General features: G+C 42.6%; 1 protein-coding gene and 1 pseudogene across 1 annotated transcript; both read right to left on the reverse strand.

Annotated features, from left to right (window-relative positions):
- Positions 1–25,751: 25,751 nt before the first annotated feature.
- On the reverse strand, positions 25,752–90,360 carry LOC142152830 (organic cation/carnitine transporter 2-like). The gene is made up of 10 exons (XM_075209845.1): positions 89,725–90,360; positions 59,157–59,260; positions 46,528–46,682; positions 44,117–44,288; positions 34,690–34,816; positions 32,456–32,556; positions 30,948–31,162; positions 30,603–30,785; positions 28,234–28,369; positions 25,752–26,670 (listed from the first exon to the last, which is right to left on the reverse strand). The coding sequence occupies exons 1-10, from the start codon at positions 90,115–90,117 to the stop codon at positions 26,580–26,582; spliced, it is 1,677 nt and encodes a 558-aa protein (XP_075065946.1). The 5' UTR covers positions 90,118–90,360; the 3' UTR covers positions 25,752–26,579.
- LOC142150158 (COP9 signalosome complex subunit 8 pseudogene) lies at positions 70,318–70,997 on the reverse strand (annotated as a pseudogene).
- Positions 90,361–144,179: the final 53,819 nt, after the last annotated feature.

Below are 144,179 nucleotides of genomic sequence, written 5' to 3' on the forward strand. Positions count from 1 at the left end.
TGCTCACCACAGACGCTACGAAAACCCTTGTTCACTCGCTTGTAATCTCTTGCCTTGACTACTGTAACCTCCTTCTCTCTGGCCTAACTTGACCCTCTTAAGTCTATCCTCAATGCTGCTGCCCGCCTCATTTTTCTCTCCCGCCGCTCTATCTCTGTTGTCTCCCTCCAACAGTCACTACATTGGCTCCCCATGGCGTACAGAATTAAATTTAAACTCCTCACACTCACCTTTAAAGCTCTTAATCATTCCTCTCCTCCCTACATCTCCAATCTCATCTCTACCTACACTCCTAGGCTCCCCCTCCGCTCTGCCTGTGACCGCCACCTCACTACTTCACTGATCACCTCTTCTCACTTCCGTCTCCTGGACTTTGCCTTGGCTGCTCCCCAGTTATGGAACGTTCTTCAACGTTCGATCAGATTAGCATCTACTCTCAAAGGCTTCAAGCATGCCCTTAAGAATCATTTCTTTATTCAAGTCTATCAGTCCTCCTCCTAACTCCCTTGTCCTGGCTCTCTCCCCCAGTTAGTACCACCCTATTTGTGTCTCCCCCTTTGCTTTAGGATGTAAGCTCTCAGGAGCATGGGCCCTCTTTCCTTGTGTGCTCCTTCTACTATTCCATCACTCTCTGTACCTCTTGGCCTGCTTCCCTAGCTATATTTTCTTAAGCTTCGGCCTACTTCTCACTGATTTCTACCATCACTTTCATACATTGTGCCAGATATAATTTGATTTGCATCACCATGTTACCTGTGTGTATGTGTTTTTGTTTGCGTTTTTGTGTTTTTTTTCTTCATTTTTTGTTCTTTCTGTATCATCTTGTGTCATGGGTCACTGTTTTCTGTATATGTCATGTACTGCGCTGCGGACCCTTTGTGGCGCCTTATAAATTAAAGATAATAATAATAATATTTGAACACAGTGCCGAGTGCACTAGGTGGACAACCTTAGTCGTATTATCCCTAGCCTCACGGCTTGGTATATGGCCCACTTGATTCAATTGAATTATTTCCGGAAGCAGGGGTTTCAGCCTGTTGGTAAGGAGCTTAGCATAAAGCTTAATGTCCACATTGAGTAAGGAAATCGGCCTATATTTCGAGCACTGTGATGGGTCTTTACCCTCCTTAGGTAACACCGTTATATGGGCTTCCTGGGATTGCTTGAAAAAGTAAGTCTCCTCTGACACAGCATTGAAGGCCGGTATCATCAAGAGAAGGAGTTTATGTTTCAAGGCCTTGTAATAAGAGATAGAAAAACCATCAGGTCCAGGGCTTTTGCCCGAGGGAGTTGTTTTTATTGTCAATTCACCGTGGGTAAAGGGTTCTTCCAGTGAGGCTACAACTTCCTCCGAGAGAGTGGGGAAACCGACCTCTCTTAAATAGGATAAAACTGGGGGACTCCTATCCAGTAAATCTGCCATGGGGACCTTTCCTGAAATATTATAGACTCAGGAATAAAATGAATGGAAGGCTGCTACAATGTAAGCTAGCATTCTTTACCTTTATCATTTTTAAACATAGCTATGAAAGTTTTGGCTCTTTGGGAACGTAAGGCCCTCGCCAGCATGGATTCAGGTTTATTACCCCAAAAGAAATACCGGTTACGACATTTTCAGAAGTCTAATTTAATTCTGTCATAGTGAAATTTGTTCAACGCTGTCTTAGATTCCATTAATTTCACTAGAACCTTGGAGGATTGTGACTAGATTCTAATTCGGTGATTTTTTGAAGGAGCTTATTTGTAAGCGTTTCCTTTTTCTTTCTTCATATAAGAGCCCAGCTGTATTAATTTGCCCCATGGAGAACACATTTATGTGCCTCCCAAACAGACCCCGCTGAAACCACTGAGGTATTATTGAATTCAATATAGTTGTCAAGGGCCTGTTCAATTTGGTTCTAGCAATAGGGGTCTTGTAAGAGGAGCTCATTAAGTCTCTATGACCAACTCCTAGTCTTGGGTTGTGTCAGGTGTAAGATCAGAGAAATTGGGACATGATCTGACCAAGTTGTCAGATCTATAGATGTAGAGTTAATTAGTAGGAGATGTCTATGAAATAAGAATAAATAGTCAATACGAGAATACACTCCATGTGGGTGGGAGAAAAATGTGTAATCTCTCTCTGAGGGGTATTGTCATCTCCATGTGTCAACCAGCTGGTCATGTAGGGTACCTCTTACCTTCCCACAGTATCACAGTATCTTCTTTAGTCCGGATTATGGACTCTCCTGCAGTGGGTGGAATGGACCCAAGTGTCTCTCTCTGCAACCTTCAGTGATGTAGTACTGGTCAGCAGCACTTGGTACGGGCCTTCCCAACGGTCTGTTAAACAACCTGAACGTAAGAAATTGCGGATCATAACATAGTCTCCAGGTTCAACATCATGACAGTTCGTTTCTGGCATACCAGGTGACAGCATTTTTAGTTTTTGTTGTTGTTGTTTCAGCTGTCTACTCATTCTTATAAGATATTGTACAGTCACTTCATTATTACACTTTAAGTCGTCTTGTGGACTCACGATCAAATGAGGTTGTCGTCCGAACAGTATCTCAAAGGGGGACAGATTAAGAGGAGGTCTAGGAGTGGTTCGAATGCTGTGGAGGACCAACGGCAAAGCCTCAGGCCATGCCAACCCAGTTTCAGCCATTATCTTACCTAGTTTGTTCTTGATAGTACCGTTTACTCTCTCCACCTTACCACTGGCTTGTGGTCGGTAAGGGGTGTGAAGTCTGCTACTGATTCCCATGAGTTTACACAAATTTTGGAAGATATCACGAGTAAAATGGGTACCCCTATCACTTTCAATGATTCTAGGGATACCGAACCTACACACAAAGTCTTGTACAATTTTCTTTGCAGTGAACACAGCAGTATTAGTGGCTGCCGGATATGCTTCTACCCAACCGGAAAACACATCAATACACACTAACACATACTTTAGATTCCTGCACGGTGGTAATTGGATATAGTCAATTTGTATTACCTGAAAAGGTCCGTCTGTAGGAGGGATGTGGGATGGCTCAGTTGGAATAGTTTTCCCAACATTTTTCCTTAAACAAGTAAGACATGACATTGCTTTCTTACCAGCTTGAGAGGAAAATCCGGGAGCACACCAGTATGCTCTCACCAGTTTGCACATACCTTCTTTACCCAGGTGAGTCAGGCCGTGTGCTGCTTCAGCCAGGCTTGGATAGTATGTTCGGGGAGCTACAGGCTTACCTTGTCCATCCCTCCAGAGTCCTGAGGACTCTTGACAACATCCCTTCGCCTTCCAGATCGCCTTCTCCTGCAGGGAACACAAATCTTGCATTTCAATTAATTTCTGCGTGTCTAATGTCTGAAAAACCATCATAGTCTCGGTCGATACAGTCATAGGTTGCCCTGCTGCCCATTTAGCAGCTTCGTCTGCCCTGTTGTTGCCCAATGACACTGGGTCTTCTTCAAAGGTATGGGCTTTGCACTTTATGACGGCTACTGTTCTGGGTAACTGTATCGCTGTCAGAAGTCCTTTTATGTGTTGTGAGTGTGCTACTGGTGTACCTGCTGCTGTCGTAAAGTTTCTAAGACGCCAAAGGGCCCCAAAATCGTGCACTACCCCGAAGGCGTACCTAGAGTCAGTATATATATTGGCTGATTTACCCTCTGCCAATTCACACGCTCTCCTTAGTGCTACTAGTTCCGCCACCTGGGCTGAGTGAGGTGGACCAAGGGTTCAGCTTCTACCACATCCTGATCGTCTACAACAGCGTAACCAGTACATAGCTCTCCTGTCTCTGTCTGTCTATGGCAACTTCCGTCTGTATAAAACGTAAAATCTACTTTTTCTAAGGGGGTGTCACGTATGTCGGGCCTTGCAGTAAAGGTCTGATTCAGGTGTTCCATACAGTCATGCGTGTCAGTATTCTTGCCTAACTCATCATCAACCAGGGTCTCCTCACCTCCCACCCTTTGTGTCTCTTGAGACACATACGGAAGGTATGTAGCTGGATTTAAGGTGTTACATCATTTGATGGTGATGTTTGAGGGTGCCATCAGGGCTGATTCCCATTTTGTGAATCTAGCTGAAGAAACATGTCTGGTTTGGGATGAATTTAACAGAGCTGATACAGCATTGGGTGTATAGATGGTTGAATTATGACCTATTACTACATCTTCGCTCTTACTTACTAAAAGGGCCGTTGCTGCTACACTTCTGAGACATGTTGGGAGTGACCTTGCCACATTGTCTAATTGTGCACTGTAGTATGCTACCGGTCTGCTAGCGTCACCATGTTTCTGTGCGAGGACACCTGCTGCACAGCCATCAGCTTCTGTACAAAATAGCTCAAAAGGCTTTTCATAATCAGGTATTCCCAATGCAGGTGCTCTTGTCAGACTATCTTTAAGGTTAAAGAACGCTTGCTCTGACTCTTCTGTGTGTACAACACGCTCTGGTTTTGAGGAAGAGACTAGCCCCTGCAATGGTAATGCCAGAATACAAAAACCTGGGATCCAGGACCTACAGTATCCACACATCCCCAAGAAAGTACAAATCTGCTTCTGGCTCTGCGGCAGGGTCATGTGTTGTATGGCCTCAATTCTGTCGGTTGTCAGGTGTCTTAGCCCCTTAGTGAGGCAGTGTCCTAAGTATTTGACCTTAGTCTGACATGGCTGTAATTTATCCTTTGCCACCTTGTGCCCTGTTTGTGAAAGATGAAGCAACAACAATTTAGTATCATGCAAACATGACATAAAAGAATCAGAGCACAACAACAAATCGTCCACATATTGAATTAGAACAGACCCATTGTGGGGTTGAAAGGATTGCAAACAGTCATGTAAGGCTTGGGAGAAAATACTGGGGCTGTCAATGAACCCCTGGGGTAGTCTGGTTCATGTGTATTGCACTCCTCTGTAGGAGAATGCAAAAAGGTATTGGCAGTCAGGGTGAAGAGGGACTGAGAAGAAAGCAGAACATAGATCAATGACAGTAAAATGACTGGCAGACGGTGGAATCTGCATGAGGATGACAGCTGGATTCGGCACTACGGGGAATTGGCTCTCAACAACTTTGTTAATTCCCCTTAAGTCCTGGACTAATCTATAGCCCCTCCCCCCACTCTTCTTCACAGGGAAAATGGGACTATTTGCTGTACTGGCTGTACGAATTAAAATCCCTTGTTGTAACAGCCTCTCAATAACAGGATATACCCCTAGTTCCACCTCCGGTTTTAATGGATACTGTGGAATTTTTGGAGCTATCCTACCACTTTTTAGATTGACCATGACAGGGGCTACGTTTGCCATCAGTCCAGTGTCCTGTCCATCTCTGGTCCATAGGGAACCTGGTATTTCCAGCAACATCCCCTTTACTTGAGATGGACTTTGTTCTATAACAGGAGAGTGTAACATTAACCTTTGAGGGGTGTCCAATATATCCTGTACCTCATGTGCGACCTTCTCCGGCATATCTAAGAACACACCATCAGAAGTACAGTATATGACACATCCCATTTTACATAACAAGTCTCTCCCTAGCAAGTTAGTAGGAGCAGCTGCAGCCAAGAGAAACGAATGCTTAGTATGCAGAGGCCCGATAGTAACTTCGGCGGGTTTAGTTAGAGGATAATATAACACTTTTCCCGTTACCCCCATAGCTGGAATAGTTTTACTGGTCACCTGTAGGTTGAAAGGAGAGGTTATCACAGATCGGGCCGCCCCTGTATCTACAAGAAAAGTTTGTTTCCTACCAGCTATGTCAACTATCATTGTTGGTTCTTCACTCTGACTCTCAGTTAACCTCACTGGCTGTAGACTACAGGTATGACCTGACCCCTACCGCTGACTATTGATTTCCCGCGCAGCGTTTGCTGCCGTAATATGCGCGGGTAGATGTGAGTCTTCTAGTCTATGTGAATCCCTCCTTGGAGGATATCTATGTGACCCACCTTTCTGTGTATTGAGTCTTTCCTTTTTACACTCTCTAGCGTAATGTCCTTCCTCATTACAGTTGAAACACCTGATCACTTTAGGCTTCCTGTTATATGGGTTGTATGCTGGTGGTCATGTATGCACCCCTTCTAGAGCCTGTATACTTACCGTCATTAACCTATCACTTTTCTCTTCCCTTTTTCTAAAAAGGTTCTTGTCATGCTCCACAGCAGACTCCCTAAGAGAGTCTACCGTGACGCCTCTCCAATTAGGTAATGTGGTTTGTACTCTTGTCTTTAAATTTTCTCTAAGGCCATCCATCAGTACCCCTACAGCTACCTCTCTGTGATGTGGATCCTCACTTATGTTGGATATCCCAGTGAATCGTGCGATCGCTGTTATAGCTCTAGCAAAGTAATCTGAGGCAGTTTCACTATCCTTTTGTTTAATGGTGAAAATCTTACTCCAATTTACTACTACTGGAAAACAGATGGCTAAGTGTTTGACAATTTGTTCTATATTCCGTTGGTTAATCTCATCAGTCAAGGTGTCATCTTCCTCCAACAAACAATCTTCAATAAATTTTTGTATGTTAGTATTGGGAGGAAGACACGCCCTCAACACTACCCGCCAATCTTTACTGGTTGGTTCGTGAGCATTTCCTAAGTCTTTAACAAATTTCTGGCATTTAGCTAACTCTTTTCTAGGATCTGGGAATTCAGTCATAATGGAACGTAATTCTGATCTAGTCCAAGGACAATGCATTGTAACATTTCTTAAAGGAACTACACCATCCTTATCCGGTTTCCCATTGGGAACTGATATTGTGCGGACCGGGAACGCACCCTCTGGTACACTGACTTCAGGAGACACTACAGGATTTACTGGTCCTAGATTTAGAACGCTTTCACTCCTAGTGATCACGCTACTCTCACCTATCTCAGCCATTTTCTCATACTTGCGCTGAGCCTCTAGTACACTAACGGCATGGGCAATGGCCGAAATCACAGTGGGTTCATCTTCACTTTCAGATACATTTGATTTAAACTGGTTTAAAACAGGATACAACTTAGCAATTTTTCTATTTTCAGTTTTAACAACGGCTGTACTTACCCCTCCCACCACATAAGGTGGCGGGGGCGCGCTTGCGCTGAGTTCGCCACGCTTCGCAACGGTTACATCCGCCTTGCGCGCGCTTTTCGTCACGCCTACTTCCGGTTTGCATTCGCTGCTCTGCCACGTGTTACTTTCCATTTGCCACAATTTTAAACAATCATTATGTTTATTCCTCACTTTCGTTGAGGTAATCAACCATACTTTATCTTTTACGGAATTTAGTACCTCTGCATTAAAACTTCCTATTGTTGGGAAAGGCCTATCACAAGTTTTGGTCATCTTGACCCACGTGTCACAATATACAGTTGCGTATGCACCATATTTCTTACACATGAGAAACTTCGCAGAACCAATAGGGCCTTCCTTAGGCAGTACACTGACCATCTCTAGCGTATGCTTAGCACCCATGTTGAACAATATACCTTCTACCCGGAACACAGACACACCGCAATGCTCTGTTCCTTCCGGCCAAATGTGAAATACAGACACACCGCAATGCTCTGTTCTTTCCACCTAATAATTTCAACTCTGTTGCTATACTCACCGCTAGAGATCTATAATGCTCGGTGAACGTATTTCCTTTAGCCGCGTTCACTCGCTTTTCTCGCCCCTGGCGAGGATGCCTAATACAGAAATATCACTGTGGGCCCCAAGGGCTATCATCTCCTCGATACCCTGGCTCAACCACAAAAATCTGCTGAGTTTATTATCGCTGGGAGCGCAAGTTAATACAATCAACCTGCCTTTCCAGTATAATTCCTCCTAGCTGCTTCACCAATTCGCACTAACGGTGCGATCGGATCGCACTGCCTACCAATACTAATTATTAGCAAACCTTGCGATCTATTGGTAGCGCTTTGCGAAAACCCGGTTTTCGCATTCGGTATACCTGCCCTGTATACCGTCCTTCAGTTGGGCAATCCGCCTCGTCAGACAGCAACTGAGCACAATCCACAATAAAACAGTGTATCTACTTTACAACATCACACACTATACACCTTTTCTGCGCAGAAAATCAAAAGTTCCCAACAACAGTAATAATATCTCAGAGGCTTTCACAAGTAATTATACTATACATGTACAATAACTATCAAAACGATTGTTTAACTTCGTGGCAAGTCTACCGGAAGTTTGCGTACGCACAGCAGGAAATACACATACGCTAAGCAATGCAATACAGTTAAAACGCACAATGACAGAAAAAAGAAAGTTTTCTCTTTTGTCCCTAGGTTCTAGTTAGCCTGCCCTAGATAATGCAAAACGGACATTCGGTTTCGCAACACAGAGTAAAATTCAGGTTTTGAACACCATGCGTTCTTACCCGTTTATGACGCGTCTCCACCCTTTGTTGAGGAACCGAAATCCGTTGGTCTTGCGTATCATCGGCAACGAAACCTCCAAAGCTCACGAGCCCCCAAATTGTTATGTGAGTATTGTCGCTAACCAATAACGATTGTCGAACCTCGATTTGTGTTTCCAAAGCACAAAGATTTATTCGCAATAAGTGGAATAATATGCTCAAGCGAAGTAATAGTAAATACAGCCGTTACTTATCGCAGGCGCTCTGGATCCAGTGCAGTCATTCAATCCTGAAGTCTGGGGACAAGATGTCTGCACTCTGGATTACAAGCTGCTGCTTATATACACAATCAAATACAGTAATACAATGAAGATGGTATAGCTTGCATCTATTGGTCCGGGTCTCAAGAATGTCCAAGGGGTCGTCAATCATTGGCTGGTTCATCCTAAGGAATCCAAAGGAGGGGGTCATCTCTGCAGGGGGTATGCTCTGCTCTTCCCGCCAGGATTCCTTAGTCTTAAGTAGTTCATAATTCCCTATCCTTCATAACTTGCGTATGCACTCTGCGATTTCCTCGCAGAGTGAACCAAACAGTAGGATATGTAATAAGGTTCATTATGATACCACTCATGATGTTATTCCTTTAACCCATTCCGTGTATTTCACTAATATGCATGTAACTCTGATATAACATATAAATACTACTATATTTCGACATAACTGACTATGTGTTGCAACTACCATTAATGTGTACTATTTTATAAGTATGCGTGTTTGCGCGAATGTATGGTAAAAGACCGATTACTGTGGCTGCCACGTGTAGTGGATGCGTACGCCCTTTCACGCCGTAGCGTGCCCTTGTACGTCGTAGCGTACCGTACGCATCTTTTCAGACAAAGACAACCAAGTTTGCTAGACTTTAATTGAAATGACTTTATCCAATTTGCTGACTTCGACACACTGCATCACAAAGTGACATTACCTGTGTCCCACTAACAACAGAGAAACACCTGCATGTGCAGGGACCCCCTGATCATTTACACCCATGCCCATCAGCTAGCCAGGGCTTGAGAAGGAGGTGCACTGTGTACCTCTTGCACCCCACACTACACACAGTGACAGGGGGTTACATAATGGTTCCCAACGTGGGGCTCGAGCACAACAGATGGAGAGAGTGCTTGCAGGACACAGGGACTGAGTGCAGTGTGCCCAGCCGGAGAAACACCCTTGGGGCACCATGTCTGACTGTCTCTAGGTGCCAAACAGAGACCAAGGGTAATAAGGAGGAGGTGAAGCAAGTTGTTTGCTGAGTAGTTCTGTCCGGGACAGTATATGGAGCAGTAGTGTGCTTGTTGCTGAGACTTGTAGTGCCACTTAACTCAGCTGAGTGGGAAGCAAAAGAAGAAAAGGTTCAATGTGTGAGGTGTAATTATAGTGCAGTCTGTATATTGCCTTTCCTGAGGATTTGGGGCAGCAAAGAGAGGCAGACTGTGCAAGTGACGTCTGTATATTGCCCTTCCGGAGGATTAGGGGGAGCAAAGAAAGGCAGATCGTCCACGTTGGAGAGAAAGGGGGGAAGGCAACCCCGCTGGTCAAATGCCACCCCTGCATATATTGCTGAGATGTATTTGTTGGTAGGGGCCCATGAGAGCCACCTGTCTCTTTTTTACCCAGGAGGGGGGAGACATGGGCAGGCACGGGCAGGTGCTACATTGCTTTGGCATAAAGCCATATTTAAATGTACATTGAAAAAAACCAGGACACCTGTGTCTCACATATTTACATCCATTGGGGGTGTTGTGGGGTATGCAATGTGAAATGTGTTTATATTCATACTGCCATTGTATTGCTATGCTGTGTTCACTTTACATTGTGATTTTGCATGCAAAAGTGATGTAGAAATTGTTTACATGTGTGTGTGCATATGTGAGTTAGGTGTGAGTGAGATTAGCTAGGCAGCCCCACTAGGTGTAGTTTAGGGTGCCCAGCTAATCGGGGGAGAATGTCACGCCCCCTAGTGGTGTTTTAGTTAAACCTTTACTTCAGTGAATACAGGAGGGGTCACCTAGAGGGTAAGCTAGAAGTTTATAAAAAGTTACATAAACTGGTTACCATGGTGATAACCCAGCCCAGCCTGTGAGACTGAGTGAGAGGAAGAAGGGGCTGTCATTAAGGGGGGATAGGAATAGAGAGGGGGAGAGACAGAGGAGAGGAGAGATGGTAGCTGGGGACCTGGGGTGGAAGCTCCCAGGCTCCCCCAGCATTGTCTGGCTGTCTGAGCATGGTGACAGAGCCAGGGCAAGGAATGTGTGCCCTGGATGAGGGGGAGAACTCCATGCCACTATAGAGAACCCAAGATAGAGGGGGACACTTCGCATGGAAGAGACCCTGGAGGAGGGTAGCTACAAGAGGCATGGTAGCTGTAGTGTCAGATCCTGAGGCTGAGAGTACACAGAGTGACGTGTCAGAGCACAGGAGACATCATCCCCGCAGAGGAGGGATGAGCTGCAGTTGAGAGGTACACAGAGTGTGTCAGAGCTGCATGGAGGAGAAGCTGCCTGCCCATTAGCATCCATGTGAGTGCCCTTGCAGAGGAGGGTGATCTACAGTGAGTATGGAGTGCAAGAGACATGTAAATTATGTTATTTAACATCTGGATAACATTAAGAACTGTGCTGGAGAGAGTAAGGAGATGTATATATTTTTCTTTATTGCTGCAACCATTATGATTATCGTGCTGGAGGAAGAGGAGTGTAAATAAAGAGTTCAGTTTATCATAGAGATGGTCTGGCGCCCAAATGATTGTGACTTTTATTACACTGCATCACAAAGTGACATTACCTGTGTCCCACTAACTACAGAAAAACACCTGCATGTGCAGGGACCCCCTGATTATCTACACCCATGCCCATCAGCTAGCCAGGGTTTGAGAAGGAGGTGCACTGTGTACCCTTTGCACCCCACAATACACACAGTGACAGGGGGTTACATGTAGGGTATGCCAGGAGAGATCTTGGAAAATTTTAATTTTCTGTCCATCATAGTTAATACCCTCCAAGCTCCTAAGTTTTTGGATGATTGCCTACTTTTGCTTGTAGTAGTGGAGTTGACAGATGTCATCCCACGGACGTTCATATTGGGCGCCCCGGGATTTAAGGGCCCTATGAGCTCTATCGAAAGGAATGCGATCTTGTGGTTCTTGACCCAATATTTTGGTGAATATCTTTGTTAGAAATGGGACCAAATTTTGGAGCGCAATAGACTCGGGAATACCTTGGATCCTCAGGTTGTTTCTACAACCTCTATTATCTAAGTCTTCCACCCTGGTATGGAGAAGCTGATGCTCTTGCACCTGTCTATCCAATAGTTCCTGAAATCTGTCTTGTCTGACCTCAGAATTCTCCCTGTGACCTTCTAGGATGGACAGTCTGGAAGCCAGCTGGGCAAATTCAGACTGGAGATGAGCTACCTCCTTGTGGATAGTCTCATGGATTCTTGTCTCCAGAACTTGAAAATCCTTTTTCGTTGGGAGCTCTTCCTATGTGGGAATTCATTTTATGAGTTGCAGAATAGCACTGAGATCCTGACCGATGGTAGGGGTCTGTTTGGATGATGCCATATCGGCAGAAGAGGATATATCAGATGCTGGAGAGCTTGGTGAGGAGGACGCAGGCTTCTCCCCTGAGATGGTAGAAGGAGTAGAAGATTTCCGGAACTGTCTGAGGTCAGAACATTGCGGTGTGTCTGTAGACTTCCCCGAGCTTCATTTTGCAGGACCTTTGGGGGTAAATGTATTAATGTCCGGATTCTTCAACTCCGGCGTGTTCAGCGTCTTCGGCGATTAAATTTAAAGCGGCGCTGCATTGTAAAGGGAAACTTCCCTTTACAATGCAGCGCCGCTTTAAATTTAATCACAGAAGACGCTGAACACGCCGGAGTTGAAGAATCCGGACATTAATACGTTTACCCCCTGGTGTCCCTACCCATGAGTATCTGGCACGGAACCGTAGTCAACCAGAAAAAATAGGAGAAAAGAGCCCACCTCGGATTACATATTTGGAATGAAATTACCGGGCACACTTGGTCACTTCCCACTGCAAAAAGCTCTAGGGAGCCACAAGGCCGGGGCAGCGGCCGCTCCTACAATCCCATAATAGACAGCCTGAGGAAAGATAGCAAAATGCTAAGTACAAATGCAAAGTGGTTACAATTACAAGGATTGAGGCTTGCAATATTGATGTTCTCCACTAGATGGTGGTCCTGCAAGCTAAGAAGGATTTCAAGGCAGCAAAGATGTAATAATAACAGTTTGCAGTAAAAAAAACTTTCACCCCTAGCAGACTCTGCCTGCACAGAAAATCAATTCTTGTACAAATGAATGGGATATATCAAGGAATAATTGCAGGCTTTGACCTTCCATGGTGTGAACAGTTCAGTGTGATAGAAAGAAGCTCCAAGCTACTGGAAGCCTACAGATCTCCTTTCAAGGCAGCCGTCGCTGTGCAGCCTTTACCATCCGTGAATGAAGCCCCTGAGAGGGACAGCAGAGTTACATACAGGGGATAATGGCGCCAAATTCACTGGAAGAGAAGGAGGAGTAGGATATAGCTGCCCAAGTACTTCCAGTGCTACACTGCCTGCGGGGGTATGTTTCAGACGTCCGTGGACTCAGTTATCAGTAGCTCATGCCAATATACAGAGTTCGCTGCCTAGTGCAGCACGCGCCACTGATTCCACAATAGAGGGTCCCCGCAATGTGGCTGTAGCAGGAGGGAGACGGAGGACTACGTCCACGTGTCTCTGAGTGGTAACTGTCAGCAGGTCTGTGGTGATTAGAAGGGCTGGAGATCGCTTTGGCAACCCCCGACCGTTACTCACGGATGCCAGCTTAATGGGAGCTGAGGGAGCCGTCAAGTCGTCTTCAGGGCCGGGTTGATGTGAGGCAGCTTTTTGGCTGTCGGAGGGTCTGGGGTCCGCAACTCCTCTGGAATGGGTGACCAAGAGCCTGCAGCAGAGTAGCGCTGTAAAATCGCGGTTGAACCGCCGGGCAAAGATAGGGTAAAAGGTGCTCTCTCTCCAGCAAGGCACGGAGCTCCCTCACAGTGCGGCCGGCCAGAATGGTCCCAACCCATGCCCCCCCCCCAAATCTATAAATTTAATATATATTTATTAAAGGACAGCACAATTTGGAATAAGAATTTTACAAAATTTTAATAACAATTTAATGAATAAATAATATGAATCTTTAGAGAGCTTCTGAAAAATAATATATTTTTGGTGTAAGTATAAGTCTTTTTGTCACTTGTGTTAGGTCTCCCTGTAATGTAGTTACTTTACGCTGAAAAGTTTCTCGAAATCTTATCAAGTGCCAGTATGTCCTGTTTTGTGGACAAGAACTCAAGGTGGTGTAATATTTATCAGAGTTCTTATCTGGATGAACTCGACAGACTAGATCTCTCAATTCACTAGATGACTCTGTAGTTGACATGGAGGTTAATGAGTAAGGTGATTCGGTAGTGTTACTTGGTGTGGATATCTTAGATATCTTGGATATCTAATAAATTGTCTGAGGTCCAGCTATTAGAGGGAAGCTTTTTTTTTACATACACCTGATATTTTTTCTTATACATCTTCTTATCTTTAAATTGTTCAATTTTTATTTTAACAGTTAGAGTTATAGAGTTATACTTGGAAGTGGGTGTATAATAATTTTGCTATCATGCAGTCCCGTCGTCTGTCATTAGCCTCCAAGACTGGGTTCACATCAGTGTCGGACTGGGGCATGAAGGGCCCACCAGGGGACAGCAACGCTAGGGGCCCACCAGAGGGGGTGTGGCCAACCATCAAAGAGGCGGGACCAGACACTAGAGGGGGAGTGGTCAGCTCACAAAGGACAGCTAGCACAATAGTGTAGTATATAAAGAATGCAGTGTGTATAGAGTACAGTCTTGATCTGCACCTTAGATTGGGCAGAACAGTCACCAAAAATCGGGATTATCCCACTAGACCAGGCTTGACTAACCTGTGGCACTCCAGGTGTTGTGAAACTACAAGCCTTAGCATGCTTTACCAATATATAGCAGCCTATTGCTGGAAGGGTATGCTGGGACTTGTAGTTTCACAAAACCTGGAGTGCCACAGGTTAGCCAAGCCTGCACTAGACTCAGAACATTTGACAGACTGTCCTACCTGTTCTTGTCACCACCTGTGGCTGCTGGTTTCTTTAGCTGCGTCTTGTCTGGTTCCTGGAATGTTGAGGGGTCCTATTTGGAAAAAATAATGGGTACATTTAGAAAATTCCAACCAGCCCCGGCGTTAAATCAATAGGACCCACATTTAATACTTAGGACTTCCTCCAGCCCCAACATAAAAGTAATAGTATTCCCATTTAATAAACCTATTTCCCTCCCAACAGACAGCCCCTGCAATAAATTAATCACATTTACATATAATAAATATACCTATTTCCTGCAACCGTCACTGCCATTAATAAAATTCATATTCACATTTAATAAATATACCTCATGCTCCTCAAACTCAGCCCCACATTCAATTAATAGCGCCCAAACCACCCCATCTTAAATTAATAGTCCCCACTATAAAATTAAATTGCCCCATCTTCACCCTACAAAGAAAATAGCACCCATTATTTAGCCACCACCTACCCCACACACACATTACATTGCCACAAGCCCGTTGTGTCATCACACACGCATTACTGTGCCCCTTCATCACCATGATGTGCCTCCTTATAATCACACTGCACCCTCCATGCTGCTTTTGCTCCCCCCTTCTCCTGGCTCCCCTTCACACACTGCCATACTGTCTGTGCTCCCCCTTCACACTGCCATGCTCCCCCTTCTCTGTTCCATGTTCCCCCTTCTCTGTTCAATGCTCCTATTTCTGTTCCATGCTCCCCCTTCTCTGTTCCATGCTCCTATTTCTGTTCCATGCTCCCCCTTCTCTGTTCTATGCTCCTATTTCTGTTCCATGCTCCCCCTTCTCTGTTCCATGCTCCCCCTTCTCTGTTCCATGCTCCTATTTCTGTTCCATGCTCCCCCTTCTCTGTTCTATGCTCCTATTTCTGTTCCATGCTCCCCCTTCTCTGTTCCATGCTCCTATTTCTGTTCCATGCTCCCCCTTCTCTGTTCCATGCTCCTATTTCTGTTCCATGCTCCCCCTTCTCTGTTCCATGCTCCCCCTTCTCTGTTCCATGCTCCCCCTTCTCTGTTCCATGCTCCCCCTTCTCTGTTCCATACTCCTATTTCTGTTCCATGCTCCCCCTTCTCTGTTCCATACTTCTATTTCTGTTCCATGCTCCCCTATCACTTACCTTTTCTATCTGCTTCTTCCTTTTCTTCTCCTCTGTCTTGCCGGCGCTCCTCACTGAACGTCGGGCGTGTTGACGTCACGCCCGGCATTCAGTGCGGACGGAGCCAGCGCTGCGGTCACGTGAGTTTTTTTTTTCTTTTTTTTTTTCTATTAAAGTTTCTAGCTCCCCCCACCAACGAAGAGGGGAGCGATTCAGGGTCGGGGCCTACCGGTGGATAGTCCGGTCCACCGGCGGGCCAGTCCGACCCTGGTTCACATGGTTAGGAATGCTTAACTTACCATTGATTTGCAGTTTTTGTAGAATGCATCTTAGATATTAAGATAATATGTGTGTCTTGAGGCTGGGGAAATCTTTTATGTTAAGGTATATTATTCAGAGGGTCTCTTGTGGCTGAGTTGTATTGTCAGCAAAGTACTGTACTCTCTCTATTGTATATACAGATTGAGTATCTGTACTTTTGTCATGATGTGATGTAGTTTCCCTAGAATAGTCTATTTACTAGGCTGTCACAGGGCAGGGCTTTTGGATTCTTCACAGTCTGTGTGGTTTGACGCTATCACTGTGGCGGGGAGTCTGATGGAGAGAAGATGCTCACCAGGGACCCCCGCAAGGAGGTTTAGGCTTAGCTGCTTACCCAGCAGGTAATGGTTCTCTGAATGGGTACGAGACCGGTTGGAGAAAATGTTGAGAGGTATGAAGCAGGAGTAATTGGATACCAGGCATAATAAGAGAACTGCAGGAACAGATACTGGGGTTTTCAGGTTTAGCTTGGAAGCTGTAGACACTGGATATCAGGTACAATAGAGCCACAGATACAGAATGCCAGGATTACCAGCTTTGGCTAAGAAACTGGTGATGCTGGATACCAGGCACAATAGGAGAACTGTAGGTACAGGATACTAGGAATCAGGGAGCCAAACTTGCCACAACTGAGCAGGCTGTAGGATAAGAAGATCTGACACCATTGGGAAGAAACATGTCCCTTAAATAACTGGGACAGATGAGTAGGAGGGTTAATTAATCAGCCTTTCACTGAGGAACAGAACAGATAAAAAGTGAATCCAAGATGGGATGGTGCCCGCCAATGACTGAGATGAAGCGCATCAGCACTGGAGAGAGCAATGGTAGCGGCCAGGTAAGCGTGCTGGAGCCCGGCAAGCAAATTGAAGGGTCCAGCATGTGACATAGGCCAAGGTCTGTAGTCATTCATGGGGAGATCTGAGGTCTTGATCTTACCATTGGTTCCTCTGTGTCACACGCCGCTCACCCACGGCTGCCACCCGGTAACCTAAGGATCATTCATTCCTCATTCTCTGCTTCTTCCCCGGCTGTCAGGCCGGCAATCGGCTCTGCACATGCGCAGGTGATCATCTCACCTGTGTTCACCTGTCCTGCTCATCCAATGGCTACCTCTCGTTTATAAGGCTCCTTCCAGCTTCTCTTAGTGCTTGTTCTTCTCGCCTGACTCCTGGCCTGGAAGCAGCTCATGCTCTCTGCTGCTGCAATCACCTATTACCTGCTCCACTCGTTAGTGGTAACTCCTGCAGATCATCGCTATTATCTCTCTAAGCGTGCTGCTGCAATCACCTATTACCTGCTCCACTGGTTAGTGGTAACTACTGTAGACCATCGCTATCAGCTCTCTAAGTCTATTGCTACAACTCACCTATTACCTGCTCCACTCGTTAGTGATAACTACTGCAGATCATCGCTGTTATCTCTCCAAGCGTGCTGCTGCAATCACCTATTACCTGCTTCACTGGTTAGTGGTAACTACTGCAGACCATCGCTATCAGCTCTCTAAGTCTATTGCTGCAACTCACCTATTACCTGCTCCACTCGTTAGTGGTAACTACTGCAGATCATCGCTGTCATCTCTCCAAGCGTGCTGCTGCAATCACCTATTACCTGCTCCACTGGTTAGTGGTAACTCCTGCAGATCATCGCTGTCATCTCTCCAAGCGTGCTGCTGCAATCACCTATTACCTGCTCCACTGGTTAGTGGTAACTCCTGCAGATCATCGCTGTCATCTCTCCAAGCGTGCTGCTGCAATCACCTATTACCTGCTCCACCCGTTAGTGGTAACTCCTGCAGATCATCGCTGTCATCTCTCCAAGCGTGCTGCTGCAATCACCTATTACCTGCTCCACTGGTTAGTGGTTACTACTGCAGACCATCGCTATCAGCTCTCTAAGTCTATTGCTACAACTCACCTATTACCTGCTCCACTCGTTAGTGATAACTACGGCAGGTCATTGCTACCATCTTTCCAAGTGTGCTGCTGCAAATCAACTACTACCTGCTCCACTCATTCGTGGTAACTACGGCAGATCATCGCTACCATCGCTCCAAGTGTGCTGCTGCAAATCACCTATTATCTCTCTGTGGACTATCACTGAGCATCACTCAGTACTCTTACTCATTTGTAGCTATCTAGTGCCTACATTTTTCTCTGTACTCGGTTCTCTATCACTGCCCACTGGGAACTCCCCTAGGGGGCCCGTGACCTGCAGGGTGGATGCTGCCAAGCCCAAATTCCCTTGTGGGAATCTCTGGTGAAAACCTTCCACTTTGTTAGATTCTGCGCCTCTGGGTGAATTACCACCAATCCCAGGCAGAACAGAAGTATCCCAGTCATCCTAGTGAATCCTGACACGCTTCCTTGTCTGTAGATGCCTATAAGAGTCCAAAGAGTGTAGTGGATTGTCCAGAGATAAGTTTCCCAGTTTCAAGCAGTGTCACTTTGGTGGCAACAGATTTTTCTGAAGGTTGGGTAACCTCATGTACAGTCTACAAAGCTACAAGGCTCTCATTGTAGGTTAGATAAATGCTTCAGATTGGAGTAGAGGGCCAAGTCTTCCATAGGCATATCAATGGATGTTTTGGATTCCCAGCTGGGAATATTACCAGATCACTGGGTTTCGTTGATTGGTTGGTGAGCAGGCCTCCAGTCAGGCCTTTGATTCTGCCTGTTCAAGCAGGTCATTTAGATTTCATGTGTTAAGAGCTTCTTGTCGCTTCCATACAACTGTCTGTGATTCAGGGTTAGTGGGTTTTAGCACCAAGAGCGCTACTTGTCAAAGGCTTCTACTGCATGGAAGGATTGATTCTCGGTTCACTGGTCTGGTAGTCTGTTTTCCTCATGAGATCCAGCTTTTCAGAGTCTGCTTTATGTTTTGAAATAAATGAAATCAATTTTTTAAGTTCGGGAAGGGGAATCCCTGATGGCGGACAATTTAATATGTTCGTTGGTCAGAGTTTCATAGGGACACATCTTAACTATATGACTATCAAGCCATGTCCCCTTTATATAATATAATGTTGTATATAATTATTATAACCTTTAGTTGCCTATATTATCCATTATACAATCTATTAAAAAAACATGTAGCTTCATTGTTCTAAGTTGCACCCATGAGCGCATATAAGTCTATACAAATAGTCCAATGAATGACCATTTCCACAATGTCACTTAGAAAGCATGATTGTGTGGAACATGTTTGTGTTCCCGGATAAAACGCTGGAACACAGGTGGAACACAAAGCCAACTTCAGGTTTCCTTTCTTAGTAGGGTTGGTGAAACATGAAAACCTCCTTTCAGCTAACTACCTACCAACACAGGCAATCTAATTCTTACTGTATTGTAAGTGATGCTATTTATTTGAATAAAATAAATTATTTCATATTATTCCCAGTGTTTTCTTCTTTTCTCTATTTGTGAGGTTATGTGACTGGAATTTTGTTGCAGTGAATGTGCAAAAGAAAAAAAATCACTGCACCAGGTATATATTGTTGACCCTTCCACTTAATATTTCATAAATATGGTTATTTAGGAAAGAATTTATAGGTGCACCCAACACATAACATCAAGGCATCAAATTAGTTTTAATGTATATCTAATAAAATTAATATTTGAATTTATGATCACCCCAGAGTGCCCCGTTTAAACACATTCTTCTCTCTCCTCCTTTACTTGATGCAGTGAATGAGCACATGGATTATGATAGCAAGCTGGTACTGTCTGAAGGAGTTAGGAGTGTCCTTGATGAATGCAGGCTAATCATTGGAAAGCCCATTACCCTGCTTACACATACAAAAATCTAGATTTTGTGTTGCATGATGGGATATTGAAATGAGCTTCAGAGGGGATTTCCCCTTTGGGTTGCACAGTGGTTAGCATTGTTCTCCCACAGCACTGGGCCATAGTTTCAATTGTGACCAGGGCACTATTTTTGTGTAGTGTCTATGTTCTCCATGTGCCTGTTTCTTCCATGTTCTCCAGTTTCCACTTGCAGTCCAAAAACACACTGGTAGATTTATTGGCTTTTTTCCCCATAAAGTGTGTGTGTGTGTTTTCTCTGGAAAGTGCTATACACAAATATGCTCTGTATGGTGGTGCTGCGGGTTTGAAAAGGTGGGGATGTTGCCTATAGCAACCAATCAGATTCTAGCTTTCATTTATTTAGCACTTTATACAAAATGACAACTAGAATCTGATTGGTTGCTATAGGCAACATCCCCACTTTTTCAAACCCGCAGCTTAGTAAATCTAGCCCTCAGACTTAAGTTACTTGAGTGATTACACTGAAGGGACTGCAGGTGGAGCTGTTCCTAAATGTGTTAATGAGAACACTCTGGGCCTAGTCATTAAGGAGACCAAAGCAGAAAAAAAGAAGTAGCTTTGCATCTGGGCAAAACCATGTTGCATTGGAGGGGGAGGTAAATTTAAAATGTAAGGACAGATTTATAGTTGGGTTAGGACTTGTCAACTTTAAATTTCAGTGTAAAAATAAAGCTATCAAATATTTGTGTGCTAGATGAAAAAACAGCCAGTATTTATCTTATGTGCAAAATAATAAACTCATTTGCACCCCTTGCATTGTAACAAAGTTTGTCCTGGAGACCATTTACTCCTTTTTTTTTTTTTTGCCTTACTCTCCTTAATGACTCAGACCAGAGCTGGATTAAGGCTCTGGGGGGCCCGGGGCACTTTAGGCAGGGGGGCCCCTATGATGTAACATGGTTATCATTTTAGACAAACACACAGGCAATGCTGTGTGCACTACTGTTAGGTGCACGCAGCTCTGCCTTCACGAGCAGTACAGGGTGAAGCAGGACATACCTCCCAACTGTTCCTGTAGTTGGACCCAATTCTGACTACACGAGACAGTCACCCAAATTCAGGACTGCCGGACCAGATTCAGAACAGTTGGAAGACTCCTGTTCTCTCCTACCTGTTTTTGTCACTTTCTCCACCTGTGGCTGCTGGTGTCTTTAGTTCAGTCGCTGCTTGTCTGGATCTTGGAATGTTGTGGGCCCTATTTGGTAAAAAAAATGGGTACATGAAAATTCCAACCAACCCCGATGTTAAAATCAATAGTATTCCCATTTAATATATAAACATATTTCCCTCCCTCGAAAATGCCCTATCAATAAATTAAATGGCGTTTATGTTTAAAATATATAACCATTTTCCACAATCATCTACGGCATTAAATAATTCATATTCACATTTAATAAACAGACCTAATTTTCCCCAAAACACGACACATTTATTTATGAGCTTCCAAACCACCCCAGCATCAAATTTAAAGGTCCAATCACCCCATCTTAAATTGATAGCCAACACTATTATATTAAATTGCCCCACCATCACTCCACAAATAAAAGATCACCCATTAAATAATTAGCATCCACCTGCAATCCAAGTTAAATTAAGAACCCCCCTTCCCTCCCACATTATATTAACATACTACCCCCCTCACACACACAATATATTAACATACTACCCCCCTCACACACACATTATATTAACATACTACCCCCCTCACACACACAATATATTAACATACTACCCCCCTCACACACACATTATATTAACGTACTACCCCCACTAACTTTGTTTTATCCGCTCGCTGTATGACCTTGTTTCTCTTCACAAATGGGACGGCACCTGTCACGTGGTGCACGTCCCATGTGACACCAATAGCAGCCACACATGGGGGAAGGGGAGGACGGATCGTAGGAATCCGCAGCCAATGATAGAAGGTGGCTGGTCTTGGAGGAGAGGCCAGCCGCCAAGTAATAGAGACTTGGGCCAGTGCAGGGACCGGCCCAAAATAGTCCTTTTTTTTTCTGCCCAGCCCAGCGGGTATATGCCCCCCAGCTCCCCGTCCCAGCCCGCCTCAGAAAATAATATTGATACAGCACATTAAAAAAAAAAAAGAAACACTGATAAAATGACATCAGTTTTAACATAAATATATATATATATATATATATATATATATATATATATATCAAAATTATTGACATGTTATAAATGTTTCTCTCTTTTTAATGTGCGGTGTGTATATATATATATATATATATATATATATATATATATATATGTAGACACACACAACAAATATGTTAAGGGATCCCCTATTTTGTTAGTAATTAAAGTACTTATGCCTTTTCTATTAAATGTTTAATTAACATATACATACATACACACACACACACACACATATATATATATATATATACACATAACTACATACATACATATACACATACATATTCCAAGTGAATGTGTGACTCACCTTGGCAGCCACGTTCAGCACAGCATCCCAGTAGCTTTTGGTATGTGAGGAGCTGCTGCTGCACATGCGCAGCAGCTCCATTTCGGCCATCTTAGAATAGCCTGATGTACAGCACCGCTGCTGCTGTACATCAGGGCAGCTGTCAAATTCTGCGGGGGCGGTGCGCCTGCGTCAGGGGGGGGCGCACAAGCAGCAGAATCGGGTCACCAACTGACAGGTGATCCGATCAGCTGGCGGCCGGCGGCGGGGGGCCCTCAGAGAGAGGGGGGCCCGGGGCACGTGCCCCCCCCTTAATCCAGCCATGACTCAGACCCTTTGTGTTATAGCAATGTAATCTGTTGTACAGAGAATGTTCTTTTTTTGTTCTCATGTTGGTTTTACATGTAAGATGTGTTGTCTGTATGCTGAGAAAACTACATAGTTTAATATAAAAGTTAGTCAACAAAGAACTTCCCAGTGTGTGCCTATTGACAGAATAAAATAAGCCTAATTTGCAACACTATACAAATGATGATAAATTACAAAATAGAGCGTGGCAGCATAGCATCATTCACTCTTCAAATTGAGGTCATATTTTTCAGCCCATTTTTTCAATTATATGATTTCTGCACTTTATACAGAAAAATTGATTTTTGTGGGTAAATACCAATGTAATAAAAATATTTCAATATAGAAATGTGGCACATGTAATAAAGACAGTGACAAGTTCTCCTTACTGTTATGAATGAACAAGCAAAATTACTGAAATTAATTGAGTGGGTGGTTGAAATGGGATAGCAGAGATGACTTGATGTTACACATTATGCCTTCCTATAATAAGCAAGCTCCGTTGACCCTCTTGCCATAAGGCTGAGTACAAGAAAGAGGATCCACCCTGTGTGTGCCTCAAAATCACTTTGGGATTGGTGGTCCCCATGTAAAAGAGTACAATTCTTACTGTCAAAGTCAGCAAATTGGATAAAGTCATTTCAATTAATATCCAGCAAACTTGGTTGTCTTTGTCTGAAATTATGCGTAGAGCACGCTACAGCGTGGAGAAGCGTATCCAGCTGCAACACGTGGCAATAACAGGTTTTACATTTTTACATACATTCACACGAACATACACATTTGTAATTAGTACACATTAATTGTAGTTGCAACACATAGTTATTGATGTCGAAATGTAGTGGTATTTATGTTTAATACTATAGGTTATATACATGTTAGTGAACTGAAGGGTTTAGGTTGCAGGAAATATGTCATGTTTACGCTCGGTATATCCCATATTGAATGTGGTACCAGCTGCATGGCAATATAAATACCCAAATATGTATACAAAACATGTTTTGTATACATATTATTGCCATGCAGCTGGTACCACATACAATATGGGATATACCGAGCGCGGGCTTATTGCCAAGCAGCTGGTACCATATAAAATGTGGGATACCCCGAGCGCGGGCTTGTTTTTCTCTGGTTTTGTTTCAAAATATTGCCTTTTTGTCATAGCAGCTGTCCATCAAGCCTATTTAAGGCACATTTGGGTGTGGCTCACAAGCCAGCCTTTGCTAGATGTAAACCCCTATACCTGGGAGGTGAGTGCATCTGATTTTAGCTGCATTTTAATGGTGTTTAAAGCAGGTCAGTGTAGGACCTGCATATAATGAGGTTCCCTTGACGTTGGGATGCAGGCTTAAATCTTTTGATCAAAATATGAACTAATACCTCATGTTTCCATTTTGCTAGACACACACAGATATGCAGTGAAAATGATAAGCGCTGGCAACTGTCTTTTTGTTTGTGTTTTGTTTAATATGTCATGTTTAGTATCATTTTAATCCCCTATTCATCCGCAGTTGTCCGGTTCATTAGCCGAAGGAATCGCACATTGCATACTCTAGTTAGCGGTGTTAGGGAATAAATGTTTAAAATGATGCTGCCTGTATAATGTAAATAGACTATAACATTACTCACTTCCTTTGCCTATACCTTTTGGTCCTAAAATGTTTTATATTTCCAGATAAAAAGCTGGGGCCATACATCAAGGCACTCATTTATTTAACTCTTTTTATTTATAATAACGGATACAAAAAGATTGTATAGAAATAGGGGCTACAGTATTCTCACATTTTTCCACCGTCTCTGTCACTTTATTTTTACTTTTTTTGATGTCTTATGGGGTGAAGCTGCCCGTATGGCCTTTTCTTGGTTTTGATGGATCCCAGGGCAATGGGACCCTTCTAAGCCTTGCCCTCTGATTAATCTTATGGTTCCAGGGGGTCAGGGAAAAAGGGGTTCTTCCTCTTTTGGAAAGGATCTAAAGTTCTGTACCCTTGAGTTAATGTTAAATTGTGGAGCTGTTAATGTAATGTGTGAGCTGATAGATTTATTAATATAAAGTGTTAGCTCATGGGGGCTGTAAATATAATGTGGGAGTTTAATGTAATGTAGTGGGAGCTAATAAGGTTTTATAGTGGAACTATTAATGTAATGTAATCGGGGTATTAGGCAGACAGTAATGTGCGGGCTCTTTAGTTAATGTATCAGTAGGAGGGTGCTGTTAAATTAATATGAGTGATCTCTTTATCAAATATGGGAACTATTCATCTAATGTGGGGTTGATTAGAACTATTTATATAGTGTAGGTGCCAATAATATAATGTGGAGTCTTTATTAAGTATGGGGGATAATAATTTAATTATGGTGCTAGTTAGGGGGAAAAAGGGCAATTTTTTTAATTTATTGTTGGGGTTAGTTGGCCTAGCGTATTCAGCGTTCCAGACCCCATCCCAGCTGACAGAGCAGCAGACTGGAACCTCTTGGGTATGTGCTTGTGTCACAAGTGACAACAAGGGAAGAATGTTGTGGGAGCATTTATAACAAGGGGAAAATGAGGAAGGCATATGTCAGATATGATCCCACCACCAAGTTACCCTTTTCATATTTATGAGGTGGGAAGAGGTGACCCAAGCACTACTCTCACATACAGGTCCACTAAATTAATAAAATGCCCCTGGAAATGAGCATTTCTAAATTATTATATCATCATCATCATAAGCTATTTATATAGCTCCACTAATTCCGCAGCGCTGTACAGAGAACTCACTCACATCCGTCCCTGCCCCATTGGAGCTTACCATCTAAATTCCTTAGCATACACTCACATACACAGACCGAGAGAGACTAGGGTCAATTTAATATCAGCCAATTAACCTAATATGTTTTTGGAGTGTGGGAGGAAACAGGAGCACCCAGAGGAAACCCAGGCAAACACGGGGAGAACATACAAACTCCACACAGATAAGGCCATGGTCAGGAATCGAACTCAGGACCCCAGTGCTGTGAGGCAGAAGTGCTAACCACTAAGCCACTGTGCTGCCCACCATGCATTCCACTGCAGCATATTCTTTTAATAAATAATTATTAATTATTATTTTAGTAAATAATCTTTATTGTGACAGGCCTCGAATGATACTTGGTAGGTTTGCATTGATTGTATACAAAAGTAGTCAGACAATTAAGGAGGCTGACATCTTTTATTTATATAAAAGGGTGCTTGTATATATTCAAACATAGTAGCCAAAGTTCAATATTAGTTTAATAGAACTCATTATGGATCATATTTTGGTCCTACCTAATATAGGCTTTACATTAGGAAACCCTTCACAATCTCTGTTGCACCTGTGAGTTAAGCATGCCAGTAAACCAAGTTCTTGAATGCTCATGTTTTTGTAGAAAAAGGTAAAAAGTTGAATAGAAACACATATACAAAAGATTTTAATCTCAATACAATCTGTTTGACCAAGACACTGTAAGATAGAAAGAATTATTCACAGATTATTGATAACTAAAAACTGAAGACCACATACAACTAAAAAAGAAAATATGTGGCACTTGGTGATACAAACTGCAGTAACGTCTAACAGTCTTGTGTCAGCGATAAACGTTATATTGTTACAGTTTAAGTAAACAACAATTCATTACGTCACTGTTGTCGTACTCTATTACAAATTTTGGGAGACTTCTGGTGGTATATTTACTAAACTGCGGGTTTGAAAAAGTGGAGATGTTGCCTATAGCAACCAATCAGATTCTAGTAATCATTTATTTAGTATATTCTACAAAATGACAGCTAGAAACTTATTGGCTGCTATAGGCAACATCTCCACTTTTTCAAACCCACAGTTTAGTAAATATACCGCCAGATCCTCATTCGGAACGGTCCACATTTGAAGCTTTTGTCCAGGTTTCATGTTGTTGTTTTTTGTTGGTCATCATTTTTAAAAAGCATACTGTACAGCACAGACAGACATGATAATACCATATTAACTAGACGGAAAACTGAGAATATCAGAGTTTTGAGGATATTAAAATGTTGCCATTTTTTGTTTCTTCTAAATTCTCAGAACAAACCTGATGGGAATTCCTTTTGCAACACAGCCTGTAAATAAAGAAAATATTCTTCATTTAATAAATACACTATTTAAGGGACATTATATGGCAAAAACACTTAAAAATAGGGACATTCCTGAAAACTGGTACACAGGAAAATGTTAATTCATAACAACCATCCGACTGTGTGATTAGATGTGGGATTAGATTATTTAAATACCCCACCAAAAAGGCTCCATTTTTCCATCTCTTCTGTCACTCTAATGATTAATATAAAATATACATAAAGTTCAAACGAGCAGAATTTAACGAGAAAAGTGTAATAGATTAATCTAATTAAGGGGGATAGTCCCACAGCTATAGTAGGCTCGTATTTGAAGCTAGATTGTATTGCTTTACCATGCGCATTTTCAGGTGGATTCACAAAAGTAGGTGCATTCCTCTTCTACAGGGGTAACTGCAAGAACTGGGTAACGAGCATGCACCTTAAAATATGTAAAGCTGACAATTAGGCCCATGTATGCCCAAATAAAAAGCTGTGCGGGCCCACAAATGTTATAGATGCAAATTACTCTAAGTTACTCTCAAGAATGATTTGGTATTCGTTGGTAATGCCAAACCATTTGCAGGCTGACTTGGTCCATGGGTTCTACTACTCTGTCACTAACTACTCGATATTGAATTATTCATTCAGAAATTCTGAATTAAAAATAAGGGGAAGGGGGAAGCAGAATCTTAATTTATATAACATATATCATTAAAATATATAAACTGAAATTTTCTGAAGTTGTGAGCACTGGGGGTATTGGTGCATGTCCTGCAATCTACAGTGATTATAAAATTAGCATGTAAGTGTCTGTAAGAATGTATATAGTAGTGATTGCATGTCTATTGCACGAAACAAAATTATACTGTACATATTGGCTTGAATCATTAAGTAGTGTAAATGTTGCGTATTTTGCGTAAAATCACTCTGCGCATGCCCAGAAACGAACTGTACACCATAGAACGCAGCAACTTCGATCGCAAAGGACCCTTACTTAAGCCTATGACTTCAGGGGTGGAATGGGGAGGGTAATGGGCGTATGCACGTAATCATTGTACAGTAAGGGCGTGTCAAGCTAGAGCGCATGTACCAGAGGCCGGTTCAAGCTTTGGGCATATCTGAGGTACGTGTTTTTCTGTCGTATCACCTGCACCATCTACAGGTGTAAGTGTCGATAACTAGTGATGACAGGTAGAACATGTGTTTGCAGTCAGGAGCAACGGTAAAAATTTATTTTATGTACAGTAGACATTCATAACATCCTAATAAATGACTATATTATTAGCAGGTGACAACCATTGAAAATATTTCTATTTTTTCTGTGCGTTCATTTGTGACTTTACATTCCACATACATATTGTACGTATCCTGCAGTGTCCTGTCTATTAGAGCAGAGCAGACCTGGACCCGTATTCATCTCCAGACCTATCTTCAGATCCGCTCCTTGCTGAATACGGATGTGCGTATACCAGATATATTTGTGTTTAAAAAAAACACACAATACGTTAGTTTTGCATGCCTTGATGAATCAGACCCCTTATATATAAACAAATTAATGGTATTTACATTTTTACTGTCTGTGTCTGGTCCATCGTTTCAGGCAGAGGTTTACCAAAAGTTTCTGGGAAGAACAACACAAGGATTCCCATAATTACAGTCAGGCTCCCCATGAGGATGTAAGGCAGCAGTCTGTTATAGGCACCTAGTTAAGAGAAGAAAGGTTATATTATAATAGATATGTTACATAGTAATAATTTATTGGTTATATCTGAATTGCCTAGTCCTTGCTGATACGTTTCCACATTACTTTACAAGTTGCTAAAATAGGACAGTTATTAAATTACAGGGGGTATATTTACTAAACTGCGGGTTTGAAAAAGTGGAGATGTTGCCTATAGCAGCCAATCAGATTCTGGCTGTCATTTCGTAGAATGCACTAAATAAATGAAAGCTAGAATTTGATTGGTCGCTATAGGCAACATCTCTACTTTTTCAAACCCGCAGTTTAAATATACCCCCAGGTCTCAAACCAGACCATTTGTGAACGTTAAAGCATAAAATACAGCATAACATGGGCAGTGTTTGTATGTTTGTTATCATCTTTTACAAATACATCTTTCAACAAATACATAAGTCAAGATATCTGATCTTAAAGTAAATTAGGAATGTGGTTGGAAGGAGCAGTTTGGTTCTGGAATTAATATATTTTAATACTCCCAAACAAAGAACAGCACATAGATGAGCGCATTTTGCTTCCATTTCCACTATATAAATATTGACCATGTATCTAAGTTATCATATACACTTCCTACTACCAGCAGTCGCACACACAAATGACTCACCTTAACAACAATAGTAGAGCTTCTCCAGCCAAAAAAGGGAGTATCCGCTACTCCTGTACTTACACTGCCTGTCACCACTCTGCTAATGCAATGACAGCAGGAAGCAAGTGACTGGTGTCACACTGTGCACCTGCAATCATCAGGAGTTTGGTGTATGGGGAGGAATGGGGAAGGGAACAGAAGCAGACTGGTGGCCAGGAGGAAAGATGGAAACATCATCTCTGTCACCCACAGAATTGAGATAACATTTTATTCTCGCCTCATGGGTAGAACAGCCATGCTCCTGCAGTGGTGGATCCAGGGGGGGGGGGGGGGCGATCGCCCCCCCTAGCAGGGGCTTGCTGCCGGCGGCTGCACACTGTGCATGTCCGATCGGCAGTGATAATGTGCTGCCCGGCTGCTCTGATTGTGTTTTAAACACAGAGCAGCCGGACAGCACATTATCACTGCCGAACAGACCTGCACATACTGTGCAGCCGCCGGCAGCCTTAGAAGTTAGAAAGGGGGCGGGGCCTAAATCGCCTTCCCCTATATCGCCCGGGGTAGAAAAAATTTCTAGATCCGCCCCTGTGCTCGTGTGAATATAAGTACTTAAAGTTGATTGTTAAACTAGTCGAACACTTGGGGGTCTATTACTTATAACAATGCATCTGTAGTAAATTATTATTACAATCTGATTCTTACATCAAGAGCAATAGATTAGAAATATTCTGCAGTTTGAGGTCAGGACTGTTTATACTTCTGTTATACAATGCTAATTTCACAGCATTTCATTCACCGGAAAAGAGGTACCCAAATATCCAAACTTCTGGCTATGCAGCGCACCTAAATTACCCATTTCAAAAATATAAGACGTCCACCCTGAAATACCTTAATTGCACCTCGAAGGCTTTAATACCGGTCCACTGGATGTCGCCTACACCAACATCCATTAAAGAATGGTTCAAGTGACTAAACTTCTATATGTCAATGGACTTTCTGATTTTTTAATTGGAAAACAAAATCCGAGAATGTTATCTATTATGATTCAAATGACTAGAATTCCAAGAAACCCCTTTATATGCCCTCTGGAATAACTGAAACCACCTTTTCCCAATTTTATTTTAATACCCTCACTTAACACATGCTGAAAAATTACACCCCCGCCACCCATGTTTGCGTGGGTTTCCTCCGGGTGCTCTGGTTTCCTCCCACACTCCAAAAACATACTGGTAGGTTAATTGGCTGCTATCAAAAATTTACCCTAGTCTCTCTCTCTCTCTGTGTGTGTGTAGGTTAGGAAATTTAGACTGTAAGCTCCAAAAGGGGCAGGGACTGATGTGAGTGAGTTCTCTGTACAGCGCTGTGGAATCAGTGGTGCTATATAAATAAATGATGATGATGATGAGTGTTGACTGGGATGATCGGGATGGAGAAGACTTCAGTGAATGGAGAAACTGGCTTGGAGTGGTGTCCCCTCTAGTTTAGCACATGCTACAGTGATATTATATAATTTAACTGTCAATTATAGATGGAGCTTTCACCATGTGTATCAGAGCACGAAGCTGGAGTTGGATGCCTCAAACAAAGCCTGGTCTTCCCAAAGAAACTCACCCAGATAGACAAAGTATGGAGAGATAACACTTCCTATTCGAGAAGACATAGAACCGATACCAACGCCCATGTTCCTGATCACTGTTGGGTACAGTTCAGCTGTGTAAACATACGCCATGGAAAAAGCTGCTGTAATTCCAAGTTTTCCCACCATCACCAGAAAAGTGGACAAGATGTGGAGGTCTAGAAGGGAGTACAAAAACAGACAACAATTACATATATTCATAGTGGTTAATTTAAGTATAACAGATATAATAAGTTTTTACATTTTAATTTAAAATAAATGTTTATACACAGTTCTGTCTATTGGGGGTGGGGCAATAGTTACAGCTCTACAGATATTACCTGGAGGCACCAGCTGAATAAAGAGCAACACAATTCCACCTAGGAGCATTGTTGCACACATTGAATAGCGTCTGGGTACAAGTCGAAGAAGTTGCCATGCTAAGATGTATGATGGAACCTCAATGGCAGCCAGAAGGAAGCAGTTAAGGAATGGATCACCATTTAAATTTGGGGTGTTCAGGGAAACTCCAAAGTACCCAATGGATACAATCAACCTGCAAGACAAAAAGAAGCATTCTATAATTTATGTATAATATACCCATCCTGGACCACATGATTACTTGTATTGATGTCAATGACTGTCTTATTGTCGGGGGGCAATAAGTTCATATAATTATTATTTTTTAAATCTCTTTATTTATGAAAGCTTCAAACTGACATAAGGGGGAAAATTCAATTAGCGCCGCAATAATTCTATTACATTTATTACGGTAAAATCAACCCAGCCTTCTGTTCGCGGCTCAGGGAGCTGTGAGCAAAAAGTCGGCATTGAAATTACCATAATAATGGTATTTAAGCGCACTATTAACGTAATAACAGTAATCGTGCGCAGGCAGCGTTACTTTTTATACTAACGAGGCCAATTGAATTTCCCCCATATAATATATTAATAATTTATATTTATATATTATTATTATTACATTATTAACGATTATTAATATTTATATTTTTTTTATATTTATTCATAATATATGTATTTTTATTTTTATGCATTTTTGATTCATTGAACTTATTTTATTATTGAATTCCACTATCAAGTCTAAATAGAATATGCAGGAGCTTGCCATTTACCATTGTGCTGACCAGGAAGAATGGAGATCAGTTCAACAAGTGTGCACCACACATTGATTGCATTATTCAGTGTCTATCTATGAATAATAGCTTTAAAAATTATGAAATTGGCAAAAAATAAGTTATTCCTATAAGTAAATGACATGTAAATTAACTGCATGGATTGTACCTTGACAATAAAATATGTGCTTCACAATATTGTGCTTTGAAAACTTATTTCATATACTGTATTTAAATACATACAAACTAAAATGATATCAGCTGTGATATGGGTAAAGTGTATAGGTTAAAAGAAATACATGCTGCTATTCTAATAACCTCTATAAGTCACTTTGTACTGCAATATGTCAGACACTGCAGAGAAGTAATTGACACAATAATGTAGAAATCAAAGCAATGGAGAAAAATGTTGAACATTCTATAGAGTATATTTGGAGAGATCATGTACAAGTTACATGCTGAGGCATTGTACGCTGCTGCTAGTGATTTCAACAACATTGCAATATTGAATTATCCAGGAAATTGGGCAATTGACACCAAGCTGCTCTGATATGATCTGATCTGATAATAACCAGATTGTGACAATCTCAGACAGTGTAAAGTGTAAATTATAATTATCATTGTTAGCAGTTGTTGATTTACGTTTGCGTGACAAGTGTTAATTGATCTTATTTATAAAATAATCCTATGTATCTTATGTAAAATATAGAACATACCAAAAGAAAATAGTAAGTATGGTGATCATTCGTATATTGTGGGTCTTCAGTAGATCTAAAATAGTGTGGCGTTTGTTATTGCGTAGTTTATCGTCAGCCAGCTGCCAGGGGAGATAGAGCGCAGAGATTATGTACTCTGATAAATCAGCACAATAATATTTACCATTTCTCACTCGTCTAAAATTAGATCTAGACATTTGATCACACATATTTGGCATACAAGGACATAGAACTACTTACTTTGCGGATCCCACGCTAAAATAAAAAAGAGCTGTTCTAGCATATTGGTAGTACCTCAAAATAATGACAGACACAAATGGGCCGAATCTGACACTAAGCCCGTTCACCAAGTGAAAGGATCACAATCCAATTTGGCTACACACATGGGAGGACAAAATTCAGCCATTCCCACCTGGAACCATTTGGCGCTCTGTTTGTGCAACCAAATATGACATGTGATCATCTTCAAACCACTTTAATGACCAAGTCGGAAAAATATGCAATCAACTTTGAATAGATAGTTCTAGGGTATAATGCTGCTTTGAGAGCCACACACACATGTAAAAAATTAATTTTAGTTTGCAAAGACTAGAAATTAGCTAAATCATTTGGCAAGCTTTAGGATTTCATGGATACTGGTCAGCCTGGGGTAGAATCAAGTTATCATCTGTGGGCAGGAAGGATGGATTGCACATAAGGAAATATTTGGTAAGTAGAACCAATCAAATTGTAGCTTAAAGGACCACTAAAGCCAAGATATTCATAATATGTACCAAGAAGGCAAATACATTGCTCATTGTTAACACTCATGTCAGTATAGCTTTTCAAAAAGTAAATTATTACCTCTTCCAACCATGACAGACAGGTGAAGCCATTCCTACATCTTTAGGACAGTGCCAAATGCAGGTCAAAAATTTGAGACAACAGTCATTTGAGCTGCTGCCACATCACTGGCCCTGACCTTGTGAATGAATCCACCAATCTATGCATTTCATTTGGGCAGAGTAAGCCTGTGAGTCACTCTACGCCTGTTTAGTTACATAATTACTTTCCTTAGAACATAACATCCTATTGCAGAAGAGTGGAAGACCACGATGGATACAATTTTTAGGCCTTTGACGTAGCTGCTTTTAAAAGAAGGGAATCTCAGATAATTTTATGAAGAATAGAGTCAAGTTTATTACCTCTTGTGTACACGGACCAACAAGTCTAATCAGATCAGAAGGTAATACATTTCCACATATGTTTTATATGGCATACTTACGCAGAGGGGGCTTTTGGCTTGGAATTTACACTGATCGGATAACTATTAATTATGTGCACCTCTACGCAAAGAATGGGCCTCCTAAATCACAATGTGTTAAAATGAGGTCCTATCTCTAAGGTTTGGAGGCGTTTATTTAGAGACCTTGATAAGAATATTATCACTGGTACAAGTCAGTGCGGCATGTGCTAGCCTTACATAAGGACATTCAAAGAAGCATGAACTTCGAAGAACATAAACATATTCATCTCCTGCAAAACCTCACTCATACAAAACAGAATCATATTAGTACAGTAATGGCTACTGGGTTGTAACCCAGATTGATTATTCAAACAATTCTATCTCACCCAGGCGCGGGCTGACGGACGTCAGCCCGGGGGGCACACGCCGCACAGGCGGCCGCATCACATTTATATTACTTCCGGGGGGGGCGGCCGGCCCTAACAGCCGTGATTGTGAGCGGCCCGGGGGGCCGATGCCCCCCTGCCCCCCGGCCCAGCCCGCCCCTGATCTCACCTTTCATATTAATTAGAAATACTGGCTTTCAAAAGTGTGTTTTTGAACAAAACAGTAAAAACAAAGTGAACATTATAAAAAACCTTTTAAGCTGAAAATGTTTTAAATGTACTTTCTGTTTAAAATATAAACACAAGTTGCTGGCACAAAATTGTGAATGGGCGTGCAAAGTGCAAACCAAACTGTGCAATTTTCCTTTATCTCTAGCAATGACCAAATCTACATGCCAAATTGGTCACTGTGCATTCATATTTAGGAGAGTTTATGCCCTGTGATTTTGGGCCAGAGTGCATTAAAAATTCCAATATTGCAAGGTTTTAGGTACTTACACATTTTTACAGTGGTGTTTTCTAGAAATACCATAAGCAAATACAGGAGGCAAATAAAATAACAGGGTTAATGTGTTTGTTCAGAGCAGATTTACTACCACACATAAGTACCAAAAATATTTTACCTCAGCAGCTTTAAAAATGACAGCTGGTGCTAAAACCTTATTTCGTTTGGCTGCTTTCCTTATTATGGAATCTGCTTCCTCTATTCTTCCTTGGGAGATAAGCCATTGCGGAGATTCCGGAATAATCCTGCAAGAAACAGAACATTCAATAATTCAGGGCACTCGCTGTTATTGTTATCTATTCAAAAAGCACTAATACCTTACACTGTATACAAAGAAAATGACAAGGGCAGATGGTAAAGATGGCCCTGCCTAAATGAGCAGACAGACTGGTGTGGGGAACAATTGATACATACAGTAGCTGAATAACAATCATAGATGTTGGTGGAGAGTGTGTGACTACGGTAAGACACTGGCACTTTTATGTACAGTCATGGCCAAAACGTTTGAGAATCACAAAATGTATTGGTTTTCACAAAGTTTGCTGCTTCAATGTTTTCAGATCTTTTTGTCAGATGTTGCTATGGTATACTGAAGTAATATTACAAGCATTTCATAAGTGTCAAAGGCTTTTATTGATAATTACATTAAGTTTATGCAAAGAGTCAATATTTGCAGTGTTGACCCTTCTTTTTGAAGACCTCTACAATTCACCCTGGCATGTTGTCAATCAACTTCTGGGCCACGCACTGACTGATGACCGCCCATTCTTGCCTAATCAATGCTTGGAGTTTGTCATAATTTGTGAGTTTTTGTTTGTCTACCCGCCTATTGAGGATTGACAGCAAGTTCTCAATGGGATTAAGGTCTGGGGAGTTTCCTGGCCATGAACCCAAATTTTCGGTGTTTTGATCCCTGATTCACTTTTGCCTTATGGCAAGATGCTCCATCATGCTGGAAAGGCATTGTTCGTCACCAAACTGTTCCTGGATGGTTGGGAGAAGTTGCTCTTGGAGGATGTTATGGCACCATTATTATGTTCTTAGGCAAAATTGTGAATGAGCCCACTCCCTTGGCTGAGTAGCAACCCCACACATGACTGTTAACAGGATGCTTTGCTGTTGGCATGACACAGTACTGAGAGTAGAGCTCAGTGTCGGAACTGGCCCACCGGGACACCGGTGAAATCCATGGTGGGCCCCACTGCTGGAAAGCCATGCTCCCTTTGCGCAGGGGGCGAGGTCAAGTGCGTGCACCAGGGGTGCCAGGGGGGTCAGATGTATGCCTTCCCAAGCTGGTCCTATAACGGACTGCCTGGGCAGGCTTGAAAGAAGAAGGAACTTCCTCCTCTTTCTTGTTCCAATAGGAGGGGGCAGAGCTACAAGACCCTCTTCCTGCTGCTGGAGATAAGTGTGATATGTATGTATGTATGCAGGGTCAGACTGGCCTGCCGGTGACCCAGGGTATCCCCTGGTAGGCCCCGACGCCTGAAGGCTCCCCTCTTCGTTTAAAAAAAAAAGAAAAATACTCACGTGATCACGGCGCCGGTGCACCTCCTCCCTGCTTCATGCGCACTGAATGTCGGGCGTGACGTCATCACATCACGCCCGATATTCAGTGAGGAGCAGTGCAGAGAGGAGCAAGCAGGAAAGAAGACAGAAGAAGAAAAGAGAAGAGAAGAAAGTAGCTGATAGAAAAGATAATATATATATTGCAACAGAAGACAGGCAAGGCGCCTCAATGTGTATTATCAATTATATATTTATAGATGGATGTAATAAGCTGCGTACCGTGAGGTATTAGTAGGTCGTCTAGTCAGAGATGGGAAACCCTCCTCCTAGGCTATTCCTCCCAATGGTTCAAATATCGGACATTGCAGAAAAAAGGGTAACATAGAGTAATATTGGCGAAATATAAGATCACACTTCTTGTGAGCATACACACCACCTATTAGGCTTCCTTATTGTGAGGAAAACATATAAGCCCAGGGTGGAAACAGTATATAGTATATAGGACACCCACGTGATGTACAATTATAAACTGCGTACCAGATGCTTTCTAGGTAACAGCATGTCACGGGCACTAGGAGTCTTTGCCCAGGAAATCACCAGATGTTGGCTTACAAGAGTAATATAGAACTGGATGGACAAGAAAACGTGAGGGTAGTCAGTGGTCTGCATATAGCAAGTTGTACCACTGCTATAGTGAGGAGGAATGTCCAGAGGTAGCGAGGAGGTAGTGAGAGTCTGCGGTCTGCGTATAGCAAGTTGTACCGCTGTCTAGGTAAAGGAATGGAATCCAGGTGAAGGTAGATAACAGGGAAGTCAGTGGTCTGCGTATAGCAAGTTGTACCACTGCTATGTGAGAGGATACTTGAAACTGGTGTCACAGGGAACTGGAAGCAGTGGTCTGCATATAGCAAGTTGTACCACTGCAATATATATGTGAGGAGGGTACAAGGAGATGAATGCTATGCAGAGTATACACGGGTACACAGAACTTGATCCCACGATGATATCACAATACAATGATAACAGAGCAGCACTGCTAAATTATACAAAGTCACAATAACAATCCAGGCAAATAGGAGACAAAGTCAATGGTAGCAATAGTCTCAGTGGATAGAGGAGTCCGGAGGAGAACACAACATAGTCCAGCTAGATATGCAATACACCAGCAAAGTCAATGAGAAGTATGCACACCGCGGTTCAGGAGAGCAGGCTGTCAGAGAGGCGTGCAGGGATACCTGAACGGCTGAAGGCCGGCAGGAGGAGAGATCACTGGAAGGTGGAAGCGGTAATCAAGTTGGTGCAGTGCACAGCAGGTAAACCATCATGAACGAGGCAATACTCTGGAAGCAGTAGTAAATCGAACTGGAACTTGAAGAACACGGGAGAGTTGAGGCGGTCTGAACTCCAGTAGCAGAGATGGAAGCAGCGGAGCGCTGACCCGATGAACACAGGAGAGTTGAGATGAGCTGGAACTCTGTAGAAGCAACGGAGGCAGCAGATAGGAATCAGCTGGCTACAGACACGATGAACACCGGGGAGTTGAGGTGAGCAGGAACTCTGTAGAAGCCACGGAGGCAGCGGATAGGAATCAGCTGGTGCAGACATGATGAACACAGGAGAGTTGAAGTGAGTAGGAACTCTGTAGAAACAACGGAGGCAGCGGATAGGAATCAGCTGGTGTAGACACGATGAACACAGGAGAGTTGAAGTGAGTAGGAACTCTGTAGAAACAACGGAGGCAGCGGATAGGAATCAGCTGGTGTAGACACAATGAACACAGGAGAGTTGAAGTGGTCTGGAAACCACAATAGAAATAACAGGAATCAGCAGGAGCTGAATACACGAGGAAACACAGGAACACCTTCAGAGGCTCATGGGAATGAGACTCCAAGATCAGGCAACGAGGTATTGACCACAGGTGCTTTAAATAGGGAGTGTTGCCTGATCAGCCAATTAATGAAAAGTAACAGATACTGAAGGCTTGAAAGGGCTGCACATGCGCAGACCCTCAGGATGGCGGACGGCCACGGTTCCTAAACACACGAGAAGTAGCACTCACAGTCCGGTGAGTGACACAGCATAGATTGGTTCCTTAGAAGATCAGATATATACTCTTTCCATCCCAACCTCGTTCATTGGCGGCAAAAATGACAAGGAGAGGAAAGGTATAAATATACAATTGTGCTTTAATAAAAAGATAAAAATTATGCACTTACATAGAGGAGTGTAAATACATGCTGACAGGATAGGATCAACGCGTTTCGTCCCGGTAAAAATGGGACTTCCTCAGGCGCAAAATCGTAGATAAATATACAGTGTATAACCCCAGCTTTATATAACGCTGAAGCGCCATCTTGGCGCATGCGCAGATGCCGCCCATCACTGCACATGCGTCAAAACAACTTTATTGGCACATATATATATATATATATATATACACGCACACACATATGTATTATTGTTTTTATATTTTAGGATTAAATCTCCCCCTCTAGTGAGTCGTCTCTAGTGGTTGCCCGGGTTCCTTCTGCGGTACGCCGTTGCAAAGCATTGGCAACCACATGATTTATCTTGGGCCCCTACCACTGCATTCCCCCGATGGGCCCTTCATGTCCCATTCCATTCCGACACTGGTAGCACTCACCGTTCCTTCTCCGGACAAGCATTTTTCTAGATGCCCCAAACAATCTGAAAGGGGACTAATCAGAGAAAATGGCTTTACCCCAGTCCTCAGCAGTCCAATCCCTTTACCTTTTGCAGAATATCAGTCTGTCCCTGATGTTTCTCTTGGAGAGAAGTGGCTTCTTTGCTGGCCTTCTTGACACCTCACTGTGCATGCAGATGCACTCACACCTGCCTGCTGCCATTACTGAACAAGCTCTGCACTGGTGGTGCCCCGATCCCGCAGTTGAATCAACTTTAAGAGACGGTCCTGTCGCTTGCTGGACTTTCTTGGGTGCCCTGAAGCCTTCTTCCTAACTATTGAACCTATCTCCTTGAAGTTCTTGATGGTCCGATAAATGGTTGATTTATCTTACTAGCAGCAATATCCTTGCCTGTTAAGCCCTTTTTGTGCAAAGCAATGATGACTGCACATGTTTCCTTGCAGGTAACCATGGTTAACAAAAGAACAACAATGATTTTAAGCACCACCCTCCTTTTAAAGCTTTCAGTCTGTTATTCCAACTCAATCAGCATAACAGAGTGATCTCCAGCCTTGTCCTCGTCAACATTCTCACCTGTGTTAACGATAGATTCACTGACCTGATTATCAGCTGGTCCTTTTGTGGCAGGGCTGAAATACAGTGGAAATGTTGTTTTTGGAATAAAGTTCATTGTCATGACAAAGAGGGACTTTGAAATGAATTGCAATTCATCTGATCACTCTTCATGACATTTTGGAATATATACAAATTGCCATAATAAAAAACTGAGGCAGCAGACTTTGTGAAAAATAATGTTTGTGTAATTATCAAAACTTTTGGCTATGACAGTAGCTATCAGTCATGTGGTAGAGCTGGAATGAGGGGAGACAATGGAAGATGGAGACATAAAATTAAAAGTTAAAAGGTGTTAAAAGTGTTATTTTTGGAATAATAAGGCACTGTAGGCACAAATGTTAAAAACAATGCCTGTTAAAGGTACAGACAAAACTTTGTTTTTTGTGCTGGCTTTTAACATAGCAGTTAAAGAGTGTTCTCAAAGCCTTTTTGCAGCCTAATATCATAACTGATGCAGTACATGTGAGCATAAAGGTCCGTTCGGTTATATTTGGACTATAAGCATGAAGACGTGTTTAGTGGGCTTTAAGAATGCTCTATTTGAACATTTGATTCACTGGAAAAAGCTATCACAAATTTGATACATTTTCATATGCATGTTAAGGTGAAGGAAGAAATACAATTGCCCTATGTATAAAAAAAAATATTGTAGTACCACTTAGGAAGAGTCCTACCATCAAACCCCTTTACTGTACACTATAGCTATAGACTACACTAGGGCATGATTCGGGTATATTCTATAATTATTTTATTAGACCATAGAGTGACGATATGTAAGTGTAAGAAATTGCAGAAAAGTGCAAAAATTAAGAACACATGATGTTGGGTTAGAAACTTAAATCATTTGAACAAAGTATGAACCAATACCTGATTATTACTGTACAAAAGATATACAGATTTGTAGACAAACACTGATAAGAATTTTTTTTTTTTTAATGTATTTTATTTAAGGTCAAACAGTCATACAAAAGGTTGAGTGTAAACAGGTGTCATATGTCCAATGTAAACTTGAGAATACATTACATATAGATCATAAAAAATCAAATGTTTGAATGAAAATGAAGGTCACTATGAGATAGACAACCAGGGCTTTTGGAGAACTGAAGACAGAAAGGGTGGGACAACCTGGCAAAAATGGGAAGGGGGGGAGTCCAGGGGGATGGTCAGTACACAAAACAGTTATATGGGTGGAGGAGAGTAGTTATAGTGAAAAGAGCAAGTGTATCCTATTGTGGGATGCCCTAGGTAAACAGTTCTTAAAAAATGATTTTGACAAATTATTTATATTGGTGGTCATGTAGTCCATGCAATAAACATACCATATTCTATAAAGGGCTCACTGTGTATGTTCCCACAAACTTCACATCAACCTTGAACTTTAAACATTGCATGCAAATAAAGACGCGTAGACCTGGATAAGTTATTAAAAAATGGCAGGAATTTTATTGTAAGGATTCTATATTAACTAAAACCTATGGTGGCGGAGAAAGAGCACTGTGTAACAGCTCACGAGCTGATAACACAAGATCACTTAGTGGACTGGCGCAAACCGCCGTGAGTCCTCAAATCACGGGGAACAAATCCCTACATACTTAGCGCTGAGTTGACGTCAGAGTGACTGCCCCTTACAACTCACACTGCCCTCCCTCACCGAGCCGAACAGGGACCCTCCTCACCGAAGGACCAAAAGGAGTTACTGATGCTTCAAAGGGGGCAGTGACCTACGACCAACTACCCGTGCGCCCATTAATCAGCCGCTGAACGCAGTGCCTTCCTACCCCACTTTAAAAAACCCCACTAAAATTGAGGGATGGGAGGGTGGGATCTCGTGCTGCAAGTGAACCCAAGCAGGAAGTGCAGCCTGCTATATTCTATCAAGGTCCCTCCCAGGTGAGCAACCATTGGCTGGAACCCACCCCATGATAAACTACACCAGGTAATTACTCAGCTTGTTACAAACCCTGTCGCCCTTTAAGTGCGTTTGTCCTAAAAGCCTCACTTGTCATTATGTTCTCCCTGTGTTTGCGTGGGTTTCCTCCGGGTGCTCCGGTTTCCTCCCACATTCCAAAAACATATTGGTAGGTTAATTGGCTGCTATCAAAATTGACCTTAATCTGTCTCTGTGTGTGTGTGTGTGTGTGTGTGTGTGTGTTAGGAAATTTAGACTGTAAGCTCCAATGGGGCAGGGACTGATGTGAATGAGTTCTCTGCACAGCGCTGCAGAATTAGTAGCGCTATATAAATAACTGATGATGATGATGATTAATAACCACGGTCAAAGAGGGGGGAGGGGTGCTGAGACTTCCAATCTGCTGCTAGCTGGCAGGTGGCAGCCGAAATGAAGTGATGCATGAGTATGGTTTGGTGTTTTGTCGTTCCTAGGGGGGCTAAGGGAAGTACAAAATACAGACCAACATGACCACCAAATATGAATAAAAGAACTGGTCATGCGCAGCCCCTCCAGCATCTATCAGAAGCATCAGGAATAATTTTGCTTAATCTGGCGGGGACATAGTGGCAGTGGCACAACAGCTTGTATGTAGCTTCCTTTATCTTTATGAAGATAGAGCTGGTAGAGCTGCACTCCCAGGTTTCTGTCCATTCGTCTCTATCTATGGGTTCACCAAGATCAGACTCCCACAAAAGTGCATAGTGATCCCCTTTTGGAGAACAAGTGTTCTTTTTAAATATGTTAATCATGCTCAATTTAATCCGCCAAGCCATTTCAGGAGTGAGGTGCTTCTTTTAACTTAATATCAGAGAATGATTGACAGCCTTACTCAGCAGGCATACACTGTGTCATATCTCACAATGCAGGAAAGAAAGAAAGAAAAATAAGCTCCACCCACAATCTGCTCAAACCACACCCTATGTCCAGTAAAGCAATTTTCTGACAGGTTACTCCTCTTTCAGGGTCCAAAAACAGGAGCAGACCTGGGACATTGGGGGAAAAGTTGTGTTGACTGTTTTTTTATACAAAGGGGCAGGGTCATTGATGCAACATGATGCAGTCAGGATTTAAATCTGAATCAGATCCCTTTAAGACAGTAATGCTCATTTACGAACTTGCAAAAGCGCAGTGCAAATGCTGTTTTATGACATGTTGCACCAACATTTACGCAAATGCACCGATTTTTACAGATAAGCGCATTCATTTGCAACTGATCAGTGACAGAGTACAGTTTAGGCCCAAGAGTGGTTTTTATCTTTTGCAAAAACAAAATGAGGGTACTCAATTTGTTTTGGCCCGAGGGATGCATTGGAAGATTGTACTATTTAAAGGGGTCACAATAAAGCTTCATTTTCATAAAAATGTAAAATATGTAGAATATACTACAGAAAAGAGCAACCTTTACAGCACAAGTTATGTCATACCTTTCAACATAAGTCCCATGGGGATAGACATGTGTGCACCATTAAAGAGCGTGTGACCACACCTTGCTGGGGATGTGGTCACAACACATAGGGAGCGAGCCCTGTCTTTCCTCTGTAACACATCTGCCCTCCCTCACCACGGTAACACAATTCTTATGCCCACCCAGCAGCATAAGATGCGATCACCAGGCCCCATAATAAAATAGCGGGATAGTCAGTGATCTGTGTCCATGCACTGCTGTTTTCTGAATGCACCAGCGCAATAAAGCACCATTTGAGTTTTCAGTTCCTTCCAAATGCAATGCTGAGAAGCACAGTGCAGGGGTACAGCAACTGCAGAGCTTACTCTAATAACTAATTAAGAGGGAAACTCACTCTGGCAGCAAAGCAGAGTTCACCTCATTCAGACTGATTGACTGGCAGACTGATCTCACAAAGAAATGCCTTGTTCTCACTGTGCCTTAATCACAGAGCATCGGTACAATGGGGGACTGACAGAGCAAGAGCTGCGACAGAAATCCTACAGTAACATTTCTGCCCCATGTGTTCCAGGTCCCCCTGCATCTTTCCTGCTTCCTTGCAGGACTCATGCTTTCGGATTATGCATCAGTGAATTAAATTAAACGGAGGGATGGAAAAGGTGCTTTTCCTCCGGGTGCTCCGGTTTCCTCCCACAATCCAAAAAACATACTAGTAGGTTAATTGGCTGCTATCAAAATTGAACCTAGTCTCTGTCTGTCTGTCTGTCTGTCTGTGTGTGTGTGTATGTTAGAGAATTTAGACTGTAAGCTCCAATGGGGCAGGGACTGATGTCAATGAGTTCTCTGTACAGCGCCGCGGAATCAGTGGCGCTATATAAATAAATGATGATGATGATGATGATGATTTACTGTGTTCCTTGATTTTTGGAAGGGCACAGAGCTTTTTTTTTCTTCCTGCCAAAATACTTGATCTTCTGTACCTCCCAACATTTACCTTTCCTAAATCAGGACACAGCCTTGCCTCTTCCGACAAGGAGGGTGACAGTGTTACTGTCCCTCAACCCTTTGTTTGTAGGAGTGATAAAATATAAAGCAAATATAAATAAAAGTATTCTAACTCAAGGTTAAAAAAAAAGCTAATAATAAAATGATTTATTTGATTTTAAATTATATAAAAATCATTAGGAAAATAAAGGCTGTCCTGTATGGATTAAACAGTCCATTAGTCCATCTGTCAGTGTACTGTTATTTGAAGACAAGTACCTGAGGTTACATAAGCAGTAAACATAAGCTTGATGAGTTAATGTGACCGTAAACTCACAGGAAGACAGTAATTATAAAAAAAAAAAAAAAAAATTGATGATACAGTGAACAGATTGTGCTTCATTGACAAACTCACCACCACAAAGGGATGCACAGCAGTCCGGGCACAGTTAGGGCCATTAATAGTGTCCTCCAGTCTCGAATAAAATAGGCAAACAGAGGCAGAATCATATAGCCAATTGCAAAAAATATACAAATGCCTAATGTTGAAAAGATGATTCGGGCAGACTTGCCAAGGATTTCAGACCCTGTTGAAAACAACAACATTTTAACAAAAGTCAGATATGTAACCTCTTTGCCTATCAGGGGAGTATCCATTACCCTTTTACAGTGGATCACAAAATGTTTCAGTTCTAGGCACCCTTTGGGTTTCCATAATTTTTTTCAAGGCACCCCTAAGCCAAAATAATGACCAAGTAGTCCCCTGCCTTGCTTACCACTGACCCTAGACGCGGCACCCATGTGAGATCGCCGAGGCACCCCAGGAAGCCTAAGCGCACAGTTCGGGAACCACTGCCCTATTACCATCAGCTACAAATATGATGGGTTGACCATATTCCCTGTGATCTGTATGGTCCTGTTGTACCATTTGTGACCAGGAGGAGAAGAGGAGCGAAACTAATGAGGATGTCTTGAAAGCTTTTGTTTCAGAAATTGTGACAACTGTGTGTTAAACTCCTCTTCACGGGCCTGATTCATTAAGGATCTTAAATTAAGAAGTTTCTTATTTAAGTCTCCTGGACAAAACCATGTTACAATGCAAGAGGTGAAAATTAGTTTTCTGTTTTGAAAAAACAGCCAGTATTTAACTTATATGCAAAACAGAATACTAATTTGCACCCCTTGCATCGTAACATGGTTTTGTCCAGGAGACTGAAATAAGAAGTTTCTCAAGTTAAGATCCTTAATGAATCAAGCCCTACATTCTTTTATCTGATTGCCACACTGATCCCCACTGCAATGTGAATTAAATAATGCTCCCCTCTAAACACCTTAAACTTTTGTGAATGGAGCCTGTTCACGTACTTTGTAACTACATAAGGAATTGTTTGAAACATTTCCAACAGGCATCATGCACTTAACAGAGGTTTAGCACTGCTTAGTATTTGAAGAGCTTCCAGGCTCTTTACAAATCCTGAGTCTCTCGTTTAGTGCCATATTACTCTGGGGTTTGTATTGGTCTTTTTTATATGTAATTTTTAAGCCAAAACACCTTTTTGACACATCATAAAAAGCTTGGGATATTATTGTAGGTTTTAGAAGTTTAACAGGGCATCTAGAACTTTGGGTATGTGAATTGGTAGACTAACAAATTATTATAGAAGGGTAACATTTGTAAATGGGTAGATGGTATATAAGGTCATTTTATACAACTAAGCCACAGAAAATACGCAAATCAATGTAAGTATTCCTTATAAAAACATAAAACATAAATTGCTTACATGTAAAACAGATTATAAATGAAAAAGGAGCTTTATCTACTAGAGACATGTTGTCACTTTGTGTGAGTATTTCATTATGAAGGAGTTGTTTAGCAACCTATGAGGAAATAATAGGCTTTGTACCTACTGTATCAGATCACATTTAAAAAAAAACACCTGATTAGCTGTTCAAAATTTCTACCACAAAACTCAAAGAACATGTTCTTAGAGCAAAGTAATACATTGTCAGTTTGCACAGACTCTACTCCAGAATTAATTCAGTATGTGTCTAAACTGCTGAGTCATGAATCCCATCTGCAAATGTAAACAATTCTGCTCTTGTTGAAAAAAAAATAATTTGCATGTTAGAGCAAGAAAATCTTAATCTGTTTACTTCAGATTAATCGAAAAATTCTCAAGCCCCGATGGCTCTCAAGGTGTCACCCTCCACCCTGCCATGCTGCTTATTACCTTGGCAAGCAGGAGGTAGGGGTAGCATCCTCGACTCCTTAAACTAGGAGTGTGGCACTTAGCTGTAACATCATAGCCAAGTGCCAAACTCTAAGTCATACTTGCCGACTTTCAAGCGTCGGTGTCCGGGAACTGCGTGGGGGAGGTGGGCGTTTCGGGGGCTATGTAGGTCATGCCAAATGCCGCAATTCCATGAGAATCGCTGCATTTTTTATCTAATTGTGGGTGGCTAAATCTCATTCATTCAGTGTTTTAACCACCTGCTAAACACTGACACCCTAGGAAACCCCCCAGGTTCGCCTAATGGTAGCACCGGCCCTAGAAGTTCTGTCCCTCTTCAGTCATGATTTTTCAGCTGCTTATAGATGTGAGATAGTCAAGGTTATATGTGTTTTCTCTCCAGAAAAGTGGTGGGATCTGCTATACGACAGCCACTGCTGAATTGACTAGCTGCAGCACTGGTGGAAGCCTCATCAGTCTCTCAGTACCAGCCCTCATTTTAAGGTAATTGTTCACTGTCCCCCAGACCTACTCTGATATTTTCCACATATATCAAACATGGAATCACAATTTGTACAGAATAAATGATCAATACCTAGTATGAAAGCAGCCACATAGTTGGAGATCTGTCCCATGCCAACAATAAGGAAGAGGATAGAAAACATCTCCCAGCTGTTTGAGAACACTTGTACAATGCTGAAGCCGGTCTGCACAGCCATTGTTGCAAAAAAGATCTTCTTTCTACCAAAGCTGAATAAAAAAAAATGAAACAAAATAATTAAGTAAATAATAAAAGCATTAATGTCATGTACAACATTGTTCTAGAACTTTTCGAAACTGTAGAAGATAGTGGCAGATCAAAATATATGGATATGTGCTTATTTTGGCAATTGGCTCTTTATATTGAACACACAAATATTTTCTGCTATCTTCTCACTGAGTCGGGGGTGGCACGCAGCCACCTGAGTCCTGGCACGCCGTCCGCCGTCTAAATGACAGCCGGAGAAGAGCTGAACTGCTGCGCGCTCTTCTCCGGCTGTCATTCCTTCCCCGACACTGAACTGCTGCGCAAGCGCAACAGTTCAGTGTCGTCTACGCAGTTCCTCCCAAGCACCTTTGCGGACCGGATCACGCCTGGAAGAGGTAAGTATAAAATTATATAATTTTTTATTAATTTATTAGTGTCCTAAACATTTTTTTCATGCAATTCTGAGGCCATAAGAGTCATTGGGGGCATTACTGTGGCATAAAAGATATTGGGGACATTACTGTGGCATAAAATGTATTGGGGCAACTGTGGCATATTATGTGTTTCTGGGGGCAACTGTGGCATATTATGTGTTTCTGGGGGCAACTGTGGCATACTATGTGTTTCTGGGGGCAACTGTGGCATATTATGTGTTTCTAGGGGCAACTGTGGCATACTATGTTTTTCTGCGGGCAACTGTGGCAAAGTATGAATTGGAGGCACAACTATGTGGCATAAGAAGAATTGGGGGCACAATTATGAGGTATGATGTGAACTGGGGCACTACTGTGCGGCATAACATTTTTTTTTGCTGGTCCCTTTCTGTTAATATGATATTAGCCTCATAAAATGAGAAATAATTATATATATATATAGCCACCGAGATTGAAGGGGGCGGCTGCAAATTGCCTGAGGCTGCTTGGTGACCCGAGTCCCCTCTGGAGACCTAATTTTGAAAAAAAATATATATTTTAAAAGTACTTTTTAAAAAAATTTTTTATTGAGTGCAGGGGGATCGGTGGTGACTAAATCCCCTTCAGCTCAGGTACCTTCAGACGCCAGGTCATGTGACTGCAGTGGTCACATGGTACTCGGCGGGCTGCTGGATATCTTCCCATGCTGTGCAGTGGAGAATAAGGTAAGAAGAAGGTGTGCTGGAGAGGTGGCATTTGTGATGAAAGGTGATGGAGAGGGGGATGTCATAGGTTTCCTAGTGCCCGGCAACCCCCCTCTACGCCTGGGGCACTGTATAATTGAGGTGGCTGGACCCTGCCCCTGCTTCACACGGCTCTGCATATAAAGGGAGAGCTGCGTGCACCTAACAGTAGTGCACGCAGCATTGCCCATGTGTATTATAGGGATAGGAAGAGTTGGAGAGCAGCCAAGCACTGTCCAATATTATAGCCACGCCACCATGCATGCTGGTCACACCCACTGGTGGTGCCGTGTGGAAACCCCTTTCTACAAATCCTGCGTTTGCCCCTGCATGTGTCACTAAAGGTGCTGGGCAGAGGGGGGGCAAGTGTGATTAAAGCATGTGGGAAGAGGGAGGCACGTGTGATTAAAGCATGTGGGCAGAGGGGACATATGTGAGCTAAGCTGCTGAGCAAGGGGGGCATGTGTGAGTAATGCATTTTTCTGTAAGATGGTGGCCTGGTGCTTTTCACCTGCTAGACACGCCCCCAATGATGTACTGCCACACCCTCAATTGTATGACCACTTGCATGGTAAAAGAAACCGGCGGCACAACATTTTTTTAACCATGCTTAACTATAAGGGAGGACCCATGGAGTTGCTGTACTGGGGCCATGAATTTCTCCAGGCAGCTGTGTGTGTGTGTGTGTGTGTGTGTGTGTGTATGTGTATGTATATATGTATATATATATATATATACACACACACACAACTGGCACACCTGGGCTTGACTAGATTTTAGCCGGCACTCCGATAGAAAAAGGTTACCCCTGGTATATAATGTGACAAAAAGTAATGATTTTGATAGGGTATGAATATTTTCTATTTTCTATGTATATGAGCCGATTCAGGGAATAACTGAGACAAGCTGACTCGTTTATTTAAAAAAAACACATACAAGATCTGATTCTTATTTGTTTATCTGGAAGAAATTTTGAAAAGAAGATTCCAAAAAGGAACTTTGTTTCAGCAGTTTTGAAATATGGATATTTTTCTGATTGTGAATGTGTGATATCACCAATAACTTTTATCTTTTTACTTTTATTTTACTTTTATTATTGTTAGTTTTGCTTTATTCTGTTTCACATTATTAATGTAGATTGTCCTTGATCTACAAATAGGCTGCAACCACCAGTGATCGCAATAACTCTGATATCCTGTATCAAGCTAAAGAATAAGAAGAATAAAAACGTGATAAGCGCCACTTCAGCAAGCTCAAGGATGTAGTTACAACAGCTGTTGATCAGACTGAATTACACATTCATTCAGGACTCCCGTGTAAAGCTTGAGCTCTTCCTGCTTCTTCAGTCATTCAGAGCTTCCACCAAGGTGACAGTGCCACGGGCTGAGGATGTGAACACTCTGTGTCACTAGCAGTTGCCATTGGCTCAAAGTCTAATAGTTGCCCGCTCTTTACCAGGGACCTGTCCAAACAAATGATGGGCTTCATAGCGTTACACCTACAAGGACACAGGTTTGCCCTGCTATGCAGTATCTGACAGCTGATGTACAAGAATAGGTCAAGGCAAGCACTACGCATCCAAAGTCCTGGTACAAGCGAAGGTCAGAGTAAAGAGCAGGCAAGGATATTCGAAAAGTGGTCCGAGTTAGTAATGATGTATAAGAATGATACAACATACTGCAAAAAGACCGGACCCACAGCTCAGGACAACGGGCCTGATTCATTAGTGATCTTATCTGACTTTTTTTGCTTATCTTAAGCAAATCCACTCTGTGCATGCGCAGATGAGGGAGATAAGAAGCAAAATCCACTGCGTAAGTGAAGAATTTCTTAAGTTAAGATGAAAATCCATTTTAACTTCACTCTTATCTCCCCGTTTCTTCTTAAAAATAAGCATCTTAACTTTTGCACAAGATAAGATCACTAATGAATCAGGCCCAACATGTTCTTCAGGCCCAGTGCCGCCGTGCAGTTTTAAACCTAGCAGCACGTTACGTACACATTTATTAGAAAAGCAAAGTCATGCTTAAACAGGAAAAACTTAGACAATAATAAATAACTTGTAGAAGTGATACACTTATCTAGGTGTAGTTTGCCTTTTCTGATGTTCATGCATACTATCATGGTACAGTGATAACCAGTCATGTGTGATATCGACAATCCTTTTTATCCTACATATTCAAATAGACAGAATCTTTGGCTAGCACAAAAGGAATTTCTACCCTTTGACACAACACACCTAAACAGAGCAAGGTCTCCAGCATATCCTAGAAAACAATATGAAGAAGACCACTGTGCAGTTATTGTCAATATTTACAATGCATAAAGAGTGAGGTATGCACTGAAGTATATCTACATCTGTACCATACAATGGATTACGTTGTTGTGTGGGTCACATAAAAGGTAACCAAGCACAGTACAAATGAGAGTAGTATAAAGAAGTTGTGAGTAGTGTCATATGGAATCAAAGAACAGTCATATCTCTAGCATTTTATCTTTGAAACAATCAAAGGTCGCTTAGCTCATTATATTTAAACTTTGAACCTTTACTTGCTACAAGGAATCAATTTTTTTTATTATGTTTAATTTGCTGCATTTATAATTAATACTGGGCTCAAAAATGCCAATTGGTTGGTGATAAAACCGTTATCATTTGTCTACAACGGTCAGAGAAAGGGAACTAATTTACTGAGCTGTGTTGAAGTTGATGTGAAATACCAAACAGAGATAATTATAATAGGAATATGCACAGGGCACTCCGGGACAGTGGGACCACAATAAGAACATTTAGTAATAGAGAATGGAGTGGGGTATGCTCTAAACAAAACAAACACACTATTCATCTACAGCTTGTTAAACACAGGCCAATTCTGAAAAACACTCAGAAGATGCCTGAATTGTAGCCAATTGGGCGGCATCTGGCTGAACAGTTGGATAACTTCCAGTTTGAACACTGTTAGTTTAACCAGAGGATACGTCCCATGCATGCTACCAACAAAACAGAAAGAGGAAACAGATAACAATCAGCATGTAACTTTGTTGACAATTGTTAAAGAAGTTGTCCACATTGAGATGCCGTATACTGGCTCGTGCATACCCTCTTGCTACTTAAAAACGTTGACTTCCCTTTACCTTGCATTATTTTATGATGTTTAGCCGTGTATTCAATATCAAGTAGTGTCCCTGGACACTGGAATGGGGCGGATTTCTGTGATCAGGTGTGTCACATCCATGGGCTGCAAAAATAAAATCTCTGCCTGATCATATAAATCATAATCATACTTGCCAACTTCAGAGATCCCCCCAGGAGGTAGGATCTCGCTGGTGATCCCTGGGTGCGTGGTGAAGTGGGTAGTGTCATTTTACCCCGCCCCCTAATCTGTCATCAACATTTTAGCCTATTACAGCAGGGGGTGGTTCCACGTCTACGGGAGAATCACATTGCTAAGCCCCGCCCCCTCCACTTAACTGACTGAGTGGAGATTGCCTTACTCTCCCTGCAGTCCCGCAGGACTCTCATAAACTTTGGAGTCTCCCATAGGCAACTATGGTATAAATGCAGAAAAAGCTCCGGACAAAGACTTAAAGGTTAAAAAGTGTTTTGAGTAAAAATGAAGACCAAGCTAATTAATGAAGCCCATGAAAAAATTACTTTTTTTTTTTTTTTTTTCAGATAAATTACCATGGCAAGTTATCAGAAGAATGTCTGCATTTACAATTTTTCTAGGTTTGTTTCTTTAGGCTGCAATTAATGATTTTTAATTCTGTACAGTTTCATAGTCTACCATGGTAACCATAGTCACATGGCACATCATGTAGTGAGCAGAACCCCCCTCTGAGCTCTGTCCACTCTGTGTCCTTTAAAATCCTCTGTTGTTTAAATGGTGTGGCCCTTTATCATGCACCAGACCCGCTGATCGCTCGGTCAGGTCCCGGTGCACTTACCTGGGGCCCCCTTCTCTTCAGTGTTCTAACACAGCGGCTGCTGGTACCCACCATCTTTGATTTGTGTCTGCCCATCCTATCCATCTTCTCTATCTGCCTTCACAAGACATGCTGAGAGCTGTGAGCCTCTGTCTGTGTAATTGGCAGGCATAGTTTTTTTTTTTTTTACAACCGCCAGAGAGATTTTGAAAAGGAGCCAATAATCTGTAGAAGGACAGCTAAAATGCATGCTTACAAGGTACTTATTATGCTATTTAAATAAAATAATATTTGTGCAATACTGCTTTAAAGTAATCTGTATGTGGAAACCCCCTTTAATATAGCTTATCAACTGTATAGTAGCTAATAGTGTATGTGGAATTTTTCCCAGCATTCAAGTTATTGATACATTCTTTGTTTCTAATCTCGCTCAGCTGAGCGAGATTAGAAACTGAGGTTATTATGACTGATACAGTTTCACAGTGTTTGCAATTATGATCCGCTCTGCAGTGAATAGTCTACTGTGATTATTTTAAACTATGTTCTTAACAAGATATTATAACTAAAACAATAAGATTTTATTTAAGTGAGCCCCAAAGAAGAAAGATTTTAGGCTTATTTTGATCGGCACATAAGCATGAAAGCTTATAGTCTGGTATAATTTAGTCTGGTATAATTTAATTTTAGATAAAATCAAAGATATCAAATGGTAATGTTTTAAATATATATTAAAAAGCGCTTACTTGAAGCAGTGCCTAAGGTATGGGAAATTCTGCATATAACAAGAAATCAATGTAGCTGAATAAGGTACAGGATATTATGCATATAAATGTAGCTGAATAAGGTACAGGAAATTCTGCATATAAATGTAGCTGAATAAGGAATAGGACATTCTGCATATAAATGTAGCTGAAAAAGGTACAAGAAATTCTGCATATAAATGTAGCTGAAAACAAGTACAGGAAAAACTGCATATAAATGTAGCTGAAAAAGGTACAAGAAATTCTGCATATAAATGTAGCTGAAAAAGGTACAAGAAATTCCGCATATAAATGTAGCTGAAAACAAGTACAGGAAATACTGCATATAAATGTAGCAGAATAAGGTACAAGACATAGGTAGCTGAATAAGGAATAGGACAATCTCCATATAAATGTATCTGAATAAGGAATAGGACAATCTCCATATAAATGTAGCTGAATAAGGAATAGGACATTCTGCATATAAATGTAGCTGAAAAAGGTACAAGAAATTCTGCATATAAATGTAGCTGAAAACAAGTTCAAGAAATTCTGCATATAAATGTAGCTGAATAAGGTACAGGACATTCTGCATATAAATGTAAGAGAATAAGGTACAGAAAATTCTGCATATAAATGTAGCTGAATAAGGAATAAGGTATAGGACATTCTGCATATAAATGTAGGAGAATAAGGTACAGAAAATTCTATATATAAATGTAGCTGAATAATGTATTGAAAAAATGTTATTTGCAGTTGTTTGAGCTAGAAGAGAATTAGAAATCATTAAGAAGCTATAATAGGTTGAAAACATAATTCACATTAGCAAAGATAGCAATTAAAAGTACAGATTGCTAAAGAAAGCAATACTAGTCTTAGAAAGTTCTTCAAGTACAAAAATGAAAATGCTTTTGACTTTGAACAGTTTACTATGGAATAATGTTAGGAGACATATGTATCATGTTGTACAGTGGCCAGGCTACAGTTGGGTTGTCAAAGTGGCCTCATGATGTAGCGCGAATAGCCACAAACAATCCTTTTGGCCCACCAGATTCTATCTGAATTAAATTAATTTAAATTAATAGACTGGAAAATAGAGTTGGGTGGTCAATGAATGAATAGATCTATATAATACGCGGTTGAAGTGGCCATAGATCTGACTGTGCAGCAAAATATTGGAATTATGTCTAAGAGGGATTTCATTTAATAATGTCCAATGCCCAGATTTCATCAATCCATGTTTGCTAACAGAAATATACTGGTACTGTCTTGATAAAGTCATGACCTAATGGCTCACTACCACAAGGCTAACTTATAAAATTATATGGCACCATTATTTTAAAAAATGAATGTTAAGATTGACGTAAATAGAGATCAGTAAAATGTTTGGCCTATCTTTCTCATTCTTTTTATAAAACCCTTTTAGAAGATTAACTTCAGGAAGTAATATATGTGCTCACTATAGAAAGACTTGGAGCACGGTGGCTAAGTGGTTAGCACTTCTGCCTCACAGCACTGGGGTCATGAGTTCGATTCCCGACCATGGCCTTATCTGTGTGTAGTTTGTATGTTCTCCCCGTGTTTGCATGGGTTTCCTCCAGGTGCTCCGGTTTCCTCCCACACTCCAAAAACATACTGGTAGGTTAATTGGCTGCTATCAAATTGACCTTAGTCTCTCTCTCTCTGTGTATATTAGGGAATTTAGACTGTAAGCTCCAATGGGGCAGGGACTGATGTGAGTGAGTTCTCTGTACAGCGCTGCGGAATTAGAAGCGCTATATAAATAGCTGATGATGATAAAGGAAATCATCAAATGTATGGCAAAAATTACACTATTTATATTTATCTTGCAAGAAAAAGAGGTAGAAAAGGAGTTAGGAACACAAGAATAAGGTACAGTGTAAGTGGACTAGCAGCACTCATCAGCTAGGCCACATCTTGATTATAAGCATCTGTCAGATAGATAACTGGATGCTAAAAGTATTTAAAAGTAGACTGTTTTTCCTTGTGAGCAATGTAATCAGTAGTTAGCTAGATGTAGTAATTAACAATTAAAGTGCATATTCTGATTGATGCTTACAAATTCAGGAACACATTTCTCTCCCTTGTGAAAATTGTTATGCAGCTCACTGAGACTATTCTCTGTCTGTTTTGCGACACAACAAAGTTATATCTTATACACACGACTGTGGAAACATGCTAGTTATTAGCGCAGACAAAACCCTGTACTTTGGGGGGTATTCAATTGTTAGCGTGACGCGCTCGTTTTAAAAAAAAAACCCGCTCAATTCAATTGTTAACACTGCATCCACCCCCTCGCGCTCTATTATTGGTCCTAGCGAGTTTGAAATGAGGAGTGGTTAAGGCAGTCATTTTAGTATAAAAAAAATAAAATAAAATTAATGCAATCAAGAAGGGTCCCAGCACTGCAAAGGCGATTGGGCCCCTACACTGCAATCAAGAAGGGCCCCAGCACTGCACAAGAGAATGGGCCCCCACACTGCAATCAAGAAGGGCCCCAGCACTGCAAGCAACAATTTCCCCCCCCCCCCCCTGGACAGCAGATAGATTTTACAAGTAGGTAAATATTTTGCCATTTACAAACATTTCGTGAACACTGGCCAAGCATGGACATTTATAAGGTACAAATATATGTTGGGACTTTGCGTAAATGAGTGTGTGTAGGTAAAGCATCAGAAAACTGAGGATTTCGTCCATGGTGAGTATTTTGTTTTTTTGGTTTTTAATAAAAATCTATGGTGTACATGAGGGTGTTTACTGTATTTCTTGGGGTTTTATTATTTTTAATAAAGATTTGTGGTTGGAATGAGGGTGTTGTGCTTTTATTTAACATTTTGCTTTGTGGAACTACAGATCACAGCCAGCCGTGGGTGTAAGAGCATGTTGGCACTTGTGGTTGCCCTGGGTGCCATGGGTACGCTGGTGCTTGTAGTTAGACAAGTAGCAGCATGCCCACACTATTTAGGCCAACATGGCTGGCTGGGACAAGTAGTTCCACAAGTCAAAAATTTATTTTTTTGTTTTTTTTCATACAAAATCCCCATTTATTACCCTACTACCCACAGCCCAGGGGTAGTAGGAAGAGCCCTAGTGCTATCGGCACTGGGCTGGGTGACCCTAGGGGGGTGGCCCGCTTACATTTTTCAGCGGACCACACTCCCTAGGGAATCCAGGCCAGCGCTGAACAGTCTGTGGGTGTTTAGTCATTATGGCCGTGGGACCCAAACTGCGTTTTCCCCCCCCTGTTATAGTGCCTATCACCCCGGCTGGTTTGCCTAATGCTGGTTCAATTAAAATAGGGGGAACCCTACGCCAAATTTTTCAAAGATTTTAACACACACAGCAATAGCCTGCCAGCACTAGGGTTAAGACTAGGGATGTGCACCGGCCACTTTTGGTGTCTCGTGTTTTGTGTTTTGGATTCGGACTTCCTTAAGGTTTTGGGTTTGGATTTGTTTTGCAAAACACCTGACGAAAGGTTTTGGTTCGGATTTAAAGGTTTTGGATTCCGATTTATTTTGAAAAAAACATAAAAAGTGTTAAAATCAAGTTTTTGGGTTTATTTTCACTCCTACGCTAATATTAACCTCAATAATATTCAATAACAATCATTTCCACTAATTCCCAGTCTATTCTGAACACCTCACACCTCACAATATTGTTTTTAGTCCAAAACAGGCTCTACTGAGGAAAGATGTCGTCCTCATCCTCAACCTCTGATTCCTCTCCCCCTACAGTGTGTACTTCCTCCTCCTCACACATTATCAATTCGTCCTCGCTGGACTCCACAACCACAGGTCCCTCTGTACTATCTGGAGGGCAGTGCTGTACTTGATTGAGGAATTGATAATTAATTTTTATGAACATTATTTTTTCAACGTTCTGAGGAAGCAACCTCCTTCGCCGCTCACTGACCAGGTTCCCCACTGCACTAAAAACTCTTTCCGAGTACACACTGGAGGGGGGACAACTCAGGTAAAATAGAGCCAGTTTGTACAGGGGCTTCCAAACTGCCTTTTTTTCCTGCCAGTAACAATATGGAGTGTCTGACATGTCTATTTGGATGGTGTCAGCAAAATAATCCTCCACCATTTTTTCTATTGTGACAGCATCCAATGCAGCAACAGTAGACATGTCTGCAATGATTGGCAGGTCCTTCAGTCCGGACCAGATGTTATCAGCATCCCCGCCAGCGGGTCTTTTAGGAAAACTGAGCTTTTTCCTCGCAGCTTTATCCTCCAAATTTTTGTTTTCCATTATATGTAGCGTACCCCTAAGCCACACACACTCGGCAAAGCCTTTAAAAATTATATGCGGCACAGGAGAGTACCACTGGACTTATACTGCAGAATCAGTGAACTTTGTAATATTGCAGTACCACTGGACTTATACTGCAGAATCAGTGAACTTTGTAATATTGCAGTACCACTGGTGGACTTATACTGCCGTATCAGTGAACTTTGTAATATTGCAGTACCAATGGACTTATACTGCAGGATTGTTTTTGGATTTTTTTTTTTAATTTCTTTTTTTTATAATTATTATTTTATTTATTTTTTATAACTTTTTTTTAAATTTTTTATAACTTGGGAATAATGGGGAAATAACAATGCCCTTAGAAGGACAGAGCACAAGACACAGCACCACTGGACTGAACAGGACACAGCACAGGACCCAGCAGCACCACTGAACTCAGAAGGACAGAGCACAGGACACAGCACCACTGGACTGAGCACAGCACAGCACAGCACAGCACAGGATATAGCAGGGCAGAGGACCACCTAACACAACCTCCCTCTACCCTGATCAATGCCTGAGTGAAGATGGCGGCGGCCAGCGGGGAATTTATAGAATCCGAGTATCGCGAGATCCGACAACGGGATTATGCCTCGCTTTCAGTTTTGCAATTGGCGGGAATACCCGATCTGTCTCGGATCCGGCAAGGTTCGGGTGGGCTCAGATTTTAGATATCCGAGCCCGCTGATCCCTAGTTAAGACTAAATAGAGTGGGGAGCAAACACTTTTGGTTTTAAAAAATAAATAAATAACATGCTACTTTTCACAATTCTGAGAGCTGACTGAGGTCAGGCACAACCACATCCCCCTCCCCCCCTTAAAAAAAATTATATAAAGTTTAAATACATGCACCACTAATGTTTTTTTCTAAAGGGGGAACTTTCCAAAAATTATTAATTATTACACTTTTTTAAGTACTTTTCAGTTTTTAGGTTATTTTTATGAACTTTTACACCTATTTTTTCAGTTTAATGTATATTTTTCTTAACTTAATAAAAAAAAAATTCTTTGAGAAGACCAAGGAGGTGCGAGATGAAACAGCAGATTTGCCTGTTTCACCCACAGCGTTAAAAAACAATTGAATAGCTTTTTCCGCTGAGGGTTCGCATCCAGCCTATACTTTAACATTGCCAAACGGTTGGAGCGCGATAACACCGTTTCGGTAAAAAAAAAAAAGTTTAGAATTGCGGGAGAAGTTTCCGCGCTCGAAAAATAAGGGAAAAAACCAAAAAAATGACTTAACCCGCTCGAACTTCTAAACTCGCTAACAATTGAATACCCCCTTTGAGTGTTAAAATGCACTCTATAGCATAGTTACCAGCATTTTACTCTTTCCCTCCGGGAGATCTTGGAGGGGAGGTGAAGTGTCAGGAAGGAGTGTAATGGGCTGCGGTGAATCCCAGCCTGCACACTTCACTAGGAAGTGGGCAGAATGCGGGGGAATGGTTTGAGACCTACCCAGACTTCGGGAGTATACCAGACATTCCAGGAGAGTGGGTAAGTATGCTCTACTGTGTACTCAATGAACATTCCCATGAACTAACATTTCTGGACACTGCAGAGAAAGATAAATTTAACACAAAGTGAAGCGAGTGCTTCTCATTAAGAGCGTGTGTGCAGGTCTCATTAAGTGCGTGTGTGCAGTAAAAAATAACTTACATTATATTTTGGACTATTACCATCAAAAGGTACTCAATAGTCTTTGAGAACAAGCATTAAAAATGTAAAATTACCACCTGTGTTCATGGTATATAGACAATTGGATTGTTTTTTAAATTCACTGACTATATAACAAGTACAACTGATTTTTTTTTAAAGAGGATTTTGTAATTCTCCCAGATATATACTGTATGTATTACAAAAAAGGAGTTGGTACGTCTGGGAACATTTCTCACAATGATTGCCCAGAAAACAGATCAGTGAGGAATTTAGCCATACAAATGAGTGGCCAATTTGCGCCATTGGCTGTATTTGTGGGTATGTTTTGGGTAACATAAGCAACTTGGAATATTATTCACATTTGCATTATAATCCATAATAATAAATCAATAACTATTTTTCAGCAACATGTTGTGACTAAGTGCAGCATGACCACCTCCAAAAGACACAGGGGGGGGGGGGGGTTCAGAATTTTAATAAAAAATGTCATTCTTAATTTCTGTATAAAAAGTGATTGCTATTCTTATATTTGCAAATGACAAGTTTAACTTTTCACCTGTATCTGCAAACAGCTCATTGATCGACTTTGTAAAGCAACTTAGTATCTCTCCACCTCCGGGAAAGCTACATTCAGACTCACAAGTACACACTTAATGTTAGGGGGGAGCAAACTACTTTACCTGTCAGAGAGCTGTCCAGAAATAAATGAGCCCAGCAAAACACCAACAAAAAACAAAGATGTTGTTAGCGGCCCCTTCCAGTCATTTTCACAGACTATATCCCACTGTAAAATAAAATGTCAAATTAACTAAAATATACAGCTCACAGGAAATGATGGTTGATGTCTTAGCAGTAGGTGAAGAAAGACAAGTTTTATAGCTACAATGTTAAGAGTCCACCTATAGGCAATTGAAATACTGAGAGTCTTGAGGGTTATTTTTACTTTTATTTTAATAAAATGAATGCTGACAGATTAGGGGGTAAATTTATGAAGCGGCAGGTTTGCAAAAGTGGAGATGTTGCCTATAGCAACCAATCATATTCTAGCTGTCATATTGTAGAATGTACGAAATAAATGATAACTAGAATCTGATTGGTTGCTATAGGCGACATCTCCACTTTTGAAAACCGGCAGCTTCATAAATTTACACCTAGATCTCTATTTTAGATTTCTGGAATGAAAATGTATTAAGTGGGTGACATGTAAGAAAAGTGTTCTACAGGTAACTTCAAATGTGGTGTTGTCTCTAGCTATTGAACATTTGTGTTTAATAAACTAACAAGGAAAACTTTGAGGGTCCGGTGGTGTCCAGATGGTCCATGGTGGTGATTATTGTGGTGTGGTTATACAATCTGGGGATGTGTTTAGCACCTCTGAAGCACTAGGCTGCCCCCAACTCCTTTCCCTCCGGGAAAAAAAACATCCTTTCACTCATACATATCTCCCAACATTCCCAGCAATCTGGCTGTCAGGTCACTGTGACAGTAACGCCTAGATCGGTCCAGTTGAGGTAAGGTTATCAGTTGAAGAGTGTATTAAACAACAGATAGATGAGAGCAAGAGCTAAAGGCTTCCTCCTCAGTTTAATTATCAATGAGATATCACTTAACTTTGCATAAAAAAAAAAAAAACTAACAAAAACCAAAAGACAGCTATACCCAGAATATCACTAGTGCTCTCTTATCCTATTTAGCAGGATTTAACATAATGGTAAGGCATCACTGAGCTTACAATAGACTACAAAATGAATGTGAGTAATTGTGTATATTAATGTAGTTTTATGTGAGGAATGGAAATTCATAGTTACCCCCACTCAGAGTAAAAGAACATAGAATTATTTTGTTGGGCCCTAGAAGGGAATAATTTAACTATCTGAAAATCAACATAAAAACAGAAACAGAACAAAACAAAACAAAACATACATTTAATCATTTTTACCAATATAGTCTTATAGGACTTAATATGGCTTTCCCAAATACAATGCCAAAACTGCTGCAGAGATGGCTTCCCCCGGTTGTGAGGGGTGCACTATCTTCCTGCAGCAGCCAGTTTATTAAAAACATAATGCATGTACAGACAATACAGATACATGAATACATAGCTAAGTGCAGCTATGTATTCAAAGCCTAAAATGGTAAATTTTCCCAGCTGTTTAATAATGTGTTTTGTTTAATATAGGAGACTCTTCACTTTCCCTGTGACATCCTGGGAGGTCTGTCAGTACAGAATATATGTATATAACAAATGATTATTTCAGTACATCATTAACTCTATAAATTATTAACTAAGTCACTAGTTGGAACAAGACTCATTATGTTACACTTAATGTAAAAATCAACAGCGCTAATGTTTTCAAAGGTGAGGGGCTGAGAAACAGCAGATAAGTGTTTAATTATGTTTTTGTGAGTAAATCAATTATAGTTTTACAGCTTGCAGTCAGGGCTATACATTAACAGTGCTTCACATTTAAAATAAAATCTCATTAACAAATCATACTGCTCAGGGGTGGAATGCTCCATAGTGATGTATGATTAGGGGCACGGCGATGCCAATGTTTCCTCCTGAGCCCCCGATTCTGCTGAAAAGAGCAGAGAAGCGACCATTTTTGAGCAGGCACAGCCGTTGCTTACTCCCACTGCGCATGTACAGTCACACCTGATAAAGGACTCAGGTCTGCTCTGGTCTTTTCAGAGCAAGGCATTAGTTTTGTAAGATAATGTGTGGGTGTGAAGGTGAGGGGTCACTGCCATTGCTGGGTCCCCCGTACCTCATAACCCATAGTGGTCGTACACCATGCACCCACTGTAGTTCCGCCACTGATACTTATAACATTTTCTATTTTGCTGAAGTGCATATAATATGTAGTATCGCTTACTGCCTGGAGGTGTCACTGATGCTACAGCTGTACTGAGGAGACAGGTGTTTTCTAAGCTGAAACACAGTGAGTCATCATCGTATTGCAGCAAATTCCTGACTGTCCTAATTATGCGTTATAATAAAATGCAAAACAGCAATAAATATTAAGATTCAACTTTATTACTGAGCAGATTAACTGCCCTAATTTCTTCTCCAACACCCCAAGTTTGCTAAGTCAACTTGCCCAGAGATAGTGTCTGTCATTACAGACTGGGCAGAGTAATCATGTCATCAGGGCAATCTGCATCATCGCTCCCCCACTTAGCGCTTACTTATGAAGGGAAGATCTGATGTTCCCATCCACCTTGCAACAGGTAAGAACTCAAGCCAAACCAAGAGATTTGTCTCTTCTCTTTGGACTCTGAGAGGTCTCCCCTCTTATTCAGAAGTCTCCAGGACATTCCAAGGGAAAAGACATATATGGGCCTGATTCATTAAGGCTTGCAAAACAAACGTATTGGGCGTTGTTTTTTAAAAAAATGCAACTGAAATGGGTATACGTAGGTCTGTATTCAACAAGGAGCGGAGTTTGAAAATATGTGCGGTGATAAATACGGGTGTAAGTCTGCTCTGCTCTACCACACAGGACACTACAGGATACGTCCAATATTTATGTGGAATATAAACTCACAAAAGAATGCACAGAAAAAGCAAAGACCTATTCAATTAATGTCACCTGGTAATAATAACATTCATAAATATCAAAACATTAAAAAATAAAAAATGTTGTTTGTTTTGAAAAACAATTATTAGGATGTAAATAATGTCTAGTGTACATTCATTTTTTTTCACAGATGCTCCTGAATGTTGTAGCATACATGTTCAGCTGTCATCACCAGTAACCGAAATTGTAAGCCGTTGTAAGTATCCTTTACGCTCGAAGATGAATTGGAAGTTGCTGCGTTTGAAGCATATGGTCTGGTTCTGGGCAAGCGCAGAATAATTATGTGCATTATACACAAAAAAAATACCAGTTTTGCGCAATGAATCAGGCCCTATATGGTAAAATATGTGCTCACACGCTTTAACATCAGTTTAGAAGCCAATGCTATGTGAACTTGTTAACACATGCTCTTGTAGTAGGAAAAAAAACCCAAATCATAGCTCAACTAAATAGGAGGAAAACGGTTAAAAGGAAAATAATACAGTGAGAAGAAAATCAGACACAAACCACACACTTTATTATAACTAAGTAGAGATTATATCCGAGCTTTATGGGTATCCCTAAAAAGGTTATAATAAATTTAAGGGTATTTTTGAGAGGCAGCATTAACTACATGTAAATACTAAACGGTGGAACTAGGGTAACGTGCTTTTATTTGTTGTTATTTTAATGATTTTACCCTACATGACCTACTGTACTGAGGAGACAAGTGCATGAAATTAGTATGAAAACTATTATGGTCATGAAAGGGTCAAACCAGAGCTGGAAGTGGGGCAGTATGTGCTGGTCTGGTATACCACTTTGATACTGGTGTGTGTGTGTGTGTGTGTGTGTGTGTGTCATACTTGCTTATTCTCCCTGAATTTCCAGGATGTACCAGAATTTTCAGGGAGTCCTCCCGGACGAGTAGGCATTCTCCCAGAGGAGGCGGGGCTGAATGACTCCATTTCACATCATTAAGCCTCAGGGGAGGGCTGGCAAATTTTAGCCCGGGGGACAAGACTCATATCAGCAGCCTGTTAGTAACATTTTAAAGGAAAATAAATGCAGGTGGCCCAGTGACCCAGGCCAGGTTAGCCCACTATGGGACCAGCCCGGGGGGCAGCTGCCCCCTCTGTCATCCAGCCCAGTCTGCCCCTGTTAAGCCCTGATCTCCCAGAGGGGAGGTTTTAAAAGTGGGCAAGTATGGTATGTGAGTGTGTCTGTGCCGATGAGGGGATGTGGGAAGCTGCAGGAAGCATGAGCAGTCTGCATCACAGTTGATGTGCTCATCAATGGGGGCTGGGCACAGTAGTGTTAATGAGTGACAGCATCTATCACACTGACCCCACCTTCCTGCACGGACATGAAGGCCAATATTGTTGTGAGCTGTGTACTAAAGGAAACAAAATAATCATTGAATGCCCCCAGATCTCTCGCATTTTTGTTTCCAGATATTTGTATTGTGTGTATCTCAAGCTTCTCCTACTTACTGTTAAAGTGATTGTAATATCTAGGATGTCACTAAAGTCATCTTGCACTGTTTGTTTTGCTTCATGGGTACAAGTTTTACTATGTTTTCTTATTCTGCATAATGTATACAAATTCTGTTTATTATTTTATTATGCATTGTTTGGGGAGGTATTATTTAAAATACATGAAAATAAGACATGATAATAAAAGGAGTTTGCATCTGGTGTGGATGTTAGGGCCAGAGTTGTTATGCTCATCAGTGGAGGAGGGGAAAAGCACCTTCCAGCGCAGACAGCCTCATTTTCCTATTCTGCTGTTCTTAGCAGCACATTAACTACTCTGCTTTTGAAGTGGACAATACTAAGGTATGTTCCTATAAAAATATCTGGCCCACCTGTTTATAATGAAGAAGCCACATTTGGCCAGGGGCGCAAGCAGGATTTTTAATCCCCCCCACCCAAAAAAAACCCCAAACACTAGAGCAGCAGCTCCATTTCGGCAGCACTGTACTATACAGCAGCCGTGGCGCTGTCAAAGAAGCGTCCGCGGCACTTCTTAGACAGCGCCCCGGCTGCTGTATAGTACAGTGCCGCTATGTAGGGGCACTTCTTTAGCGGAGAGGAGGGGTTTCTGGAGACCCAGAAACCCCCCCTGTGTGCGCCCCTGTTGGCTACAGTGATACTAATTATAATAAATACATAATGATGTGCTGTATGCACTTTATGAACATCCCATATGACATAGCCTGGCAAACAGACTGGCCTAAGTAATACACAACAGAAAACCGAACCATGATTTATAACCTGATTTGAATTGTTACCCGGCACAAACACCATTCTCTCCTATCTCCACAGATAGGCCAGGACATTAGTACTTCAGTTCTCTAGTTTACAAGTGCTATTAAATACATACTTGCCAACTTTTTAAACCTCTGCTCCGGGAGATCATGTGACAGGGGGTAAGAGGGGGTGTGGCAACGCTATTGCATCACTGTAGCTCCGCCCTCTGCTAAAAAATGCTAAGCTTCACAGCATTTCAAAACAGGGGGTGGGTCTTGATGACGCAAAATTGCAATTTCATACTACCAAAATCCATAGTGCTTCTGGGGGTCTAGAAAGGCCCCCAGCCCCCACCCAAATTTGTTCCAAATTTCCATACCACCACTTCTAAATTCCCACTTCGACCACTGGGTCAAACACTTCTGAACATGAAGGAGTTAAAGCAGGTATAGGATAAAACTGAAGTACAGCATGAATATACTTCCCACATGATGACATAATCTAAACATTATGTGTTTGTGATTGTTACTAGTTGCTTTTTTTGAAGATTTAGTAGCCTTTTATTATCTTTCTGATGTCTACTACTTGCTAACTGGAGACTTTCTCCTATATTAATAGTTCTTGGCTTGTTCTTCCCTTATCACTCTCAGCTATTCAAACTTTGGACCTATTGACAGCTACTCAAAGTCTGTGATCATTTAGAAGCAAACATCTGCTCAGTGACAAAGCTGCCACCACAGGAGGAAGTGCAGCTGACTCTTTAGCCCCAATCAACGATTTACTGGGCAGACGTCATACCCAAACGTGGTCAGACTAGGCTTCTGTGAGCAGAGCAGCCTGGGAGTCTGGAGCGGCATTGCTGGGCCATTTCCCAAAAGTTGCTGAGGCCAAGCAATGTCATGTTCAAATTCTACATCTCCTTATGGTGTAATGCTTTGATGGAGTGTATTAGCCATTAGGTTCCTGAATACATGGACATGTTGTCATTGTCTCCTCATATGTAATGTTCTATTGCATGACAAAAAATAAATACTAATTAGATATAATATTCAATCTATGAATGTATGAATACAAGTAGCATTATATTAAAGAGATCATTGAAACAACAATTGATACTGTATTTGGAGTTCAAAATGCTTGTCCGTGCAGGCTGTGTTTCCAATTTTAAGGTGGAGAGTGCTGTTCATCAAATTTTTGTATGTGTATGTATATTGTGACACAAGCATCCTTGAGATGAGGCCCACACGACAACTTCTTGCTTGTACTTTGCTTTTTAACTATCAGGATGGCAAAGTAGTTTACAAGATTGAAAATCCACACACTTTCTTGCAACCCTGATGCTAAGTTAATAGAGACCAACTTCCTAGTCACTGGCCCACTTGTTCGGCATTGGTCACACTGCATGATGAACAACTCAGGCTTAACTACTTTACAATCCTCCCACAACCCTAGCTTGATGGATAGGTGACACACCCACCTGGTGAGCTCCAGGACTGGACCATGGAGCAATGGAAGAAGGCAGCCTGGTCTGATGAATGATGCTTTCTTTCATATCAAGTGGACGGCCGGGTGCTTGTTCATTGTTTACCTGGGGAAGATATGGCACAGGATGTTCTATGGCAGGGGTAGGCAACCCTCGGCACGTGTGCCAGACGTGGCACTTGGACCCCTTCTTTCTGCCACTCCGGAGCTCTGCAGCTGCCTTACTAAAGCAGCCAAAGATAGAAGAAACGCAACAGTCCCATTTTGATAATCTTCAGCTGTTTTAATGAAGCAGCTCCATGGTTCCCTTGTGGAACAAATGATGTGTGGATGTATATATATATATACACATACTTACACACACACATGCACACATATACACACGCACACACACATACATACAACTGGCACTCCTGGGCTTGAAAATATTTATTCTGGCACACTGATAGAAAAAGGTTGCCAAGCCCTGCTCTATGGGAAGAAGGCAAGCTGTCAGAAGCAATGTAATGCTCTGGGCAATGTTTTGCCGGGAAACCTTGGGTACTAACATTCACGTGGATGTTACTTTGATACGTGTCCCCTACCTAAATATTGTTGCAGACCAAGCACTTCATGGCAATGGTATTCCATAACGACAATGGCCTCTTTCAGCAGCATAATGCACCCTGCCACACTGCAAAAATTGCTCAGGAATGCTTTAAGGAACATGACAAAGAGATCAAGTTGTTGATTTGGCCTCCAAATTCCCCAGATCTCCATCCGAACGATTATCTGTGGGATGTGCTGGAAAAACAAGTCTGAGCCATGGAGGCCCCACCTCGCAACGTACATGACTTAAAATGTCGAATTCCATGTGCCCAAATAAGATGCCCATTTGGCCTGTCCGTAATATTGACCATACTATTATCTATTATAATAAAGAATAGTGTAAAGTAAATACAGACTCAGAAGTAAAGATGTCGAGAACAGATGACAGGATGAAGGCATAAGGGTAAGTACACAATGAACAATTTTCTGACCAACTTGTTATCTACAATGATTGTACCTTTGACTGAAGGTGCAATCAGTCAGATGATTCGTTCATACACACTAGACAGATTTACCTTCTGGTCTGTGCTCTTCATATGGTCTACAGTTGTTTAGAGAATGAAAGCACAATACTAAATCATTCCTGTCCCAGTGATTAAAACCACCTTGTAATAGCTATCCACATGTCCTTACAAATTTCATTAGGTTCTGTGACTCTGAAACGGAATATTCAGTGTCAGAACGAACAAACTATTCCATCTACAGCACTCTCTACATTTAGTCACTGGGACATGTTCATTGCTGGCATCGGCTGAAAAGATCATGATCATGTAAACTCTATGGAGATCATGATCATGAGTGCATACACACTACATGATCTGCAGGTGATTGGAACAAGATTATCAAACAGTATGACCAACCAAATGAAACGACAATTGGCACTTTGTCGTTCATTGTGTGAGTATACACACTAACGCGATATGTGGCTGAGCTGACGTTTATTGGGTGATTGGCCCAATAATTGGCTGAAAAGCCTCGAGTGTGTACCCAGCCTAAGGGATAAATTTTCTAAACTGCGGGTTTGAAAAAGTGGAGATGTTGCCTACATTAACCAATCAGATTCTAGTTATCATTTACTTAGTACATTCTACAAAATGACAGCTAGAATCTGATTGCTCCACTTTTTCAAACCTGCAGTTTAGTAAAAATACCCCTAAGTGTGATCCGTATTAAATGTAAAGTGTTGGGAGATAAAAGATTATATTAAGCATACTAAGAGATATCATCAAGGTTACATGACTCCATTTTTGGTTTACTAGACATTAAGTTGTTTGTTTTTTATATTATTCAACTTGGGTTTAGAGTTCCGCAGTGCTTGATGACAAGAATGTGTAATACTCATGGATTTTAAAAAAACAAACCAAAGCCTTTTTAAGTTTGTTTGCGTCTTCCTCAAAAATAAATGATACACTCGAAATGTGCATATGTGTTTTAAATTATATTGATGTACAGTAGAACTTTACACCCAAAATATGACAAATGAAGTACAACTTGTATGGGTTGTAACATAGAAACATAGAATTTGACGACAGATAAGAACCGCTTGGTTCATCTAGTCTGCCCATTTTTATAATTAACCTATAGTACTTTAAACCCTATTTGATCCCTAGTTATTTGTAACGATATCCTTATGTCTATCCCAAGCATCTTTAAATTGCTCTACTGTATTAGCCTCTACCACCTCTGATGGGCGGCTATTCCACTGATCCACTACCCTTTCTGTGAAGTAGTTTTTCATTAGAGGAAATCTGAACTTACTCCCTTCCAGCTTCAATGCATGTACTTGTGTTCTAGTACTTTTCTCCCTTTGTAGAATGTTTCCCTCCTGTACCTTGTTAAAACCCATGATATATTTGAAAGTTTCTATCATGTCCCCCTTTTCCTTTCCCCTCTCTTCTCCAAACTATACATATTAAGATCTTTGAGTCTTTCCGGGTAAGTTTTGTGCTGTAGGCCATGCAACATTTTAGTTGCCCTTCTTAGTACAATCTCTTATGTATTTATATCCTTCTGGAGATATGGCCTCCATAATTGAACACAGTATTCTAGATGAGGCCGTACCATAGACCTATACAGTGGCATTATTACTTCTTTCTTTCTGCTGATTCCTCTCCCTATGCAACCAAGCACCTGACTTGCCTTCCTCATTGCTTTGTTACATTGCTTACCTGCCTTTAAGTCACCTGAAATAGTGACTCCTAGATCACTTTCCTCCTCAGTAGTTTCCATTATAATGCCATTAATACTATATTTAGCCTTTGGATTTTTGAGACCTATGATTTTGCATTTTTTGTCATTAAACTGCAGTTGTCACTCTCTTGACCGATCCCTGTAGTCTACCTAGATCATCAATCATTTGTTTTACCCCTCCTGGTGTGTCTACCTTGTTGCACATCTTTGTGTCATCTGCAAAAAGGCAACCTTTCCCTCCTATGAATGCACTCCATTTTTTCTATCATGCAACCAAGATCTTATGCATTCAACCACCTTAGCATCCAATCCCAAGCTTTCAAGTTTACTTAACAGTCTGCGATGTGGGACAGTGTCAAAAGCCTAACTAAAATCTAGATAAGCTACATATACAGCCCCCGCTTGATCTATTACTTTAGTCACACAGTCAAAAAAGTCAATAAGATTTGTATGACATGATCTCCCCCCAGTAAATCCATGCTGTTTGGGATCCTGTAAGTTACTGGATTTGAGATATTCTACAACTCTTTCTTTGAAGAGTGTTTCCATCAATTTCCCCACTACTGATGTAAGGCTCACTGGTCTGTAGTCGCCTCTCCCTTGCTTCCACTTTTGTGCAGTGGGACTACATTTGCTTTTTTCCAGTCCTCTGGAATGACTCCTGTAGCTAGTGACTGGTTGAATAATTCTGTTAATGGTGTTACCAGCACCCCATTAAGCTCTTTTAGTATTCTTGGATGCATCCCATCTGGCCCCATTGATTTATCCACTTTCAGTTTTGAGAGCTCTGTTAGGACCTTCTCCTCTGTAAATGTACTTGTATCGACCTCATTTTTATTAGTATACTTGCAACTTAACTGTGGCCCCTTCTCCGCTCTTTCTGCAGTGAACACTGAGCAAAAATAATTATTAATACCCCATTCATTCTGCACCAAAATCACGGGTTTTTGCCGGGGCGAGCTCAAACGACCCGGGTCTTGGTGCAGTATGAATGGCACAAGTAAAAAATCCCGGGTCTAAAAATCCGGGTCTTCAACCCGGGATTTATCGAGGGGTAATTTCCGGGTCGGACCCGGGTTGCCTGCACTATGAATGGTGCAATGTTTTTTTTCTTCTTCTGGGTAATAAACATTTTATTCTGTCATGTTCTTCATTAAGGGCCTTAAATATCAGGCTGCAGGGTGACAAACGTAACACCGCTGTAATTTCCATGCAGTGTCTGGAGGTAATAATCACCCTGAAGTGCATACATTACATCTTCTGTGAGGTCTCTGTAAAAACCCATCAATTGTTGGAGAAATCCATTTGCCATGTCAGGGTGGGGCAGGACATACGACGACTTTTACTGGTGGTAACTCATTTCCCATTACATTAAGCAGCAGTACACTGAAGGTTCCCCATGAAACCAGGGCATCGACTGTATTCTCAAGAGACATTTCTGATGGTTACATTGTTTCTGTCCAGCTTCAGTTACTGTGCTACGTTATTTATTTACAATGACAGGAACTTTGTGAAGCTTTGTGTATAGGGACTGTCCAGTATATGGTTAAACCAGGACCGACCTGGAAATGGAGACACCCGATTGTCCAAAATCAGTGTGACACATGCAGTGTCATTGTGAAAACAACTTACAGAATGTTCCATAGGTCTGTAATTACTAGGAGGAAATGATATGCTAATATATTCCACTACTAGTAAGGAGACTGGAAAAACTCACCTCTGGAAAACTGCTATAAGAGGCCTTTCTGGCAGCAAAGTAGTTAACTCCCACACAAGCCAAATTTCAAAGTCTGCCTTTTGATGCTTTCTCCCATCCTCAAACCCTTTCAGTCCTAGCGCAGCTCACAAGATGAGGAGTGTGCCTGGCCTGCAAGAGTATAGTGATTGTTCAGTCGGAGGATTTAGAAGAACGGGATATGAAGTGTGGAGAATGCCCCCTCTGCCTAACTTTTGCACATTCTTGATGTCAGGCTGGGAAGGAGCGCTAGTTCTCTAGGAAAGCCACGTAGTCGGTGAGTCTAGCCAGCTGCTGTTCGTTGGGGATCAGAGACAGGGGTGCAGAATCTGGCTTCTTCGGCATTACCATGCGCGTTGCAGAATCGGCCTGCCAACCTTGTTCTAAGACACCTTTAACAGCTTCTTCCACAGGAAGTCCAACAAAGGCTGCTAAATCATCAGCAGAAATTGATGTGTAAGCTTGTGACACCAGTCCAAATGCACGCTGCCGTGTTGCATCTCGTACAGCCTCCATGACTGGTTGTATGTTTTCAGACCATTGATGGGCAGCTATGGCAGCATAAATTCCTGGGAATTCTCTTTGCCAGATCCTCTGCCCCACCTCCCAAATCCAACCAAGCTCTGCACTGGCAGATTTAACAGCAGGTGGGACTCTTTTCCACAGATAGCAGGCATTATTCATGTCATTGTGCAATAGGTATAGAGATAACAGTTGACTGTAGACCTGGGGGGTAGCAATACTTCCTGGGGCCTCTAGCTCCTGCTCCTCGGCCAATGAAAACTGCCACAAATTGCCGCGCACAGATTTGTGCAGTATGAATGGGGTCAACCCGGGAAATTCCCAGGTCCGAGGTGCAGTATGAATGGTGTTTCTGAGCTGGGACGCTCCGAGCCTAGGCAAAAACCCGGCTTGAAAAACCCGGGATATTGCCGGGGCGGCAGTATGAAAGCGGTATTAGATGATCTGCTATTACCTTGTCTCCCTCCACAAGTCTCCCACTCTCTGTCTGAGGGTGACAGTAAAGTATCTAATATAATTCTGCAAAAGAATCCAGACATTTTCGGTTGTCCCTCTGACTTCATTTCCACCAATGGAACAGTGTAAATTGTTTTTACTGAGCATTAGGAAACACAATTTAAAGGATATATTCAAACTATGGGGCCCATTTATTAATTAACAAGGTTTTGCCCCATTAATTATCGCAACAATGCCAGATGATTTTTCGGAACCAATTATTAAAAAAATCATCCCAGTAGGCGCACCCGATAGGACGCTGCCACGGAGATGACTTTACTTACTTTAATATTCCGGACACTGTTGCAAAGTGGCTTTGCGCACGCCTGAACTTTTGTGACCTAACAATGGTTGAGAGCAGTGTCCTGACAAAACACTAGTGCTCCTGTTGTTGGCTATTTGTTATTTTCCTCAAGTCAGGACATGTAACAGAAAGGAGTGGCTGCGTAAATTAACTTTATGATCCCAGCATACAATGGGTGGTTAATAAGGTGTAAAGTAGAAGCGATAGTGAACGGATGAGAGAGCAGGTAAGCTGAGGTGAGGGATAGGAAGATCCCTCTACCGCAATGTCCTCCCTGTAGGATTCAATCTTCAGATGGCGTTAGCCATTGCTGACAAGCTGAGCTTTTCGGAACTTGCCCAGACTGCAGTCCCCATTCACTATGCATTAGGCTTTTCTTAAATGACAATTTTACTTAAAAATGTTTAAACCATGTGCAAAAAGCAGTTTCTGCCTGGTTTAGGGCTTCATGAATAGGCCAGTATACATCCTAATCACTGTAATGTTTTCTAAACAGTAATATTAACATTGAGACTGTTCTGTAGTAACGGCAATGCACTTCTAACAATATTTCACTTCCTCTATTTAGAAATCGTCTGGGCCGTTAACAGCTCAATTTTTATGTTAGACAATCCACAAATACTAACTTAATTAAAACTAGAGATGGTCACTGACCCCCGTGTTTTGGTTTTGGATTCGGTTTTGGATCTGGATTACCGTCGTGTTTTGGTTTTGGTTTTGGTTTTGCAAAACCGCCATTGCGTGTTTTGGTTTTGGTTTTGGTTTTGTTTGGTTTTGTTTTGCTATTTTTTGGGAAAATCCATGTTTTTGGGCCTAAATTAACCCAATTTAGTGCTCCAACTGTTTTAGAGACAAGTAATCTAATTGTTGAGGTAATAAATCATCCAAAAAAACAGTTTAATTCTTCGTTGGTAGGCCTATTCTACACACAAAACAGATTGTCTTCCTCTCCATCTATGCATATTGGCAATGCAGCCATCGTCTTTGAATGTATATTACACCCTACACTTATAGTTAAATATGTAAAGAAATGGAAAAAGCCAGTTTGGTTTCTGTCTCTCAAGGCCCCCCTCCACTTGTATAAAATAGCAAAAAATTCAGCCATTATAGACTGTACAATATTAATTGACATGGAGAAAGCCAGTTTGGTTTCTGTCTCTCTAGGCCCCCCTCCACTTGTATAAAATACTAAAAAATTCAGCCATTATAGACTGTACAATATTAATTGACATGGAGAAAGACAGTTTGGGGTCACTCTGTCTCTCTAGGCCCCCCTCCACTTGTATAAAATACCAAAAAATTCAGCCATTATAGACTGTACAATATTAATTGACATGGAGAAAGCCAGTTTGGTTTCTGTCTCTCTAGGCCCCCCTCCACTTGTATAAAATACTAAAAAATTCAGCCATTATAGACTGTACAATATTAATTGACATGGAGAAAGACAGTTTGGGGTCACTCTGTCTCTCTAGGCCCCCCTCCACTTGTATAAAATACCAAAAAATTCAGCCATTATAGACTGTACAATATTAATTGACATGGAGAAAGCCAGTTTGGTTTCTGTCTCTCTAGGCCCCCCTCCACTTGTATAAAATACTAAAAAATTCAGCCATTATAGACTGTACAATATTAATTGACATGGAGAAAGACAGTTTGGGGTCACTCTGTCTCTCTAGGCCCCCCTCCACTTGTATAAAGTACCAAAAAATTCAGCCATTATAGACTGTACAATATTAATTGACATGGAGAAAGCCAGTTTGGTTTCTGTCTCTCTAGGCCCCCCTCCACTTGTATAAAATACTAAAAAATTCAGCCATTATAGACTGTACAATATTAATTGACATGGAGAAAGACAGTTTGGGGTCACTCTGTCTCTCTAGGCCCCCCTCCACTTGTATAAAATACCAAAAAATTCAGCCATTATAGACTGTACAATATTAATTGACATGGAGAAAGCCAGTTTGGTTTCTGTCTCTCTAGGCCCCCCTCCACTTGTATAAAATACTAAAAAATTCAGCCATTATAGACTGTACAATATTAATTGACATGGAGAAAGACAGTTTGGGGTCACTCTGTCTCTCTAGGCCCCCCTCCACTTGTATAAAATACCAAAAAATTCAGCCATTATAGACTGTACAATATTAATTGACATGGAGAAAGCCAGTTTGGTTTCTGTCTCTCTAGGCCCCCCTCCACTTGTATAAAATACTAAAAAATTCAGCCATTATAGACTGTACAATATTATGAAAAATGGACAAAGCCAGTTTAGGGTCACTCTGTCTATGACACCCTACCCTTAAGGATAAATTGCCCTAACAGCAGCCTTTCAAGATGGTATGTGATATGGAAATGCCACAAGTCCCTTTCCTCTTTGGGGGTAGATTGCACCCTACACTTACATAGAAAGTTTTAAAAAGATGTTATCGGCATCATCTTCAGCTTCATCCTCACCCTCATCAGTGTGTACGTCATCATCACAGACTATCAATTCATCGCCGCTTGAATCCGCCATTAGAGAACAGTCAGTGCTTGGATGTCTTGGATGGTGAAGGCCTTCCTCGTGGAAGATGTAGTTCATTTTTATAAACATCATTTTCTCCACATTTTTGGGAAGTAACCTTCTACGGCGATCACTGACTAAGTTCCCTGCTGTGCTGAACACTCGTTCAGAGTACACACTGGAGGGTGGGCAGCTTAGGTATTGCAAACCAAGTTTGTACATGGGTTTCCAAATGGCCTGCTTTTCTTCCCAGTAAGGAAAGGGACTGTCTGACATTTCCATATCAACTACCTCTTGAAAGTAATCCTCCACCATCCTTTGCATGTTTATACTCATATTGGATGGACTTATGGGCAAAGTGACACTTTTTTTTGAAAAATCCTTCAAACCAGCCCAGATGTTAAATTGTTCTCGTCTGCCCCCTGTGTCTTCCCTGCTTCTTTTTTGGAAATTTAATTTTTTACGAGCAACAGCTTGAGAAAGTGAAGGAGGACACGTCGTCAAGCCGAGGCCCAGTTCAGCGGCCAACTTGCTGAGCAATAGCTCCTTGCAAAAGTTCACATCTCGCTCATTTACAAGTAAAGACTCAATGTAGGTTTTAAACCTTGGATCAAGCACAGTGGCCAAAACGTACTGATCCGAGTTCAAGATCTTAATAACTCGAGGATCATTGTGAAGCGAATTAAGTACTTGATCGACAAGGCCAACATACTTTGCTGAATTGCTTGCTTTCAGCTCCTCCTTCATTTTCTCAAGCTGCTTTTCCAATAGTCTAATTAAAGGAATGACTTGGATCAAACTAGCAGAGTCTGCACTGACCTCACATGTCACAACTTCAAATGGTTTCAGCACCTTGCACAGCACTGAAAGGATTCCCCACTGTGCAAGAGTGAAATACATCCCCCCTCCTTTCCCAATGTCATGACTTGTGCAATATGCTTGGATGGCTTTGCGCTGTTCCTCCATCCTCTGAAGCATGTACAGGGTGGAATTCCACCGAGTTACCACCTCTTGCTTAAGTTGGTGGCAGGGCAAGTTAAACTGCTCTTGGAGCTGCTGTAATCTCCTACATGCTGTGGCTGAATGCCTGAAATGGCCTGAAATTTTACGGGCCACCGAAAGCATCTCCTGCACCTCACGGTTATTTCGTAGGAAGCTCTGCACCACCAAGTTGATGGTGTGAGCAAAACAGGGAATATGTTGGAAATCACCCAGCTGTAATGCTCGCACTATATTGTTGGCGTTATCTGAAATGACATACCCTGGGGAGAGTCCGAGTGGTATAAGCCATGCATCAATCACATCTCTCAGTTTGCGTAACAAATTGTCAGCCGTATGCCTGTTAGTGAAGCCGGTGATACAAAGAGTGGCCTGCCTGTGACAAATGTTACGTAGTGGTGTACATGCTGCTGCTGTTCCTGCTGGTGAAGGTGAATGACCAACCCAGTGGGCTGTCACAGTCATATAGTCTTTGGTTTGGCCACTTCCACTTGTCCACATATCTGTGGTTAAGTGAACAGTGGGCAGAATGGCATTTTTCAGCGCAATCTCTACATTTTTACACACTTTTTGGTATAGTTGTGGAATAGCTTTACGGGAGAAATGGTGTCGCGATGGAATTCTGTAACGCGGACACAAAACCTCAATTAACTGTGAAAAACCAGCTGCGTTTATTGTGGAGATTGGACGCAGATCTAACACTAACATTGCAGCCATGGCGTCTGTGATTCGCTTGGCGACTGGGTGACTGCTGTCATATTTGCTTCCCCTCGCAAATGATTGTTTCACAGTTAATTGCTGAAATGTAGGACTGCTCATTTTATTCACCTGCCTCTGGGATGACGATTCACCCCCAGCAGCAGCAACAGCAGCAGCAGGACTAACGCTTTCTTCAGAGGAATCAATAATAGTGCCGGAGTCATCCAGCCTTAAGTGGGATGCCGGGCTAACTCCGAGCGCTACTGAGGATATTGATGAGGATGGTGTGGTGGGTGTATTTTGTAGCCGTCGGTATGTCGGTGAGCGGAGGGTCTTAGCTGATGAGGGAGTGCTTGTATTCTTTTGGGAAGAACTTTCAGCTTTTCCCAACACTTTGCCATGAACTCTCGTTAAATGGCGTAACATAGACGAGGTTCCAAGATGGTTAAGGTCCCTCCCTCGACTGACTGTGGCTTCACATACACTACAAATGGCTATACAATTGTTGTCTGGATTTGGGTAGAAATAATTCCACACATAAGAAGTGGATTTTTTTGTTTTATGCCCAGGCATGACAATGGCCTTTTTCTTGTCACGTGCCAGAACTGCTGCCACTGGTGCAGGACTTACACAAACAACCTCATCCTCATCAACATCCTCATTAGCGCCCTCGTCGCCTACACAAATCTCCCCCTCATCCTCTTCTAATTCCAAAGTGGCATCCTCAATTTGGGTATCACCGGCTACACTCGGGCTATTAAGGCACACATCAGCAGAATGCTCACGATTAGACATCCCACTGTTGGATGGACTCTCCACAGGGATTGTTGTCATTTGTGAATCAGAGCAAATATTCTCCTGTAATGCCTCACTGGTATCTTGCAGCTCAGCTTTGACGCGTAACAGTAGTTGTGCACCAATTGTAGCCTGGGTAACTTTTTGGGATCTGCCACTAATAGCCAAAGGTGAAGGCCTCATTCTCTCTTTGCCACTGCGTGTGTAGAATGGCATGCTTGCAATTTTTTTTTTATCGTCACTTAACTTTTGCTCAGTTACACTTCTTTTTCGCTTCAATACAGTAAATTTTTTTTTGGTTTTTGTTTTTTGCACTAATTTGAAAACACTCTGTTGTTTGACATCGCCTTGGCCAGATGACGTACTGGGAACACTAACATCAGGACTGGTGACAGAACCTGGTTGCTCATTTAGATCATATGTGGACTGCTTTGAATCCATTCTGAGCGCAAACCACTGAGGAGTGCTAAAAATTATTGAGTAGATACTGCTGACAGATATGACTTTTGACAGCCAGAAATATTAATGCACAATTAGGGAGGACACCCCAAAAACACTGAGGAGTGCTAAAAATTATTGAGTAGATACTGCTGACAGATATGACTTTTGACAGCCAGAAATATTAATGCACAATTAGGGAGGACACCCCAAAAACACTGAGGAGTGCTAAAAATTATTGAGTAGATACTGCTGACAGATATGACTTTTGACAGCCAGAAATATTAATGCACAATTAGGGAGGACACCCCAAAAACACTGAGGAGTGCTAAAAATTATTGAGTAGATACTGCTGACAGATATGACTTTTGACAGCCAGAAATATTAATGCACAATTAGGGAGGACACCCCAAAAACACTGAGGAGTGCTAAAAATTATTGAGTAGATACTGCTGACAGATATGACTTTTGACAGCCAGAAATATTAATGCACAATTAGGGAGGACACCCCAAAAACACTGAGGAGTGCTAAAAATTATTGAGTAGATACTGCTGACAGATATGACTTTTGACAGCCAGAAATATTAATGCACAATTAGGGAGGACACCCCAAAAACACTGAGGAGTGCTAAAAATTATTGAGTAGATACTGCTGACAGATATGACTTTTGACAGCCAGAAATATTAATGCACAATTATGGGGGACACCCCAAAAACACTGAGGTGTGCTACAAATTATTGAGTAGATACTGCTGACAGATATGACTTTTGACAGCCAGAAATATTAATGCACAATTAGGGAGGACACCCCAAAAACACTGAGGAGTGCTAAAAATTATTGAGTAGATACTGCTGACAGATATGACTTTTGACAGCCAGAAATATTAATGCACAATTAGGGAGGACACCCCAAAAACACTGAGGAGTGCTAAAAATTATTGAGTAGATACTGCTGACAGATATGACTTTTGACAGCCAGAAATATTAATGCACAATTAGGGAGGACACCCCAAAAACACTGAGGAGTGCTAAAAATTATTGAGTAGATACTGCTGACAGATATGACTTTTGACAGCCAGAAATATTAATGCACAATTAGGGAGGACACCCCAAAAACACTGAGGAGTGCTAAAAATTATTGAGTAGATACTGCTGACAGATATGACTTTTGACAGCCAGAAATATTAATGCACAATTAGGGAGGACACCCCAAAAACACTGAGGAGTGCTAAAAATTATTGAGTAGATACTGCTGACAGATATGACTTTTGACAGCCAGAAATATTAATGCACAATTAGGGAGGACACCCCAAAAACACTGAGGAGTGCTAAAAATTATTGAGTAGATACTGCTGACAGATATGACTTTTGACAGCCAGAAATATTAATGCACAATTAGGGAGGACACCCCAAAAACACTGAGGAGTGCTAAAAATTATTGAGTAGATACTGCTGACAGATATGACTTTTGACAGCCAGAAATATTAATGCACAATTAGGGAGGACACCCCAAAAACACTGAGGAGTGCTAAAAATTATTGAGTAGATACTGCTGACAGATATGACTTTTGACAGCCAGAAATATTAATGCACAATTAGGGAGGACACCCCAAAAACACTGAGGAGTGCTAAAAATTATTGAGTAGATACTGCTGACAGATATGACTTTTGACAGCCAGAAATATTAATGCACAATTAGGGAGGACACCCCAAAAACACTGAGGAGTGCTAAAAATTATTGAGTAGATACTGCTGACAGATATGACTTTTGACAGCCAGAAATATTAATGCACAATTAGGGAGGACACCCCAAAAACACTGAGGAGTGCTAAAAATTATTGAGTAGATACTGCTGACAGATATGACTTTTGACAGCCAGAAATATTAATGCACAATTATGGGGGACACCCCAAAAACACTGAGGTGTGCTACAAATTATTGAGTAGATACTGCTGACAGATATGACTTTTGACAGCCAGAAATATTAATGCACAATTAGGGAGGACACCCCAAAAACACTGAGGAGTGCTAAAAATTATTGAGTAGATACTGCTGACAGATATGACTTTTGACAGCCAGAAATATTAATGCACAATTATGGGGGACACCCCAAAAACACTGAGGTGTGCTACAAATTATTGAGTAGATACTGCTGACAGATATGACTTTTGACAGCCAGAAATATTAATGCACAATTAGGGAGGACACCCCAAAAACACTGAGGAGTGCTAAAAATTATTGAGTAGATACTGCTGACAGATATGACTTTTGACAGCCAGAAATATTAATGCACAATTAGGGAGGACACCCCAAAAACACTGAGGAGTGCTAAAAATTATTGAGTAGATACTGCTGACAGATATGACTTTTGACAGCCAGAAATATTAATGCACAATTATGGGGGACACCCCAAAAACACTGAGGTGTGCTACAAATTATTGAGTAGATACTGCTGACAGATATGACTTTTGACAGCCAGAAATATTAATGCACAATTATGGGGGACACCCCAAAAGCGCTGGGGAGTGCCAAATATGAAGAAAAAATAATAAACCTCTATCCTCCTCTCTGCACTAGCGATTTTGGTTAGAGCAATTGCAAGAACAATATGGTATTCTCTGTCCCTGCTCTAATTAGCCTATGACTACACCCTGCTCTCTCCCTCTGTCAAATGGCGATGGATTGCTGTGGAGGCGTGTATTTATAAAGTTGAAGTATCGCGAGAACCGAGTCCCGAGATCCGACGACGTCACAATGACGTTCGGCCTCGATTTGGATTCGGAATGGGCGGGAGAGTACCGAGCTGCTCAGCTCGGTACTCGGATACCCAAAGTTCGGGTGGGTTCGGTTCTCGGAGAACCGGACCCGCCCATCTCTAATTAAAACGGCTGTAAATACAATGGAAACATTCTTTTAGATTAAACTATAACGTACAGATGTTCAGTTAAGTTTTTGCCAGTTTTTTTTACTCAAATTTCTATTTCAGACAAAATGCAAATGTGTAACACATCCCAACTAACAAGCAACACATATAGCTACCTCCTGGGGGACCTCCTATAAGGAAGTATTTTCTTGCCGTCAGAGTCCTGTGTTTACCTTATATGTCCCAGAGAGAACACTTGGCTATATTCTACAATATACAGTATGAGCGCAGATCAGGGGAGGGCTGGCAGCCCGGGGGAAAGATAGCATAATAGGACTATTTTAAAGGAACAAAAATGCACGTGGCCCTGTGACCCAGCCCAAGCCAGCCCCTGGGGCAGATGAACATTACAGTGTGAGAGAGAGAGGGAGAGCAATGACATATGTACCCTAAAAGACCACCTTCTCAGGTCATGGGCAGCTCCACTTCTATTCACATCAGCAGAAATGTAAAAAAAAAATAACAGTGCCAATTAGACTGTGCCCAAATTATATAGGATAAAAAAGGAACACCTAATTACTTTACATTTAAATAATACCTTGCCAACAACCTATTTGATCATGAGGACACAGAATTGTTTTGTAATCATATTAACTTGTTTTGAAATGCTCCTGTCTAGTATCACATTTAAACCACACTCATTGGCTGAAAGGTACAGTGAGAAGAACTAAATCTCTTTATAGCTTTTTCCTTTCTTATCATCTCCGCTTTCCATATTCGACAATATTAGATACATGAGATACATACAGAGGCTCTTTTAGAGTTGGACAATTTCGGTGACAAGTGCAGGCAGAAACGTATTCATTGTAAATTGCACATATCTTACGATACATATATTTCACACTTATCAACTGTTTAAAGTTGGTCTGCGGGAGATCCGTGTGGAAGGTGGGTGTGCGGGGGCGGGGCTAGACAAATTATGCCATTTTGGATCCGCCCCCATGATGTAAATGCATCATTTTACCATGGGGGACTGGCCACAATGATGGAATTCCAAGGGAATAGCATCATGGATGCTTCAAATCTGTCCACTTCACTAGGAAGTGGGAAGATGCGGGAGAAGGTCCTGCAGATGCTGGAGAAGGTCCGGGAGAGTAGGCAAGTAGGATGTAATTGCTTTAAGTGTATCATCACGCGGCAGCATTCTCTATGACAATGAATGGCGTTTTTCTTTAACAAACAAACAAAAACTCTTTAAATACATTTTTCAGAACCCAACAGTCAACCTTCCCACTCCCCAATGTGATACCAGAACTCATAGCCTGGGCTGGTTGCTTAGATTGCAGCGGTTGGGGGCTTATAAAATATGTATCTTAGCCCCATGGTGATTTAGGATGATGAGAATCTCCTTATTTTGGAGAGGGTAATCTACTGTTATTGTTAATGTACAAAAGGTGATGCTAAGACTCCATGGTCAAAAAACAAAACAAACATTAAAATCTCAAGCTTAAGCAAGTAGGGCCTGATTCATTAAGGAACTAAAATGAAGAAATTTCTTATTTAAGTCTGCTGCAGGCGCGGGCTGGGAGAGGGAAGCCCGGGGGGCACACAGGCGGCCGCATCGCTTAACACGGGATGCGGCCGCCGTTGAAAATATGGTATGTTGCATTAGGGGGGTGGCTGGCCGGCCTACCCCCTGGCCCTAATAGCGGTCTGACTGAGCGGCCCCCCTGCCCCCTGGGCCAGCCCGCCCCTGGTCTCCTGGATAAAACCATGTTGCAATGCAAGGGGTGCAAATTAGTTTTCTGTTTTGCACATAAGTTAAATACTGACTGTTTTTTCATGTAGCACACAAATATCAACTTTAAATTTCAGTGTACAAATAAGCTATCAAGTATTTGTGTGCTACATGAAAAAACAGTCAGTATTTAACTTATGTGCAAAACAGAAAACTAATTTGCACCGCTTGCATTGTAACATGGTTTTGTCCAGGAGACTGAAATAAGAAGTTTCTTAATTTCTTAATTTAAGTTCCTTAATGAATCAGGCCCATAGTCTTTATCTAACAATTTCATATCCCTTACATTACTTTAATTGTAAATGTACCATTAACCATAGTTGCCTACTCTCCCAGAATGTCCGGAAGACTCCCGAATTTCTGGGAGTCCTCTCCCGGGAGATCAGGGCAATCTCCCGGATCAAGCCCACTTCATTAGTGAAGGGGGTGGGGGTGAGACTTAGTGACGTGATTTTCACATCATTGTGGCCCCACCCCCTATTGTAATTGGCCAAATGGTGACATTTGCTTAAGGGTTGGGGACAAAATGGCGCGATTCGTTGAGCCACGCCCCCACATGCTCATCTCTCCCCTGGATCTCCCGGAGGCCAACGAGCAAATGTTGTCAAGTATGCAATTAACCCAAGCCTTAATCAAATTGATATTGGGCCCACTAAAGTAATCATTACTGTAAAGTGACCCTGACAACAAACTAGAAATTAGTGAAAACAAGGTGCGCTTGTTTAAGTAAATGAAATGTGTACAAGTTAATAAAATCATTTGAAAAAGAGCAGCCAGGACAATTAAGCACTGTGTATGTGAAAACAAAATAAAATAAAGTCCGACGCTCTGAAACAAACAATTATAGATCACTGTGTCAGCATATACATAAGTAGGACAGTGTCTACACTATAGCTATATTGGAATCAGCACAACTTTCATCAAGGAATCTCCTTTAGGCGAGTTCCTAGCAGGTGAAACACCTACAGGAAAGGCTCTGATAAAAACATGCAGTAAAACATTACTTCATACACCTACAGATGCCAAATAAATTATATTTTTGCATGCAAATTCCAAAACTCTGGCCAGTTTTCTTTGCAAAAGATTAGCAAAGACTATTATTTGCAAAATTGTGCAATAACATAACTGAGAGGTTATTATGGAACATTGTTGCTACTTGAATCTGCTCCAGATACTCATGCAATAGTCATACCACTGTTTGCGATTACTGGACATCTTTTAAAATATGTAAAAAAACCACAAAAGATAATTAAACAGTCAATATTAAGTGCTCTATTTACTAGTTCATCTCAGTTCTCTGCGATAGGCAACATTGCTTATCCCATCCTAACGCTGCGATGTCTAATGTAGTATTGCAGGTATTTATTAAGACTTGCCTTAACATATTTTGTTACCTATTATATTCAGTTTAAATATAGGATCTATGTTAGTGTTGGTTATTTCTTAGTTTAATTATTTATCATATTGTTTTATTTTATGGTGCTAGTTCTGTTCAGTTTTAAACTGTTACAATCTTTAGGAAAATTGTTTACCTGAGTTTATATAGATGGATAAGCGATACATGAAAATTACTTTTTTCCGGTCATGTGACTTGGACCATAGGAGTTCGGATATTTCCGTAATGAATGTCAAACTGTCGGACACTTCCGGACGGTCAGCTGATGATCATATGACCAAGTTCCATGTGATGGGACTTATGTATATAAGCAGGTGCTGTTGGGTCTCTATATTATATTTGCCTCTGATGAAGCGGCGGTACGCCGAGAAACACATCAGGACTGTTATCCGAGACCACTCACTGGATGCTGGCCAGCTTATAACCCCGGGGTGATTTACATTATTGCCGAAATCAGTAAACTACGGATTGCCATCTATACCGGACTGGGGACACGTGATTGTGACTAATCTTGGTGGATAAAATCCACGGGCTCATGGAGAAAAGCTAAGTACCTGTATGAACTTCTTGGTGCTAAATTGCACCCATTGGTGCTTGTAATCTGGACACTGATACAGGGAATACAATCATTTGCTACAGATTGAGTCATAAGAGGATTTAAACACCGGTCAAACTGTCATACCGTGATTTGGTTATCTGCAACGGCAATGCAATTTTTCTACATATGGTACCATATATTATAGATTTTTCTGGCCTTTAATCCTGGTATATCTTTTGACCAATTTAAGTCTGCTGATTTACAGCTGTATACTAGCTATTTGCTATCGACATCAGCTCATTAGCTATATGTCTTATGCTATTGATATACTGATTGATTGTATATGTTTTTAATAAATTGTATATTTTGATTTTATGCTTGTTGCTTTGCGTTCTTCCTATCTGTACGTTTTTCTTGACCTACAGGAGAGGCTCTGATAACAACATGCAGTAAAACATTACTTCATACACCTACAGATGCCAAATAAATTATATTTTTGCATGCAAATTCCAAAACACTGACCAGTTTTCTTTGCAAAACATTAGCAAAGACTATTATTTGCAACATTGTGCAATAACATAACTGAGAGGTTATTATGGAACATTGCTGCTACTTGAATCTGCCCCAGTTACTCATGCAATAGTCATACCACTGTTTGCGATTACTGGACATCTTTTAAAATATGTAAAAAAACACAAAAGATAATTAAACAGTCAATATTAAGTGCTCTATTTACTGGTTCATCTCAGTTCTCTGCGATAGGCAACATTGCTTATCCCCATCCTAACGCTGCGATGCCTAATGTAGTATTGCAGGTATTTATTAAGACTTGCCTGCTTTGCAATGCAATGTATAATTCCCCCTCCTCTGCAATAGAGGTGGTGGGCTTTGCACTGCTATATACACAAACGTGATGGTGAAAAGCGATCCTTCTTCTGACCTCCTATTGCTCTTCTGCAAATGTGCCAGTAAAGTATGCAGTCACTAGCAGTTCTCGCATCATATGCATTCCATAAATGTAAGTGTGTGTGGGTTCTGCGTGCGATCGGGTGCCTATCAGAGATTTTTTGCTTTGCTTTTTGCAGCTTTGTAAATTGGACGGTTTCTCAGTACCTATATTAATATATGGGGTCTGCGTTCAGAAAGTTAAATGGACATCGCAAAATAAATAAAGTAATTATATTCGTTAATAATCAATAATATATATTTCCCCTACGTTGAACAATTAGTAAAAATTGCAATGAGATTGGACAGACATTTTATAGGAAAAAAATGCTGTTTTCTCTATTTGTATGGCTCATCGTGCCTTTGTAAATAGACCCCTAAATAAATAATACTAAAAAAATAATTACTTAAATGCTAGGTATTGTTGTTTAAATTCTACACCAACCATGAATAGTAATGAAATTTCAGAATGACCCATTTTTTTTTTTATCAATCTTCTTATATTATTTAGACTGCTTTGTTGCACTGAATTAAGCCATACAATAAGCCAGAACGGCTAGCTCAGTAATGCAACTGCTGTACAGCAGTAATATACACTGATCAGCTACAACATTAAGACCACTTGCTTAATATTGTGTAGGTCCCCCTCGGGACGTTAAAACAGTTCTGACCTGTTGAGGCATGGACTCCACAAGACCTCTGAAGGTGTCTTGTGGTATCTGGCACCAAGATGTTAGCAGCAGATCCTTAAAGTCCTGTAAGGCTGTGTTCACACTAAAGGTTTTTCACCCGATTATTGGCCCAATAACACGATAAATGACCGATATCAGGTTAGTTGGTATCCTCCAACGAAGAACGATTATCATTCCAAAGCACACATATCGTTTGATTTGATTTTATAAATGGACTAAAAATCTCGTTCAATGATATTTTAGTTGGTGATTATGACAGATGAAGAGCACAGATCTGAATGAAAAGCTTGTGAATCTTGTACACATGACTCGGCTTGCTGATCAAGACTTTCAGTCGTTGGTAAATAGTCATCGATATCGCATCGGGAGAAGTTTTCTGTAGTGTGTACCCAGCCTACGTTGCGAGGTGTGGCCGCCATGGCTTTGAATTGTTTTTCTAGCACATCTCACAAATGCTCGATCGGATTGGGCTCTTGGGAATCTGGAGACCAAGTCAACACCTTGACTTGACCTTCCTGAACAATTATTGCAGTGTGACAGGGTGCATTATCCTGCTAAACGTGGCCTCTGCCATCAGGGAATACTGTTGCCATGGAGAAGTATACTTGGTCTGCAACAAAGTTTATGTAGGTGGTACGTGTCAAAGTAATATCCACATGAATGCAGGATACAAGATTTCTCAGCAGAACATTGCCCAGAGCATCACACTGCCTCCGCTGGCATGCCTTCTTCCCATAATGCTTCCTGGTGCCATCTCTTCCCTGGGTAAATGATGTACATGCGCCCGGCCATCCCCGAGATGTAAAAGAAAAGTGATTCATCAGACCAGGCCACCTTCTTCCATGGTTCAGTTCTGGCATTCTCGAGCTCATTGTAGGTGCTTTCGGCAGTGTACAGGGGTCAGCATGGGCACTTTGACTGGTCTGCAACTACGCAGCCCCATACGCAGCAAGCTGCAATGCACTGTTTGTTCTGACAGCTTTCTATCATAGCCAGCATTGACATTTCAGCAATTTGTGCAACAGTAGCTCTTCTGTGGGGGCTAGCCTTCACACCCCACACGTATCAAGGAACCTTAGGGCCCATGACCACTTTACTGGTTGTCCTTCCTTGGACCACTTTTAGTAGGAACTAACCACTGCATAGTGGGAACAAGCCAGGAACTGTGAACCCCACAAGACTTGTCGTTATGGAGATGCTCTGACCCAATTGTCTAGCAATCACAATTTGTCCCTTGTCAAATCCGCTCATATCCGTATGCTTTAAAAATTTTTTTGCTTCCAACACATCGTGCCTGAGTCATTAAGGAAAGCATGGCAAAAAAAAGGTGTACATTTGATCTCGGACAAACCATATACAATGCAAGGGGTGCAAATTAGTTTATTATTTTGCACATAAAGGAAATACTGGCTTTTTTTTGTCATGTAACACACAAATACTTGATGACTTTATTTCTATACTGAAATTTAAAGTTGATCTAGGACATGCCATACCCCAACTATTAATGTGTCCCCACATTTTAAATTTACCACCTCCTCCACTGCAACATGGTTTTGTCTAAGTGCAAAGTTACTCCTTTTTTTTGCTTTGTTCTCCTTAATGATTCAGGCCCATCAACTACAAGAACAGCCTGTTCACTTTTTGCATAATATATCCCATGCCTTCAGAGGTGCCATTGTAACGAGATAATCGTTATTCACTTCATTGTCAGTGGTTTTAATGTTGTGGCTGATCAGTATATGTTTTCTCATGGGTATTCCTGCTGTTTATAGTGATGTAATTTTCCCTACATATATTACTTAGCAACTAAGGTAATTTGCTGACACAACTGAAATACAAATCTGTTACCATCAGCAGTAGTCTCAGACGTGCCACCATTTTTCTTTTACTAATATGTGGCAAATGCGCTGGCTTCATTTCATTGTAACACGATACGACATCACTAAAAAAAAGTATCCAAATTGGCCAATCAGATTTGAAAATAAGAGGCCAGAATAATAATAGGAAGAAGTCTACTCAAGAAGTTCAGTGACTAAATTTACCATACACAAACAGATAGGCTGTTGATATGAAGCCAAAGCAGATGGAACATCTGCTGAATGGCCAATTCTTAAGGTGCACAACTAGTTTGGATGATGACCGCACACGGTGAGATAACATTCATCATTGGGCTGCATTGTCCGCTAGTGATAATCCACATCTGAACGTTCCTTATCAGATGTTCATCAGGATTGGTAGTTGCTCTGTGCCAGCACATACTGCAATTTATAGCCAGTTAGGTCAACAATGACAGTCAAAATTCTTAGCGTGTATGGACAACTTAATATCATCTGAAATGCATATCAAAATAATCTAATGCACAGCGAATAATGGAAAACAAATGGTGATTTATTCTGCCTTGTTGACCTCTGTTGTGGTAGCAACACACATTGTTATATTACAGGGGATAGTTGGGCAGTTAGCTCATTATATTCAAATGAACTCAATGCTAGATAAAGGTCCCATCACAAATGAAAGGATCACAATAGGGCATGTTGGTAAAGGTGTTTAAAGATGACCACTATCAGCCGGTCTGTATTGTAACCTTCTAACAGGTAAGGGCTGGTTAACAAACTTTAGCCTGGGGGGTGAGCACAATGCACTGACCAATTGGCAGTAGCCCATCTTTCAGAGGTGGTTTAAGGTATGGAACACATGGGCTGATTTATCAAAAAGTGAAAAGCTGTTTTTGCTGGAGAAAAACTTTTTATTTTCTTGCAAAAGGCCTTGTTTTTGCTCATCCTATATATAAATGTAATTACTACTGGTGATAATCCTGGTTTGAGGAGTCTATTTATCAAGCATTGGCGGGGTACTCCCTGTTCTGGTTACACCATGTTCAGGTGAAATGACCAGGACAGAAGCATAAAAAATATTTTAATTAGAATAAACTAGCCTAAACTAGGGCTATCAAAATGGACAGGGAACTTGACAGATTAAATTTCTGTTTAAAGCAATGAAGTCCCAGTTCCAGACCAGGGGACCTATTTACCAGTAGGCCCCTTTCTCTGGTGAGAATGATTATTTTTATCACTGCTATAAGGCTCCCAGCCAAGCCAGCCCCTAACTACAGTCCATGTAGAAGTGTGAAGCTCTTCATGGACAGCATCATAGTAAGAGGTATCAGACTAAAATAGAACTGCAAAACTATCCATGTTTTTCTAACAAAAAAATTACATTATTCAATTTTTTTTTCATTTCCACTACAATGCCATTTTATATTATAGTTTTCTCTGCTGCACAATTGATACATTTCACATTTGAGTTGAGAAAAACATACATGAAAGTTCAAAATAATACATTCAATATTTTTATGTGGGAAATATTTCCAGTGAACAAAAAAATGTTCAAAACATTAACTGTTTCTTAGATTTCATTACCAGTGCTAATAAAAATAGCATGTATTGCCTCCAAAGTAACAAATATACTGTATTACAACTGCCTGTAATTAGATATGTGTCTGTGCTAATGTTTTCCAATAGCATGTAACAATGTATCACAGTTACATTTCTGTAGAAACGTAACAAGTTAAAGTAACTTACAGTATTGGGTAAGGTTGTTATATTGCTCTTCACGCACAATACAGAATGCAAAGTGTTTGGTATTGAGTTTAGGGCCATTGTTAGAGGTAGTGATCCAGCTACTAACTACTAACTCGAACTCTAGGGCAGAATACATAAAGGTGTTGCATTGCTTGTTAATTATATGGGCGCCGCACTTGAAAAGCAAGATCTGATCCGACAAGAACTGTGCCGACCTGTCATGCCTGAGATTCGGCTATACCTTTCATGAGCAACCAGGGAGATTGCGTGTGTTTGAAAAATATACCATGGCATAATTGTTGCTGGACCAAATGATTTTCTGCCCCATATCCCTGAAAACACACACACACACACACACACACACACACACACATCTCTATACAATAAATGTATGTGGAAAAACTATGTCCTAACTGAGTCAAAGGATACATAGAACGTTTAAACAAACGATTAAATATTATTAACCTACAAAATGAAAATAAAAATAGTGCAAAACTGGCATTTCCACATCATCCTTGTTGTTCTCTTTTTAACTCTGTTTAGCTTTATTATGTACAAAGAAAGGTAACTTCATAGTGCAAGACCGATATAACTGTGTTATTCCATTTGTCTACAGGTGATTTTAGCATATACATGCACCAATTTGCCTCAACTGTATCCAGTAGTGTTTTGATCTACAATATATTATTTGCAATAACAACACCTTTGTGTGGCAGCCCAGAAGTACTAGCTGCCTGGTTTCATGTTGCTGTGTCCAGCAGGATGAATGGGGTGACTGATAACTTCATCGCTGGATTGTATATACAAGATACAGTATATAGACAGACAGAGAAAAATACAGATCACATGTTGTGTGGTTATTATGGCCTCACTCACCTCTGTGATAATAGTGGAGGTATAAAGGTCTCTGTTGTAATCCCATCCATCCAGACATTTCTCCTTCTGTATACCGCTGACATTGACATCCAGCCCAGGGATCAGCCCCAGATCAGAGTAGTTCTTCAGGATGTCCAGCTTGTACCTCCAGCACCTGCTCTCCACCTGCTGCCCGTCCTTCTCCTCCCAGGGGATACTGACATTCCTCCAAGCCTGGCTGATGTTGGCTCCGGTGGGCACCAAGCACCGATGCTCTGGGATGCCAGCCAGAAACATAACGGACATGCCATTGAAGCCATTGGGGATGGTGCTGGCGCTGAGAAGGAAGAAGATGGTCAGCTGGAAGGGACCCCACTCTCCCAGGAACTTGGTCGCCTGGTCATAGTCAAGCATGGCTGGTCCGAGGGCAGTTAGGGGAGCAAGGTTGGCAGAGAAAGAGCCGCTCTCCGTGTCAACTTCATGTTCTTATTAAACAGACGCCCCCAGCGAGAAGCGGAGAGAAGGGGCGGAGCGCTGCTTGTCACTGTTGCATAACAAAGGACATATCTGTAAAGAGACCGAATACCTGCTTTTCCCAAACCTAAGACAAAATGCAGTCTCACCCCAGTATGATCGCACAACAATCATCACGAAGTCCCCAGACAGTGCAATCAGGCCCCTCCTACATAGGGTGGGGGTATAACGGAGGCACAATCCCCACCAACCTGTTCTTTAGTGACACAGCACATTCACTAGTACAAAAGACATGTAACTGGCCGTGTTTAGTTGTTGGCACACCAAGTATCTCCTCTAGTAGGTTTACACAGCAGCAAGTAATGTGTTCTTAGATAGAAGTATAGTGTACTGCTGCCATCTATATGCATAACTGCCAACATGAATACATTATGATATGATAGGAAGGAGTAATGTAAGTATTGCTTTCAGAGACTGGGAATTGCATAATTCAGATCTCATGTGTTTTATGATACACATGTAGCATTCTGTCTCAATTGTATCCAGTAGTGTTTTGATATACAATTTGCAGGGTCGCCATCAGGGGGGTATAGGAGGTACAGCAATATGGAGCTCAACAGCAGAGTGGGGCCCCACCAGCCTTGGGCCCAAACAAATTTATTAGGGGAGAGGACCTCCGCAGTGAATTAAGGGAGTTGGCGGGTGCCATTTCTAGACTGCAGCTGCTACTGAGATGTGAGAGTTGGTGTGGGGAGAGACCTTTGTGTGTAATTAAGTTTGCGGCAACGGGCCCACTTGTAGGTAGCATGTCTGCCTCCACTCCCAAGATGTCGGGGCCCCACAGCTGTCACCATTTGCTCCAGTCCCAGCCACCCAGATGGCTGCCTTGTTGTGGCTCTCCTGGATAGTGAGCCACGACAAGGCAGAGAGGCTCTCTGCAGCATCGCTGATGTCATGTAATTAATAACGTCACAGTGCTGTCAATAGAGAGGAGCCGAAAGGAGACAGCCAGAAGATGCAGAGAGGAAAGTAAACTACTGCAGGGGTTAGATGTAACCGGGGATGGGGTTGATTGTAGAGAATGGGGCTGGGGGAGGAAAATGTGGGAGGACGGGGCCTGCCTTTTACATTTGTACTGGGCCCCGCAGTTTCTGGTGGCAGCCCTGACAATATGTTATGTGCAATTATTATTATTAATTTTTATTTATAGGGCGCCCCTAGGTGTCCGTAGTGCCGTACAGGGACAAACAAAATTACAATACGAGGTGAGACAGCACAGTACAGTAAACAATAATCAGAGTAATTCAGTGAGCTCAAAGCACAGCTAGAGGGGTGGAGGAGGGGAGAGGGGAAGGTCCGCCAACGACGGAGTCCAAGAGGGAAGGCACGGATGACAGGGAGACCCCCAAGGGGAGAGGAGGGAGTAAGAGGGGACGCGGGAAAGAGGGTCCTCGAGGAGGGCTAAGTAGCTGGATAGCAGAGTTAACAGTGGTGAAGACAGGAGGAGAGAATACCCTGCTCAAAGGAGCGTACAATCTAAGGGGTGGGGTACACAGAGATACACGGGGGAGAGATGGAGGAACAGAGGATAAGGATAAGTGGGGAGGAAGAGGCAGAAGAAAAGGTAGGAAGTTAAGTGGGAGATTAGAAGGCTTTAAGAAAAAGGTGGGTTTTTAAAGCCCGTTTGAAACTGGACAGATTAGGGGAAGTTCTGATGGAGGGAGCTTGTTCCAGTGGAGGGGGGCAGCACGGGCGAAGTCTTGGATACGCACGTGGGAGGAGGTGATCAGGGGGGAAGAGAGGCGACGGTCATTGGCAGAACGGAGAGGGCGGGATGGAGCATGAATAGAGAGGAGGGTGGAGATGTAGGGTGCAGTGGAGTTGGCGAGGGCCTTGTATGTAAGAGTGAGGAGCTTGAACAGGATTCTGTAGGGGAAGGGGAGCCAGTGAAGGGATTGGTAGAGGGGGGAGACAGAAGAGGAGCGGCGAGAAAGGAAGATGAGCCTAGCGGCTGCATTAAGTACAGATCGAAGGGGATCGAGATGAGAGTGGGGGAGGCCAGTGAGGAGGAGGTTGCAGTAGTTCAAGTGGGAGATGATCAGAGAGTGAATAAGACATTTGGTGGCATCTTGGGAGAGGAAGGTCCGGATGCGAGTGATGTTGCGCAGCTGGAAGCGGCAGGATTTAGCAAGAGAGAGAATGTGGGGGCCAAAGGAGAGAGAGGAGTCGAGGATGACACCGAGGCAGCGAAGTTTAGGGACAGGGGAGATAGAGGTGTTGTCGACAGTGATAGAGAGGTCAGAAGGGGGTGAGGTGTGAGGGGGAGGAAAGACTATGAGTTCAGTTTTGGCGAGGTTAAGTTTGAGGAATCGAGAGGACATCCAGGAGGAGATGGCAGAGAGGCAGGCGGACACCCTAGAGAGGAGGGAGGGAGAGAGACCAGGAGAGGAGAGGTAAAGTTGAGTGTCATCAGCGTAGAGGTGATAATTGAGGCCGTAGGAGCTGATGAGTTCACCCAGGGAAGAGGTGTATAGAGAGAAGAGTAAGGGTCCTAAAACAGAGCCCTGAGGGACCCCGACTGGAAGGGTGGACGGGGGGGAGAGAGACCCAGAGGTGGTGACGGAGAAGGAACAGTCAGAAAGGTAAGAGGTGAACCAGGACAGGACAGGGCCGGAGAGGCCAAAGGACTGGAGGGTGTGGAGGAGGAGGGGGTGGTCAACGGTGTCGAAGGCTGCTGAGAGATCAAGGAGGATAAGAAGGGAGAAGTGGCCCCTGGCTTTAGCAGAGAGGAGATCATTGGTGACTTTAGCCAGGGCAGTTTCAGTGTAGTGAAGGGGGCGGAAACCAGACTGGAGAGGATCAAGGAGGGAGTGTTCAGAAAGGTAGGAGGAGAGACGGCTACAGACGAGCCTCTCGAGAATTTTGGAGGCAAAGGGGAGAAGAGATATGGGGCGATAGTTAGAGGGATAAGTGGGGTCAAGATTAGGTTTCTTTAGAATGGGGGATACGAGAGCATGTTTGAAGGAGGAGGGGAAGATTTTAGAGGAGAAAAAGGAGGTGAAGTCAGAGGCGGTCAGGGAGGAGGGGGTGGGAGGAGCGGGTGGGGCCAGGAGAGTGCTGAAGGTGGCGAAGAGACGGCGGGGGTTAGAGGATTGGGAAGAGATGAGGGACTTAAAGAAAGATTGTTTAGCGAGTGAGAGGGCAGAGCTGTAGGATGCAAGGATGAATTTAAAGTGGAGGAAGTCAGCCAGGGAGTGGGATTTTCTCCAGTGGCGTTCAGCGGTACAGGAGCATTTTTGGAGGACGCGGGTAAATTTGGAGTGCCAGGGTTGGGGTTTGGAGCAGCGAGGGTGGACGGAGTGGGCAGGGGCGACCGCATCCAGAGCAGAGGTGAGGGTGTGATTGTAGAGGGAGTCCGCCTGGTTGGGGCAGGCCAGGGAGAAAAGGGGAGAAAGGAGGGTATCGAGAGAGGAGGACAGAGATGCCGGGTTAAGGGCGTCGAGGTTGCGTCTGGACAGAGTAGGTTTGGACAGGGGGAGGGGAGCAGGAGAGGAGGAGAGAGAGAAGGAGAGGAGATGGTGATCGGATAGAGGAAAGGGAGAGATGGAGAAGTCAGAGAGACTACATAGGTAGGAGAAGACCAGATCAAGGGAGTGACCAAGGCAGTGGGTAGAGGAGGAGGTCCATTGGGTAAGACCAAGGGAGGAAGAAAGGGTGAGTCCATGGGGAAGTTAAAGTCGCCGAGGATGATGGAGGGGAGGTTGGAGGAAAGGTGGTGAGGAAGCCAGGCAGCAAAGTTGTCAAGGAAGAGGGAGGTGGGGCCAGGGGGGCGGTAGATGACAGTGACACGGAGATGGATGGGGTAGAAGAGGCGGATGGAGTGGGCTTCAAAGGAGGAGAAGGAGAGGGAGGGTTCAGGGGAAATGACACGAAAAGTACAGGTGGAGGAGAGGAGGAGGCCAACTCCACCGCCTGGGCGGGCACCAGGCCTGGCGGAGTGGGTGAAGGAGAGGCCACCATAGGAGAGGGCAGAGGGGGAGGTGGTGTCAGAATCGGAGAGCCAGGTTTCAGTAATGGCAAGAAGGTTAAGGGAGTTGGATAAAAAGAGGTTGTGGATAGCAGTCAGTTTGTTACGGACTGATCTAGCATTCCAGAGGGCGCATGAGAAAGGGGGAGAGGAGAGGGGGGAGATGGGGATGAGGTTAGCAAGATGGGCACTGTGCGGGGGAGGGTGGGGAGGAGTGGGAGAGGTAGGGCAGGGGGAGAGTATGGGTATGGAACGAGAGCAGGGAGGCATAGTAGGGTGAGAGAAGGGAGGGTGTAAAAGCGGGTGGAGGGAGGAGGAAGGGAGAACAGGGGCGAAAGGGATGAGGTTGGTTAGAGAGGCCTAGTATGACGGAGCAGAGAAAAGGCAAGGAGGGCTAGGGAGACAAAAACAGAAAATAGGGCAAGGGAGGCAAGGAGTAACAGAACAGTGATATAAAGAGGACAGAGAATAACAGGAAGAAAAATAACAGGGAGACAAGAGCAATGTGGAATACAATAGCAATGTGGAATACAATAGCAATGTGGAATACAATAGCAATGTGGAATACAATAGCAATGTGGAATACAATAGCAATGTGGAATACAATAGCAATGTGGAAGACAGTAACAAAGTTAGGGCGTGGAAGGTATTGAACAACAGGCCAGAGAGATAATAAGGACAATGAAACAGGTCAGAATAAAACAGGTAAAAATAGTAACAGGTAAGTGTAAAATCAGGACAAAAAACAAAACAAAATAATGGCAGGTAAAATAATATCAGGTAAAAATAATAATATAAAAAATATCAGGTAAAAATAATAACAGATGAAGATAAAATCGGGTAGAATAGTAACAGGTACCAATCAAGTCTGAGGAATCTAGGTAGTTGCAGGAGCAGATCAAAGGGGTCCAGCGATTAGGAGGTAGGCGCAGGAGACGTAATAGACCGAGGGGTCCAGTGGTAAGGAGGAAGCAGAGTTCCAGAGGGACGATACAGCTAGTTCGGAGATCAGTCCCGGAAAGCATATAAGCAGGTGGGTCCAGGGGTCAGGAGATTGGGTGATACCGGTGGTACAAGGTAGCGGTCCGAGGAGAGTCAGGGAAAGAGGGCCAGTGTGGACCGAGGAAACTACGGCCGGGGGCACATGATTGAGGATAATAAATGTGGATGACCCCCGTTGTAACGATAGTGCATGGGCCAGGGCATAATAATTGGTCACTAGAAATTAGGTCACCCAAGTATCAGAGATGTTAACAACTGTTGGTATGAATGGTTAATGATAATAGATCAGCATTTTCTGGGGCGTTAGGGGCACCTGAGGCAGCTCAGTATGGGGGTCAGCCCTGGGGTCCTGAGGCAGACTGAGATAGAGGGCTGTGCAGAGGAGCCTGAGATGGAGGCCTCAGGGGCGCCAACGTGGAGAGTCAGCAGGCAGAAGGGGGACATGTGCAATGCCACTTGCTGCCTGATTTCATGTTACTGTATCCTGAAGAATGAATGTGATGACTAATAACTCTTCACCAGAGGTGGAACTAGCGAGCTGTGGGCCCCTGATGCAGGGAAGCAGGGAGGAAGAAATCGGGGCCCACATCTAGCTAGTCCTGATCCTCTGCATCTGCTGTGCAGTGGGCCCCATTATCTCCATGAGCTCTGGTGCACTGCACCTTCTGCACCAATGAAAGTTCTGCTATGGCTCCTCATCACTAGCTGGTATATCCAATAAATAATAGTCATATGTGACAAATGAAATATTCAGTTGTTGTGAAATAAATAAGCTCTTCTGTAGGTTGCCATACCTTCAAGACATGTGATGCCTAATTACCCTAAACCTAAGGCAAAATGCAATCTTACCCCAGTATAATCGGACAGTAATTATCTTAAAGTCCCCAGGCTTTGCAATCAGGCCGCTCCTCAAACAGTGAGAGGATATACCGGAGATGCATTTCACACCAACCTGTGCTGTAGTGACTCAGCACATTCACAATTATAAAACACATGTACAATGCATAACTGCCTGTGCTTAGGAAGGAGTAACAGAAGTACTGCTTTCAGAGAGTGACAATTGCATAATTCAGATGTCATGCGTTTTATGTTATACATGTAGCATTCTGTCTCTACTGTATCCAGTGTTACTGTGTCTAGAAGGATGAATGGAATAACTAATAAGTTTTTGTTAACGCATAAATGATTCAAAAAAAATATAAGTATTTGAAAAAGCAAAGGTTATCTTTATTCTTACAAATTGCATATGCAATGGTCTGTATTCATCATGAAACAAGACAATATCCTCCATGTAAGACACAAGTTATATAGAATTAACGCCACCCCTCTTACATATGTCACTAACCACATCACATACTAAAGAATATACCTCAAAAGGACAAAGTTGGTTATATATAATCTCTTCATAGTACACAGATTTCTATGCCTAAGCAGGTCAAAGGGCATATGTGACCTCTTACACTCGTCTCTCTATATAACTTGACAGCTGCTGACCATTTTAACCTCCTATGAATAGATGCCCTATTGTGGGGTATAATTTAGAAAAGGAATTTAACAATTTCACAGAATACAAAATAAAATCATTTGACTATACAGATTTTATACACATCAACATTGTTTTATCCAACATATATTTGTACCATAATTTTTCTATTACAGTTTTCACCACTGGCTTGTACAGCAAGGTATATATAGGGGCCTATTTAACAAGCTCCTAATCCTTCGACAAGGGCATTGCAAATGTAAGTATCTCCTCTATTTATAACTAGGGCATTGCAGCAGATAGCAGAGAAATCAGCTGCGATCCTACTGTTGTTGCATCCAATAGCAGTCCCCATAAGTTTCTATGGAGACTGCAGTTTTTCGTGATTTAACAAGTTCTGAAAATCGAAGATTATCGGAACTTGTGCCCGATGTCTGACGCCATCTGAACATGGCGTTGGTAATTGAATCCTATGGGGAGAGCATTGCGGTATATAAGGAATGAAAACGATTGTGTAAAAAATGTGCAAGTTAATAAATATGCCCCATAGACAGAGATGACAAATAAGATGTTCCGTGGTATAATCACAAAGGGGTCTATATAGGACAGCGGCGTGGGACCCATCAATATGTATTGCTGCAAACCACAGCAGTACATAATGAAGTACTGCTGCAATTTACTAGAACGGCGCTGCCCTGGGAGTTTGGGCATAGATCCTCATCCTCCACAATGTTCCCTCATCAGCTGCGTAATGCTGCTAGTGATTGGGGAAGATGTTATGTGCACATCACTTTCACCCAGCAGGGATTCAGCAAAGCCAGAGAGGCTTGATCTGGATTACATTGAAAAAGACCAGTGACGCTAACCTTAGATGATCTTAATAAATTACCTAATACTGCTGTTCCTATAGAGTTCTATGGGGACAGCGGCAAGTGCCGGTAATTAGGCTAATGCCAGAGAAATCTATGACCAAATGCCTAGTCAGCCTATTGGATAATCAGGCCTTGGTAAGGAGGACGCACAGTTTGGTTTAACTCATCCAGTGTATGTAAGTAAGCCAGAGGAACTCGGGTAGAAGATAACCAGATGGATGGGACATTACCTAGCTGAGTCCATATATTCCCTGCACGTAAAGAGGCACTTCCATGGAGGTCAGATGAGGAGTTATTACTGGACTCATCGAGCCACCAGGGAGGTCTGCTATTAAGAGTTGTTGTCACCACTCAGACCCGTTGATCCAGACGAGCGCCCTGACTTCACTTACCTTGTCTTCTATGCCTCCACGCCGCTCCGGATAGCTGCTGCGGCTCTGCAGCGCGGGAGCCATCTTGCCGAGTTCTGCACATGTGCAGACCCAGCATTTCTTCCATTCATTCATTGCAGCTAAACAGCTGCTAGCTCTCACTATAAAAGGCACCTCCTGCTGTAGTATGGTGTCAGATCTTCAAGTCTCTCCTCCAAGTTAGACATCCCAGTTCTGGCTCCTACCTTTTCCAGCTTCGTGCAGTGATTCTCACCTGAGCAGTGTCCAGTTCTTTGCTGCATGGTCCATACTATCCTTCCTGGGCTTCTTATTAACAGCTGCTGCAGAACCTCGTTCCGCTACCTTCCTGACTCTAGGGGCTTTCCAGCGCCAAAGGATCTCCGTGGCAACAGCTGCTGCAGAACCTCGCTCTGCTACTTTCCTGGCTCTATGGGCCTCCCAGCTCCACAGGATCTTCGTGGCAATAGCTGCTACTGAACCACACTCCCGCTACCTTCTATATTTTCTTGTTCCGGTGTACCAGGTTCTCTTTGTGGTTTTGCCCGTTAACTTCAGAGAGGACCGCGACCTGCGGTTAGGGAGCCGCTAAGCCATACTCCCTTGTGGGAGTTCCTGGTAAAAACCTCCCTGTCCGTTAAACTCCGCGCCTCTCTGAGGGTAGCGTCAAACTGGACAAACCACTTGGGCATCTCCCAGAATCCTCGTGGTGTGAAAGTAAGATCTGACCAAAATGGATCCCAACGGAGAACCTACCCCTAAGGATAAGTTACAGCATCTGTTTGGCAGAGTTCAACAGCAAGATGCGACCCAAATTCAACTCCTTCAGTGTTTACAAGCATTGGCTGCTTGATTAGACTTCCTCCAAGCTGCTCTTCCGGCTCCTCCAGCTGTAGCAGCCTCCGCTCCTCCGGCTCTAGTTATGCCGGAAGCTACCTCTAATTTACAATTGCCCTCTACACAGAAGTTTGATGGGGATCCAAATAACTGACATGGTTTCCTAAACCAGTGCTCGATTCAGTTTGAGCTACTTCCGCAGAATTTCCCTACTGGCCGCTCCAAACATGTCTATATTATCTCCTTGCTCTCTGGACAGGCCTTGGCCTGGGCATCCCAACTCGGGGAACGGGATGATCCCATCCTCCACGATAGTGTGACCTTCATCTCGTCCTTCCGGATGATCTTTGATGTGCCAGGCCGGCTTTCCTCAGCCTCTGCCAGTAAACTGAGACTTCGCCAGGGCTCCCAATCCGTTTCCCAGTATATAGTCCAGTTCCGCACTCTATCATCAGAACTTCGTTGGAACGACGAGGCCTTCATCACTGCCTTTTGGCAGGGTCTCTCGGATCGCGTAAAAGTTGTTCTGGCCTCTCAAGAACAACCTACAACATTGGAAGCCTTAATCTGCTGCTGTCACTGAGTGGATATACGCTTCAGAGAGAGGGCGTCTAAAAAGGATTCTCCCCGACATACCGCCATTAGACTTGCACTCCGATTCCAGACTCTAACTCCTACCGATGAGCATATGCAGATCAGCCGATCCAGACTCTCTCCCGAAGAGAGGCAAGGAATCTCCAACAACCTCTAGATCTACTGTGCTGAGTCTGGGCATCTCATAGCCTCTTGCCCCAAACACCAGGGAAATGCAAGGCCCTAACCTGCTCCGGGGAGGTCAGGCTGGGGACTTCAAAATCCTCTCCAAATTTGAACAAGCCGTCTACCTACTCCATTCCCATCTTGGGCCCCTCCGGTCCAGTTCCGTCCTCTGCCCTCTTGGTCTCCAGAGTGACAGGGAACTTTATTTCCGTCGCGTTAGTGAAACAACATCTTCTACCCACTGAACTTCTTGACTGGCCTATTGTCATCACCTCTATTGATAGTAGCTCGTCTGCCAATGGAACCATCTATCATCGGAATTCTCGTACTTCATCCTGCCTCAGGTCACCAACCCACTTATCCTGGGCCTTCCCTGGCTCCAACAGCACTCCCCTTCTATTGACTGGTCCTCCTCTCAAATCCTTGCCTGGGGGCCTCTCTGACATTCCCGCTATCTTCTTCAAGTTAAACCCCTGCAGGCTATGACGTCAGTTCCAGAAGCCTCTAAAGCTTCTCTACCACCTCAGTATGCCTCCTTTGCGGATGTCTTTGACAAAGTCCGCTCAGAGACCTTGCCTTCTCACCGCATCTGGAACTTTCCCATAGATCTTCAGGCAGGTGAAACTCCTCCCAGAGGTCGTGTGTGTACCCCTTGTCCATTCCAGAGACACAAGCCATGGCAGATTACATCCAAGAGAACCTTCAGCACGGGTTTATCCGACTTTCTACCTTACCAGCAGGCACAGGGTTTTTCTTTGTAAAAAAGAAAGACAGTTCCCTACATCCATGTATAGATTATAGGGGATTGAACGCTATCACCATTAAAATTCAGTATCCCATCCTACTGGTGACGGAGCTCTTTGACCGCATCAGGGGCGCTCAAATTTTTACCAAGTTGGACCTTAGAGGGGCTTACAATTTGATTCGCATCCACAGGGGTAACGAATGGAAGACCGCCTTCAACACCAGGGACGGTAACTATGAGTACCTTGTCATGCCATTCGGGCTATGTAACGGTTCGGTGGTCTTCCAAAGCTTTGTTAACAAGATCTTCAGAGACCTATTATATTCCTGTGTCGTAGTATATCTGGACGACATTCTGTTTTTTTCCCGGGACCTGCCAACTCATCGTCATCAAGTGGCCGAAGTACTTTCTGGGTTACGAAAGAATCAATTATTCTGCAAGCTTGAGAAGTGCTCTAATCAGACGTCTTTTCTAGGATACAATGTCAGGATCTGGCCTGAAAATGGACCCAAAAAAGTTTCGTGCCATTCTGGATTGGCCTCTTCCCTTTGGTATCCAGGCAATCCAATGTTTTCTTGGTTTTGAGAACTACTACAGGCAGTTTATTCAAGGCTATTCTATGTTAGTCTTTCCCATTGTAGCCCTCCCTCGTAAAGGAGCTGATACTGGAACCTGGCCTCCACAAGCACTGGATGCCTTTAAATTTCTCAAAACAGCGTTCTCCACTGCACCAATTCTCAAGCAACCAGACCCCACCTTACCCTTCCTCGGGGAAGTCGATGCCTCAGCTGTAGGGGCGGTACTTTCTCAGTATTCTTCTCCCGGAATAAAAAACTCCACCCCTGTGCTTTTTTCTCCCGTAAATTTCTACCAGTGGAGAAACACTATGCAATCGGAGATAAAGAGCTCCTAGACATTTAATTGGCACTTTCTAAGTGGAGGTATCTTCTGAAAGATTCACAATTTCCTATTAACATCACGACCGACCATAAGAATCTGCTTTATCTCCAAGGAGCCCAGTGTTTGAACCCCCGACAGGCGCGCTGGTCACTTTTTTTCCCTATTTAATCTACGCATCACCTTTAAACCAAGTACTAAACATAAAAAAGCAGACTCACTCTCTGGGTCATTTCCCAATGAGCCTGACTCTCCGGAACATCTCTTTCGCCCTATTTTGGATCCAAGAGCACTCCTGGTTACGTCATTACCCGCTTCCCCTACTCCTCCTCCAGGCAATACCTTAGTTCCTCCATCTCTCCGAAAGAAATTTCTCCAATGGTGTCATGCTTCTCATTTTACTGGTCATGCTGGAGTTGTGAAGGCTTCCGAGCTGATATCCCCAAAATTATTGGTGCCCTACACTTATTACCGATGTCAAGCAGATTGTGACTGCTTGTACTTTTTGTGCACAACATAAGACCCCTCGTAGGAGTCCTGCTGGGCCATTAACTCCTTTACCTCTTGTGGCCAAGCTATGGTTATATATCCCCATGGTTTATATTACAGACCTCCCTCCCAGCAAGAAGTTTAACACTGTCTGGGTTATCATAGATAGATTTTCTATTTTTGTGCCTCTTATTGGACTACCCTCTGCCGCTAAGCTTGCCCACTTGTTTGATAAAGAAATCTTCCGGCTCCATGGCTGTCCCTTAGAGATTATATCTGACCGGGGAGTTCAATTTACTTCTAGATTCTGGAGATCTCTTTGTAAACTTCTCAACATTCAACTCAACTTCTCCTCTTTCTATCATCCACAATCTAATGGTCAGACAGAGAGTAAACCAAGACCTTTAAACCTTTATCTGGATATACTCTTCAGCCTCTCAAGACAACTGATCTGACCTTCTGCCATGAGCAGAATTCGTCCATAACAACCTTTATCATGAGTCAACCTCCTCTACTCCATTTTCCATTGTCTGTGGACTTAATCCGAATCTTACTAGTTTTTCTAACCTCCCACCCACCCAGTTACCTGCGGTTGATAAATTCCATCGGAATTTTTGTTCTCTCTGGGCTCAAACCCTCAAGTGCCTTAAAAAATCTTCCTCCCGTTACAAACACTTTGCAGATAGGAAACGTTGTACCATTCCTCCATTGAAAATTGGCGATAAAGTATGGCTCTCCACTAAGAATGTTCGGCTTAAGGTACCTTGCATGAACTTTGCACCTTGTTTCAATGGTCACTTTAAAATCCTTCAAGTTATCAATCCTGTTTCGGTCAAATTGAAACTACCCAAATCTCTCCGCATCTCCAATACCTTTCATGTATCTTTGCTGAAATCACTTATCATCAATCGATTTTTATCTGGTAGAACATCTCCAACTCCTCTCCCTGCTACGCAAGGTGAGGAATTCGAGATCAGTCAAATTCTGGACTCCAAGCTTGTGAGACTCAAATATCTTGTGGATTGGACAGGTTTTGGCACTGAGTACCGTACCTGGATTAACTCTTCTGATGTTCATGTCCCTCTTCTGATTAAGAGGTTTCATTCCAAGCATCTCAAGAAACCTGGTGGTTGGTGTCCAGCATCCACCTTTAAAGGGGGGTGTGTGTACTATCACCACTTAGACCCGTTGATCCAGACGAGCACCTCGACTTCACTTACCTTGTGTCACAATCCATTCCCCGGGTATCTCCAACCGAGCCTCTAAACACTGACTTTCACTTTAAATCTCTCTTCTTAGTACAAGCTGTCAGCAATGCCTTGTACCTGTGATTACCTCACCTGTGTGTTAGTCAGTTCTGCTATTGGTCAGCCTCTCTTTATAAGGCCCCTCCTTTCATACTTTCATTGCTGGTTCTTTAAGTCATACCTGACCTGATTCTGATGCCCCCCTATGTTCAACATCTCTGTGGGAAGCTGTGCTTCATCGCTGCTGTGTGTCTGGACTCCGCTGACCTTTGTGCATCTGTTCCGCTTACCTGTGGTAATCGCTGTGATCAACATCCACTGCCTACTCAGCCTGCATCACTGACTACTGCTGCCATGTTCCACATCTCTGTGGTAAGCTGTGCTTCATCGCTGCTGTGTGTCTGGACTCCGCTGACCTCTGCGCACCTGTTCCACTACCGTGGTAATCATTATGATCAATGCCCGCTATTCATCATGTTTGCACCGCTGACTACTGCTGTTTCGTTCCACATCCCTGTGGTAAGCTGTGGTTCATTGTTGCTGTATATATCTGGACTTTGCTAATCTTTGTGCACCAGTTCCACTACCGTGGCAATCGCTATGATTAACACCCGCTACCTACTCGGTCTGCACTATTGACTATTGCTGCCTTGTTCCATATCCCTGTGGTAAGCTGTGGCCCATCGTTGCTGTATATGCCTGACTCTGCTGACCTCAGTGTATCTGCTGTGGGAAAAACGCTTGCTATCTACCCTATCAACATTGTTGTCTAGTGCTGGCTCGTTTTACATCTCCGTAGTGAGAGCAGTGATTCATCGCTGCTGCATATCTGGATTTCATTGATCTGTTCATCTCCAGTAACTTCATTGAACTTTGTATTATGTTCCACTCCTTAGTGTTATAAGTGGTGACTTTGCTTATTAGGCATTCAGTCTGCATTATTGAACTTTACTGATGGTTCCTATTCTCTGTATATTATTGTGATCATCATCTACAGTTTATTCGACCTTCAATGAACTTTGTATTATACTTTATAATAAAATGGTAATCCTTATTATCACCATTTGATGTCCGAATTGGATTTCTTCTGCTATTCAATCTGTTCTCCATCTGTCTCACTGGGAACTTCCCTGGAGGGCTGCGACCTGCAAGGTGGAAGCCGCTGAAGCCCAAATTCCCTTGCGGGAATCTCTGGTGAATACCTTCCACTTTGTTAGACTCCGCGCCTCTAGGGAAGTCTATCCAATACCAGTCAAGACAGCAGGATCTCACTCATCTATTCGTGAGCTAACCTGAGACCTTGTCTTCTTTTCCTCCACGCTGCTCCAGACAGACGCCCGCACTGGAGATTGCTCCAGTGTGGGAGCAATCTTACAGAGTTCTGCACGTGTGCAGACCTGGCATTTCTTCCATTCATTCATTGCAGCTGCTAGCTCTCTCTTTAAAAGGCACCTCCTGCTGTAGTATGTCAGATCTTCAAGTCTCTCCTCCAGGTTAGACATCCCTTTTCTAGCTTCTCCAGTTCTTTGCTGCATGGTCCATACTTTTCTTCCTGGGCTTATTGTTAACAGCTGCTGCAGAACCTCGTTCCACTACCTTCCTGACTCTAGGGGCTTCCCAGCTCCACAGGATCTCCGTGGCAACAGCTGCTGCAGAACCTCGCTCTGCTACCTTCCTGAATCTAGGGGCTTTCCAGCTCCACAGGATCTCCATGGCAACAACTGCTGCAGAACCTCGCTCCGCTACCCTCCTGACTCTAGGGGCTTTCCCACCTCCACATGATCTCCGTGTCAACAGCTGCTGCAGAACCTCGCTCCACTTCTTTCCTGACTCTATAGGCTTCCAAGCCCTACAGGATCTCTGTGGCAACTAATGCTACTGAACCACACTCCCACTACCTTCTATCTTTTCTTGTTCTGGTGTACCAAGTTCTCTTCGTGGTTTTGCCTTGTTACCTTCTGAGAGAACTGCGACCTGCGGGTAGGAAGTCGCTAAACTCATACTCCCTTGTGGGAGTCCATGGTGAAAACATCCCTCTCCATTAGACTTCCGGCCTCTCTGAGGGCAGCGTCAAACCGGGCAAACCACTCGGCATCTCCCAGAATCCTCGTGGTGTGGTTGTTTAGTCCCTTTACCGATACAAAAGTGTTGATAGGTGGCTTCAGAGGTTGGTGGGGCTGCTGTTGATTTCTACTGTAGTTGTATTATAATACACTGCTATATCCTGTGTATAGGGATATCCTGGCTGTAGATTAGGTGGGTGCCTGCCAAAGACATTCATTGTAGTTAAAAGATTGATTGCAGTTCAAGAATGGAGAAAGAAGAGGAAGAGCTGCAGCCGGAGAGTGGAGGGTTCTGAAAGGATACCTCTACCGCATGCATTTTCTTGGAGTGTGGTGCTGGCTATGATGTTACAGCCCAGCTCCCCACTACCAGTCTGAGGAACAACAGATGCTGCCTCCCAGTCGTCGTTATGACGACCGGGACGACACTTCCACCTCTACCCGGCCGTTGCCAAGGCAAAGATCGGGACACTCCTCCAGCCCCTGTAGGCATCCCGGCAAGACAAATACAGCCGGGCGCGTGAGCTAATTAAATTCTATTAGTGCTGCGAGCTGTTGTCCAGGCACACGCGCAGTCTACTCTTTCAGCAGCTGGGTCCCATTATCCATTTATGGAGTTTTGCTCCTGATTGTCCACTATCCGTATTTAAGACAGGGAGTGCTTAGCCTCCCTGCCGGTTATAGCGTTCAGTTTCCTGGCTGCTGACCTGCTGTTTGTTCTGTGTTCCTGCACTGCTGTACCTCTGGATTGACCTTTCTGTGTATGACCTTTGGCTTGTTTATTGGATTGTGATTCTCTGCTGGTGACCCTGACTCCTTCCTGTGACTTGGATATTCTGCCTTTCTGCCGGACCTGACCCTTTGCCTGGACCCCACTCCGCTGTTTGCCAGTGCCCTTTGACGTTGGCCTGTCCCTGACTTTGTTTGCCTCGTGCTGCCATTTCCTTGCCGCGCTATGGTTTAAAGCATAAGACCTGGGGTCATCTGAGTACCTGTGAACACATCAAGCTCTACTGGAAAGGCGGCTGCTAAAGGCGAAGACCTCTACCACATGTTCTACAAGCTTATGACTATAACCGGTAGTCGTGCTATGTTTCTAGATTTCCACCAAAGCTCTTCTCCATCCATGGTGCTGATTGGAGCAGAGCAGACGTCTGCACCAGTGAAATTGTTCCTTGCAAAATATGGAGACACCTAGTTTTGTGCAGCAGTGCAAAAACAAGATTTTATTTTAACGGTATTTTGTGCTGTACAGAAGGGAACATAACCATTTCTACACTGCTAAAGAAAGTAAGTTTTGACGTTTTGCGCTAGCTCTCAACTGGGGGAGATTGGGTCTTGCCCTATACATTGAATGGGTCATTTTACACCTTCTAGTTACAATTCAGTGGAAAAGTCCATTTTTAGCCCTTCTTTGTCCACTGTAAAAATTTAATAAATGCATCTCTCTCATGTTTAAATTAAGCCAAAATGATGCTAAACCTAACAGTATGTTCAGTGAAAAACTGAAGGGATTTGGTCTAGGGGAGGGGTGGTTCTAAAGTAGTCACAGGTTGGACCTTTGATGTGACATTTACGTTTCTTTTTTGTTTTGAGATTTCTATACTGCTTTGCAAATCTAGATGCTCTTCTAGAGTAAAGAGTGAGAGTGCTCTGGTTTGAGAATCTAGACGCACTTGTGCAAAACCCAGGTGTATTGCAGTGCACATCCAGTACACCCAGTGAAGTCAAGGGGTAAATAACCTTCTCTATCTTAAAGGGGGGTTAAACAAGAGTTTAAAAAGCTGTATATATATATATGGTGCTTCAATAATACAGAAAAATAAAAGGTAACTCCTGGTGAACACAACAAAACAGGTCTGGTTATGAAAGGGTTAACACATTATCAAATACGACATGGAGGGGCTTTGGACCTAGCAGACGACCTTATTATGCTGCCTATACTTGTAAATGTATACACTGGAGCAATGGAAAACTACAACTAGTTTATTCATTTTAATTGCAGCTTTTTAATCGATGATTAATGGAGCATAATAAAAAGTTTGAGTTGCAGTTTTCCATGGTTCCTTAGTGTATTTCTCTCAGATCCAACTTCACTCCCCTCTCAACAGCCAAAGTGCAGTTGTACACAACAGTTGTTTCAAACATGCAAATGTTTGTGGTTATTTTTTAAGCTGTATATGAATTATAAAATCAGAACATAGACCTTTTAAAACTGAAAACGTATTGGCAAGTGTAATAATAGTCTAAAAGGCTCTTCTCCTTCCGGTGTATTGTTACAATCTTGCCATATCTAGGAGACCAAATTCTGAAGGATGTGATCTAAAAATGTTGATGATGATTCCCTTGTGTCCTAGGAATGCAAGAATTTATTAACAGTTAATGGAAAAAAATGCTAATCTCAGTCTTAAGGGTCTATTTATCATAACCCCTCTGTAAAGAAGATTCTCTATCGCTGCTTATCACAATGATAGAGAATTGTTACTCAACGGAATTTATCAAAAGAATGTTATGATGCTCAGCTCCCTGGTGACAGTGGCCGGCAGCAGAAAGAGGAGTCTTACCAATTGGCAGGTCATTCTGGGCAATTTGGGTTTCCAGTTTCAGATTGAATAAAAAAAATTGTACATTTTTAATTTGTAAATAAAATGGTAAAAGATAGGTCTTGAGATGGCTGTAGCAGTTGGAGGACAGTGGCAGGCCCGGCGCTCTGGAGGGCGCCACAGAATAAAAATTACTTTAAAACTGTGCGGCGACCACTGACCATACCTTCCACGACTGCCGCACAGCTTCCGATAAATCCACGGGGAGGGGGGAAGGGTCTATAGATCACCACCGCCGCCTCTCGGCTCCATCTCCTCCCCTCCACTCACTGACTGACTGTCGGGCGTGACATCATCATCACGGCCCGACAGTGTCAGTGAGTGGAGGGGAGGAGACAGAGCAGAGAGGAGCAGCGTTATGGCGGCAAGTAAAGGTAAGGAAAGACGTGGGGGGGGGCGGATGTGAAAGTGTGCCTGGGGGGGGCGCAGATGTGGAAGTGTGCCTGGGGGGGGCGCGGATGTGGAAGTGTGCCTGGGGGGGGCGCGGATGTGGAAGTATGCCTGGGGGGGACGCAGATGTTAAAGTGTGCCTAGGGCGCCAAGGACACCCTAGCACCGGTCCTGGACAGTGGCATTACTTGTCCTTGTTAAAATTTGCTTTGCTGGAGGCCCCACTTCATCGGGGAAACTTTACTGGAAGATCCGTTGAAGGCAGCCGCTGAATGTTTTCGGTTGTTTGTTCATGACTGTCACCTTTAAGGCCTCTGGAAGTAGTGCTTTAAACTGTAATTACAAGGTGCTAAGCCATAAGAAGCACAGAAGCTAATGTGCAAAGCACAATTCTTGTTAGTAGTGCTACCCTCTATCACATCAGTGGGCTGCCCTGAGGGTCGCAAACTGCAGGCTCCCGGAAGCAAACTCCATCCTGCCTTGCGGAAGTTTTTGGCGAAGACTGGGGGAGTCCGTTAGACTCCGCGCCTCTAGAAGGCCTGTGCCAATCCTGATTGATAGTTGTCCTCAGTGACCATTACATTTCGTTTGCTTCTGTAACTCTAAATAAATAATCAGTCTCAGAACGAACAAACAACTTATTCAAAATACAGCACTCTCTACATGGCACCGGGACATTTTCATTGCTGGCATCGGCTGAAAAGACAGTGACTCTGTAAACTCTATGGAGATCATGAACATGAGTGCAGGATTGGAAGGTGAATGGAACAAGATTATCAAATATGCAGATCAACGAAATGAAATTACAATTGGTACTTTGGGACGACTGTCGTTCATCTTGTAAGTATACACACTAACATGATATCTGACCAAACGGTCGTATATCGGCTGATTGGCCTGATGATTGGCTGAAAAACCTCCAGTGTGTACCTAGCCTTAGTGAGGGCAACCCATAGAGGTGGTGATAGATTTAAATGATTGTGCAAACAAGAGTTTTTTGAATTTTTCAATTAAACACCCTTTCTCCTGAAGGTCAGAATGAATCTCTAGAGCTTATTGAACTGATGTGAAAAGATTTTTCCTTCCTTTCATAACATAAATTATAAATATTTTTTATTTTTCAAATTTTTTCATTATTATTTCTTTCATTGTTCATTTTAATTTTAATTTGTATTATTTTATATATTTTTAATTTAAATTGTTATTGTCATGTATATATTATTTTTTAATTTTTAATTTAGATTTATTTTTAATACATTCTAGGTAAAAAGGGATTGTTTCTAAATATTTATTTTAACACTATAGATACTTCTGACAGGGAATATTATATAACGTATGTGTGTTTAAATAAGGGATTGTAATAACAGGAGTCTGTCTGGATTCAATACACATTCTACCTTTGGTCAAAATATATTTTTAGAGTTGAATGACATCATTTGGTAAAATATAATATAACACTATTATGCAGTTTATTTTTACTTTTATACAGTATTTGATATATTGTTAGCTTTATGTCGTTCAATCTAAATTTAAAGCGGCAATGTGGCGTTAAGTGTTTAAACACTAAACCTTAGGGGTCCCCACATTGCGGGGACAGAAATGTTGGGATGTATGTAATAAAGTAATAATAAATAATGGTAAAATAATTCCAATGTCCAGACAACCAAGTAAAGTTGGTAGAGATTTAAGTGCCTTCCCTATTTGTCCATCGGCCCAGGAAAAAAAATGCTTGCATCCACCGGCAGCAGCACCCTCCTCCCTGCTCCCTTCTCACTGACTGTAAGGCATGACATCATGACAGTGAGGAGCCGCCCAAAGTGCAGCCAGAAGACAGAAGAAAAGAAGATAGAAGTGGAAGACAGATGAAAAGAAGGTCATAGAAAGATAAGTAAAGAATGGAGAGGGACAGTGTAATAAAGGGGCAACAGTGTGAATGATGGGAGCACAGAGTGATGATGGGGCAACTGTTTGATGGAAGGGGCAGCTTGATAAAGGTGGCACAGTGTGATAAAGTGTGACAAAAGGGGCAGTATGATGAAGGAGGGAGCACAGTGTGATGAAGAGGGAGGTAATAGTGTGATGAAGGTGAAGCAGTGGGATGTAGGAGGGGATAGTGGGATGAAGGAAGGGGCACAGTGTGATGAAGGAGTAGCTCAGCGTGATGAAGCAGTGACTCAATGTGATGAAGGAGTGGCACCATGTGATGAAGGAGTGACACAGTATGATGAAGGGGGTACAGTGTGATGAAGAAGTGCTACCATTAACAAAAATGTGATTAAGGGGGGGGGCAGTGTGATGAAGGAGGGGCTCAGTGTGATGAAGAAGTGCCACCATGTGATGATGTAGTTGCACAGTGTGAAGAAAGGGGGGGGGGGCAGTGTCAGGTTGTCAGACTTGGAAGTGAATGGAAAGCTCCATCGTTGGAACTGTGGTGGATATTGCACCCGTATTCATAGACGCACGGATCTTTAGTTACGTTTAAGTCTAAACCTGTGCAGATTTAATCTGACACTCCCCTTACACAACTTGCATTTAACATATTTAAAACAGATTTTTTTTTATTTACATTTACAACTGATGTGTTAAGTGGAAGATTTTTTCACTGCTATGTAGAGATTTTAAAATGGTTATTTGCTTGTTGCATGATAGTATTGTTCACATTTATTTATTTTCTACACTTTTCACCAAACTTATTTGCCAAAAATTTTAAATTTTATTACAAAGAATACATATTCTTCATTGATATTGTTCATATAGCAATAAAGCTTTGCTGTTTAATGTATTTATTTGTATTACTCTCTTTTTTAAAGGGTGCAGTGTGATGGAGGGTGCATAGTGTGATGAAGGGGGTCATAGTGTGATGAAGGAGTGGGCACAGTGTGATGAAGGAGGAGGCACAGTGTGATGAAGGAGGGGGCAGTGCGATGAAGGAGGGGGCACAGTGTGATGAATGGGGGGTACAGTGTGATAAAGGGGCAAAAGTGTGATTAAGGAGTGGCTTACTGTAATGAAGGAGTGTTTCAGTTTGATGAAGGGGGCATGCGCAAACCCCAGCCAAGATGGCCACCACCACCGGAAGGTCATGGCGCTCGGCGCTAAGGGAGATACTGCCTAGTGTAGGTAAGTATATGGGACTCCTTGTGCCAGGCCGATGTGTGATAGTACCCCCCTTTTAAGGGTGGCCACTCGACACCTAGGAGAGTCCTTCCAATGAATTTTAGAATGGAATTTCCGCAGGAGAGATGGGGCATGGATATCTGACCCATGAACGTTCCTTGGGACCAAAGCCTTTCCATTCCACCAAGTACTTGGATTTTGTTCTGGGATTTTTTGTTCTGGGATTTTTAAGCAGCAAGTATCTGAGTGAACTTGAATTCCTCTTCTTGTAGAAGCTTGGGTGGAGCAGACGATGGTGAAGCAGAAAATTTATTGATGATTAGTGGTTTCAGTAGAGAGACATGAAATGCATTGAAGATATGGAGAGACGGAGGAAGTTGTAGTCTGAAACAGAAGGGGTTAATCACCCTCAAGATTTTGTAAGGACCAATGAAATGTGGTGCAAATTTCATTGAAGGGACTTTAAGGCAGATGTCCTGGGTGGAGAGTCATCATATTCTATCTCCCACTTTCAGTGCAGGAACAACCCCACGTCTCTTGTCGGCAAAATGTTTGTAACGATCTGAAGTTCTCCTGAGGGAGGTTACAACTCGGGACCAGATGGAAGAGAAGTCATGCTGGAGAGTGTCTACAGCAGGAACCTGGGTGGGAGGGAGGGCTGAGAATTTGGGAAGAGGGGGTGTAGCCCATAGACTATGAAGAACGGAGTTGCAGATGTAAACTCATGAAACAGATTGTTGTGGGTGAACTCCACCCAGGGAAGTAAGTCAGATCAGTTATCTTGATTGGCGGAGGAGAAAATTCTGAGAAAAGTCTTGAGATCCTGGTTCACTCTCTCTGTCTGGCCATTTGATTGTGGATGATATGCTGGGGAAAGATTTAATTGAATCTTGAGAGTCTTGCATAATGCTCACCATAACTTAGAGACAAATTGGACTCCACGGACCGATACAATTTCTAGGGGACAGCCATTAAGCCAGAAAATCTCTTAAAAAATGTTGTGCTAAGACCGGAGATGAAGGCAATCCAACCAAAGGAACAATGTGGACCATTTTAGACAGGCGGTCCATGATGACCCAAATAGTATTAAAGCCTTGACTGAGTGGCAGGTTCGTCACAAAATCCATGCTAATGTGTGTCCAAGGTCTAGTTGGTACTGGCAGAGGCGTGAAAGGTCCAAGAGGGAGTTGATTGGAGGATTGATGTTGGGCGCATATGGTACAGGCAGTCACAAATTCTTTCACATCGGAGCGAAGAGTAGGCCACCAATAGTCTCGTGAGATAATTTCTAGGGTTTTGAGGAAGCCCGTGTGGCCAGAGAAATGGGACGCATAGAACCAGTGAAAAAGTATTTTCCGGAGGTGGAGAGGAACAAAGATCTTGCCTGGAGGTGGAACAGGGCGAGAGGACAGAGCTGAGGAAAGCAGAGACCTGGAATCTAAGATGGGATGTTCAAGAGCATGGTTGGAATCTTGGGTGGAGAAAGTCCTTGAAAGAGCATACGCCTTCTTATTCATACTGCCAGATTTGTAAGTCACACGGAGGTCAAAACAGGAAAAGAATAAAGACCAGCAAGCTTGGCGAGGATTAAGGCATTGAGCTGTTTGCAGGTATAGGAGGTTCTTGTGGTCCGTAAAGATGGTGACTGGATACCGAGCTCCTTCAACAAGTTAGCACCACTCCGAGAGTGTCATCTTCATGGCCAGTAACTCTTTATCCCCAGTAGTGTAGTTGTGTTCTATGGGAAGAAACTTGCGAGAGTAGAAAGCGCAAGGCAGAAGTTTACTGGAGTTGGATTTTTGGGAGAGTACCGCTCCGGCACCTACAGCAGAGGTGTCAACTTCTAGGAAAAAAGCTTCTTTGACAAAAGTAAAGGCCTCCAGAGCCTGGGAGGACCAGACCTTGGTATTGGCTCCCTTACGAGTAAGGGCTGTAATTGGAGCAATGATGGTGGAATAACCTTGAAAAAATTGCCTATAATAATTGGCAAAACCCAAGAAACACTGAATAGGCTTGAGGCCAGATGAAAGTGGCCAATCCAAAATGGCACAGATCTTCTCAGGATTCATTTGTAACCAGGTACCAGAAACAATGTAACCCAAGAATGGCATAGACGGCGCTTCAAAAGAACATTTCTCCAATTTGCAGAGCTGATTTTTGTAGAGTCTGGATAGAACTTCAGAGACATGTAGACGGTAGGAGTCAAGATCTTTAAAAAAAATCAAAATGTCATCGAGGTATACTACTACACAAGAGTAGAGCAGGTCTCTGAAGATTTTATTTTCAAGTCTTTCACTTGTCACCAGCTCGAATCCTGATAAGGTTGTAGGCCCCCCGAAGGTCCAACTTGGTAAAGATCATGGCATCTTTAATACGATCAAACAGCTCTGTGGTCAATGGAATGGAGTAGTGATTATTTATGGTAATAGTATTCAAACCACAGCATTCAATACGGGGCTGGAGGGTACCGTCTATTTTTTTAAACAAAAAAGAACCCTGCCCCAGCAGGGGAGACTGAAGGTCGAATAAATCCATGTTGACGATTCTCACGAATGTAGTCAGCGTCTCGGACAAAGACAGAGGATAAACACGTCCCCTAGAGGGAGTCTTGCCTGAAAGAATATCAATGGGGCAATCCCAAGGACGGCGGGGCGGTAGAAGCTCCAAGCGCCTTTTGTCTAAAACGTCAGAAAACGAGGAATATTGAGGAGGTAGCAATGAGGATAGAGAACGTGTAGACACCATAGCCACATGGAGAGGTTTGACCTGAGACAGGCAACGTAAGTGGCAAGAGGAACCACAAGCTAGAATTTGAGAAGAGTTCCAATTCAGATGAGGAGAGTGCAGTTGGAGCCAAGGTAGTCCCAGGATCATGGGTGTGGTGGTTTGAGACAATACAAGGAGTGAGATTTTTTCAGAGTGCAGTGCTCCAATTTGAAGTGAGACGGGTTCCGTTTGCATATGAATGGTCCCCTTGGGGAGGCGAGAACCGTCAATGGCGGTAATGATGACAGGAACTTTCAAAGGTACAGTAGGCAAAGACCACCAGTAGGCCACGGATTAGGAAATAAAATTTCCATTTGCACCTGAGGCTAATAGGGCCAAGGAGTTGAACTTGGTAGAGGCGAACTGTATAGAAACTGAAATATAGCTGGTACCTGAAGTAGAGGAGGGTTTAGACGTCCCCAACCTGACCTCCCGAAAACAGATTAGGGCTTGGTGTTTCCTGGATTTTTTTAGGACGATTTGAGCTCCCACACAATAGATGCAGAGATTATTACCCCGTCTTCTCTTCCTCTCCTCTGGAGCCAAACGAGTTTGCCCTAGTTACATAGGTTCGTCTGTAATAGTAGGAGGTTGAAAACGAGAAGCCATCCTAAAGGTAGGGCGACGAGGATGATCCTACTCTGCTGACCTCTCCCGGCCCCGTAGGTCTACCCGGTTACATAGGGAGATGAAAGGATCCAGAGTGGAAGGTAATTCTTGAGGAGCTAAAACGTCTTTAACTCGATCGGAAAGATCCTGCCAAATACTGGCCACCAGAGCCTCATTGTTCCACTGGAGCTCAGAGGAGAGGGTAGGGAATTCAATCACATATTGAGCCACGGAATGGGTACCTTGTCGGAGTATCGGAATGCTAGTAGCCACAGAAGCGACACGTCTGGGTTCATCGAAAATTCTTCCGGAATGCGGATAGGAAAGTAGTAGATCGTTTCTTTCCCACAGCAGTGAGGCCCAGGCCAAAGCTTGTCCCGTTATCAATGAAATGATATAGGCGACTTTAGTTCTGCCAGTGGGGAAATTATGAGGTAGAAGTTCAAACTGGATCAGGAACTGATTCAGGAACCCACGTCAGGTTTTGGAATCGCCATCAAACTTGGATGGTGTAGAAAGCCTAAGCGTAGAGTGAGACGCAGATGAGGCATGCTGAGGACTTGATTCAACCGGAGGTGGAGTAGGAGCTGGAGGACGTGCAGCCTGAAGGGAATCCAGGCGAGCGGAAAGAGTTTGAAGGCACTGCAGTACCTGGAGTTGCGTATTTTCATGTTGCTCCACTCTCCCAACTAAATGTTGGAGCATATCTTTCGCCGAAGGTTCACCAGCATGATCCTTTATATTTTAGGCCTGTTCTTACTGTCACGGTTCATGGCAAAGAATAGGATCCCTGGGTCTGTCTGAGTTGACGCTACTCTGACCCGGAATCTAACAAGGCAGGTTGTCTTCAACAGGAGCCTCCGCAAGGAGGTATGGGTTTAGCAGCACCTGTCCCGCAGGTCGCGGCCCTCCGAGTGAGTGTCAGGTGAGACCTATGTGTAGGAAATGAGCTCAGGAGGGATTACAGCAGTGAAGGCCGCAAAACAACAGACAGAAGTTGTGGAGCAGTAGTAAGGCACAACGGTAGAGGAACACTGGAACAATTGCTGATTCTATGAGATGATGCGCAGAGATTAGTTGCACTGAACAGCAATATAGAAATACTGTAACCAATAGTCAAACTCCATGAGCTGATAGCCAGAGAAGAAATGCACTGAACAGTGGTGTAAAAACACTGGAACAAATGGTTAAACTCTATGAGCAGGTATCCAGAGATGGATTGCACTGAACATTGGTGTAGAAACACTGGAACAAATGGTTAAACTCTATGAACATGTATCCAGAGATGGGTTGCACTGAACAGTGATGTAGATACACTGGAACAAATGGTTAAACTCTATGAGCAGATATCCAGAGATGGGTAGCACTGAACAGCGGTGTAGAAACACTGAAACAAATGGTTAAACTCTATGAGCAGATATCCAGAGATGAGTAATGCTGTGGTGAACATACACTAGAACAAATAGCAGGAGCAAAGGGAGCCACGTCTTGACACAGTCAGGGTAGACAAACAAAGAACAGGCAACTTGAGTGTCAGCTCAGGTGCCTTAAATAGTGAGCTAATTGGAGGGCTGGATGAATGAGAGCAGAGAGGAGGTGTTAAATACCAGGACGGTCTGCAAGCGCAGACCTGAAACCAAGATGGCCGCCACCACCAGAAGGACGCGTAGCTCGCACCAAGGGAGACCCCCGTCTGCAGTAGGTAAGCATAACGGACCCCTTGTTCCGGGCCGATGTGTGATAGTGGGGCACAGTGTGATGAAGGGGGTACAGTGTGGTGAAGGGGCAAAAGTGTCATTAGGAAGGAACAGTGGGCCAGACTCATCAAGGGAAGTATACTGAGTGTAGCGCACGTACAACAAGACGGGTATTGTCACATATGCAGCTCAATGACTTTGGGTGTAACTGTTCCTACCGTATGTGCTGACGCCTGTTCACGTCATGAAAAGCTAAGATGTTCATCCGCTCGGCACTTTTCTGCTGTACCTGCGGCAACGAACGCAACGCTTTCCAATGCCATAGGAACATCGTCGGTGTATCACTCAAATGTTGATTTGTGCATTACTGACTACCCTTGTTTGTTATACAGTGGTGGTTGTAATGAACATTAAAATAAGTGTTCCTCGTTGTTATGCTACTTTGTCACCTATACCACCAATGGTCTCTGTGAATCCCAAAGTGTCAGCATACCTATTGCCCTGGCACCCATGAATAGGTGGTTGTTGTTTCTACAATTGGCAAACTGTGCCATTAAGCCTGGCATTAATACGGAGTGTGTCCCTATTATACTGTACTTGGTATCTTCCCCCTTGCCTTTTAACCCATTGCTTTACTTAAATTAATCATAATAATATAATAATAATAATTTGTAAATCAAAACACACACACCAACTTTTCTAACAAAACTAACAATTTTAATCAACAAGTAATAGAATCAGAACAATAATATTAACAGTTAAAAAATTAATAAAAATTATTTAGTAATTTTTTTAGATATTTATTTATTTATTTTGTTTTTTTTGGCCTTTTTAAAATATTTTTTGTATTTTTCTTCTTCCTTTCGAGCTCATTGAGTAGCCTCTGACTGTGTTGTCTTGTTGTACCCATCAACTCCTTGTCAGTTGCAAAAAAAGAAATGCCAAAATTTAGTAAATGCATTATAAATGTATTAGGAAATACATTCATGTGGTGAAATGCTAGGTCTAGGTTCCTGTACATATGAGTATGCATTTTTCAAGCTCGGTATAGTGCAGAAATGGGATGTTACTAAAAAACGGGTTTAAAAAGTTTGTATTATGCTGAACACAGTAGTAATAAGAAGTATATAGTATAATTTTATGCGTTTAAATTCAGTGCAAATGTTGCCAAGCAGTCTCGCCCTCTAGGCTGTAATTTTCCAGACAGCCAGCTGCACACAAGACAAGAAGTGGGGGGAGCAGTTTCCCCATTGGCCTCTACTGTGAATAGACAGGGAAAACTTTTTTTCATGTCAACGGCTATCTCGTTTAAAAAAAATAAATGTCAAAACTCCACTATATGACAATTACCCTGTATTTACTTTCTTCCACCAGCACCAGTGGCTGTTAAGATGGTTCAGGCTGGCTCTGGAACAGGACTGGGGAGATGGAAAGATGGTCTTCCACTACCGCTGACTCCTCCTTCTGTGGCAGGTCAAACTCTTCCCTTGCCACTGCCGCCTCCTCCTGGACCACCCCTGCCGCCTCCTGTTGGACCACCTCCTCCTCATGTGGCCCTTCTTCATTGCGGTGGTGGTGGCAGTAACTGCATTGGCGTCCTGTTGGAAAATAGGATGTGTTATATTTGTTTTAATTTTTAATTTTCTCAAACATACACAAACATGCAGATAATGGTAGCTTTCAATGGGAAATACACTACACCACTCATGTTCCATAAATAAAATTGTTAACTTTCAAAAAAATCAGAAATACTGTCCATGGGACCATAAATATTATCACAAATAAAATGCGCTAAATGAAGCATAATAAGCACAAGAAAGGATATAATGGTATATACCATTATATACCATTATATACCACGGTGGCATAGTGGTTAGCACTTCTGCCTCACATCGCTGGGGTCATGAGTTCAATTCCCGACCATGGCCTTATCTGTGTGGAGTTTGTATGTTCTCCCTGTGTTTGCGTGGGTTTCCTCCGGGTGCTCCGGTTTCCTCCCACACGCCAAAAACATACTAGTAGGTTAATTGGCTGCTATCAAAATTGACCCTAGTCTCTCTCTCTCTCTCTTTCTGTGTGTATGTTAGGGAATTTAGAATGTAAGCTCCAATGAGGCAAGGACTAATGTGAATGAGTTCTCTGTGCAGCGCTGCAGAATCAGTGGCGCTATATAAATAAATGGTGAGGATATATGATATGATAATCAGTAGGGAATGCACACAAAAGAGGCCCTTGCAAACATATGTCCATGTTTTGTGTGTGGTGAGCCACTTGCATATTATACTGTGTTTTGGGCATACTTCCGAGCATCTATTTCCGCCTTCAATTCTGCTAGGGGGTTGGGCTACCTTCTCTGCAAATTGCTCCATCCTCACTGCAATTGCACAATGGAGCGACGACTGCCCAATTGGAAGCGAAGACGCCTGCGGAGGGCTCGATAGGCATTGATTTTGTCGTTGTTACTTGCATACCGACCTGCGGGTTGAAAGCAATGGTCAAGTGTTGCTGTCAGTACCCGCAGCTCGGTTCGCGAGAAGGTAGCTGCCCGCAAGTTTGACCTTCTGCTTCACGGGAGGTTTCTGTCCTCCCTGAGCTCACCTTAGGACACCTGCGTTATGGTTTGACATGTGTATCGCTCCAGTCAAACTCCCCACCTGCCACTGTATTCGGAGCAACCGACCTGTGGGTTGAAAGCAACGGTCAAGTGTTACTATCAGGACCCGCAGCTCGGTTCGCAAGAAGGTAGCTGCTCGCATGTTGTGGTAAATGTTTGACGGTTTAATATCCTGCATAGCTATTGGTTCTCAGTGCACGTAGGTGTGCCTGCATGTCATGCGCGGAACTGTGCAATGCCATTACTAAGATGGCTGACTCACTTGTCAATAAAATGAAGTATCCTAGCAATGGGTGGCCCTAGCGTGCTGACGCCTACGCAGGAACACGCACCGGTATCCGCCATAAAACTAAAACTGCATTCGATAGCCGGCTCTGACAATTTATGCTTGGCTGACAAGTTCTTGCTGTTAGGAATAAGATTTGACCTGTTGATTTTGTGGTAAGTAATATGGGTCTAGATATGCTGGCTTACATAGCATATAAGGAGAAGGAATAGTTTGCCTTTTCTATCCGTTCTTTAGCTTTCCATTGCCATTGCTGGGTAACTGGACATTTACATGAAACAATCACCCTCCATTTTGTGGTAAGTAAGATGGCTCTAGGTTTACGCCTTTTTGTAAAGTGAAGGACTAAAGTTTGTTGTTTTGAATTTGTAGAGATGTCTGAACAATCCGGATCATCCTCCATTGCAGGTAAAAAAAAACGGCAGCTAAATTTCACTAATGCCGTAATCAAAAATTTGGCGGAAATGGCTGCTGATAGGCTCCACTCCACTTCGCATCAGCTCTCGGCTGGATCCAAATCCAAAATATGGGAAAAAATAACAAATGGGGTCAATGCCGTGGCTCCAAAACGATGCAAGGTGACTGAGGTTCAAAAAAGGTAAATATGGAATCATGAAACAATTTGCTCTTTGTTCTTATATAAATTGTGTCAAGGTTTTGGGGATAATTTCATCCTTCTAATGTATCTATTTTGCACACAGGTGGCAAGATTTCAAGCATCGTCTTAAGGACAAACTGACAGAGCACAGGAGGCATGCTCAAAGGACAGGCGGTGGTCCCCCGACCCATCTAGAACTCACTTCATTGGAGACCAGGGCATTGGCCTGTTTGGATGCGGAGATGGTGCAAGGAGTGGACCGCATTGACACAGGACGTAGCCCACCCGGTCATGGAGCCTATCACAACTCTAGGCATATATATATATATATATATATATATATATATATATATGTAAAAACTGTAATTGTAGTAGCAAATCCTAACCTCAAACATGTTTGCAACTTGATATAGTGGAAAGTAACAAAGCTACATTTTTACACACACAAACGTACGTAATTGTATTGGCAATGTATCATTACACAATGGTACATAACTTAACATGGTATTAACTTTTGTTTTTCAATTTGTCCTTCATTGTAGGGGCCGATACAGCTGGAGAGAATTTTGAGGATGAGCTGGTGGAAGAGGCACGTGATGTGGAAGAGCATCAGATGACTGAGGAAGCAGAAGTCAGTGAACGGGAATCACTGCACGCCTGCTATCACAGTATTCTGGAGACAAATACCATTTGTAGTCCGGAGTCCATTGTATTCTGTGTATTCTGGAGTCCAACACCACAGAAATTTCCACAACTCTCACCCGTATGGAGCATACCGTATTTCCCCATGTATAAGATGCACCTGGGTGTGTCTTATACAGTGGCAGCGGTATTTACCTATTTACCTCTGATCACCCAGGGATGCAGCATGATATTGCTGACAGAGATTCAGCTTCCCGCACCCTCACTCTAGTCTCTTCTCCTCTCTCAGAGCTGTCAATCATGTTACCGAGAGTTCCAATGAACACCGATGACTTTTCCATTTCTCCTCCATTTCCTCCAGTTCATCAGAATCTGGCTCCGAGGTGAGTTTTATGAATGGGTTCTACTCCGATAAATCTCTGCGAGAGTAACCTCTTGCCATCCATGGTTGGGGTAGTTTTACACAATAGGCGTTACTAGACTTGAGTAATTTTTGGGCAGTATGCTGTTTGCTTTTGACAGACCTCTGGTAAAGTTAAAGCCACCGAAAGTAACATGAGTTTGGGCCCCAAACTTAAGGTGTGTCTTATACATGGGTGCGTGTTATACATGGGGAAATACGATACTTTACACAGTACCCTCCCCCGTATGGAGAACAATTTAGACCTAATCCTAACCTCGATAAACAATACTCTTACACGTCTCACTGACCTTATTTCTATCTATATCACCAACAATCCTTCAACACCCATTTCCCAAGAATCTTCTCCTACTTCTTCCACTCAATCTCTCAGTCCTATCTGACAACCATACTGCACGCCACCTGATTATCATTCCACAAGTAGACCCCATCATGCGCACCCGTGTTCACATACTGAACCTATCCCCTCTCAAGGTCCCATTGCTTATTGCGCAAAACCTCGAATGCAACACCATCCTTCCCAAAGAACCCAATTTTTTGACAATGAACCATATACCCATTACAATCCGTCATACAACTTTCATTTGCCTCCACCTGCCCCTACTGTCATCTTTGTCCCTCCTGTCATCTCTGCCCCTCCTGCCTTTCCTGCCATCTCAACCCCTCCTGCCATTCCTGCCATCTCTGCCCCTTCTGCCATTCCTGCCTCCCGTGCACCCCATGCACCCTGTGCCACACATCAACTGCGTACCACACAATCGATGGCTGCTGCACACCCACTCTCTGCTGCTCCACTGGCCTCTGCTTCCTCCCCACTGTTGTCTTCCACATCACGGGTTGCCCAAAGCCAGACTCATCTAAGAACAGCAGCAACTATTGTTCCAGCAAAGAGGCTGCGCAAATCAAAGTAATGTGCTTTGTGTTTTTTTCCCTACATTGTAAATAATATATAGAACTATATAATTCTCATGTATGTATATTTTCTTTAGTTAAAAAAAACTTATAAAAAAAGTAGGTGGCCAGGACATATTCTTTAAATGAGACAGCAACAACCGATTCAGGATGGCTGGGGTCAGCATTTACTACCTCATGGCCAGCAACCTCGGCCTCTTCCACCCAAGGAACCCCACTCCTAATGGCGATGTTATGGAACACCACACACAGAGCAATGATATCACACACAGTGGTCGGCGCATACATTAGAGCTCCACGAGTCCGATCTAGGAAACGGAATCTTAAAAGACCAAATGACCGCTCAAAATCCGATCTAGCTGCTGTATGTGCTGAGTTGTATGCGGCCTCCTGCTCCGTGCGTGGGTTCAAAAGAGGAGTGAGGAGCCAAGGGCAAAAAGAGAAGGCATTATCTCCTAGAAGGGGAGACAAGAAGGACAAAGGGAAAAATATGAGTAACAAAATTAAAGCTCCATCAAGAACACAAGCAACATGTTGGATGACAAATAGTGGAAGATGTACAAATTAGAAATAACGCAGATATTACTTCAGAGAAGCTTACATAATATACTCAATTTATTTTGACCCAAGGGTAAATCCTTTGGAAATCTTTTTATATGGGGAGCTGTCCAGGTTGTAATTTTAGTTAAACATGTAACTGGGAGTGATATTAGAATGATCCATTGTAATATGTCTACTTAGCTATAAAACTTAAGACATGATTATTAACACTTTAAAGTAATACATGTATTTAACGTCTATTTTGATTAAAAAGAAAAAACCTAGTACCTAATAGCCACGCGTCACCATTCGGCCTTGCACCCCCTTGCCTCTATTGCAATCTTTGCCACGTCCCTAGTTGCTAGAAGGCAAAGGAGTCATATGTACCCCCTGGCCACACAGCTACCAGGTCACGAATCTGCAGAGACGTGTCACATATAGTCTGGATGTTTATCGAGTGGAAATGCTTGCGATTCAAATACATCGCAGCATTCCCACCTGAGGGGACCAAGGCTACATGAGTACCATCTACTGCCCCTATGATGTGCAGAAATCCGGCTATGGTGGCAAACTGCTGTTTGATAAGCACAAGGGACTCCTCCACGTGTGGCAGATGCATGACCGGAACGCCTGCAGAGCAACCTTCAGCACACAACTGAAGGACTTCTGGGAAATCCCTGCCGGGACTCCCACAGTGGTCTGAAAAGACCCTGTGGCGCAAAAGTGCAATACTGCCACCAGTTTGATCAATGGCGGTATTGCTGTCAGGATGTTTTACATTGGCTCCAGGTCACTCTGCACAATGCGCAGGGTGTCCAGGATGACGCAAGGCGGGAGTCGATAACGACGAACCACCTCAGCATCAGACATCCCAAAGAGGCTGACACATGGCTGAAGACACGCTCCCTGGGCCGGCGACGATGGACTAATTGCTGCTTTTGGAGGCATGGACGCTGGTTGCCCTTCTGTGCTGCCATATGTGCCTCGGCCATTTCTAAGAAACGCTGTATTTGAGAGAGAAGGATGTTACAAAAAATACATTACCTCATCAGTTTGGAAATGTCACTCCTGTTTGCACAGGAAAGATTTACAATATACTTACACCTACAAGTGGGTTGGCCAAACTCATAAGGGGGCTGAAAAAAATAAAAAAATTATTTGCAAATAAAACATAGAACACAATTTGCCATTGTGCTACATGACTAGCCATTCAACAAAGTAAGAAAAAACAAAAAACAAACGAACACATATATATGTCTCAGAGGAAAAAAAATATATTAATAAGAAAGAAAGGCAAATTATTCCTTCTCCATATGCTATGTAAGCCTGCACACCTAGGGCCATCTTACCACAAAATGGAGGATGATTGTTTGATATACATTTCCAGTTACCCAGCAATTGCAATAGAAAGCTAAAGAACAGATAGGAAACATAACAAGACTTGTAAACAGCCCCATGACTAGGCTAAGAAACAAAGTAAAAACAAGTAAACTATAAGATGAAACAAAGTATGAAAAACAAGCACATACATATGTCTCAGGGGGAAAAACACAAAAATAGTATTAAAATCATAGAAAATAGGCTACCAGTACACAGACACTTAAAAATGTACAAACCAAACAATCTTTGGTAATAGCTTGAAAAATAAAAAACAAACATAAACATAAATGCATACATATGGCGCTGCCTTCACGCACACTTGATATATTCTTGTGGGTGGACATATACATAAATGTCCTCTAGACGATTCTCTGAAATGTGGAATGATACATACAAAAAACAATAATGGTGTAGTACATCAACATAACCAATGTAGCAGAAACAAAAATAGTAAGAGGTTTCTAGTTAACTCCCGTGCATGCATATAATAATGTGCACCCGTGTTTTCACTCAATATGGAAACCCTGTCGGGTATGCGCTTACTAGAACAAAGATGTATATTCGCCCATAACAGAGATAGAAGATGTGGACTCGATTCCAGCCTTCACATTGGTAATCTGTACTCAGGAAGAAAAGATAAAAAACAATCTAGTGCATTATCTTTGTAATATGTAAAAAGTAAAAAAAAACATAGGACTTGTACCAGCAACAGCATCAGAAATGCAGGGTAAGTATTAATCACTAGTGTCCTTCACCGCGAGCTGTCCCGTCCGTTTGTGTCCAATGTCCACAATCCAATCTGAAAAAAGATATGTAACCTATCTATTTCCAGATTGGATTGTGGACATTGGACACGAACGGACGGGACAGCTCCCGGTGAAGGACACTGGTGATTTATATTTACCCTGCATTTGTCTGGCTCGACCAAGTCAGACTTTGACGTCCCTACATGGGAACGCTTTCATTGTGAATTGACTATGGCACCCCGCGCCATCACCAACCTTTTCACGCCCCAAAATCGCATGCTGTCGTAAGTGGCGATTGCGTTCGCAGGCGTGGAGGTTCTGCACTCATGGCCGGTCGATCGCTCCTTTTCTGGGCATGCGCAGAGGAGATTGGCTTACGATACACACAGAAAAAGGACATACGTCCCTTAATGGCCTAAATGGCCCAGTGTGATGTAGGAGAGGGCACAGTGTGATGAATGGAGGGTACAGTGTGATGAAGGGGCAAAAGTGTGATTAAGGAGTGGCTGAGTGTAATGAAGGACTGGCTCAGTGTGATCAAAGAGCGGCACAGTGTGATGAAGGGGCAAAAGTGTGATTAAGGAGTGGCTGAGTGTAATGAAGGACTGGCTCAGTGTGATGAAGGAGCGGCACAGTGTGATGAAGGGGGGGCACGGTGTGATGAAGGGGCAAAAGTGTGATTAAGAAAGGCACAGTTCGTTGAAGGGAGGCACAGTGTGATGAAGGGGGCGCACAGTGTGATGAAGTTGTGTACAGTGTGATGAAGGGGCAAAAGTGTCATTAGCGAAGGCACAGTGTGATGGAGGGAACACAGTGTGATCAAGGAGTGACACAGTTTGATGAAGGAGTGGCACCATGTGATGAAGGAGGCACAGTGTTATGAAAGGGGGTAACAGTGTGATGAAGGTGAAACAGTGGGATGTAGGAGGGGAAAGTGTGATGAAGGGGGTTATAGTGTGATGATGAAGGGGGGCGCAGTGTGATGAAGGGGGGCACAATGTGATGAAGGGGCAAAAGTATGATGAAGGAGTGGCTCAGTGAGATGAAGGAGCAGCTCAGTGTAATGAAGGGGTGGAACCACGTAATGAAGAAGTGGCACCATGTGATGAAGGAGGCACAGTGTGATGAAGGGGGGTAACAGTGTGATGAAGGTGAAACAGGGGGATGTAGGAGGGGAAAGTGTGATGTAGGGGGTTATATTGTGATGATGAAGGGGGTGCAGTGTAATGAAGGGGGCACATTGTGATGAAGGGGCAAAAGTATGATGAAGGAGTGGCTCAGTGAGATGAATGAGCAGCTCAGTGTAATGAAGGGGTGGAACCACGTAATGAAGGAGTGGCACTGTGTGATGAAGAGGCAAAAATGTAATTGAGCACACAGTGTGATGAAGGAGGGGGCACAGTGTGATCAAAGAGGGGCTCAGTGTGTTGTGAAGAATACATTTTCTTCATTGATATTATTCATATAGCAATAAATGTTTGCTGTTTAATGTATTTATTTGCATTACTCTCTTTATTAAAGGTTATTTTATGATTTGTATTAAAAGAAGAAACACATTATTGAATTAACGAATAAGCTATAATAGAGGAAGGTGCAAATTTATTATTTGCAGGGGGACTCCAGACATGCTAGTGTGATAGAGAAAACTGATTATATGGTCAGTGTGGAAGTCAGATAATTGAATATGGTAATTTCAATTAATGTCTAACAACTTGATCATCTTTTGTCTAAAATTATGCGTATAGCATGCTACGGCGGGGAAGAGTGTAATCAACACGTGGCAAACACTTTTACACACATTTACACGGACACATACACTTGTAAATAGCTCATTTTAAAAGTAGTTGCAATACATAGTTATTTGTACTGAAATGAGTTTATTGTGAAATATTATAATGTTATATGCACGTTAGTGAGATCTACGGCTCAGGTCACAAGAAACATATTATGTCTGGTATCATTCTAATCCCCTATTTATACACCGTCGTCCTGTTCATTTGCCGAAAGAATCGCAGATTGCCTATGCTAGTTATGGATAGGGAATAAGTGACTAGAATGATATTGTCTGTGTAATGCTAATAGACCAGTTTGAACCAGTTTTGGCAGGAAAATTAAGTTTGCATCTTCTGGAAAAGCTAAGCCCACCCCTGGATGGCATCGTTTGAACTGGCCAATGACCTGCATTACACTGGACCTTCCTGAAGCCTGAATCTATAGAAGCAAGCCACATCATCTGTATTGGTTTCACTGTATCACTGACTGTATATAAGCAGGGGCTCTGGGACCAGTGTTCAGTCTACTTGTTCACAGCCTTCATACCTGAATGACTGCACACTGGATCCAGAGCGCCTGCTAAAAGTAACGGATGTGCTTATTTTATTCTGACTTATTATTCTGCTACTTTTGGCTATTAAATAACATTGTGCTTTGGAACCACATCACTGCAATTGGACAATCGTTATTGGATAGCAACTAGACGTGCATAACATCAGTTTGCATTAGTATCACCTGAGGGAAAGGCTATAGCTGTTTATAGGTAGCATGGGAACAGGAGACATACAAGACAAGGCATTGTTCATTTACATTGCCTAAGGGTCTGATTCAATTACCGTGCACTGCAAACACAGTGCATTCCAAATGAAGCCAGATTGGTACAATAGAAGGAGTGTTAACGAGCACATTCCTATCAGTTACATTAGATAATGAAATCATCCATATACTTATGAGGCATTTTTTTAGCAATTATATTTTTATTAAGCATGGATTAGGGCTAAACTTTTACTACACTTTAACATATGCATAAGTAACAATCAGTAAATAAGTATATGTGCCACATATAATATTACAAATATTTAAATGGCCAAACGCAAACAAATGTAATTCACTCTCCGCACATCCCTCTGTCCTGATTTCTCACACTGTACCTCCTAATGTCTTCTTAGCCTGCAAAGGAATGCAAAACACACTGCATTATCGCTTATGAGCACATTTCTCACAGCCAGCATAGCTCAAACAGCATGCTCGTCTATCAGAACCTCTTCTAAAATAACAGCCTTTTTCAGGCACTTTTGCATGAGGTTTTGTATAGCGCACCTTAATAAATTAGATGATTTGTGTACTTGCAAAAATAACGTAAGTTGAGCCCTGGAAGGTTTTGTTGTAGAATTTAACTTGAATTCTTGAAGTGATAACTGTTCTGTTATTTTAACCATCTAATTTCAGGGAGAAACATTGCTAATAGTTATTAGTGCATGGTATAGCACAACTTTTACTTAGACTACATTAGTTAGATGTTCTAAATTGGACTGTAGTTTCTAAAGCAAACTCCACAGAATGAAGGGTCATTTTTATCAGGATGATTGAATGTTGGTAACCCCAGGGAGAGGGAGGTATTTAAAAACTGCTGATGGGTCATCAAAAATGTGTACTTGCCCATTATGAGTGATTCTGAGTTTTGTGGGATAGAGCAATGCAAAACGTTTGTTGTTCTCCACTAAATACTTAACTAAAAAGTCTTGGAAAATTTAGATTCTATTGTAATTTACTGTCAACGGTTTCAACTGCATAACCTGGATGTGTTTCACTCTCTTAACCATAACCTCCTAAAACATATACCACTTACTTAACTTATCTAAAGAACAGTGACACTGAGACTTAAAGTGGCTAAAGAAGGTCACAGTTCATTAATTAATTAAATGAATAAGTTGCAGTGAAAGTGCACTGTGAGGCAACTAAATCAAACTGATATTTGTAACCAAGCGTAGATGGCTAATGGCCTACTGAACTTAACGGGACAAATCCTTAACTGCCTGTCCAGAGCTAAATCTGACGTCAGAGTGACTACACCCCCTCCCGACTACACAATGGTCGCCCTCAGAAATGGTCCGAGGAATCCTCACCAAAAGGACCAGGAGTCACTTTCCTCAAAAGTGGTAGCACCTGCAGTCAATCAGCGATAACGCTGTAATGATCAGTGGCTGCCCAAAGTGACTTCCTACCACGCTGAATGTCCTTAGGGGACTGACAGCCCTCAACTGCCTAACCAACACAAAAAACTCCTAAGTGACTATAGATCCACTGAATGAATGAATATACAAAATCCTTGTCTGTGAGGTGAACTCAATCCCTGCTAAAAAGCTGTGCTTGTCCTGTAGCTAACAAGGGGTGTTCGATTACGGAGCCACCCAATTATTTAACGTGTACCCTTACTCCCCGGTTACATTTTTTGACTACCTTTTTCATTACCTTCAAGGGGATATTGGACCTCCACTGAAGTCGGGGCACTACTGCAGACCATATGAAACTGATGGTCGGCCATTTGGTTTTGATGTATGTCAGGTCCTTGTGTAATCTGAAAATCAGGTCTATTGACTTTACTTTACTGAATTTGTTGCCTCCTAAATGTAATACTAGGATATCAGGCAGGCCACATTGTTTTATGTGTTGTGTCATAATCAGGTGGGACCAGCAGAGACCCCGTCTGCCAGCCAATTGATTGAGTTTGCCAGCTTCTTTGTGACTGAACGCCCAGAACACGTATGAGTGGCCCACAATCCAGATACGTTTAATCCGAGTCAGGGAACCTGTAAATATCAAATTGCTAGGGTCAACGTAACCTTAAACATAAGCAATGTAGCAGTGATATGGAGGCATCCTTTCCCGATCAAAATTCTCCTGTGCATCTTGTGCCCCGATCAGTGTAAAACTGGAAACTAGTAGGAAAAGAAAGAAAGATAAAAGGTGGGAGGGGAGCTAAGAGAAGGTTTGGTAGGTAATTAGACTTGGAACTGCCTTACAGCGCTTCGCGCTTACTCATTGTGCGTCATTCCTTATTTTGGCTCCCTGTCTCTGCTGTCCAATTTATGTGGTGCCCACCTCATTTTGTAAATGTAAGGCTGTAGATAGGTTTGTCCAGAGATACTCAAATAAGGCTTTGCCTTTGACTTGTTTTAAATTCCAATGAATCGTAAATTATTTCTTTAATTCCTGTTTTTAAGGTAATTGATTTCTTCAGCTAGTTGCAGGGATTTAGCTTCAACTCTATTCTGCAAGGATAATAGAGTGTTTCTGCATCACTGGCTCTTTGGTCCAGTGTTATGATTCTGCCATATCTGTGGAGATATTTGTGAGAGCTGAATCAAAATAGTTTGTAATAATTGTATTTTTTTTGTCCAACATCATCATCATCACCATTTATTTATATAGCGTTACCGATTCTGCGGCGCTGTACAGAGAACTCATTTACATCAGTCCCTGCGCCATTGGAGCTTACAGTCTAAATTCCCTAACATACACACACACAGACAGAGATTATGGTTAATTTTGATAGCAGTCAATTAACCTACTAGTATGTTTTTGGAGTGTGGGAGGAAACCGGAGCGCCCGGAGGAAACCCACGCAAAGATAGGGAGAACATACAAACTCCACACAGATAAGGCCATGGTTGGGAATTGAACTCATGACCCCAGTGCTGTGAGGCAGAAGTGCTAGCAACTTAACCACCGTGCTGCCCCACACAGTAGGCATCAGTATAAATATTTGGTTTGCTGTTGCAGAGGCAGAGGTACAGATGCCAGGGGTATTTGGGGGGTGTCATCTTAATTGGAAGTGTTGTAATGTGAGGGAGAAGGGGACCCTTGTTTCCCCAGGTTTTGATTCTGTTTACCCATTATGTATGAATGGGATTTAGCTGTTGATCTGGTCACTGGAGTGAAATTGTCCATATACCCAGAGAAAGTTTTCTCTGATCCTAACTGCTGTAAGGGGTCTCCAACTATAATTTCTAGCTATGATACGGTTAGTATAGCCTTTCCACAAAGGGGTGTAAAGATTAATTTTTTTTCTTCAAAAACTACTACCGCTATCAACACATAGGCCTGGTTATTGTTATGAATACAATATATGCTTAAATATACTTTTATCTAAGAATGATTAGCTTAAAGAGGTCGCTTTTGTTCTAGAACTGACATCGGCAAAACCTGGCACTCATGCCACAAGGAGGCACTCAAGGACATTTTGAAAGGCACACAAGTATGTGTCACCAAACCCATCCACCCCCACGTTACAGCGAGTTAATGGCAGCATACCATGGTTACAGGTCTAGTAGATACGCTGACAAAGCAGCAGGGGCAGTCCTTCCTTTCTCAATGTCATGTGATTGGTATGCAGTGGGGTTGGGCTGCTTTAAATGTTCTTGTGTAGCTGAGTGCACTGTTGGACAGTCAGGTAAGTAGAATGGTAATATGGGGCACTGATGACATATGAGAAAATCTTGTAGGCAGGAGACATGTGAGAGTAAAGCTTGGGGGCAGGGGACATGTGAGAAAATCTAGTAGGCAGGGGGCATGTGAGAGAAAGCTTGTGGGCAAGAGGGCATTTGAGAAAATCTAGTAGGCAGGGGGTATGTGAGAGAAAGCTTGTGGGCAAGGGGGCATGTAAGAAAATCTAGTAGGCAGGGGGCATGTGAGAGAAAAGCTTGTGGACAGGGAGCATGTGAGGAAATCTGTTAGGCAGGGGGCATGTGAGAGAAAAGCTTGCAGGCAAGGGGGCATGTATGAAAAAGCTAGTAGGCAGACTAGTGGACAGATGGTTATATGTAAGAAAGGCTGGTGGACAGAGGGTCATGTGTGAGAAAGGCTGGTGAGAAGGGGGCATGTGAGAGAAAAGCTTGTGGCCAGGGGAAATATGTGAGAAAAACTGGTGGGTAGATTGGCATGTGTAAGAAAAGCTGGTGGGCAGGGGCATGTGGGAGAAAAAAGTGGACCAGGGTATGTGTAAGAAACACTGGTATGCAGGTGTTAAATATTGGTGTGACCTGTGTTTAATGATCAGTATGTATAGGGTAAGTAAATAGAGTGTCTGTTGCCGACTTATTGCAACAAGTTATTTTTGCTCTAACATTTGGAACCCCCCTTTAGAATTCCTGCATTTGCCCCTAGGTAGCACTGGAGCTTGGAAAGCATTCTGTATTCTAGTTCATCTGTACTACAGCCTTGACAGCCAGCCAGAAGAATTATTATTTTTATTTTACAACAGTGAAGTGTGTGAAGGTCTAGATACTTGGGGGAGGAGGGCAGCAGACTGGAGCTGAAAAACCTTCCTTTAGCTCCTGCTATGGCGTTGGTGTTGCATCTGCGACCAGAGGGCCCCTGAATACATGGGTGCATAGCACATAATAACCAGTGCCGTGGCCAGGCACTGCCAAGTATAAATGCAGTGCAAAGTCTATGAGAACTATTGGGCACCAGACCATCTCATGATAAAAAGTGAACATCTGTATTTACAATCCTTTACTCCTGCAGATAAGCATAACAGTTGCAATGGATCAAAGTAAATAAATGCCAAGCTCTTCCACCAGATGTTCCACATGTGTACTGATAACACAACTCTTTGCATGCATCCCGAACTACAGAGATCTTGTCTTGTTGCATTTCCTCCCCACGCTGGGAACTGGGATCTGTCATCTACCTCTCTGGTCCCAGCACTGCTAACACTGCTCTTTTTAGTAAGAATTGGCATTTGTGGCTACCCGCCGTGCATCCATTAAGAGAAACGCAAGGGCAAATCGAGGAACCTAACCTCCTGCCCCGCAACCCTGGCAAGAAGGCACCTCTACTCTGTCATGCAAGGGAACCTCAGTCTTTAAAGAATTGGTTTCCCGTGTGATGTCCCTATCTGTGGCATTAGACTCTTTCGCGCCACGACCAAACCCCCTAATGGTGACACGGCCGTCCATGTTCCCGGCTTCATATCTAGTCAGGTCTGTGCCTTGACACCCACATCTGCACTCCTGGGGACCTTGCCTGCCATGACTGGGTTGTATGGGAATTTTAAAACGCAGGAAGATGTTACACAACTGAGATAGGATGTGGACACTGCCAGTGAAACCGTATATCTGGTCCCGACCACTTCTGATTGACCTCTCCAGATGTACTTGATTTATTACTGCAGCTACAATATACTATGAAGTCATGGCTGTCTGTTCACATTACTTAATTGATATTTCAATTTGAACTGTTGCAGGAAAGCATATTCCCATTTGATTTTTAAAGGGGAAAAGAGCAGATGTATTCATTTACTTTCACTTAATTTGTTTTTGTATTATGTATTTGTGCTTCTATTTAACTACATTCAATATAGTAAATTCAACTTTTTATATAAAGCAATTGTATTTTAGATAGAGCAGTTCTTCAATAAGTAAACTGATCATTATAGCCTGTATAAATTAGTTTTATTTTTTTCTACAAGACTTATCCATAGCAAGATATACACCAAGATATACACCTTTTTATAATGGCCAATAAAATATTTCTCTTATTATCAACTGGGCTACAGGAAACATAGTAATAATTAACAATTGCTCTGTCCCGAAAAGTGTTGCATATATACTATTTATAATTGCTGAAATTTAGACCAATTGCTGTTTCAGAGACAAGTAAGATTTTCACTAATGTTAAGCTAACAAGCAAATGGCTTCAGTGAATGTATTCAATTATGTTTTTGTTTTGCTTTGACATTCTATAGATAAAAATTAATGTGGATTACCAGATCTGAACACTGAATTTACTAATCTCCATTATATTTCATAAACCTAGTAAAAACACCATAGATCAGTGGTTCCCAAACTGTGCACCTAGGCTCCCTGGGGTGTCTTGGAGATCTCACAGGGGTGCTTCGGCCAGGGCCAGTGGTAAGCAATACGGGGGACTAGTTGATAATGATTTTGGCTTAAGGGTGCCTTGAAAATATTTTGGAGACCCTAAGGGTGCCTTGAAATGAAAAAGTTTGGAATCCACTGCCATAGATGATAAATAATGGCTAATAAGAAAAATTACATAAAATGAAAAATATTCATATGCTTTCATTCTCTTAAAGTACTACATACAGTATATGCATCCAGAATTATCTGCTCTGGAGAAGTATTGCCCTACAAAGTGGAGTCAGTGCAAAGTGCTGGTGCAATAAATGACAGTGCAGCAGTTTTTATTTTTATTCAGTATGACTGTTTTAATGGGGTTATTCTGAACACTTGTGAAGAGAAAATTGCAAGAACTTCTTAGACACAAAATCTGCTCTTTTATTTCAATGGATGGCCAAGGTCTTAGTATCACTAAGCTTGAAAACAGCTATGTAATACACTGTGCAATGGTAGGGAAAGCCAGTATGTACAACTGATTACTCTGGCCATACACATAGTCAACTCTCCCCTCCTGAATGACCGGTCAAAATATTATTATTACTAAGTTTCGGCTAAGCTATGCTGAAAAATGAACACAATAAAGTCGTTTAGTAGTCTACAGAAAAACCTGTGTGACTAGCACATTGTCACTTACTCAGAATATACTCTATATATGTTATCTTTATAAATGCTATATTTTCCTGGCCAGTAACGCCAGAATAACATACACTCCTAGGTTTTGTCTTCTCTCAAGTGTTCCCCACACAGATGTGTATATGCAGCGTTAAGTACAATTGGTACATGGATTTGTGGCACTAACGATTGCTCTACATTTATATATTGAACTTCAGCAATTCTATACAGCAAATAATTTTTTAAGATATAATAGGCAATACCTTCTGTAGGCCTGACTGCCTTCTCTACCCCATTTATCTCAATTACATTTTTATAGGCATTCGCTAAAGTAGCATCTCCAAGTTGGTCTCAGCCAAAGTCTCTCAGTGGAAGCAAGTTAGATAATTTGAGTGCTCCTGAACAATCTTTCTTTATTTGGAAGTATTCCTGCCAGTGAGGAGCCTGATGACTAACAAGTTCCCCACAAGACTGAGGTTAATATGAGTAAGCTGACCACTTACCAATAAGTAAGCAATTTTGGTTTTAACACAACCTAATTGCAGAAGCCTATCAACAAATTTATGCACTCAAAAGTGCCCCCTTTATTTGTTTCCAGCCTTGATGGACTATTTGAGAACTTTTGTTGTTCCTAAAATAGGCTACTATCTGTACATGCTAATATTAAGTGTGTGTTGCATTTTTTTTTATAGGCAGGGTGTGTGGTCAGCTGCCGTTGATGTATAGCATTTTGGTGACTAATGCAGAGTTGTTGGCAAAATGGGCGTAAATTACTCATTATCACTGCAACACAAGGTACACTTCCTAAAAGATGTATATGTTCTTATAGTTTGACTACCTTGTGCTGCTGCTGGTGGTGTCTATAGCTCAATTGCTGCTTGGCTGGAACCTGGAATGTTAGGGTCCTGTTTGAAAAAGAGATAGCTATATTATTCACCTCCTGGAGGGCTGAGCAGTGAGTGAACAATTAGGCCTCCATCCGCCCAAACCTGCTGGACATTAAATTAGTAGCAATTTTTGATTAATAAACAGGCCTCCTTCCACCCAATCAGCTGCATAATTTAATTAATAATATTCACATTTAATAAGTAAGCCTATTTCCTCCCTTACAGCCCTGATATTAAATTTTTAGCACCCACATTTAATAATTATGTCTCCTACCCTCTATCCTGCTGGACATTAAATTTAAAGCATTCCCATTTATTATGTAGATCAATCCCCCCTGATATTAAAGTAATAGCATTCCCATTTAAAAAACAGATATATCCCCTCTATCATCCTTAATAATAAATTAATAACAATACCATTTAAAAGAAATGCTTATTTTCCCCACCAGTCCCAAAATCGATCAATTGAAAGCCTACAAATATTTCTATATTTAATAAAGATTAATATTGCTTCTGAAGACATCACCACCTTTTGAATACTGATTGATTGTTTATAATTATATTTAATTAATGTAGGAATTACCAAATAAGTGACTCCTTACTCCAGTAAGTAATAAAAATGCTATATGTTTAAAGGCTTCCTGACACGAACTATGCACACCAGCCATAGTTCTTCTGGCTGCTAGTCAGCGTCGGAAGCCCTGTCCACCAGTTCCCACAATCATTTTATTCACAACAAATACACCACAGTAATCAGACCAATTTAGTGCACCTGTGAGTAAAATCCTTCCTCAAGGTTACAGCAGGATCATTAACCCTGTCTGTACCTTTCCCTGCTGGACAGGTCCTATTCTGGTTACTTTTTCCACATACCTTTCCTCTTAGGTTTGCTATACTTTGTGGAGCGGATTTTTTTCCTGGCAAAAATGTTCTTTTTGACAACTTCCCTTCTTCTGGCCTCACCAAATCAGGCGAACTGGCCACTCTGGGGAGTGCATCACTTTGGGACAGAGCATCGGCATTATTATGGAGAGCTCCAGGGCTATGTTCCACCATAAAGCTAAAGGATTATAATGCCAGGAACCAATGTGTGACCCTGTCATTCACCTCCTTATTGGTGTGAATCCATTGTAACAGCGTGGTTGGTAACCAGGGTGAACTGTCTACCGAGTAGGTAGTACTGGAGTGAATCTACTGCCCACATAATGGCCAAACACTCCTGTTCTATCGTAGCATACCTCTTTTCCCTTGGGAGGAATTTACAGCTGAGGAAAATAAGTGGTCTTTCCTCATCCTTCACCCTCTGGGACAATACTGCCCTCAGACCTTATCCTTAGCTGTATTTCTACATTGATCCGTGACAGTATAACCAGCCCAAAACACAGCTTAGGAGTCAGGTGAAAGATTTTTATTCTGGGACCTTTTTAGTTCTGCAATTCATTTTTTCGTTTACCTTGGGAACATGTCTGCTTTACCAGCTTTTGAATTGCCACAGCTACAGGCTTTACAAATGGACATTGTCCTGTTACACTCCCAGCTGGCTAAATTTTCCACTTTGCTTATGGACCCACTCAGGAGACTGTCAGATTCTGTCTCTCCTAATTCAGAAGCTGCTGATCTGTCTCAATCGAACCTTCTCTGCTGATGAACCTGTGCAAATAGCACCTCTTAAAAGTGCTTCTACAAATTTGCTGTTTTCTAAGAACTATGGGGTAACTAATTCCCAGTTCACAGGTGGTCCACGCCCCCATCTGACCGAAGAGGAGCGACAATGCAGAATAACAAACAAGTTGTGTCTCTACTGTGCCAGCAATGCACATTTCTTGTAGGACTGTCCTATCCGTAGACCACGTCAGCTTACTGAACCATCTCCTGTTGTTTCCTCTCTGCATTCCAAATCTGTTTATGCTCCAGCATTCCTGTTCTCTGGGAGGAGACCCAATCTGCCAGCTCCAGCCTCCTGTCCTGAGGCGCCAGCTCCAGCCGCCTGTCCTGATGCGCCAACTCCCTCTGTCTCCTGTTGTGAGGTCTCAGCCTCTATCTTCTGTTGCGAGGTCCCAGCCTCTGTCTCCTGTGCCGAGGTGCCAGCCTCTGTCTCCTGTTGCAAGGTGCCAGCCTCTGTCTCCTGTTGCAAGGTGCCAGCCTCTGTGTCCTGTTCCGAGGTGCCAGCCTCTGCCTTCTGTGCCAAGGTGCCAGCCTCTGCCTCCTGTTCCGAGGTCCCAGCCTCTGACTCCAGCTCTGAGGTGTCATCATCTGCCTCCAGCTTGGAGTCTGCTGCCACTGTGTCCGGTCTTGAGTCTGCTGCCACTGTGTCCGGTCCTGAGTCTGCTGCCACTGTGTCCGGTCCTGCGTCTGCTGCCACTGTGTCCGGTCCTGAGTCTGCTGCCACTGTGTCCGGTCCTGAGTCTTCAGCCGCTGTCTCCAGTTCCGAGTCTTCAGCCGCTGTCTCCAGTTCCGAGTCTTCAGCCGCTGTCTCCAGTTTCGAGTCTTCAGCAGCTGTCTCCAGTTCTGAGTCTTCAGCTGCTGTCTCCAGTTCCGAGTCTTCAGCCGCTGTCTCCAGTTTCGAGTCTTCAGCAGCTGTCTCCAGTTCCGAGTCTTCAGCCGCTGTCTCCAGTTCCGAGTCTTCAGCCGCTGTCTCCAGCTCCGAGTCTTCAGCCGCTGTCTCCAGTTCCGAGTCTTCAGCTGCGGTCTCTCTTCCTGAGCTATAGCCTGCTCCTGAGGGGGCGCTGCCCTTAAAGCCTGCTCCTGAGGGGGCGCTGCCCTTAAAGCCTGCTCCAGAGGGGGCGCTGCCCTTAAAGCCTGCTCCAGGGGGGGCGCTGCCCTTAAAGTCTGCTTCAGAAGAGTTGCCTGTCTATGGGGTTCAGCCCCAGTTGCCTGTCTATGCGGTTCAGCCCGAGTTGCCTGTCTATGCGGTTCAGCCCGAGTTGCCTGTCTATGGGGTTCAGCCCGAGTTGCCTGTCCATGTGGTTCAGCTCGAGTTGCCTGTCCATGCGGTTCAGCCCAAGTTGCCTGTCCAATGCGGTTCAGCCCGAGTTGCCTGTTCATGCGTTTCAGCCCGAGTTGCCTGTCCATGCGGTTCAGTCCGAGTTGCCACTCTATGCAGTTCAGCCCGAGTTACCACTTGGTGCTGTCTGCTTTGAGGCTTCTCACAGCGCTGTCTGCCCCGAGGCTTCTCACAGTGCTGTCTGCCCCGAGGCTTCTCACAGTGCTGTCTGCCCCGAGGCTTCTCACAGTGCTGTCTGCCCCGAGGCTTCTTACAGTGCTGTCTGCCCCGAGGCTTCTCACAGTGCTGTCCCCGCCAAGCCTGCCACCCCGTCCGGGCCTGCTTCCAAGCCTGCCGCCCCGTCCAGCAAGCTGCCAAGCCTGCCGCCCAGTCCGGGTCAGCTGCCAAGTCCAAGTCATCCTTTGCTGAGAGTGCCAAGTCTGAGCCGTTGCCTTTCTTTGAGGGGCACATTTCCCAACTTGGTGCCCTTTTGAGATTTGCTGCTTCTTATATTCCCTCCATACCTGAGCTTGTTAACAACACTAAGAGACAGGTACTGTTCCTAATTTCATATTTTAGAGGGGAAGCTTTGGAGTGGGCAAACCCATTTATTGAAACGGATCATTCCATCCTATCGGACTTACAACTGTTTGTTGAGGCAGTAATCAAAAAGTTTTCTCCAACCCCTGCAGTGCCATCTTATGGGTCACCTGTGCTTTCGGCAACACTACCCAGCACTACAGTCTGAGAACTACCTTTGTGCTCCACCCTGTTGGCTCAGGTTCCAACTCCGAGGAAGTCCCGTAAGAGAGGAGGAGGTAAGAAGAGAGGTGCTTCTGCAGTGCTTGAACTGACAACTGGCATGGTCTCTTTTGCCTTTCCGCCCATGGACGAGGACTTTTCTGCCTGGCCCCCTATTGTAGACTATGATTTTGATGAATTTAGACATTTTTGGTAATCAGGCGTCTGGAATCCGCCCTAAGGGGGGGGGGGGTACTGTCAGGATCTGCCTGCCTGCAAGCTTATGCATTACATGCTGCTTTGCCTGGCAGCTCCTGCCTTTGTCCTTATTATTGTATTGCAGCAGTACCTCTGATTACCAGAGGTGCTGCTGTTGTGCCTTTCTTGTTTGCTTTAGGGGTTAACTTGTTCACTAATTATTCCATGCACCTGGGTGTGTTATCATTTCCCTTTATATACCTGTCACTCACAGCACACATTGCTGGTTATTGATGTCATATCCTGTTGTTGCACCCTGTGGATTCTTCCTCCTGCCTTGCTCCTGTGATCATGCTGCATTGGGATCCCAACATACATTCTGCTGCCCTGTTTTCATCTGTGAACCTGGTACTTTCCTGTGCATCTCCCTGTACTTGCTGCCTGGAATCTTTCCACACCTCCTGTTTACCTGCAACTGTGTATACCTGGTAATTTCTACAAGACCATTATTACATCATCTGTTCAGTCTCTCAAGCAATAAACATTGTTTGTTTTTTCACCTATCTATGGCTCCTTAGCTGTATTTCTACATTGATCCGTGACAGATGGTTAGTTGAAACAGCAGTGGGTTCCCCGTGGACGAGGTCATTGTAAAACAAGCAGGAAACCTGGGGTCTAGTCAAACCACTGAACAGTCGATCAGTTCTGACCGATTTGGACAATGCCCCTGGAAGCGCTCTTGCTCGCCACACTCAAAGCACCTCTCTGGGGTCACCTTGCGGCCTCTTCCAACCTCTGGTGTTGGTTTTGGCCTGAAGTCCGGCCTGACAATTTTCTCGGAAGTCTGCCATTTTTTTAACATTGTAATACCAGAAAATAGCTGTTGCAAACTCCTCAAACCACTGAGGGACAGACTGTAGAACCCATCTCTGCAATTCCCGTCTTAGGTTCCGCTTGCAATGGTCGATAGCCAGGATTTCTAACATTCTGACCGGTGTGTTTCGGTCGGGCTCCAACCAACTATTTGTTAACTTCGCAAGGTGGGCAGCATTTTGGATCCCGGTCTAAACTGCCAATCATGAAATCGTTGCACCTTTTCAGGCACTGTCACCCCTAACTGCACCAAAATTGCGGCCTTTAGTTGCTGAAATTCCACTACCTGATCCTTGGGCATATTCGTATAGGCCTGCTGGGCTGCGCATGTCAAATAAGGAGCCAGTTTCGCCACCCATTCACCTGTTTGCCATTTAAGCAGAGTCGCTGTCCATTCAAACAACAACAAAAATGCCTCAACATTTTCCGAGGATGTCATCTTTTTCAAGACAGCAGGTTCATGCTCCCTCTGTCGGAGCTGACTGCGTTCCACCTGTAACAGTCTGTTACTTTCCACCTGGGCCTCAGCAATGGCTAGCATTTGGCCCTGTTGGGCCTGCTGTGTGGCAGCCCCATTGGTTAAAACTCAGAGGATTTCCTCCATCTTGCTATCCAAGCCGGTGGGAAAGTGAAACTGCATCTCCCTTAACATAATCCGACAAACCTAGTCCTGATTTGCAGTGTTTTGGCAGCAGTAGCTGCTACATTTTACCTCCCATGGAGGAACATCATGAAAAGGAAAAGCAGGGTAAAAAAAACACAAAAAAAACCCCATACTTTCCCCTTCTATTATCACACTTAAATTTGTTGTTTGGGTGGCTGGGTGGACAGCTGTGTTTTGGCTGTCCTTTCAGATCCCACAATGACACCACTTTGTAGGAATTAGCAAATAACTGACTCCTTACTCCAGTCTTCTTAAGCAGCTGCTGTTTTATTCCAACATAAAAACAGCATAACAAGGCTTCCTGACACTGTCTATAACCACTTTCAGCCACTTATTTACCTCTGCTCTCTAGACCCCCCCCCCTGTTCTCTGCAGCCCCCTCTTCTCTTGTTCTCTCCAGACACTTCTCTCCCCCTGTACTCCAGCCATTTCCCCTACTCACATTCTTTGCAGCCCCTTCTCCCATTTTCTTTAGACTATTCTCCATCCGTTTTCTATGAAGCATTCTAATTACATTTACTTCTTTTCACTTCTTGTCCGCTTCTCGGCTTCTGATTTTTCTATTTTCTTTGTCTTCTTCCTGGTTCCTCTCGACTCCTCTGCACTGAAGTGTTATGAAGTCACAATGCTGTTGGGAGCCAGGCATATGCTGAAATGTGGTGCTGTGTTTTGCCAGATAGACCTGAGGCAAATAGTGGACAGGTGTTGCGCCCCCTCAGGCTTGCACCCTGGGCAAACGCACCACCTGCACCTCCCTCGTTACAGCCCTGATTTACTGCCTACATTAAAACATTTTTAGACTTAATGGCCCAGCAAACAGAGTCCAAGGTGCACCTATTTAAAAGCTGGGGCAGGCTAGTTTCAGAACATGCTCTCGTGATTCCAATATTGTCAATATTCACAATAAGATACAATAAACTGCCACTCAGACACATGAAACATATCACATAGGAGTAATTCTATTTCAGAACAGCAAAAATTTAAAATATTTTCAGCAGTTAAATGAGGAAGGTTGCGGAGCCCTCAAAGTATTATACACTTGTGTCTTGTGGCTCTTTGTTTCACTGGGTCTCAGCTTCTTGGTTCTTTTTCATATACAGTTAAGTAGCCTTATCTTTATTTGCCATAAGTTTGTCTTATAACTACAATTCATTCTACCCAATTTTTTACTTCTCAATTTTTAACACTCAAAATTTTGTCCCTCTTTCATGTTGGGATATGAAATTTTAATGTGCATAAGAAGAAGTGTACCTACCGTGATCTAAACTTTTATCTCAAATAACTACAATCTTGGTAAAATTATTCAATGTCTAGGTATACTTTTTAGAATGCATTACTGTAATGCCTCTTGAGCGAGAGAACAAGATACTCCTGTGACTTGTGTATAATTATGACACTCTGGGGGCATGACTGGAATGGTTTGAAAGGGTGTAGCTAATTATGTTTGAGGTAAGCTATCTGCTATGCGATCAAGAGTGTCTGAGTTCCAAGATATAGGCCTTGTGGTCCAGTGTGAGAGAAGAGGCTGGGAAGAGTCAGAGAGTGAGCTTGAGCAAAGGGCTGAACTAGAATACTGTCACCATCTTACAGTATTTTGACGCCCCAAAAAGGTAGTTTGGATTTATGGTGCAATTTTGGCCTATTAATTAAATCAGTTATTTAAACCCACCTGGCCCCTTTCTTCACTCCTGCTCATTTGCGAATTTGCAGGGCAGGCTCTGGGTTATCGTTGAGATTTTTCTGGCATTTATCCTGTGAATTCACAAATATTTATTACAGTAAGTACTATTTTTTGTGATATGTTTCAATAGATACAACATGCTTCAGAATAGGAATCAAACTTGTTAGGCCTAAATCAATGTTACTGTGCTTGCAACTTTCAAAGAGTGGACTTGGGCTCAAACTGTACAGGCAAAGTATCACATTTATTGCAACACTCTGCTAAAGGGTTATCCAAACCAAAACCAAGAGTAAACAGACTATAGCATTGTTGGTCAGATTATTTGAAATGTATCTAGCCACTATCTTTGGTGTCCAAAAAGCATTTATGTACAATATTGTCGACACTCTCAATCATCCTTATGCCTCTCTTTTGCCCTCACCTTACATTTCCCATCAAATTTGCTGGTAACAGTTGGATACAGCTCAGTAATCTGACTTGGACATAGGTGAGTTCACTGTGCTTCAAACACTGCTGATTACTTAAGGATAAGAATGGAAAGTGACCAATTGGCCTTCATTTATCTGGGACTCAGAAGGGGGTATAGGCTCATTACACTTGTTTGTCAAGTGTCTGTGGATAATGTAAATTACAGACACCTGTATCTATAAAGCTGTAGAAGATAAGTCAAGCGCTGGGGCACCTATAGTTATCTTTGCAAATACATCACATGGAATGCATCCGTAATATAGCTAATTCGCATTCAAAATGTATTCACATAGTATATAGTATAACAACATACAAAGACCATAAATCACTAAAAAGAGACATATATATTCACTCGAAGGTACATACAATTGTCAAGCCGTCTTGTGCGTGAGGCAATGAGAGTTTCCCATCTCACGAAATAGTTATAGAGAGGGGCAGATTTCAACAAAATCTGTATGCTGGCAATGCAAGGGGATAAAACCCTAAACGTGCAAATAGTACATAAACACACTGGGCCTATCAGTAGGCCTCTAGGAGAGGTATAATTCAAAAAAATAATGCATGCATGATTCCAAAAAGATATTAAAAAATAATAAAAAATATAAAAAAATGATGTATAAAAGTCATGAAGTAAATCGCTATCATATATCCATTGGTGGTTAATATTTGAAAGGATTGTTATGATGTATCCGGAATATATAGATGTTGTAGTGAATTGTCACTTATACATAGGCAATATCTGATACACGGAACTCCTGTGTAACATGTGTTGTTTATAATTCATAGCGTTGTTACATGAGTGATGTCGCTTATGGCTGTCTTATATCATCCTGTACGTGCCACATATAAAGCGGGATAAGACTTACCCGACTTTAATATACAGTTTAAAGCGGAGCCAAAACCACCAATGCGTTGATGCAGTCTATTCCCGTAGATATCCAGGGGTAATACACAAGGAAGCTCACTTAGATAGGATCTGTGAACCAGATAATGACCGAGACGTTGAAAGTTCTTCCGTTGACACGTATAGAAGTGAACGCCCCTTAGTCTCACTGGAGCCAATATAATAAGATTGTATCCACTTGATTGTAACATATATTAGATAAAGGATAAACCACTCGCTTATGCCTTGGAAGTCATAAACTTTTCACACAGCGCTGTGCTTCAAGGATAGAGAGTAGAGAGTACATTCCTGCTGACGCGTTTCGTCCTATGAAACTAGGACTTTCTCAAAGCTGATAATCCCATACCGCTGGCTCCTATTTAAGAGGTACATGGGCGTGATTACCCTCATGGAAATCAAAAACTTAAAGTGGACCGATCCGGTGATGCCAAGATTAAACATAATACATTGGTTGATAAATGCTCCAAATGGCAGTAGTGTGTGTTCATATAATGCGAATTAGCTATATTACGAATTCATTCCATGTGATGTGTTTGCAAAGATTACTATAGGTGCCCCAGCGCTTGGCTTATCTTCTACAGCTTTTTTTCTAACGGTTTGGTCAACCACGTCTTAGCTGCAGGGTCACCCATATATGATTATCTTCCATTGTTTGTAATCTTAGGTATTGACTGTTAGCGCTGGGACGATCCTCTAGGGGATCTTTCTGTTTTTACCTGTATCTATAAAGTTGAACAACTTTATTGTATGACTTTTAAACTGCTGCTGTTTGGGATACGCCCTCCTTCCCTCTTTTCTGCTGTTGCATTTGGTCATTTTTATTTTAAGTATTTGTTTGCCAAACCTAGCACGGGAATAACAATGTAATAAAGACAAAAAGGAGTAGTGGAAGTATTTGCAAAATGAGGATTTGGTGACTTGACCTAACCCACATTTTTAGTCAGTTTTCGAAGGTGTCAGGTATATATTTAGAAAGAACAAGCATTTAGAAAATTAAGGTGTATGTGCGTGCAAACTACGTTGGAGTTTGAGTAATGCATTCTTTAGTTTAAGCATGCAATAAAGTCAATTAAGGGGGTGGGGTTCTCAAATTTCCAAACTTTACCATGATTGATTTGGCAATGAACACACTCCATTTCTATTCTAGATAACTAAGTCTGAC

The sequence above is a fragment of the Mixophyes fleayi genome, chromosome 4 (assembly GCF_038048845.1).
Source record: "Mixophyes fleayi isolate aMixFle1 chromosome 4, aMixFle1.hap1, whole genome shotgun sequence".
NCBI lineage: Eukaryota > Metazoa > Chordata > Amphibia > Anura > Limnodynastidae > Mixophyes > Mixophyes fleayi.

Bases quoted from the DNA above. Each gene is read 5' to 3' on its own strand.
- LOC142152830 (XM_075209845.1), bottom strand. From the start codon at position 90,117: ATGCTTGACTATGACCAGGCGACCAAGTTCCTGGGAGAGTGGGGTCCC. The intron at 31,163-32,455 runs GTATGTTCTATA...TTTGTCTTGCAG, and splicing joins ATACTTACTATTTTCTTTTG to GTTGATTGTATCCATTGGGT. The intron at 28,370-30,602 runs GTGAGTTTCTTT...TCTCTTAACTAG, and splicing joins TCCATACTTTGTCTATCTGG to GTGCCTATAACAGACTGCTG.